This window comes from Scyliorhinus torazame, chromosome 5 (assembly GCF_047496885.1).
Source record: "Scyliorhinus torazame isolate Kashiwa2021f chromosome 5, sScyTor2.1, whole genome shotgun sequence".
In the NCBI taxonomy this organism is placed as follows: Eukaryota; Metazoa; Chordata; class Chondrichthyes; order Carcharhiniformes; family Scyliorhinidae; genus Scyliorhinus; species Scyliorhinus torazame.
Genome location: NC_092711.1, coordinates 173,763,951 through 173,908,129, shown reverse-complemented (window position 1 = coordinate 173,908,129; position 144,179 = coordinate 173,763,951). Strand labels below are relative to the sequence as shown.

The window sequence follows — 144,179 nt, the reverse complement described above, 5'->3', positions numbered from 1 at the left end:
AGAGGAGAAGTTTCTTTACATAGAAATGAAATGAAAAGAAAATTGCTTATTGTCACAAGTAGGCTTCAAATGAAGTTACTGTGAAAAGCCCCGAGTCGCCACATTACGGCGCCTGTTCGGGGAGGCTGGTAGAGGGTGGTGAGCATCTGGAATGGCTGCCGGAGGCAGTGGTAGAGGCGGGTACAAGTTTGTCCTTTAACAAGCAGTTAGAAGTTACATGGGCAGGGTGGGTATAGAGGGAAATGGGCCAAATGCTGGCAAGTGGGACTAGCTTAGTGATAGAAGCTGGGCGGCATGGACAAGCTGGGCCGAAGGGCCTGTTTCCAAGCTGTAAATATCTATGACTCTACCTGGAACACAAATAAACCTTGCCTCAAGTTTGTTAAGCTCCAATCACCAGGAGCTAAGGGAGGGTATGGTCTCCTGAAAAATCAGGCTTCATCAATTGGCCTCTCGTCTTAGGTTCATAAGGGATTGGGTTAGGATGGAGCCAACATTCATCTGGCTCAATACAGAAGCAGGCCAGTCAGTTCTCCCTCGATCCAAAACCAGCATAGGCTGATTATGGAAAGCATCTCCATGCAATTTTTATGTCTGTAATTCATTCGGAGTCTGATGCATTGGGTAAAGTATGGGACTCCTATCTCAAATAGATAGGCTCCAAATTCACTGACTTGCTCCTCCTGGACTTTCCATGAGTGAATTCAATTTAACTTAGGGCACAGTGGTTAGTACTGCTCCCTCAGCGTCAGGGACCCAGGTTCAATTCCAGCCTTGGGTGGCTGTCTGTGTGGAGTTTGTGTATTCACCTTGTGGCTTTGAGTGTTTTCTCCGGGTGCTCCGGTTTCCTCCCACTATCCAAAGAAGTGCAGCGAAAGTGGATTAGTCACACTATTTTGCCCCTTAGTGTCCAAGATGTGTAGGTTAGGTGGGTTGACCATGATCAATGGACAGGCTTACGAGGATTGGATGGGGAGTGGGCCTGTGTGAAATGCTCTTTCTGAGGCTCAGTGCAGATGTGAAGGGGCGAATACCCTTCAGCACTACAGGAGTTCTATGTCATCTATGTTGTGTAATTCATTTTAATTTCATTATGCTGTTAGCCCGTCCCGTTTGTGATATTTTTGGGTTTACAAACTGAACTGTTATATACCCTTACCCTCTTTCCCCACTCACTACTTTAACCTGTTAACTGGTTCTTCAATTGATCTGGCATTTCATCTCGAGGCTCTGGTCCCTCAAATATCCTGTTCCAAATTAATTCTGCAATGTGTTGCTTGGATTGATGTTGGCAATATCTCTTGTTCCGCTCTGTGCCCATTTGCCACGATTTTCTTCTGTTACTCTGTTGCATTCATTGATTAAAAATGATTTAAAACAAAACAATTTATTAAAAATCAGTCCAACTCATCCGTGAATATATTCAATGACCCCCACACACCACTGGTCCCTGGGAAGAGAAATCCAGAGACTAATAACCCTCCAAGGGAAGAGATTACTGGATTGTACTTTATTACAGAACCATAAATAATATATCTAATCTGTACCATATAACAGCACGAGACATGTCTCTGATATTAATTGACTGTCCCCTTAAATGTCAGCCATCGCCTGGAGAAACCAGCCATTTAATTGTGAACATTCGGAAAGAGACCATCCTTTTAGCCAGACAAATAAATGTGTCAAGCTGAGGGAGCAAAGGATGTCAATGTCTTTGAGAGAGAGAGAGAGAGAGAGAGAGACCTGGGCCAAGCTTTGCAGAGTCTGCACCCTCCCTGGATTCACTTCCTTTCCCTTCAGTTGCTGCAAGTGACCAATTGAAGGTGGGAATGAGAAAATAAATGGAAAGGAGAGGAAAAGTGTTTTACTCACAGATGTTGGAGACATGAAGAAGTTTTCAGTCCGTGCGAGGCCCCAGGTTTCCTCAGTGTCCAGCTTCCACGTTCGAACGGGGGAGCTGATTGGATGGTGGAAGAGAGTCCTTCCGGTTCACCAACTCTTCCCATTGGTCAACAACCTTCCACCGCCCCATTCATTGTCCCCCCTCCTCGAGACAAGGTTTCCAGGCAACCGACTGACGGCTCCGGCCAGAGCGAGAAGCCTCTCGGTGATTTTCTCTCCCCCCCGGCCCGGGACTGCGCATGTCTGAGGGAGAGGCGAGATTGCGCATGTCTGAGGGAGATGAGAGAGTGCGCATGCCTGAGGGAGATGAGAGATTGCGCATGTCTGAGGGAGATGAGAGATTGCGCATGTCTGAGGGAGATGAGAGATTGCGCATGTCTGAGGGAGATGAGAGATTGCGCATGTGCGAGGGAAAGCTCACCACTGACCTTTCTGCTGAGGCGTTGACCAATGGGAAGGGTTGGATGACCGGAAGGACTCTGGTCCTCCAGGCAATCAGCGCGGGCTTTGTGTGAATGGAGCTTGAACATCACACAGACTGAAAACTTCTTCATGTCTCCAACATCTGTGAGTAAAACACTTTCTTTTCTCCCCCTTTCCATTTCTTTTCTCATTCCCACCTTCAATTGGTCACTTGCAGCAACTGAAGGGAAAGGAAGTGAATCCAGGGAGGGTGCAGACTCTGCAAAGCTTGGCCCAGGTCTCTCTCTCTCTCTTAAAGACATTGACATCCTTTGCTCCCTCAGCTTGACACATTTATTTGTCGAGACTCTCTCTGAAGCTCAAATACGACAATTATAAACCATCCATGAGCCCTGCCCCTGACCAGCCTGTAATATAACAGGGGCCGGTTAACCTCAGTTGTTCGGACAGCTGGTTTGTGATGCAGAGCGAGGGTTCAATTCCTGGCTGAGGTTATTCAACCTTGTCTCAACCTTGTGTCTTGCCTGAGGTATGTTGATCCTCAGGTTGAATCACCACCAGTCAGCTCTACCTCTCAATGGGGAAAGCAGCCTATGGTCATCTGGGACCTTGGCGACTTTACCTATAATCTAACAATTTAATCCACTCGACATAATCCTCACCGATTCCGAAGCCTCGAACGGTATGCACCAGATAATTCGACTTGAGCGAAAGCTTTCTCTGCATCGAAGGAGATCACCAGCCCATCCACTGTGTATTTCTGAAAAGCCTGAGTCACATTCAGCAACCGTCCAACATTGTTACTGGAAAACCCTTATAAACCCAGTCTGGTTACCACCCGCCACGCCCCCCCCCCCCCCCCCCCCACACGATTGTTGGAACCCCCCCACCACGATTGTTGGAAGGATGTCCTCCAGCCTTCTCGCCATCAATGGGTCCAACAACAAATCCTCAAGCCCCCTATAAAACTCACACCCACAGCCATCCGCTCCTGGTGCTTTACCCAGCTGAGCTCCTTCATGGCCTTTGAGACCTCTTCCCTAGAAAGGGGAGCATTAAGAGGCTCACACTGGCTTTCTGAGGCCTCCGTAAGCTTCAGGGAAGAGAATAAATGCTCCATATCCAGCAACCCTTCACCAGACTTCACAGACTTTATAATCCTGCATAGAATTCCCCGAATCCCTGTTTATCTCCTCTGTCCTCACAACCCTTTTCCCTCCCCCAAGCTGCACAGATGGAACTGTTCCAATGTCAGCCTTTTTCTTTGTCAAACAGGTCATGTATTTGCTCGGCTTATTCCCAAACTCGTACACCGTCTGCCTCGCAAACCTTTCTCGACCTGCTGCATCAATAGGGAATCCAAAACCACTCTTGTCTCATTAAGCTCCTTCAGCAATAGCTTATTAGAGATCTCCTTATAATTCTGCTCGGCCTTCGTGAAACAAACCCCCAGACATTGCTGGTTCTTCAGCATCCGAGCATAAACTTTACATGTCTCCCATAAATTGGAGGGGGGGAATACCAGGGGTTGGGTTAACCCAAAGGAGAACTCCAACTCGTTCTTACAATGCTTAGTAAATTAAGTATCTCTTATCAGAGAGGCAGCAAACCTCCACATTCTCGGCCTGGGGGTGAACCCTCGAGTAGAATTCCAGAGAAACGGGATGGTCCACAATCGATGTTCACTACGGTGCAAGAGGACACCAGGTGTAGGATCGTCCTTGACATAAAAATTTTGTTGATTCCAGTATGACATTGATTCGGGCTGGAAAGAAGGTAAAATCTCCGCCCCTCTGGTGCAAAGTTCTCCAAACATCCACATAACCCACCTCCTCACAAGTAAAGGCCGACGCCCTAGCTTGCGGGGTGGGGGTCGGGGGGTGGGGGTGTTCCTGGTAACCGGGAGCTTATCTACCAGACGATTTAAGTGGCAGTTGAAGTCGCCAAACACACAAGAGTTAGTTGAAGCTAGCTCTGCAAAATCCACAAAGAACTCTGGGGAGTAATTCGGGGAATGTCCATAAACATTCATTATTGAAGCAACATCTCCATGCACCGAACCTCTAATGATCGCATATCTATCTCCTTTGTCCTTGGTGCAGGTTTCAACCTTAAGAGGGATATTTTTATTAATAAGGATTGCCACACCCCTGCTACTTGATGAAAAGGAGATGAAAAAACCTGCCCCACCCAATCCCGCCTCAATTTAAAGTGTTCCTTATCATCCAGATGAGTTTCCTGTAATAAAGCTATGTCGACTTTCTCCTTAAAGGAGAGGATAACCATAGATTTGAGCCAGGGAAGTGGGATTGGAAATTTTCGGAGATGAGATTGGAAAGGAATTTGGACACTAAAAGATTTATTTCTTGGGGGTCGTTTTGCGGGATTGAAGGAGCTGGGAACGAAGTATGGGCTGGGGCAAGGGAAAATATTTAGATATATGCAGGTTCGAGAGTTTGCCAGAAAGGAGATACAGAGTTTCCCAGTAGAGCCAGCTTCCACATTGCTGGAGGAGGTGCTGACGACAGGGGGACTGGGGAAGGGGTAGTATTGGTGGTTTACGGGGCTATTTTGGAGGAGGAGAAGGCGCCCTGTGTATTTATGTTTGCCCTATGTATTGTTCTCATGTATGGAATGATCTGTCTGAACTGTACACAGAACAATACTTTTCACTGTATCTCGATACACGTGACAATTAACAAATCCAATCCTCACCATTGAGGTGATAGTATTTCCAATCAGTAAGGCTACTCCACCCCCTCTGCCATATTCTCTGTGCCTCCTGTAAACTTTATAACCGGTATATTTGTCCAGTCCAGACCATCCTGCTACTTGTTTTTGGAACTGTATTGAGTTCCCCTGAGGCCTTCCCCTCCCCCCCCATTTATTAGTTTAAAGTCCTTCTTACCTCCCTATTTATCCTTTCCACAAGGACACTGGTCCCAGATCGGTACAGATTCTTCCTATCCCAATACTGATGCCAGTGCCCCGTGAAATGGAACCCCTCTTTCCCGTACCACTCCTTTAGCCACGTGCTTACTTCTGTAACTTTCTCATCCCTGTGTCAAATTTGCACGTGGCTCGTGTAATAATCCAGAGATTATATCCTTTGAGGACCTGTTCTTTAATTTTGTTCCTCGTTCCTGATTTTCCCCAAACAGGTCCTCTTTCCGAGTCTTGCCGATGTTGTTTGTCCCAACGTGGATCACAACAACTGGATCCTCCCCCTCCCTCTCCAATATCCTTTCAAGCCGGTTAGAGATGCCCCTCACCCTGGCACCGGGCAGGCAACATACCATGTGGGACTCTCGGTCCTGCTTCCAAAGGATGTTATCAGTTCCCTTAATTATAGAATCCCCGACAACTACCACTTCCTCCCCCCACTTGAATGGCCTCCTGTACCAGGGTGCAGTGGTCAGCTAGCTCATCCTTCCTATAGTCACTGCTCCGATACCCTGCCCCTCCGAGTCCACTCCCTGGATACTCGGCTGCGAATCCCCGAGATAAGGTTTTTGTCCTCACAGCTCCGAAACTCCGTCCCTCCGAGTCCGCTCCCTGGAGACTAGGTATGGGGAATAGGTATTGGAGACGAGGTATTGGGGAATGAGAGGAAGGAATGTTCCATAGAAACTAGAATTCTCTGATCTGAATTTCTATCCTGTACTGAGTGTTGACTTTTGTAAACTCCTTTTACAGATATTACAAGAGGAGGAATTGCAGACAGAAATCTCAATTGTCACGTCTCGGTCTTACAGAGTCACTCCTTGGGATCTGAGTATCATCGGCCTTTGAATCTAGAAGGAGAAATGTTTGCCGGATCTGTCGGCATCAAAAGATTTTAACCATCAGTGTGACTGGAAAAGCACCGAGACACACACACCCGAGTGAGTGTGTTCCAGGGGACTGACTGTGGAAAGAGTTCAAGTCTCTGTCCTCGAGGAGCTCCCGCCGGTGGCCACTGTCTACGCCGCTTTTGTGGGTTTCCGCGATTTTTGCTCCCCCCCCCGATTTTCGGCGGCCTTTGGGGCTGTCCCGGGCGTCCAGCCGGGCCGGTTTCAGAACCGGCGAGGAACCCCACGCGAGTGTCTGGCGGCCGGAGCTGAGGTGTCGGGCCCGGGACGCACGCATTTGGAGCAAAGGGGGCGGAGCCAAACTGAGGATGAGGCGGCAGGCCCGAAGCCAGGGCGCAATGTAGTGGAGATGTTCCACACCGGGTGGCTCCCGCCTAGAGTGTGTTTTCTTTAAGAAGTCGGAAGTCCGGCCCCGGGGGACGTTTTGAGGAATATTCAAAAAAACTTTTTTTGGAAGAAATTTTTTGTTTTTAGATTGAAGAAAGAAAAACAAAAATAATAAGTCGTTAAAAGATGCAAAAAGGGCTCTCTGTCCGGTGTCCGTGCCTGGGCGGGAATGCCGCATCCTCGGGGTTGGCGGTGACTCACCCAGCGGCCTGCCCTCTCTCTCTGGGTGTGGGGATGTCGGAGCCCCCCCCGGGTGTGGGGATGTCGGAGCCCCCCCCTCCGCTGTACCACGAGCGGCAGCGCCTGGAGCTCTGCGCCCTCCACGCCCTCAACAACCTCCTGCAGCAGCCGCTCTTCACCCAGCATCAGCTGGACGGGCTGAGCGGCCGGCTGGCTCCCGACTCTCTGGTGAATCCACATCGCAGTTTGTTAGGAACCGGGAACTATGATGTCAACGTCCTCATGGCCGCCTTGCTAACTCAAAGTCTGGCTGCGATTTGGTGGGATAAACGCAAGTCGCTCAGCAGCTCGGTGCTGAGCCGGGTCCATGGCTTCATCCTCAACATTCCCTCCAACATGACGCTGGGCTTTGTCTCGCTCCCCATCCAGCGCAAGCACTGGGTGGCAGTCAGGCAAATCAACGGGCCTACTACAACCTGGACTCCAAACTAAAGGCCCCGGTTCCAATCGGGAATGAGGAGGAACTGAGGAAGTTCCTGCAGGACCAGATCGCCCAGGATCCCTGTGAGCTGCTGCTGGTGGTGCCGAGGGAGGTGGAGGAGGACGGAAGCTGGCTGCTCGCTCCTTGAACGCGAGACACGGGAGATCGGGCAGCGGGAGCGGGGAGGGGGGAAAAGTCTCGCCGCCGATGGCGGGCTGACTCGGAGCTCCAGCTGTGACGGATGAAGCCAGCGCGCTGGGGAGGTGGAAAAAATAATTGGAAACTCTAAATGTATTTAAAAAAGAACTTGAAATGTTTAAAGAGACAATATCAGCAGGACTGTTATTGAATCATTGCCTCTATCATTTCCTATATTGCTCCATCGTCATAGTTTAAGTTCATTGACCAGACTGAAACAAACAGGAATGGGGTTTTAATACATAATATTATGCAATGTTGCTTGATGGTACAGTTAGAACTCAGCTCAATTCCTCGAGGTCACTCTCTCATTGGGAATATCACATAATTAAATAAAAGAATGACAATGTTAGGGGTGAAAATATTCACATGATGACCTGAGTATCAGTAAAAAAAAGCAGTTTATGATGTCAGAATTCTGGGAGGGAAGGTCTCAGACTCCACAGCCTGTGACAGCACCTTCTCTCACTTGAGCTAAAGCTCACATGGGTTAATATACAGATTCAAGGGGCGGAATTAGTTGTTTTCTCATTTACATACAATCAATCAACTATATTCACGTCACACTTTTTACATGCAATAAATCAATTTTCCTGGCATACCCAATTATCACATATATGGTTAAAGTGGGTGTTGTCTTACCCGCCCCTAACTTCATACAGAAGTCATTTAAAACTAACTAATGTGCCCTGTCTACAGCCTTAGACCTTGAGCTTATCAAGGATACATTGCAAGTCTTGTTCTGTGAAGCTGTTATCAGCGGCTGTTGGGACACTCTCTATACATACCCACGCTTGGGTCTCATGAGACAGCTTACAGGCTTGTTCAGCCATTTTGTGTCTTTTCTGATGTTAACAGCATTGTGTATACACTATCTATTTCTACAAATTGCCTCTTCTAAACAGGCATCTAAGCCAATGAGTACCTTTTGTTTCATCAGAACTATTCAAAAGTAATATGGGAGCACAGATGTAGTTACAGGGCCACCTATAATTTATATCATAGTCCAGTATCACACAATGCCCTCCAACACTTCCCCCCCCCCCTTTTGGTCATGGAAGATGTTTATAGAACTCCAACCATATTCGGGTGTCCGACCAGCCAGGGTTGGAAACGGGTGCGGAGGCAGATGTTGTAGCCTTCGCCTCGTTGATCGCCCGAAGACGGATCCTGATGGGTTGAAGAGCAGCCTCTCCACCCTGTGCCCTGGCGTGGCGGGGGGACCAGTTGGAATTCTTGACTCTTGAGAAGATTAAGTTTGAACTGAGGGGAAGGATGGAGGGGTTCTACAATTCATGAGCATTATTCATTATGCACTTTCAAGAACTGGATAACATCGAACATTAGTTGGGGCGGGTGGGTGGGAGGGGAGGGGGAGGGGGGCTGTGTGTGTTAATGGCGACTATGGGTGATTCCTGATTCCTTTTTGTCATTTGTTTATGTGAACATGCGAGCTAATGTTTGGGGTTTGGTGGGAGGATGGGATCGTTGTTATTGATATGGGGATTGACATATTTGTTACTGATTATTGTTGGGTGTAAATTTGGGAGAAAATGTGAGAAAAGAGGAGAATAAAAAAAAAATGTTTTAAACTCACTCTCAACATTTTTTATCACCCAAATGTACTGGGGAGTTAAAATTGGATTGCTGCCAAACTCGTCTTATCTTTGTTTTGGAACAGACTGACCTAAACATGGGTTACTTACTTTCAAACCTATCTCTTAAATCCGAGCGGTTGGAATTTTATTTAAATCAGAGTTTCACATAAGATGAAGTTTAGTTTCCTATCCAAACTAATTGTAAACATTTTTTTAGAACTAAACACAATAAAAAAACTCTTATTAGCATCTCAAATGGAACAGTAAATTCATTTGTTACATTTTTAACTATAACTGTTGCTAACTCGCCAGGACAAGGGAGGGGAGAATATATGACTGTAATGTTTAGGGCAGCCTCCCCCTTGGTAATCGCAGGAGGAGCTGTACTTGTCCTTATCAACTTGCTCTGAAAGGCCTTGGTTTAAAGTTTGCAAAAATGCTTTTTCACAGACGGAGTTTTCCTTTGAGACACAAGCCTGTATTTCATTTCCAGCTGTCCAGCTGAATTGTTTCATTTTGTCGCTCAGTTTCCTGTGTCTTCAGGCAGGTAAAGTGACACCATTGCTATTCCTCAGCAAATTTGTGTTCCTTCAGGATTAGTCTTACCCTGTGGGTTTACTAAATGTCTCCTTTTCCTTCAATTCTCAGTATCTATTGGTTCTGGCCACAGGGAGATGAGGCTCAGTATCCTCGGCCCAAGGGCGATTGGTGATTGTGTTTTATCCACTGGGGCGGCCCCACCCTATCTGCCCAACTGTGTTGCTGCAAACTGCAGCCACCGGCTGGACTGGATTGTCTCATTCCTTTGTCTAATTATTCACTAAATATAGGCTGCTCAGAATTATTACCCCTTTTGTTCTCTAAACTTCTTCTGACCCATCCGCCAGCTTTCCTGTCCCCCAGCCGTAAGGTGTGGGTCCCAACCATCTTTCTGCATTAACTGAGATTGATGTTCCGCTGTGAACCCTGTGATGGAGCTCACGGCTCCTCAATCAGAACCCGGAACATTCTTTCTTTTTGTATTCGGCATTATTTATTTATTTATTTTCTGATGCGATGGAGAAAGAAATCTAACAAATAGACAAAGGGAAAGAAAATGCAGTGAACTATGCGGCTTCAACTAGACACTCGAGTGAGCATTGGCCCACTTGCATGGCTTCAACAACCTGTGCAGCTTCAACCAGATGCTCGAGTGAGCGTTGGCCCATCTCCGCGGCTTCGAATCCGTCAGTCACGTTAGCGTGGCTTCAACCAGAATGGTCCGCCTGCGTTCATTCCCTGGTGCGCGGTTTCAGATAGACACTTGAATGAACGTCAGTCACGCCTGTGCAGCTTCGTCAACGTTGGTCACAGCCAGACATAGTGTTAGAGCTAGGAGGGCCAGGCACGTCGAGGATCACCGAGGGTACTGGGCGCAGGGGTGGGGGAGGGGGGGGGGCACCACGCCACCACGCCACCAGGAGTGGGATAACGTACAGCACAATAAATACCTCTTTGCACAAACATTATGATGCCTCTGTCACTTTCTTCTGCAATGCGGGCAGACCCCTGGTCCCTTTGCCCATCTCTCCAGGCACCCCCCCCCACCACCACCACCTGATGTGGCACCCACCCACCCTCTGGCCGTGGACATGTCCCTGAGGCTCTGTCCCATCCCCTGGGTGTGCGGATGCTGCGTGTATGCTCTTGTCCCCCGCAGTGTCCAGGCATCAAGGTTTGATTGCAATGCTAGGCAATGACTCCCACATGCTACAAGGCCTGCCCACCCACAGGAATCCTCTTGGCATCTGTGAAGGGCTCACAATTGCCAATTCCCTATCAGCAACAGCCTTCAGCCACACAGCCAGAGGCATCAGCAGTCGGTGGGGGTTACGGGTGGCTGTTGGGGCAGATGGGCAGGGACAAGGGTTGCCCCCGGAACTGGAACACATGATCCAGGGGTTGGCATGGTGGTGCCCGAGTGGTTGCCACCCCCAAGGCCTCCCCCCACCCCACCCCATGGCAACCCACCCCTGCGGAAGGTCCCCCACCCCCCCCGAGTACTGGGGCAGCATGCCCAGTGCCCCCGGGCTCTTTGCCTGTGAGCAAAGATGGCTACTCACCTCCTCGGCTCACCTCAGGAGTTCTTCTGACTGGTTCAAGCTTTACAAAAGAAATACTAATCGCCGCCAGTGTGAGCACTTGCTGAAGAGATCGCTGAATGACGGAAGGCCTTTGGATCTGGGGTAGCTCTCGTTAATTGTATGGAAATAGGGCTGAAGAGGTGATAATTGGTTTCTCACCTCGCTACGGCGAGATCCTGATTTCACCAAGGGCAACGGGCCGGTTGCATCGCAAACTGTTTGGCGCCTGGCGCGGATCTCGTTTTTGGCATTTCCCGCTATTCAGCGGCCTCGTTACTCTCAAAATTCAGTCCTGGATGTAATTGAAGCAGAAACAATAACAGCACAATCCAATTCCTGTAATCACTTGTGAACTTGTTGGTGTCTCAGCAGGTGCGATGAATCATGGGTTCCCTTCCCACACTGAGAGCAGGTGAACGGCCTCTCTCCAGTGTGAACTCGCTGGTGTGACTTCAGGCTGGATAACTGAGTGAATGCCTTCCTACATTGAGAGCAGGTGAAAGGTTTCTCCCCAGTGTGAACTCGCTGGTGTATCCGCAGGTGGGATGAATCTCTGAATCCCTTCCCACACTGGGAGCAGGTTAACGGTTTCTCCCTGGTGTGCACTCGCTGATGTGTCCGCAAGGTAGATGAATCACTGAATCCCTTCTCACACACCATGCATATGAATGGCCTCCCTCCAGTGTGGACTCGCTGGTGTCTCCGCAGGCTGGATAACTGAGTGAATCCCTTCCCACATTGAGAGCAGGTGAACGGCCTCTCTCCAGTGTGAACTCGCTGATGTTTCTTCAGGCTGGATAACTCAGTGAATCCCTTCCCACACTGGGAGCAGGGGAATGGCCTCTCCCTGGTGTGAACTCGCTGATGTGACTTCAGATTAGATAACTGAGTGAATCTCTTTCCACATTGAGAGCAGGTGAACGGCCTCTCCCCAGAGTGAACTCACTGGTGTTTCTTCAGGCTGGAGAACTGAGCGAATCCCTTCTCACACTGAGAGCAGGTGAACGGCCTCTCCCCAGTGTGGCTGCGTCGATGAATCTCCAGCTGAGATGGGATTGTGTATCCATTCCCACAATCCCCACATTTCCATGGTTTCTCCATGTTTTGGGTCTCCTCGTGTCTCCCCAGGTCAGACAGACAATTAGTTGAAGCCTTGACCACACACAAACTGGTGAAGGGCTGGTTTAGCTCAGTGGCTAGACAGCTGGTTTGTGATGCAGAACAAGGCCAGCAGCGCGGGTTCAATTCCCGTACCAGCTTACCCGATCAGGCGCCGGAATGTGGCGACGAGGGGCTTTTCACAGTAACTTCATACTTGTGACAATAAAAGATTATTATTAACACGTGTATGGTCTCTCCCCGCTGTGAATGGTGTGATGTATTTTTCAGGCAGTGTAACAGGTTAAAGCTCTTTCCACAGTGAGTCCCCTGGAACACTCTCACTCGGGTGTGTCTGTCTCGGTGCTTTTCCAGTCACACTGATGGTTAAAATCTTTTGAAGCCAACAGATCGGGCAAACATTTCTCCTTCTAGATTCAAAGGCCGATGATACTCAGATCCCAAGGTATCGAGTGACTCTGTAAGACCGAGACGTGACAATTGAGATCTCTGTCTGTAATTCCTCCTCTTGTAATATCTGTAAAAGGAGTTTACAAAAGTCAACACTCAGTACAGGATAGAAATTCAGAACAGAGAATTCTAGTTTCTATGGAACATTCCTTCCTCTCATTCCCCAATACCTCATCTCCAATACCTATTCCCCAGACCTAGTCTCCAGGGAGTGGACTCGGAGGGATGGAGTTTCGGAGCTGTGAGTACAAAAAAGGCCTCAAGGGAACTCAATACAGTTCCAAAAACAAGTAGCAGGATGGTCTGGACTGGGCAAATACACCGGTTATAAAGTTTACAGGAGGGACAGAGAATTCGGCAGAGGGGGTGGAGTAGCCTTACTGATTAGAAATACTATCACCTCAATGGTGAGGATTGGATTTGTTAATTGTCACATGTACCGGGATACAGTGAAAAGTATTGTTCTGCGTACAGTTCAGACAGATCATTCCATACATGAGAACAATACATTGGGCAAACATCAATACACAAGGCGCCTTCTCCTCCTCCAAAATAGCCCCGTAAACCACCAATACTACCCCTTCCCCAGTCCCCCTGTCGCCCCGGCTCTACTGGGAAGCTCTATCTCCTTTCTGGCAAAGTCTCGAACCTGCATATATCTAAATATTTCCCCTTGCTCCAGCCCATACTTCGCTCCCAGCTCCTTCAATCCCGCAAAACGACCCCCAAGAAATACGTCTTTTAGTGTCCTAATTCCTTTTCAATCCCATCTCCGAAAATTTCCAATCCCACTTCCCTGGCTCAAATGGGGCAGCACGGTAGCATTGTGGATAGCACAATTGCTTCACAGCTCCAGGGTCCCAGGTTCGATTCCGGCTTGGGTCACTGTCTGTGCGGAGTCTGCACATCCTCCCCGTGTGTGCGTGGGTTTCCTCCGGGTGCTCCGGTTTCCTCCCACAGTCCAAAGATGTGCAGGTTAGGTGGATTGGCCATGATAAATTGCCCTTAGTGTCCAAAATTGCCCTTAGGGTTGGGTGGGGTTACTGGGTTATGGGGATAGGGTGGAGGTGTGGACCTTGGGTAGGGTGCTCTTTCCAAGAGCCGGTGCAGACTCAATGGGCCGAATGGCCTCCTTCTGCACTGTAAATTCTATGATAATCTATGGTTATCCTCTCCTTAAGGAGAAAGTCGGCATAGCTTTATTACAGGAAACTCATCTGGATGATGAGCACTTTAAATTGAGGCGGGATTGGGTGGGGCAGGTTTTTTCATCTTTTCATCAAGTAGCAGGGATGTGGCAATCCTTATTAATAAAAATATCCATTTTAAGGTTGAAACCTGCACCAAGGACAAAGGAGGTCGATATGTGATCATTAGAGGTTTGGTGCATGGAGATGTTGTTTCAATAATGGATGTTTATGGCTCCCCGAATTGCTCCCGGAGTTCATTACTAAGGCCTTTGTGGATTTTGCAGTTAGCTTCAACTAACTCTTTTGTGGTTGGTGATTTCAACTGTCCCTTAAATCCGCTGGTAGATAAGCTCCTGGTTACCAGGACCCCCCAACCCCCTTCCACCCCCACCCCCCCTCCACCCCCACCCCGCAAGCCAGGGCATTGGCCTTTACTTGTGAGGAGGTGGGTTATGTGGATGTTTGGAGAACTTTGCACCCGAGGGGAGGAGATTTTACCTTCTTTCCAGCTCCACATCAATGTCATACTAGATTCAACAACATTTTAATATCAAGGACGATCCTACACCTGGTGTCCTCTTGCACCGTCGTGACCATCGGTTGTGGACCATCCCACTGTTTCTCTGGAATTCTACTCGAGGGTTCACCCCCAGGTCGAGAATGTGGAGGTTTGTTGCCTCTCTGATAAGAGATACTTAATTTACTAAGCATTGTAAAAACGAGTTTGAGTTTTTCCTTTGGATTAACACGACCCCTGGTATTCCCCCTCCATTTTATGGGAGACATGTAAAGTTTATGCTCGGATGCTGAAGAACCAGCAATGTCTGGGGGTTTGTTTCACGAAGGCCGAGCAGAATTATAAGGAGATTTTGAATAAGCTATTGCTGCAGGAGGTTAATGCGGCAAGAGTGGTTTTGGATTCCCTATTGATTCAGCAGGTCGAGAAAGGTTTGCGAGGCAGACATTGTACGAGTTTTGGAATAAACCACGCAAATACTTGACCTGTTTGACAAAGAAAAAGGCCGACATTGGAACAATTCCCTCTGTGCGACTTGGGGGAGGGAAAAGGGTTGTGAGGACAGAGGAGATAAACAGGGATTTGGGGAATTCTGTGCAGGATTATAAAGTCTGTGAAGTCTGGTGAAGTGTTGCTGGATATGGAGCATTTATTATCTTCCCTGAAGCTTCCGTGGATATCAAGTGGATTCAATTATTCTATTAAAGGTAAAGTCGCCAAGGTCCCAGATTACCATAGGCTGCTTTCCCCTTTGAGGGGGAGAGCTGACCTGGTGGTGATTTAACCTGAGGATCAACACATGTCGGGTGAGGGACAAAGTTGAGAAGGTGGGATCTTCATGAATAACTTCAGCTGGGAATTGAAGCCTCGCTCTGCATCAACGAACCAGCTGTCCAGCCAACTGAGCTAAATCTTGTTGTCTGTTATATTACAGGCTGGTCGGGGCAGGGCTCCATGGATGGTTTATAGTTGTCATATTTGAGCGTGAGAGAGAGTATCGACAAATAAATGTGTCAAGCTGAGGGAGCAAAGGATGTCAATGTCTTTAAGAGAGAGAGAGAGACCTGGGCCAACTTTTCCAGAGTCTCTACCCTCCCGGGATTCACTTCCTTTCCCTTCAGTTGCTGCAAGTGACCAATTGAAAGCGAGAATGAGAAAAGAAATGGAAAGGGGAGAAAAGAAAGTGTTTTACTCGCAGATGTTGGATACAGGAGGGCGTTTCAGTCTGTGTGAAGCCCAATCTCCTTTCACACAAAGCCCGCGCTGATTGGAGGACCAGCGTCCTTCCGGTCCTAACTCTATCCATTAGCCAACACCTCACAGGAAGGTCAGGGGCTGGGATTTCCTCCACACATGCGCAGTACCTGATCACCCGCCCGTGCGGCGGATAGAGCGGGTTCCCCAGCGCAGGGGATTGTGGGAGCTACGGCCGACACTGTCCAAACTCCTGGGGTGAAAAGTGGAGGAGGCTTGGGCGGTTGTGTGCGAGCTTGGTGTCCGCCCCCGGGCCGATTCGAAAGGCAGGCCGCCTCTGGGAGCTTCCTGGATGGGGTGAAACAGCAACTCGGCGCCCATTGCTCCTGGTCCCCGAGGGAAGGGGAGAAGACCGGTTTCGGAGTACTGCGACCAGTTGTGTTTCAAGTCAGCGGTTGAGCTGCGGAGACGCTGCTTCGGACTGCGAGGTTTGCTGTCGGCGGTTTTGAGTTCGCCCAATGGAGGACGAAGGAATGGAGGAAGGATGGCAGCTGGATAGGCTGCTGGAAGCGGCGGGTCGGAACCGGGGTGTAGATTGTCCGATGGGCGGCCCGCGGCCTGCAGCCCGGGGTGGGTTGCTGCCGTTCCTGGGGTCTCCGGGGGTTCGGCCCCCCTGGACGCCCTGTGGGCGGTTGGGACTGACTCTGGGACTTTCTTCCCCGTTGTCGACTGTTGCCAACATTGGAGCGACTCTGGCCGCTGCCATTGGAGGACTTTGAGGACATGTTGTTCCTTGTGAAATTTCGGCAGGAGCGCCGGGGTCATGATGTGGAACGTGCAAAATTAATGGACTCTTTTTACAGACTTTTTTTATGTGTGCTGAGGGATTTGTTTTCATGTTTTCTTTGCTTTTGTTTTATTTAGCAGCCTATGACATTTAACTCATTTCGGTTTCTCCGAAATGGTATTTAGTATTAGTGGTGGAACGCTAGTTGGTGCGAAACTGCTCTCCCTCCGAATGGTCCCGTGCCTTTGGGCGGGGTCCAGGAGGGGGGAACCCTCTCTCCTCCGCCGCGCCTGGGTCTGGCTCTCCGGAGGTCTGTGCTCTTAGCGAGGAGGGGCCTTTCCTCCGGGGTGTCGGCTGCAGGTGAACGGTGGTGGGTGAGCAGGGATTAGTGTTCGGTGATTGATTCTATCCTGCTAAATCTTTTCTGGGGTGAATTGAGGCCTGGTGATTGGGTTTTTGATATGATACTGTTAAAATGAATCGAGGCCCTGTGGGTCATATTTGTTTCCGAAGCGGCCGTATTGTATCGGGGCCTTGTGCCTCGCGACTGCTTGCTTGTGTTTAGAGGTCGTCACCTTGAAATGTACTTGTGTTTTGTGGATTTTATTTTTGTTTTTTGTTTCATCTCTTTTGGAGCGGTCGTATGGTACCGAGGCCTTGTGCCTCGCGACTGCTTGTTTTATGTGTTTAGAGGCCGTTACCTCGAAATGTACTCGTGTCTTGTGGTTTTTTGTTCCTTTTTTCTTTGGAATGGTCGTTGGGTTTCGAGGCCTTGTGCCTCACGACTGTTCGTGTTGTGACTGTTCGATTGTTACTTGAACTATGCGTAGGGCCTGTGCCTTGCGGCTGGTTGTGATAAGTGACTGGCTAATTGGTATCTGGAAACGTATTTCGGCCCTGTGCCTTGCAGCTGTTTGTGTTCAATGACTGTTACAATGTTACTGTGAAATGTAATTGGGCCTTGTGCCTTGCAGCTGTTTCGTGTTCAGTGACTGTTTAATCGTCAATTTGAAGTGTAATGAGGCCTGGAGCCTTGTAAATTGGTTTCTGTAATAATTGTGACGACAATAAAAGAGTTACTCGCAGATGTTGGATACAGGAGGACGTTTCAGTCTGTGTGAAGTTCAATCTCCATTCACACAAAGCCCGCGCTGAATGCCTGGAGGACCAGAGTCCTTCCGGTCATCCAACCCTTCCCATTGGTCAACGCCTCAGCAGGAAAGACAGCGGAGAGTTTTCCCTCGCACATGCGCAATCTAGCCTCTCCCTCGGACATGCGCATTCCTGGGCCGGGGGGAGGGGAAATCAACGTGAGGCTTCTCGGTCTGGCCGGAGCTGTCAGCCGATTGCCTGGAAACCTTGTCTCGAGCAAGGGGGAACAATGAGTGGGGCGGAGGAAGTATGTTGACCAATGGGAAGAGTTGGTGAACCGGAAGGTCTCTTTTCCACCATCCAATCAGCTCCCCCCGTTGTTCGAACGTGGAAGCTGGACAATGAGGAAATCTGGGGCCTCACACAGACTGAAAACTTATTCCTGTCTCCAACATCTGTGAGTAAAACACTTTATTTTCTCCCCCTTTCCATTTCTTTTCTCATTCTGACCTTCAATTGGTCACTTGCAGCAACTGGAGGGAAAGGAAGTGAATCCAGGGAGGGTGCAGACTCTGCAAAGCTAGGCCCAGGTCTCTCTCTTCAAGACATTGACATCCTTTGCTCCCTCAGCTTCTCACATTTATTTGTCTGGCTAAAAGGATGGTCTCTTTCCCAATGTTCACAATTAAAGGGGTGGTTTGTCCATGCGATGGCTGATATTGAAGGGGACAGTAAATTAATACCAGACAGAGACATTTCTCGTGCTGTTATATGGTACACATTAGATATATTATTTATGGTTCTGTAATAAAGTACAATCCAGTCATCTCTTCCCTTGGAGGGTTATTAGTCTCTGGATTTCTCTTCCACAGGGACCAGTGGGGTGTGGGGGTCATTGAATATATTCATGGATGAGTTGGACAGATTTTTAATAAATTGTTATGTTTTAAATCATTTTTAAACACTGAATACAACAGAATAACAAAAAAAAATCGTGGCAAATGGGCACCGAACGGAACAAGGAGATATTGCCAACATAAATCCAAGCAACACATTGCAGAATTCATTTGGAACAGGATATTTGAGGGACCAGAGCCTCGAGATGAAATGCCAGATCAATTGAAGAACCAGTTAACAGGTTAAAGTAGTGAGTGGGGAAAGAGGGTAAGATTATATAACAATTCAGTTTGTAAACCCCAAAATATCACAAACGGACTAACAGCGTAATCAAATTAAAATGAATAACACAACATAGATGACATAGAACTCCTGTAGTGCAGAAGGCTATTCGCCCGTTCACATCTGCACTGAGCCTCAGAAAGAGCATTTCACTGAGGCCCACTCCCCATCCAATCCTCGTAACCCGGTGCATTGATCATGGTCAACCCACCTACCCTACACATCTTGGACACAAAGGGGCAAATTAGCATGACCAATCCACTTTCACTGCACATTTTGGACAGTGGGAGGAAACTGGAGCACCCGGAGGAAAGACACAAAGACACAAGGAGAATATACAAACTCCACACAGAAAGCCACCCAAGGATGGAATTGAACCTGGGTCCCTGGCACTGAGGTAGTAGTACTAACCACTGTGCACTAAGTTAAATTGAATTCACTCATGGAAAGCCCAGGAGGAGCAAGTCAGTCAAATTGGAGCCTATTTATTTGAGATAGGAGTCCCACACTTTACCCAATGCATCAGACTCAGAATGAATTACAGACATTAAAAATTGAATGGAGATGCATTCCATAATCAGCCTATGCCAGTTTTGGATAGAGGGAGAACTGACTGGTCTGCTTCTGTATTGAGCCAGATGAATGTTGGCTCCATCCTAACCCAATCCCTTATGAACATAAGACGAGAGGCCAATTGATGAAGCCTGATTTTCGGGAGACCATCTCCTCCCTTCGCTCCTGGTGATTGGAGCTTAACAAACTTGAGGCAAGGTTTATTTTTGTTCCAGATAGGGTCACAGATGTTTACAGCTTGGAAACAGGCCCTTCAACCCAGCTTGTCCATGCCGCCCAGTTTCTATCACAAAGTTAGTCCCACTTGCCAGCATTTGGCCCATATCCCTCTGTACCCACCCTGCCCATGTAACTGTCTAACTGCTTGTTAAAGGACAAAATTGTACCCGCCTCTACCACTGCCTCTGGCAGCCGTTCCAGATGCTCACCACCCTCTACCAGCCTCCCCGAACAGGCGCTGGAATGTGGTGACTAGGGGCTTTTCGCAGTAACTTCATTTGAAGCCTACTTGTGACGAGCGTTTTTCAATTTATTTTCATTTCATTCATTTCTATGTAAAGAAATTTCTCCTCTGGTCTCTTTTGTATCTCTCTTCTCTCACCTTAAACCTGTGCCCTCTAGTTCTAGACTCCTCTACCTTGGAAAAGATGTTGACTATATGCCTTTTCTATGTTCCTCACTTTGTAGACTTCTAGAAGGTCACACCTAAGCCTCCTTCGCTCCAGGGAGAAAAGTCCCAGCCTATCCATGTGCGGTCTTACCAATGTCTTGTCCAACTTCAATAAGACATCCCAACTCCTGTATTCAATATTCTAACCAATAAAACTGAGCATACTGACTGCCTTCTTTACCATCCTGTCCACCTGCGACTCCACCTACAAGGAGCTATGAACCTGTACTCCTAGATCTCTTTGTTCTGTAACTCTCCCCAACATCCTACCATTAACTGAGTGGGTCCTGCCCTGATTTGATTAATTTCCCAAACGACTCTGGTCAACAGCAGTATAGGCAGCATCTGCAGAGGGTACAACAGTCTGGGCAACACATTCATTTTAATGAAGGCAATCCTCCCTCACCATGAAATCGTAAGAGCCAATCACCGGGCAAGGTCCCACCTAATAGTCATCATCAGCTGTGGAAAGTTGACCTCATATAGCTGCCTAAAAGAGGGGCCATTGACATCCCCAGGTTTGTAAATGGCTTGGAGGGGGGGGGGTGGGGCATCTGAAGGGGAAGTTAGCAAGAGGAGGGGGCTTACCCCTCAACCCCTCCCCACCGGCATGGGCTCGAACTCAGTAAAATTGATCTCGATACAAGAGAAGCCACTAAATCTATCCACTGCTCGAATAATGTCCAGGACTGAAAGACTGGGGTTCAACACAAACAGCAGCCTGTCATCTGCACACACAGTGATCTTGTGCTGCCTCACCCCACCCTCCAGGCCCGACATCAGAGGATCCGATCTGATATCCTCCGGAAAGGGCTCAGTGGGCAACGCAAACAGCAAGGGGGACAGAGGGCAGCCCTGTCTAGTCCCTCTCTGAAGCTCAAGGCTTGATGCTCTTAAACCATTGGTGAGCACCGCCGCTGCTGGTCTGTGATGTAACAATTGAATCCACTCAATATAATCCTCACCCAACCCAAAGCCTCACAGCGGATACACCAGATAATTCCACTCAACTCAAGCAAAAGCTTTCTCTGCATCGAAGGAGATCACCAGCCCATCCAGTGCATATTTCTGAAAAGCCTGAATCACATTCAGCAACCTTCCAACATTGTTACTGGAAAATCTTCTCCGTATAAACCCAGTCTGGTCCTCCCGCACGATTGTCGGAAGGATGTCCGCCAGCCTTATCACCAAAACATAAGATCGCAGTTTCAAGTCAACATTCAAAAGAGAGATTTGGCAATAAGAGGCCTACTCCTCTGGGTCCTTGTCTGCCTTCAGAATTAAAGAGATAGTAGTCTCACAAAGAGTCAGTGGCAGCATCCCAGAGTCAAAAGAGTGACAATACATACCCACCAACGGGTCCAATAACAAATCCTCAATCCCCCTGATAAAATTCACACCCACAGCCATCCGGTCCCTGGTCTTTACCCGGCTGCAACTCCTTCACGGCCTTTGACACTTCTTCCCAAGAAAAGGGAGCATTAAGATTTTCTGAGGCCTGCAGAAGCTTCAGGGAAGAGAGAAAATGCTCCACACCCACCAACACATCACCAGACTGCTGAGACTTGTGTTATCCTGCATAGAATTCCCCAAATCCCTGTTTATCTCCTCCGTCTTCATGACCCTTTTTCATCCCCCAAGCCACACGGAGGGATTCGCTCGAAGGTCGGCCTTTTTCTTTGTCAAACAGGCAAGTATTTGCTCGGCTTATTCCCAAACTCGAAAACTTTGACCTCACAAACTTTCAACTTTTCTCTGCCTGCTGAGTCAACAGGGAGTCCAAAGCCACTCCTGCTGCGTTAACCTCCTTCAGCAATAGCTTACTCGGGCCCTCCATATGATTCTCCTCCACCTTCACCAAACAAACCTCCAGACGCCGCTGGTTCTCCAGCATCCTGCACCTTTTATTAGCAGTGTGAGAAATGATCAGCCCCGAGCATAAACTTTACACGTCTCCCACAAAATGGCAGGGGAAATCCCAGGGTTCGAGTTAACCAAAAGGAAGAACTCAAACTCTTCCCGGAAGTGCATAATAAATGAACTCGGGGAGGCTCCAAACCTCCACATTCTCGACCTGGGGGTGAGCCCTCGAGCAGAAACTCCAGACAAACGGGGGAAGGTCTGTGATTATGATGCTCCCTGTGGTGCAAGAGGACACCAGGTGTAGGATCGTCCTCGGCACAAAGAAGTCGGCGATTCTAGTCTGACATTGCTGTGGGGCTGGAATGAAGGTAAAATCTCTGCTCCTCGGGTACAAAGTTCTCTAAACATCCACATAACCCACCTCCTCACTGTTATGATCCCGGACCAGACCCCAACAGTGGCTCGGATACTGGCCAGAAACCCCAATATTTTATTTGTGTTTTGTACGACTGTGAGGAAAGGATACCTCACTCCAGGTGTGATTTTATGAAAAATAGGGCCATGCTGTATGAAAACAAACTTTATTACTGGCACAATATTAAAATAAGTTTAACATCACACCAGAAAACTGCTGACAATTAGCCCTTAAACAATGCTAATCAATACAGTGAATACAGTAACCCTTAACTGCTACCTTTATTCCCACTCAAACAACAAAAACACATCTCAGCTCTCAATCCACCGTTAAACAGTTAGCCCTCAGAGATGTTCTTTGAGAAAGGGAGATCTTGTGTCACTGCGTTAAAGAAAAGATCTGAATCTTGTCAGAACCATGCAGAAACTCTGGCTGTATTTCATCGGAAGCTGTTTCAGCTTGTTACAGCTCACCTTCTAATTCCACTCTTCTGCTTGGAAAGAAACTGCTAATCTAGCTCCAGGCATATCTTTTCAACTGAACTGAGATGCTTGACCTGTGCTCATATCTTCAACTAATTCTCAACTAAAACACTGCTTTCCTGCAAAAAGCCTGAAACCGTGGCTCCTCCCAGTACTGACATCATCTTACCAAGATTAAATCTAATTAACTCCACAGGGAATCCCCTTCATCCAAACAACTTTCCACTAGCCCATGTTTTTTACGATGCTTTAATTGCACCTCTGGCACCAAAACTTAATTTTCTTTCAAACTAGGATTTCTTTTAGAAACTTGACTGCCGCAGTGACACACACTAACTCAGGTTTTTAACCCTGACTGCGCTAAATACCCAGAATACAAAAACTCTGAAATTCCTACAGTCATCAAATTACAAGCCAAGGCCAACGCCCTAGCTTGCAGCGTGGGGGTACCGGGAGTTTATCTACCAGAGGATTTAAGTGGCAGTTGAAGTCACCAACCACAAAAGAGTTAATTGAAGCTAACTCTGCAAAATCCTTTATAATTAACTCCGGGGAGTAATCCGGGGATCCAGAAACATTCACTATTGAAACAACATCTCCATGCACCGAACCTCTAATGATCATATATCCACCTGCTTTGTCCTTGGTGCAGGTTTCAACCTTAAAAGTGATATTTTTATTAATAAGCATTTCCACACCCTTGCTACTAGACGAAATGGAGGCAAAAAACGTGGCCCACCCAATCCTGCCTCAATTTAAAGTGTTCCTCATCATCCAGATGGATTTCCTGTAATAAAGCTATGTCAACTTTCTCCTTAAGAAAGGAGAAGATCTTTTTCCTTCTGATAGGGTGATGGATGCCCCGTACATTCCCTGAGAACATTTGAAGATTGACTGCCGCCATTAGTTAGGCGACAGAGAGAACAGGAACAGATTTTCACACCACAATCGGGCATGCGCCATTACCCCCTCCTCCAACTCACTTTACACCAGAGGCACCAAAGTCTCCCCAAACTGCTCCTTTCACAGATAAAAGCCCCGTCTGTACCAGAGTAGGATAAAGTCAACAAAACATAAACCCTCCCATAATAACAAAAATACAAAAGAATCACGACCACAATAGATCCAAGGGGACATTCCTCAATAAGACTGAGGACCCGGAGGATTAACCCCACGGCCAGACTGTGGTTACCCTCAGGATACCTTCTCCAAAATGAGGAGAAGAAAAGTAACTTTTGTAAATTGTTTTTACAGGATATTAGAAGAGGAGGAATTACAGACTGAAATCTCAAACATCACGTCTCAATCTGACTGAGTCTCTCAATTCCTTGTAACTGAATATCACCGGACTTAGAATCTAGAAGGAGAAATGTTTGTCTTTTCTGTCCGCTTCAAAAGATCAGTGTGACTGGAAAAGCCCCGAGACACACACACCCGAGTGAGAGTGTTCCAGAGCACTGACCGTGGAAAGAGTTTGAACCAGTTACACAGACCAAAAAAAAATCACACCATTCACAGTCTGGAAAGACCGTACACGTGTTGTGTGTGTGGACGAAGCTTCAACTGATTGTCAAATCTGGAGAGACACGAGGACACCCCACCCTGGAGAAACGGTGGAAATGTGGGGACTGTGGGAAGGGATTCAGGGTTCCATCTGCACTGGAAGCTCATCGGCGCAGTCACACTGGGGAGAGGCCGTTCACCTGCTCTGTGTGTGGGAAGGGATTCATTCAGTTATCCGCCCTGCAGAAACACCAGCGAGTTCACACTGGGGAGAGGCCGTTCATCTGCTCTGAGTGTGAGAAGGGATTCACTCAATCATCCCACCTACGGACACACCAGCGTGTTCACACCGGGGAGAGGCCGTTCATCTGCTATGTGTGTGGGAAGGGATTCACTCAATCATCCGACCTGCGGAAACACCAGCGGGTTCACACTGGGGAGAGGCCGTTCATCTGCTCTGAGTGTGAGAAGGGATTCACTACTTTAAGGAGTCTGCAGATTCACCAGCTAGTACATACTGGGGAGAAGCCGTTCACCTGCTCTCATTGTGAGAAGGGATTCAGTCAATCATCTGACCTGCGGACACACCAGCGAGTTCACACTGGGGAGAGGCCATTCATATGCTCTCAGTGTGAGAAGGGATTCGCTCAGTTATCCGCCCTGCAGTCACACCAGCGAGTTCACACTGGGAAGAGGCCGTTCACCTGCTCTCAGTGTGAGAAGGGATTCACTACTTCATCGAGCCTGCGGAGACACCAGCGAGTTCACACTGGGGAGAAGCCGTTCACCTGCTCTCAGTGTGAGAAGAGATTCACTCAGTCATCCGAACTGCGGATACACCAGCGAGTTCACACTGGGGCGAGGCCGTTCACCTGCTCTCAGTGTGAGAAGAGATTCACTCGGTTATCCCACCTGCAGAGACATCAGAGAGTTCATACAGGGGAGAAGGCATTAACCTGCATTTAATGAGAGAAGGGATTCAGATATCGATACTCCCTCCAGGAACCCTCGCGAGTTCACACCTGGAAGAAGCCATTCACCTGCTCTGAGCATTCAATGATCCGGAGACACCAGCGTGTTATTTCTGGGGAGAGACCATTCATCTGCTCTCAATGTGGGGAGGGGTTTTGTGATTCATCACACCTGTTGTGACTCCAACAAGTTCACAATAAATTATAGATGTTGGCTCCGTTGTTATTGTTTCTGCTCTCACTGACATCCAGGACTGCATTTTGTTCATTCTGACATCTGGTGAATGGTGATGATTGGAGGGTTTCTTTCTGCTGGACTGGCCGGTCTAACACCTCTGCCTCCAGTGGGCTGACCATTTTTGAGGTTAGTTGTGATTACCTGGTTCCAAGTTTGACGAGGAGCACAGAATGAAAAGGTGTTTGCACGTTGGAAGATATTTAGTTCCCAAAGCAGCCATGTTGCCATGAAGATGGGCTATGGTGGTTACAGGGTTCTTTTGTCTAATTTATCTGGGTGTTTCTCACATCTTTGTATCATTGGAACATAGAATCAGGAGTTGGCCATTCAGCCCGTCCCTTTGTGTTATTGGTGTTTAGAAATCTGTCAGTCTCTGTTTTAAACACACTCAATGACTGAGCTCCAACAGCCCTCTGGGGTAGAGAATTCCAAAGATTCACAACTTGTAGATCTCTGTAGATCAAATGATTGCCCTGTTCTATCCCCGTATCCATGTCGATTTATTTCCCTCAAAAGCCCATCCCATTTTCTTTTGGAAACATTTCATCATCTCCGCTTCTACCCCCCTCCTCTGAAGTGGGTTTCAGGTATTTCCCAAATACTGCCAATCTCTGGTTCAAGTCTAAGATTTTCTTCAAATGTGAACGAGAATCAAAGGGCAAAGCAGGAGGCCATTAAGCCCACCATTCCCATGCTAGTTCTTTGAATGAACAATCTGATTGGTCCCATCACCCTGCAAGTTTATTTTCCTGCAGAATCTGTCCAGTTCCCTTTTGAAAGTTACAGCAGAATTTACTTCCTGCACCATTGTCAGGCAATGAATCCCAAATCACAACAAGTCATTCTGTTTTAAATCAAATAGCAAAGGGGCTGGTTTAGCACACTGGGCTAAAGAGCTGGCTTTTAAAGCAGACCAAGGCAGGCCAGCAGCACGGTTCAATTCCCGTACCAGCCTCCCCAAACAGGCGCCGGAATGTGGCGACTAGGGGCTTTTCACAGTAACTTCATTGAAGCCTACTTGTGACAATAAGCGATTTTCATTTCATTTCATTTCAAATACCTTCACGAGATACTGTGTTTGGATTTTCACAGGGTATTTGAAATGCAGTGAAAGACATGATTGTTACATAAAATCAAGTCTCAGTCTTTATGAGTGATCTTTGTGAGTGGACCGAGTGTGATATATCCAAGTTTGGAAACTAGTTCTAAAAATAAATTACATTTATTTGAGCGGCACAGTGGTATAGTAGTTAGCACTGTTGTCTCACAGCACCAGGGACCCATGTTCAATTCTGGCCTTGGTTACTGTCTGTGTGTGGTTTGTACATTCTCCCCGTGTCTGTGTGGGTTTCCTCCGAGTGCTCTGGTTGCCTCCCAGTCCTAAGATGTATGGGTTAGGGTGATTGGCCCTGATAAATTTGGACTTTGGACTGTGGGAGGAAACCAGAGCACCCGGAGGAAACCCACGCAGACACGGGGAGAACGTGCAGACTCCGCACAGACAGTGACCCAGCGGGGAATCGAACCTGGGACCCTGGCGCTGTGAAGCCACAGTGCTATCCACTTGTGCTACCGTGCTGCCCCACATGTTACAACATGCTCATGTTACAACAGGCCCAACTCTGACGTGAAGTAATGGTCACTTTGGGGATAAAAGCAGAAGTTCTGAAGGTCTTCCTTGCTGGCCAAGTACTGAAGATTCTTGAGGCTGAGTTCCAAGGAAATTACTGTCAAAGGAGCCAGAGAGGGTTTCGCTTCTACAGACTGATCACCTGCATGAAGTTGTAAAAGTCAATGTCTGAAAGTTTCTTTGAATAAACTTTTAAAATTTAACATCAAGAGAATTCTGCCTTTGCCTTAATTGCCTTGTCTGAACCAAAGTGAATTTATTAAATGGTAAGTTGGGGGTGGCTGAAATCAATAAAGTTCCAAATAACAAGTTCAGAAAACATTGGTGCAGCACAATAGCATTGTGGATAGCACAATTGCTTCACAGCTCCAGGGTCCCAGGTTCGATTGCGGCTTGGGTCACTGTCTGTGCGGAGTCTGCACATCCTCCCCGTGTGTGCGTGGGTTTCCTCCGGGTGCTCCGGTTTCCTCCCACAGTCCAAAGATGTGCAGGTTAGGTGGATTGGCCATGATAAATTGCCCTTAGTGTCCAAAATTGCCCTTAGTGTTGGGTGGGGTTACTGGGTTATGGGGATAGGGTGGAGGTGTTGACCTTGGGTAGGGTGCTCTTTCCAAGCGCCGGTGCAGACTCGATGGGCTGAATGGCCTCCTCCTGCACTGTAAATTCTATGATAATCTATGATAAATCTTCAATTTAAAAACTTGCATTTCTATAGCACCTTTCACAACCACAGGACGTCCCAAAGTGCTTTACAGCCAATGAAGTACTTTTGAAGTGTAGTCACTGCTACAATGTAGGAAAAGTAGCAGCCAATTTACACACAGCAAGATCCCACACACAGCAATGTGATAATGAGCAGATGATCTGTTTTTAGTGATGTTGATTGAGGGATAAATATTGACCAGGACACCGGGGATAACACCCCTGTTCTTCTTCAAAATAGTGGCTGTGGGAACTTTTACACCCACCTGAGAGGGGCAGACAGGACCTCAGTTTCACATCTTATTTGAAAGAAGGCTGTTCTGACAGTGCAGCACTCCCTCAGTGCTGGGACGAGGAATGTTGGATGTGATTTTTGTCCTCAAGTCCCTGGACTGGGTTTTGAATCCACAACCTTCTGACTCAGAGGTGAGAGAGCTGCCCACTGAGCCACGGCTGACACTCAAGACAATAAAAAGTTAGAAATGGAAAGTTACCCTTTAAAACCCCCCACCCTTTGTCTCCAGTGCCTAAATCTAATAATAAACACCCCAATATAAATAACGTGGATTTGACTGACAAATGTTTAAGTGTTGGTTTAGAGCCACAAGTTCTGACTTCCCATTTGAGCCTCAGGCACCTTTCTGTCTCTATTGCTCATGTCAGTGACAGCCAGGCAATAGAGCTGAGGCTGAATTTAGCTGAGAATAACGGGGCCTGTGCGCAGTTGGGAAAATGCCATGGACGTCGCACTAATAGAGAGACAGGAAAGTGCTGGAGGACTGACTGGGAAATGGGCCTCCAACCAATTGTTATATCGGTCACTCAGAGCTGAAGAGAAACCTGTCTCTGTAAATACATATACAGGGAAGAGGCTGCAATGAAATCTGTCCCTTTTAACCTGCACAAAAGCAGGAGGCTCAGATTCACAGCTTGCGGGAGGAGACCATTCAGCCCACCGGGTCCCCGCTATCTCTTTGAGAGGACTCTCCCATTCCTCCAAATACTCTGCTCTTTCCCCAGAACCCTTACAAGTATTTACCATTTGGAAAGATACAACTGAATCTGCTTTCAGACATGTCAGAACAATTCGCTGTGTCAATAAATAAAATAAAATCTCATTCCCCCCTCTGGCTCCTTTGCCAATTACCTCAGAGGGACTCACTTTCTGTTAAAGAGCCTGTCAACCCCTCTCACCCACTTTCCCTGAACGACATCAATCTAATCATGAAAAATCAAATGTTGTAATGATAAATGTTTATTAATGAAGCATAACATGGTTAAAAAAAACAGAAAATGACTTGAGGATCAAAGACAACCAGAGTAAAAGGATGTTCACAATGTTCTGGACCCAAATTGTTTCTCTTTAATTCATCTGGAGCCTGTTCCCTGCTCTCTTTGTGGAACACCTCCGCTCAGTCCTCAAGCATGACCCTGACCTTCCGCTTGCTGCCATTAGAATTCACCGCCTTGCTCTCAGGCTCACATTTCAGTCCTCGGCCTGCTGCAATGTTCTGGAGAAGCCCAACACAAGCTGGACCAACAGCCCCTCGTCTTCCCATGAGGCACTTTACAGCCTTCTGGACTCAACATTGAGTTCAACAACTTCAGACCCTGAACTCTCTCCTCCATTTTGATTTGTTTTTTTACCGAGTGACAGTCTGCATCTTGTTTACATGTTTTGTTACTTCCAGACAGAGCTGTCCTTTATTCTGCCATTAACACTTACTCTGGACCAATGCTATATTTCTTTTTTAAAATTTCTTTAGAGTCTTCAATTATTTTTTTCCAATTAAGGGGCAATTTAGCGTGGCCAATCCATCTACCTGCATATCTTTAGGTTGTGGAGCTGAAACCCACAGACATGGGACGAATGTGCAAACTCCACACAGACAGTGACCCGGGGCCGGGATCGAACCTGGGACCTCAGCGCCGTGGGCAGCAGAGCTAGCCACTGTGTCATCATGCCGCCCCAATGCTGTTTCTTTACTGCAACCAGTACCTCTCCCTTTGCCTTTTGTAACATGACATTTTTGTCTTTTAATCTCACCCACCCTCTAACCAATCCCTGACTTTCTCTTTTGTTCTACCTGACCCTCCCCCTTTCTCACCAGCATCAAACCCATCACATTTCTCCCTCTCTTTAGTTCTGAAGTAGAGTTACATTGGACGTGAAACGTCAACTGTTTCTCGCCCCACAGATGCTGCCAGACCTGCTGCGTTTTTCCAGTTCTTTCTGAATTCATTTTCGATCTGTCTGTAGTTGGGGAAAAACACTATTTAGTGTCCAGGAGGATACGGAGTAAACCACTGAGGACTGAGATTAGGAGAAAGTTCTTCACCCAGGGAGCGGTGAGTCTGTGGAATTTGCTACCACAGGAAGCAGTTATGGCCAAAGCATTGTATGTTTTCAAGAAGGAGTTAGATAGAAATCTTGGGGTTAAAGGATCAAAGGACACGGGGGGAGCGGGAACAGGTTACTGAGTTGGGTGATCAGCCATGATCAGAATGAATGGGAGAGAATGCTTGATGGGCTGAATGGCCTCCCCCTGCTCCTATTTTCCATGTTTCCATTTCAGTAGAAATTTTCACTCCTGTTCCGATCCCAGTTGACGTTATAACGGAACAGGAAGATTCCATAATGGAACCCTGGCTCAAAAGACTTTAACTTTTTTAAATCAGAATCACGGGGCTACTGATTAGTTTATCAATAAGAAAAAAATTAAACATAAAAATGGATTATAATACAATCCTCCTTTACACCTCCTTCCGCTTCACCAATACACACAAGTTTTCAGACTCACATGGATGACAAAATACATTTGAAGCCCCAAGGATCTCATTGCACAAAGTTAGTGTTTCTGGATTTCTCCTGAGAATCCCCCCAGATGACTGTCATATAAGAGTTTCCAAACTCCACTCCCAAAATACTTTAAAAAATATTCCCTTATAAGAATACCTTTACTTAGTGATCCACATTCCAAAATCCAGTCCAACTTTTCCAAAGGGGCCTTTTGACTCTATTTTTAGCAGTACATCCGGGCCAGGATTTTTGATCAACCCATTTATGATTTCACTGCTTTCATTGACTTTCACTGTTACTCAAATTCTGATATCCAACCAATACTTTGCAATTTGTTCATAGACGGTATTAACACATTTTGACAGTGAAGATTATTTTTAGGAAACGTTTGTCTTGTATTTTCACTAACCAATTCCTTCTCAGCTTTGTCTGATTCTTGAACAGAATCCTGTTCTCATTCCAGGTTTTCAGACCCAGCTATCCCTGAGTTTCCTCTGAATCTTCTTTCCTGCACATTACTCCAATGTACAGCTTTTCTTATAGCAAAGCTGAGAGAGTTGGTTTCTCTCTCCAGCTTCTCCGAGCAGAGTTGGGAGCTGTTCACTGCTCTGTGATCTGATTCCAACTGCCTGCAACTACTGCTAGCTTTCAGCTATAAACTAAAGAACAAAAGAAAGCTGTTTGCTACTTTACAGGGCCTCTCTAGTTGTTAATCAATTATATTTCCTTTATGTGGAGCTATCTAAACACAACAGTATCTCAGGATGAAGCTAACCCCCACGCAGACAGCCTTTAACATCTAACTACAGCTCCCTTCGAGGCACAAAACTATAACTTTTTTCTAATGTTTATCCATACAAAAATAAATCCCTTAACCTTTGGTTACCTAATACTCTCAGTCTCAAAGAGCATCAGCCCACTGGAAGCAAAGTTGTGAGACCGGCCAGTCCAGCAGAGAGAAACCCTCCAACCCTCCCACTTCACCAAGTGTCAGAATGAACATGGTTCAGTCCTGGATGTGATTAACAGCAGCAATAACAGCAGAGTCCAACCCCTGTCATCATTTGTGAATTTGCTGGTGTTAAGAATTTTCTCCTAATCTCAGTCCTCAGTGGTTCACCCCGTATCCTCAAAATTCACTGGTGTTTCAATAGATCGGATGACCGAATGAATCCCTTCCCACAAACCCTTCCCACAGGGCTACTTCCTGGTGTGAGTGCACTGATGTTCCATCAGTACTGAAGAGCTTTCAAACCCATTCCCACAGTCAGAGCATTTAAAGGGTCTCTCATTGGTTTGGGTGACATTGTGTCTCAACGGGTTGGGTAAATGAGCGAATCCCTTCCCACACTCAGAGCAGGTTAATGGCCTCTCCCTGGTGTGAACTCGTTGGTGTCTCATCAATTGGATTGCAGTAGTGAATCCCTTCCCACACTCAGCAGGTAAATGGTCTCGCCCCAGTGTGAACTCGCTGGTGGATCAGCAGGTCGGGTGACTTAGTGAATGCTCTGTCTTACTTGCTCAATCCAGTTGCTCTTTTCCTTTTTCTAAGTTTGTGGAAACTTTTGCTGTTGTTTTTTGATGCACGCTTTCTCTCGGACTCCAATTTCCAAGACATTTAATGATTTTGGAGAGGAAAGGGAGGTTGAAGATGGGGAGGCAGTTTGCACAGAGGGTGGGATCAAGGGCTGGTTCTTCATGGAGAGGGTGATGTTAGCAGTTTGCAGAGTGAGATAGGAAATGAGGGAACAGTGAAAACAATCAGCTCACATGGGGAACATGTCTGCTCAGTAACTTAGTGAGGATACGGTCAAGGGAGCAGGAGGTGGGTCTCGTGGACAAGGTGAGCTCAGAGGGCAAGAGGAGAGATAGGAGAAAAACTAAAGGAAGGTGGGAGGTCAAGGCTCAGGGAAGGATGAAGTTTCAAGACAGTTTGAGCCGGTGGGTTAGTGGGAGGGAGGCAGCTGATCGATTGTCTCAGTCTCAGTGACAAAGAAGCACCACAAGCTCCTCACACCTGGGGGTGAAGATGGAGGAGACAGGAGAGGGACAGCACTTCAAACTTATGTTGGAGACATTAAAAAGACATGTCACACTACGTTTAACATAAAGCTGATTTATTTATCCTTTATCCAGAATATTAACCCCTAATTGAGCAGGAGTATATTAGCATCAGCAGAAACAGACCCAATGAACACAATTGCATCCTGGATGTTATCCACTGCAGAATCCAATCACAGTAATTACATGTGAACTTGCTGATGTATTAACAGGCTGGACAAACAATCAATCCCTTCCCACACTGAGGAGGTGAACAGCCTCGCTCCAGCATCAGCACACTGGTGTGTAGTGAGTTGAGGTGATCGCCTGAACCCAGTCCCGTATGAGAGCACCTGAACGGTCGCTTGTCAGTGTGAACACGTGGATGGGATATCAGTTCTCCCGAACCTCTACAGCACTCCCTGGAGGTGAGCGTTCAAACAGGTTATCAGTGTGACTGCGCTGGTGTTTCCGCAGTTTGGATAAATGAGTGAATCCTTCCCCACACTCGGAGCAGGTGAACGGCTTCTCCGCAGTGTGACTGCGTTGGTATTTCCGCAGGTTGGATAAACGAGTGAATCTTTTTGCACACTCGGAGCAGGTGAACGGCTTCTCCCCAGTGTGAACCCGCTGGTGTGTCAGCAGGTTGGATGAATGAGTGAATCCCATCCCACAGTCAGAGCAGAGGAACGGCCTCTCCCCGCTGTGAACTCTCTGGTGGTTCAGCAGGTTGTATGAATGAGTGAATCGCTTTCCACACTCAGAGCAGATAAATGGCCTCTCCCCGGTGTGAATTCGCTGATGTGTCACCAGAGTGGATGACTGAGTGAATCCCTGCCCACACACGGAACAGTTGAACTGCCTCTCCCCAGTGTGATTGCGCTGATGAGCTTGCAGTTCAGATGGGTATCTGAATACCTTCCCACAATCCCCACATTTATATGGCCTCTCTCCAGTGTGAATGTGCTTGTGTTTCAACAGGCCAGAAAATCGCCTGTAGCCTTGTCCACACTCCGAGCACGTGTACGGTTTCTCCCCATTGTTAACGGTGCTTTTTCCTTCCATGTTCAAAATCTGATGATACTGACTTTACGATGAATTGGGCGACTCTGTCAGATCCTGATGGGAGGTTCAAGTTTCCCGACTGCAAATCCTTCCCTTCGAACACCCTGTCAATTTGATTTAAAACAGAAAAAAAGGGAGTGAGAGAGAACCCACAAAAACAGAAAGGCAGGTTGTGAAATTGAGCTGAATGAATCTGGTCATTTGTGGGGCCGGCACTAGGAAAAGTGACCACGAAAACTGGTGGATTGTTATAAAAACACAACTGGTTCACTAATGTCCTCAGGGAAGGGAAGCTGCCACCTGGTCTGGGCCGAGAGAAGACTCTGGGGGGGAGAGAGGGAGGTGGAAGACATTTTTAAAATATAAATTTAGAGTACCCAATTCATTTTTTCCAATTAAGGGGCAATTTAGCATGGCCAATCCACCTACCCTGCACATTTTTGGGTAGTGGGGGCGAAACCCACACAAACACGGGGAGAACGTGCAAACTCCACATGGACAGTGACCCAGAGCTGGGATTGAATCTGGGACCTCAGTGCCGTGAGGCAGCAATGCTAACCACTGCGCCACCGTGCTGCCCCAGGGAGGGGGAAGACTTGAGGGAGTGGATTTTATATATCTTAAACTCGACCAGAGCTTTCATGTTACATCCAAAACCCTTCACCTGGAGGTTATGTGAATGCTATCATCTACAAGTGTCCCTCCAAGTCAAAAAACTCCCCGAATTGTCTGACTCAGTACTGGATAAGCAGAAATGCCCTCCATTTAAACATTGGGAAGAGGAAAGCAATCATCTTCAGTTTCTGTTACAAACCCCACTCCCTAGCTATTCTCTCGATTGCAACTCTGAGGCTGAACCAGTCTGTTCATAATCTAGTTGTCAAATTTCATCCCAAACTGAGTTTCTGACTACACAGCACTAACATTGTCTATTTCCACCTCAGTAACATTGTCCCGATTTGCTGCTGCCTCATCCCATCAGCTGCTGAAATTCATTCATTCCTTTGTCACCTCAAACCTTAACTACTCTAATGTTCCCCTTGCCAGCCTCTCAGATTCAACTCCACATAAGGTCACACCAAACTCTGCTGCTTGTGTGCGTATTCACACTAATACCTGTTTATCCAGCACCTGGAGTGACCAACTCCAATGGAGAAACATAGAAAATAGAAGCAGGAGGAGGCCATTCGGCCCTTCGAACCTGCTCCACCCTTCATTATGATCATGGCTGATCATCAAGTTCAATACCCTGATCCCACCTCCCCCACCCCCCCCCGCCCCACACCCCACCCATATCCCTTCAGCCCCAAGAGCTCTATCTCATTCTTTTTTCAACATTTCACAACGTTTTGGCCTCAACTATTTTCTGTTGTAGTGAATTCCACAGATTCACCACTGCCTGGGTGAAGACATTTCTCATCTCAGTCCTAAAAGGTTTATCCCTTATCCTCAAATTATGAACCCTACTTCGGTCTCCCCCACCATCCGGAACATTCTGAATCTATCCTGTCTAATCCTGTTAGAATTTTCTAAGTTTCTATGAGATCCCCTCTCACTCTTCTAAACTCCAATTAATATAATCCTAACTGACTTATTCTCTACTCATATGAAAATCCCGCCATCCCAGGAATCGGCCTGGTAAACCTCCGCTGCTCTCCCTCCATAGCAAGAACATCCTTCCTCAGATAAGGATACCAAAACTGCACACAATACTCCAGGTGTGGGCTCACCAATGCCCTATACAACTGCAGTAAAACATCTCTATTCCTACACTCGAATCCTCTCGCTATGAAGACCAACATACCATTTGCCTTCTTTATTGCTTGAATGCCTGCCACTGCCTTGCGAGGTGGGGTAGATGGTGGGAGGTCTTAATGACGAAACCTTTGACAGGGGGAAATGGGAAAAATCTCTTGAGACTGGACTGTGGAAGGATTGTGTAAACTGGAGCCATGAGCGTTTTAGGGGTGCCAAGTGGATACCATTTACATGGTGGAGGAGGCCAAAGAGTTGTCCAAAAACAAAAATATACTCTTGTAACATTCCAGATATAAATATTTGACTTACACTCTGCCTATTCTACCTGCCAACAGCGTGCACACAGCTCCATCGGACCTCATGCCATTCCCAGACACTCCGTGCTGGTCCCCAACATATAAACACTAAACCTCTGTCCAGCTCCACTCCCCTGAAGCCTACCTCCCTAACCCTAACTACCTGCACAGTCAGAAGTCCCTCTCATCAAACTTCCTCCCCACTCACTCAGAAGCCCTTCAAACCCCCTCCCCTTCTCACTCAGAGGTTCCTCTCTTCAGAAGTGCTCCCCCACTCACTCCAACTGCCCCTGCGCGCTGACAATCTACTTTCCCCAATCTTTGTACCCCATTCCCTGTGGCTATTATTTAGATCCAAAACATTAACTGTTTCTCTCCACAGATGATGCCAGCCCTGCTGAGTTTATCCAGCATTTTGTGTTTTTATTTCACATTAGGGCAGCACAGTAGCACAAGTGGATAGCACTGTGGCTTCACAGCGCCAGGGTCCCAGGTTCGATTCCCTGCTGGGTCACTGTGCGGAGTCTGCACGTTCTCCCCGTGTCTGCATGGGTTTCCTCCGGTTTCCTCTGACCGTCCAAAGACATTCAGGTTAGGTGGATTGGCAATGATAAGTTGCCCTTAGTGACTAAAAAAGGTTAGGAGGGGTCATCGGGGTACGGGGACAGGGTGGAAGTGAGGGCTTAAGTGGGTCAGTGCAGACTCGATGGGCCGAATGGCCTCCTTCTGCATTGTATGTTCTATGTCCTATTACCAACATCTGCAGTATTTTGCTTTAATTTGAACCTTCTGGGCAACCAATCCGGGAAGCCAAAGGCCAACCAATAAAGGCAGTGAAAGGCCAATCTGGGCAGTGGAATGTTCTCCAGCTGGCTCTTTCCAGCTGTTTCGTTTTGAGGGTTGTCATCATCCGGGTCGCTGGCCCCCTGAAGCCCCGCCCACTCGTCCCGCAAATCCGCGCGTGCGCATTGCTGCCCACCGAAACAAGATGGCGTGCGCTAACTCGGGCCTGTTCCCGGGAACAAAGCCCTGGAGTAGAAAGTACGGGATCTGCAGGCTTCTTCCGGGTCTTGCAGCCTGAGCGAGTATTTTATAAAGCCTCTGCTCCCTCCTCACCCGGACTCGTCTCCATTCCTCCCTCCGCCACACCGACTCTCACCTACCGAAAAATCTATCTACTTCATCCGCAGGGTTCCGAGCAAAGTGACACTGCGCATGCTCGATAAAGCCTCGCACTGCGCCTGCGCACAGGGCTCCAGTGGGCTGAATAGGGCACATTCACATACGCCGAGGATGCTGGGTAATAACAACACCATTGAAACCCCGAATCGGGAGTAGAAAATGTTACCTAATTGAAATAATTCTGCTATCTTCTATTTACCAATGTGATTTAAATGGCTGCTCTCCTAAGAGAGTACATTGAGCTTTTAAAGGTTTCCCTCGGCTCCCCTCCACCGCAAAGTAATGAGTCTCGCTGCATTCAATATCAGAATAACTGGTTCCTCTCCTTATTCCTTGATACTGAATATTTTTTCAAAGCACCTCCCAAAGTCACCACCTCCACTACCTAGAAGGACAAGATGTGGAGATGCCGGTGTTGGACTGGGGTGAGCACAGTAAGAAGTCTCACAACACCAGGTTAAACACGTTTGTTTCAAATCACTAGCTTTTGGAGCACTGCTCCTTCCTCAGGTAGAAGGACAAGGGCGGGAAACACATTGGACTTGCAATTTAACTCCAAGCCACACACCAAGTTCCTTCCCTGTCGCTGGGTCAAAATCCTGGCACTCCCATCCTAGTCTGTGATTGTACCTTCACCACATACACTGCAGTGGTTCAAGAAGGTAGCTTGACAGCATCTTCTCAAGGGCAATTAGGGATTGACAATTTTAAAAACTGGCCTGGCTAGAGATTCCCACACCCTGTGACAAAACAAAAATAAAAATAATTCACTGTATTATAGAATGAGGCAGCATAGATGGAAGTTACTTGGCTATCATGTCTGTGCCAGGTCTATGGAAGATCTATCCAATTAATTCCACAACCTAGCTGTCACTGTCAAAACAATATATCTCGCTGTCGCAATGAAAATTATGGAAATGTTTTTTCAATTGGATACTTCTCAGACACACTCACCCTGTGTATTAAGCAGAAATCAAGGGTTCACTGGTTAGTTGTTTTTTTTTATTTAGAGTACCTGATTATTTTTGTCCAATTAAGTGGCAATTTAGCATGGCCAATCCACCTAACCTTCACATCTTTGGGTTGTGGGGATGAAACCCACGCAGACACGGGGAGAATGTGCAAACTCCACACAGGCAGTGACCCGGGGTCAGAATTGGTCCCGGGTCTTCAGACCATGAGGCAGCAGTGCTAACCACTGTACCACCATGCCGCCTGTCTAGTTACTTAAGCATAGTAAAGGGAGTGACAGAATAGATTAATTATGGAGTTACAAAACACATTCAAGTAGGGGCAGCATAAAGACAAGTGGTAGTTGTAGGGAATTCTATAATTACGGGATAGAAAGCATCCTTTGAAAGCAGGATTGAGAGCCCCACATGGTATGTTGCCTGACCGGTGCTAGGGTGAGGGACATCAATAACCAGCTTGAAAGGATATTGGAGAAGGAGGGGGTGGATCCAGTTGTTGTGGTCCACGTTGGGACAAACAACATAGGCAAGACTGGGAAAGAGGACCTGTTGGGGGAATATCAGGCACTAGGAACTAAATTAAAACAAGTCCTCAAGGGTCATAATCCCTGGATCACTATCTGAGCCATGTGCAAATTGGCATAGGGATTAGAAAATTAGGGAAGTAAACATGTGGCTGAAGGAGTGGTTCGGGAAAGAGCGGTTTCATTTCATGGGGCACTGGCATCAGTATTGGGACAGGAGGTATCTGTACCATTGGGACGGTCTCCACCAGAACCGGTCTGGGACCAGTGTCCACGTGGAAAAGATAAATAGGGAGGTCACAAGGACTTTAAACTAGCAAGTGGGGCGGGTAGAGAAACAGGAAGTAAATGGTTAATGTAAAGCAAAGCAGCAGGTTAGCACATGGGAAGGTGGGTTCAACTACATCGAAAGGTATGACAAAAGATAAAGGGAAGAACTCAATTGTTATTAATGGAAGGTGCCTCAAAAATAAGGTATTATAACTAGCATTCAAAACAAGACAAATGTGTTGACGGCACAAATCATCGCAAATGAATATGATTTAGTGGCCATTACAGAGACACGGTTGCAAAATGCTCATGACTGGGAGTTAAATATCCAGGTGTATCAGACTATTCGGAAGGAGAGACAGGAAGGTAAGGTGTAGCTCTGATATGTAAGGATGGCATCAGGTGGCAGAGAGAGATGATATAGAGAAAAAGGTTGAATCCATTTGGATAGAAATTAGAAAATAATAATCTTTATTATTGTCACAAGTAGGCTTACATTAACACCGCAACAAAGTTACTGTGAAAATTCCCTAGTCGCCGCACACTGGCGCCTGTTCGGGAACACAGAGGTAGAATTCAGAATGTCCAATTCACCCAACAGCACGTCTTTTGGAACTTGTGGGAGGAAACAGGAGCATCCGGAGGAAACCTATGCAGACCACAGAGAGAACGTGCAGACTCTGCACAGACAGTGACCCAAGCGGGAATTGAACCTGGGACGCTGGTGCTGTGAAGCAATAGTGCTAACCACTGTGCCACCATGCCGCCCATAGTAAGGAGTAAGGCGAATAGTAAGGAGAAACGTTCACTGATAGGCGTAGTCTATAGGCCACCAAATAATAACATCACAGTGGGATGGGCAATAAACAAAGAAATAACCAATGCATGTAAAAATGGGACGACAATTATCATGGGGGATTTTAATCTACATGTTGATTGGTCAAACCAGTCGGCCGGGGCAGCCTTGAGGAGGAGTTCACCGAATGTATAGTTTTCTCGAACTGTATGTAATATAACCTACGAGAGAGCAAGGTATCCTAGATCTGGTCCTGTGTAATGAGACAGGATTGATTAATGATCTCATAGTTAGGGATCCTCTCGGAAGGAGCGATCATAGTATGGTTGAATTTAAAATACAGATGGAGTATGAGAAGGTAAAGTCAAAAATCAGTGTTTTATGCTTAAACAAAGGAAACTACAATGGGATGAGGGAGGAGTTGGCTAAGGTAGACTGGGAGCAAAGCCTTTGTGGTGGGACAATTGAGGAACAGTGGAGGACTTTCAAAGAGATTTTTCACAGTGCTCAGAAAAAATATATACCAGTGAAACGGAAGGGCTGTAGGAAAAAGGAAAATCAGCCATGGATATTTAAGGAAATAAAGGAGGGTATCAAATTGAAAGAAAAGGCATACAAAGTGGTAAAGATTAGTGGGAAACTAGCGGACTGGGAAATCTTTAACGGTCAACAGAAATCCATGAAAAAAGCTATAAAGAAAAGTAAGATAGATTAGGAGAGTAAACCAGCTCAGAATATAAAAACAGACAGCAACGTTTCTACAAATATATAAAACAAAAAAAAGAGTAGCTAAGGTAAACATTGGTCTTTTAGAGGATGAGACGGGGGATTTAACAATGGGAAATGAGGAAATGGCTGAGGCATTGAACATGTATTTTGTGTCAGTTTCCAGGCATAATCACATTGAATAGCAGAGCTGGCTCGAGGGGCCAGGTGGCCTACTCCTGCTCCTAGTTCTTATAGGTGGGCCTTATATCCAGGTAGACATGCTGATTAGATATCATTTAGACTCCAAACTTCATTCTATCTTGAAATTAAATATACAATTAAAGTAAAGCCATTTTAAAATACTTTTTTTTTAAACATGAATTTAGAGTACCCAATTATTTTTTTCAAATTAAGGGGCAATGTAGCATGTTCAGTCCACCTACCCTGCACATCTTTGGGCTGTGGGGGTGAAACCCACGCAAACACAGGGAAAATGTGCAAACTCCACACGGACAGTGACCCAGAGCCGGGATGGAACCTGGTACCTCGGCGCCATGAGGCAGCAGCGCTAACCACTGCTCCACCATGCTGCCCTCCATTTTCAAATTCTAATATTCTCAACACTTTCCTGGGACATTGGAAACCAAAAGTCGAACCACTTTCAGCAGAGCAGCCTTTCCGCTTGTCGACACAGTCTTCCCAGTCAAATAACCTGAGGCTCCCTTTAATCATGAACCAATCAGGCCACTTCAGGTTTGATAGCAAAATTCAGAGAAGGTCACGTTACTCCCCCTTAATTCCTCCATTTTAATCAAAATTAAAAACAGTTGTACAATATAACAATCTTAGAACACATCACATTTGTCAGTCAAATACATATTGTTTATACTGGGGTGTTTATTATGAGATTTAGGCACTGGTGGCAAAGGGTGGGGGTTTTAAAGAGTAACCTTCCCTTCCTAACTCTGTATGTCTATAGTGTCAGCCGCGGCTCAGTGGGTCGCTCTCTGACCTTGGTGTCAGAAGGTTGTGGGTTCAAATCCCAGTTCGGGGACCCGAGAAGAAAAATCAAAACCAATTGTCTGAGTGCCATCACCGAGGGAATGCTACACTGTCAGAGGTGCCATCTTATGAATGCGTTGTCAAGCAGAGAACCCATCTGCTCTCTCAAGGGGTTGTTAAATAAATTACGGAGCCAACATTTTTGACTTGTCGCCAACTATCAGAATGAACAAGTTGCAGTCCTGGATGTGATTAACAGCAGCAGGAACAGCAGAATCCAACCCCTGTCATCACTTGTGAACCCGCTGGTGTGACAGCAGGTGGGATAACTGAGTGAAGCCCTTCCCACATTCAGAGCAGGTGAATGGTCTCTCCCCAGTGTGAACTCGCTGGTGCCTCAGCAAGTGGGATGAATCAAGGAATTGCTTCCCACATTCGGAGCAACTAAAAGGCTTCTCCCCAGTGTGGATTCGCTGGTGTGTCCGCAGGTCAGATAGCTGAGTGAAACTCTTCCCACACTCAGAGCAGGTGAATGGCCTTTCCCCAGTGTGAAATCGCTGGTGTGTGAGCAGGTTAGATGAATCAGTGAATCCCTTACCACACTGAGAACAGATGAACGGTCTCTCTCCAGTGTGAAGTCGATGGTGTCTCAGCAGGCTGGATGACTGAGTGAATTCCTTCCCACACTCTGAACAGGCGAATGGCCTCTCCCCCGTGTGAACTCGCTGGTGTTCCCGGAGGGTGAATGAAACACTGAATCCTTGCCCACACTGAGAGCAGGTGAATGGCCTCTCCCCAGTGTGAACTCGCTGAAGTGTCTGCAGATTGGAAGATGTACTGAATTCTTTCCCACATGTGGAGCAGGTGAACGGCCTCTCCCCAGTATGAACACGTTGATGTGTTTCCAGGTTAGATCGGGATTTAAATCCCTTCCCACATCTGGAGCAGGCGACCGGCCTCTCACCAGTGTGACTGTGTCGATGAATTTCCAGCACAGATGGGGATCTGAATCCCTTCCCGCAATCCCCACATTTCCACTGTTTCTCCATGTTTGGGTGCCCTGATATCGCTCCAGGTTAGACAATCAATTGAAGTCTCAAACAAAACATGGGTACGGTCTCTCTCAACTGTGAATGGTGCGGTGATTTTTCACGCTGTCTAACTGGTTAAAGCTCTTTCCACAGTCAGTGCACTGGAACACTCTCACTTGGGTTCCTGTGACTCAGTGCTTTTCCAAACACACAAATCTTTTGAGACAGGCAGAACTTACAAATATTCTTCCTTCTAGGTTCAAAGGCGATTATATTCCGTTCCTGATTAATTGAGTGACACCGTCAGGAGGTGATATTTGTGTTTTGAAATTCTCGTCTAATATCCTGTAAAAGGAGTTTTCAAAATTAATTCACTGTCAGTACAGGATAGAAATTAGAACAGACAATTCTAGTTTCTGCTGAAGATTCTTTCCTCTATCATAAATCACCGTCCCACACACTCTCCCTCCATTCTCACTCTCCTGTATCTAATATTCACCCTCCCAGTTCTCTTGAGGGTGCTGATTCAGGTTGATTGACAGATCCCTGCTTCCTATCCTGGACACAGAAACCCAAAAATCTTTGCGCAGGCTAGCCAGACAGATATATGTCTATATTACTGGACTAAAATGATTAATGTATAGAATTGTTTCAGTTGGTTGAGATACAGGGGATTGTCATTGATCACGACTTTGAAATTGCTGCCTATAAGGGTAGTCAAGCAAAGACAATCAATAATTTCCCAATTAAATTGGATGGGTGATACAAGGTTGCAGAATTGGACCCACTCGAGACTGACAGAATTGCTTGACAGAGTTGGCATCGACTTGAAGTCTGCAATGGACTCCTTCTGTGCTTCAATTACTCTATAACTGGAAATATATAACACAGCTACAGTACTATATTACTGTAAGACTAGAAATAATAAATATATTTTATTACACAACCATAAACATCTAATTTGTACCAGGGGCAGCACGGTAGCATTGTGGATAGCACAATTGCTTCACAGCTCCAAGGTCCCAGGTTCAATTCTGGCTTGGGTCACTGTCTGTGCGGAGTCTGCACATCCTCCTCGCGTGTGCGTGGGTTTCCTCCGGGTGTTCCGGTTTCCTCCCACAGTCCAAAGATGTGCAGGTTAGGTGGATTGGCCATGATAAATTGCCCTTAGTGTCCAAAATTGCCCTTAGTGTTGGGTGGGGTTGCTGGGTTGTGGGGATAGGGTGGAGGTGTTGACCTTGGGTGGGGTGCTCTTTCCAAGAGCTGGTGCAGACTCGATGGGCCGAATGGCCTCCTTCTGCACTGTAAATTCTATGATAATCTATGATATAACAACACTGGACATATCACCGTCCAATATTAATTTACTGTCCCCCAGATATGGTTCTGGGTTTAGGGAGATAGGGCCGGGGGGGGGGGGGCAGGTAGGTCTAGGTAGGGTGCTCTTTCATTGGGTCGGTGCAGACTCGATGGGCCAAATTGCCTCCGTCTACACTGTAGGAATTCAATGGTTCTGTTCTATTCTATCTCCTGGGAAAACCAGCCCTTTAAATGTGAAGATTGGGAAAGAGACCATCCTTTTAGCCAGAAAAATAAATGTGTCACGCTGAGGGAGCAAAGGATGTCAATGTCTTTAAGAACGAGAGAGACCTGGGCCAAGCTTTCCAGAGTCTGCACCCTCCCTGGATTCACTTCCTTTCCCTTCAGTTGCTGCAAGTGACCAATAGGTGAGAATGAGAAAAGAAATGGAAAGGGGGAGAAAAGAAAGTGTTTTACTCACAGATGTTGGAGACAGGAGGAGGTTTCAGTGACGCAAAATCATTTGCACAACATCCGCGCTCTGATTGGCCTCTGGTCCTCCAACATTTCCCATTGGTCAACACCTCAGCTGGAAGGTCCGGGAGTCGGCTCATACCTGCACATGCGCAGCTTCCCCTCTCCCTTGAACATGCGCATCACTGCTTCTGGGCTGGGACACGAGTGCGCAAGCGCTGTTGTTGAATTGTTTGGATCAAGCACATTGGGCCTCTTCGTCCCGGAAAAACCGGGGGACAGCGGCGAGGTGAGTGGGAGGCTTTGGAAACAGTTTGTGGATCCGCAAAAACAATGTAATAATTGGTAAGTTCCTGGTTCGGAGCTTCTCCCACCTGGTACCAAGCCCAGGTTAACGATCGCCATCTTTATTCAGCGAATGGAGGATGGTGGCCGGGAATAAATAATTCACTCTGATTGGCTGGAGGACCAGCCGCCTATTTTAGTCCTCCAGATCCGCCCCTCCGTCCTAATGGTCCAGCTGGGGGATGAGAACAAACAACCAGAATAGGCCCTGCCCCTCATTCACTCTGATTGGTTGGAGGACCACGTAACGGCATCAGTCCTCCAGCCCGCCCCAGGACCACTTTGGACTCAAATCAATGAGGATTCTGATCTCTGAGAAGGATGGAAACCCTGGGAGGTGGGCGGGGAAATTTCAAAAACACCCACTGCAGGCCCCCAACTAAACTCATTCATTTTATTTTCAGTCTGCAGACAGGAGGTGGAGAACTGAACCCAGGGAGAGGGAAGGAAAAAAATGGTGGACATGGTGACATGGGTTTGGATTTCAGACCAGAGAGGAGTGTGTGTGGGATGGGGATTTCCAGCTTTGAGGGAATGAGAGGAAAAATGCTACATAGAAACGAGCGAGAATTGTGTGTTCTGAACTTTTTTTAGAATTTACAGTGCAGAAGAGGGCCATTCGGCCCATCGAGTTGGCATCGGCCATAAGACATAGGAGCGGAAGTAAGGCCTTTCAGCCCATCGAGTCCACTCCACCATTCAATCATGGCTGATTTCAACTCCATTTACCCGCTCGTCTCTCCATAGCCCTTAATTCCTCGAGAAATCAAGAATTATCAACTTCTGTCTTGAAGACACTAAACGTCCCGGCCTCCACCGCCCTCTGTGGCAATGCATTCCACAGACCCACCACTCTCTGGCTGAAGAAATTTCTCCTCATCTCTGTTCTAAAGTGATTCCCTTTTATTCTAAGGCTGTGCCCCCGGGTCCTAGTCTCCCCTGCTAACGGAAACAACTTCCCTACGTCCACCCTATCTAAGCCATTCATTATCTTGTAAGTTTCTATTAGATCTCCCCTCAATCTCCCAAACTCCAATGAATATAATCCCAGGATCCTCAGACGTTCATCGTATGTTAGGCCTACCATTCCTGGGATCATCCGTGTGAATCTCCGCTGGACCCGCTCCAGTGCCAGTATGTCCTTCCTGAGGTGTGGGGCCCAAAATTGCTCACAGTATTCTAAATGGGGCCTAACTAGTGCTTTATAAAGCTTCAGAAGTACATTCCTGCTTTGATATTTCAAGCCTCTTGAGATAAATGACAACATTGCATTTGCTTTCTTAATTACGGACTCAACCTGCAAGTTTACCTTTAGAGAATCCTGGACTGGACTCCCAAGTCCCTTTGCACTTCAGGATTATGAATTTTGTCACCGTTTAGAAAATAGTCCATGCCTCTATTCTTTTTTCCAAAGTGCAAGACCTCGCACTTGCCCACGTTGAATTTCATCAGCCATTTCTTGGACCACTCTCCTAAACTGTCTAAATCTTTCTGCAGCCTCTCCACCTCCTCAATACTACCTGCCCCTCCACCTATCTTTGTATCATCGGCAAACTTAGCCAGAATGCCCCCAGTCCCGTCATCTAGATCGTTAATATATAAAGAGAGCAGCTGTGGCCCCAACACTGAACCCTGCGGGACACCACTCGTCATCGGTTGCCATTACGAAAAAGAACCTTTTATCCCAACTCTCTGCCTTCTGCCTGACAACCAATCGTCAACCCTTGGAAAGAGCACCATACTTAAGGCCAAACCTCCACCCTATCTCCGTAACCCCAACTAACGTTTTGGGACTCTAAGGGGCAATTGTTCATGGCTAATCCACCTAACCTGCACATCTTTGGACTGTGGGAGGAAACCGGAGCACCCGGAGGACACCCATGCAGACACAGGGAGAACGTGCAGACTCCACATAGACAATGATCCAAGCTGGGAATCGAACCTGGGACCCTGGAGCTGTGAAGCAATTGCGCTAACCACCATGCTGCCCTAACACCTTTTTGTAAACGCCTTTTACAGGATATTATGAGGGGAAGATTTACAGATGGGAAATTCAAATAAAACTTCACATCAACATTTAACAGTTTCTCTCTTTCATCAGGACCTGAATATCATTGGCCAGTGAATCTGGAAAGATAATTTTTATTCTGTGGGAAAAGATTTTGAACATCTGTGTAACTGGAAAAGCAACGAGACACAGAAATCCGAGTGAGAGTGTTCCAGTGAACTTTCTGGAAAGAGCTTTAACTAGTCTCAAAAATTATCGCACCATTCACAGAGGGTAGAGCCTGTACCTGTGTTCTGTGTGTGCACAAGGTTTTAACTGATCGTCAAACCTGTAGAGACACAAGCACACCACAATCATGCTGAAAATGGGGACTGTGGGAAGGGATTCAGATCCCCATGTGCGCTGGAGATTCATTACCGCAGTCATACTGGCGAGAGACCATTCACCTGTTCTGACTGCAGAAAGGGTTTCACTCAGTTATCCATCCTGCAAATCTACCACTGAGTTCACACCAAAGAGCAGCCATTTACCTGTTCTGAGTGCAGGAAGAGATGCACTCAATTATCCATCTTGCAAAACTACCATCGAGTCCACACCAGAGAGAGGCCATTTACCTGTTCTGAGTGTGGGAAGATGTTCAGTCATTCATCAGCCCTTTGGAGACACCAGAGAGGTCATACGGGGATGAGGCCGTTCACCTGGACTGAATGTGGGTAGAGATTCACTCAGTTATCCAACCTGCTGAGACACCAGCCAGTTCACACTGGTGATAGACTGTTCACCTGCTCTGTGTGTGGAACATGATTCACTCAGTCATCCAACCTGCTGAGACACCAGGGCAGACACACCAACAAGAAACCCTTTAAATGCTCTGATTGTGGGAATGGATTTAAAAGCTCTGAAGGCCTAATTGTCCAACGGCCCATCCACACTGAGGAGAGGCCGTTCAGCTGCTCTCACTCTGCAAATATTTTCCAAATGTCATTCAAGCTGCTGACACACCAGCGGGTTCACACTGAGGGGAGACCCTTCACAGATTCTGAGTGTGGGAAGGGATTCACTCAGTCATCCAGCTTGCTGCGAGACCAACACAGTCACACCAATGAGAGACCTTTTAAATGCTTTGATTGTGGTAATGTCTATAAAATCTTAACGCATCCCCCAGTACATTCACACTGGGGAGAAGCCACTCAGCTGCTCTCATTGTGCCAAGAGGTTGAGAAGGTCAACCCCCTGTGGACACACCAACAAGTTCACAAGTGATGACAGTTTCTGCTGTTGTTGCTGCTGTTAATCACATCCAGGACTGAACCTTGTTCACTCTGATACTTGGTGAAGTGGGAGGGTCGGAGGGTTCCTTCCTGCTGGACTGGCCAGTCTCACAACTTTGCTCCCAGTGGGCTGATGCTCTTTGACCCTGGGAGAGCACATTTCCACTGAAATGATCCACAAAAGCTGATGAAGGACATTTATTTCATCCTGGACAGTAAATAGTGTTTTTCCCCTCACTACAGGTAGATCTAAAATAAATACATTTGTCTCTGTTTCATTGAGTCTACAGCATAGGGCCAGGCGAGTCGGCTCAATTTGCCTGTCAGTATTTACGCCCCACATGAGCCTCCACCCACCCCTTTTCATCTCCCCCATCAGTATCTCCTTCTATTCCTTTCTCCCTCACGGTAAGAAGTTTTACAACACCAGGTTAAAAACGTCTTACTGTGCTCACCCCAGTCCAACGCCGGCATCTCCACATCATTTCTCCCTCATGTATGTATCTAGCTTACCCTTCAATGTATTCATGTTGTTCACCTCGACCACTCACTGTGGTAGTGAGTTCCACATTCTCCCCACTCGCTGGGTAAAGCGGTTTGTCATCAAATCCCTATTGGATTATTGAACCCCTTCATCATCTTAAAGACTTCCATCAGGTCACCCTTCAGTCTTTTCTGGAGAAAAGCAGCCCCAGCCTTTCCTGAGGGTAAATGCTCTCAGTTCAGGTATTATTCTTGGGAATCTTTGTTGCATCTTCTCCAGTGCCTCTGTTTCCTTTCTCTAAATGGAGATCACAGATGTTGACAGTGCTCCCAGTGGAGTCTAACCCTGGTTCCAAACATAATCTCCCTGCTCTTCAATTCTGTCCCTCTAGATTGGGACCCTACATATAACCCTATACCCCCTCATCCTTGTTCTATCAGCTAATGGGAACAGCCTTTCTTTATCCACCTGACCTAAACCTGTCATAATCTTGTCCACCTCTCTCAAATCTCCCCTCAACCTCCTTTGCTCCAAGATCAATAACCCCAGCCTGACATCGACAATAAAGAACAAACAGAATATGTTAATACCTGGGATCAGATGAGAATGTTTAATTTCTGTTTTAAAGATATTGGGATTATGTGGTCCTGGACAATAAATGATTGGAATACTTTACCTTGGGTGTGGGTGAATGGAATATATCAATCTGGTATTCACCTATGTTCCAGTGAAATTCTGGAATGTGAAGACAGGATGAATAAGTTGATCACTTTCTCCTGGAAATATTTACATCTTAGCCCATGAACATAAGAAATCCACATTTGAAAGCCCGGCCGCTACATGAAATATCAGCACCATAACAGGGGAGATAAGAAAGACAGACACTCACTTTGATCTTCAGAGCATCTGAGAGTTAAGAATATGTGACATGATTTTGGGATACCGGTATGGGTGTGCAGATGTGATTTGCTACATGTGAAAAATAACAAGCCTAAATTCATGATGAAATGGACTGAAGACCGGGTCCCAAACACACAACTACTGGAGACACAGCAGGAGATGAAATGGTTAATGTGGCCAGGGATTGAGACACCATTGTGACATCATCAAGACATTGACACACTCCAGAGAGAAACTGACTTTAAAACAATCCGGATAGAATTAAACACACTGGACATGGGCAAAGTGGGAGTGAAATTAAAGCGATAATGGGACAATGAAGGGCTTGGGAGAAATAATACGGAGTAAGAACTGTCCACAAAGAGAGAGCTGGGGAATCTTTTACATCCATGTTTGATCTGTTGCTTGAAGCATCTGTCCTTATGAACCAGTAACCTAGAACTCACCGCACAAGAAGAAAATATGGAGTAGATGTTACCCCAGGCGGAGCCATGAACAGAACTGGACAATAATGGAATGAAATTGAGTGAGGATTTGTGGAAAGTTTTGTAAATTCTTAATGGGATGTGGGAGTCGCTGGACCAGAATTTATTGCCCTTGAACTGAGTGGCTGCTCGGACATTTCAGATTTTAACCGGGTCTCCCCGATTTCTAGTCTCTGCCACAAGGGAAACATCCTCTCCGCATTCTCTCTGTCAATTCCACTCAGGATCTCACGTGCTTCAATAAGATCATCTCTCATTCTTCTTAACTGCAATGGATACAATCCCAACCTGTCAAACCTTTCCTCAGAGGATAACCCCCTCATTCCAGAATCTGAGAGTCAACCTCCTCTGAACTGCTTCTAATGCAATTACCTCATTTCTGAAATAAGGAGACCCAAACTGTACACAGTGCTCCAAGTATGGGGTGGGATTCTCCGTCCTGCAGCGCATCCCTGCCAGCAGCGGGATTCTCCATCCTGCGACGGGTCCCTGCCAGCAGTGGGATTCTCCGTCCTGCAGCGCATCCCTGCCAGCAGCGGGATTCTCCATCCTGCGGCGTGCACCTGCCAGCAGCGGGATTCTCCATCCTGCGGCGCGTCCCTGCCAGCAGCGGGATTCTCCGTCCTGCATCGCATCCCTGCCAGCAGCGGGATTCTCCGTCCTGCAGCACATCCCTGTAAGCAGCGGGATTCTCCATCCTGCGGCGCATCCCTGCCAGCCGCGGGATTCTCCGTCCTGCAGCGCTTCCCTGCCAGCAGCGGGATTCTCTGTCCTGCGGCGCATCCCTGCCAGCCGCGGGATTCTCTGTCCTGCAGCGCTTCCCTGTAAGCAGCGAGATTCTCCATCCTGCGGCACGTCCCTGCCAGCAGCGGGATTCTCCATCCTGCGGCGCATCCCTGCCAGCAGCGGGATTCTCCATCCTGCGGCGTGCACCTGCCAGCAGCGGGATTCTCCATCCTGCGGCGCGTCCCTGCCAGCAGCGGGATTCTCCGTCGTGCGGCGTGTCCCTGCGAGCAGCAGGATTCCCCGTCCTGTGGCGTGTCCCTGCCAGCAGCGGGATTCTCCGTCCTGCAGCGCATCCCTGCCAGCAGCGGGATTCTCCGTCCTGCAGCGCATCCCTGCCAGCAGCGTGATTCTCCGCCCTGCAGCGCATCCCTGCCAGCAGCGGGATTCTCCGTCCTGCAGCGCATCTCTGCCAGCAGCGGGATTCTCCGTCCTGCAGCGCATCCCTGCCAGCAGCGGGATTCTCCATCCTGCAGCGCATCCCTGCCAGCAGCGGGATTCTCCGTCCTGCGGCGGGTCCCTGCCAGCAGCAGGATTCTCCATCCTGCGGCGCGTCCCTGCCAGCAGCGGGATTCTCCATCCTGCGGCGGGTCCCTGCCAGCAGCAGGATTCTCCGTCCTGCGGCGGGTCCCTGCCAGCAGCGGGATTCTCCATCCTGCAGCGCATCCCTGCCAGCAGCTGGATTCTCCATCCTGCGGCGGGTCCCTGCCAGCAGCGGGATTCTCCGTCCTGCGGCGGGTCCCTGCCAGCAGCAGGATTCTCCATCCTGCAGCGCATCCCTGCCAGCAGCGGGATTCTCTGTCCTGCAGCGCATCCCTGTCAGCAGCGGGATTCTCCGTCCTGCAGCGCATCCCTGCCAGCAGCGGGATTCTCCATCCTGCAGCGCATCCCTGCCAGCAGCGGGATTCTCCGTCCTGCGGCGGGTCCCTGCCAGCAGCGGGATTCTCCATCCTGCAGCGCATCCCTGCCAGCAGCGGGATTCTCCATCCTGCGGCGGGTCCCTGCCAGCAGCGGGATTCTCCGTCCTGCGGCGGGTCCCTGCCAGCAGCGGGATTCTCCGTCCTGCGGCGGGTCCCTGCCAGCAGCGGGATTCTCCATCCTGCGGCGCGTCCCTGCCAGCAGCGGGATTCTCCATCCTGCGGCGGGTCCCTGCCAGCAGCAGGATTCTCCGTCCTGCGGCGAGGCCTCACCAGCCGCAGGATTCTCCGTCCTGTGGTGCATCCTTGCCAGCAGCGGGATTCACCGTCCTGCGACGTGCCCCCGCCAGCAGCAGGTGTCTCCATCCTGAGGCACCTCCTTGCCAGCCGCGGGAGTCTCCGTCCTGTGGTGTGCCCCGCCAGCAGCAGGATTCTCCATCCTGCGGCGTGCACCCGCCACCCGTGGGATTCTCCATCCTGTGGCGTGCCCCCACCAGCGGTGTTATTCTCCATCCTGCCAGCTGGCCAATGGGGTTTCCCATTAGGGTTCGCTGCCGGCGCAATGGAGAATCCAGCCAGTGGAGAATCCAGCCCATGGTCTCACCCAGGCCCTGTACAACTGCAACAAAACAGCCCAACTTTTATATTCCATTCCCTTTGCAATAAACAACAATATTCCATTCACCTTCCTAATCACTTGCTGTACCAGCTGGAAGGGCTCTTTCTTTTCATAACCTTATTTCCCCCTTTCTTTTATTTCTGCCATTACATTTTTGGTCCATGGATGATTAATGGACAAGTCACTTTAAGGCAAGCAGCCTGTATCTTTAATTCAAGCAGAAGAATCCAGGCGTCTGTGCCGGTTTAAACTGGAGCTGCAGATCCTTAGGCACCAGTGTAAGAATTGGGGTTGGGACTCGGTTTGATTGATTCGCTGGTGGCCAATGAATTGGCCCAAAAGGCTGTGCTCCTATGTAACAGGCGGTGATTGGATCCTATCCCACTGGGATGCTTTTCAGAGACCAAGCTTTCAGTTTGATTCTAGCAACACATGGCAGAACTGATTAACTCTCTCCAGAAAGCAGCTGTGAGTGCTATCTCTCTTCCCAGGTAGCCTGTGGGTGCTGTATTCCTGAAATCATGGAGATCCGAATACAAATCACAAACTGAAAGAAACGTTTGAAAAGAGGTGAGGTGCCTCTCCCGAAAAGTGTGAGTACTGCATTTCTAAACTACAGAGAACCTGAACAAATTAATCTACAGAGAAGATCACTTCAGGCTGTAAACTAAAGACTTTAATCTGCAAGCTTGCGGTGAAGAAAAGTGTGCGAGAAAACATCATCTGAAAAAAGGAATTTCTTTCACTTATGATTTTATCCCTTTCCACCCCTCTGTGTTTGTCTGTCTATGTGTGTCTAGAGGCTGGGGGCAGGTTAAAGTGGGAATTAGGAATTGGCTTATAGTTAATCAGTTGTGTTTGCTGCATATTTTATTATTGTTCTTGTTATAAATAAACAGTAATCGTATTTACATTTGCAACCATGGTGACTGATTACTGAGCAGCCAAGGGCCAAAGACATAGGGTATTTTTATAAGAATTATTGGTTAATTCACTAGTGCTGTGACTCCGGGGCACGTGGGGCTGGAATTGACCGCGCACTAGCCCAGGGTGTCGTAACACGGCAAACTAACTTGTGATTCCTGTACCAGGACACCCAGATCCCTCTGTACCTCAGAGTTCTGTAATCTCTCTCCATTTAAATAATGTTGTTTTATTTAATCCTTTCTGCCAAAGTGGGCACGTTCACATTATGCTTCATCTGTCAATTTGTGCCCACTCACTTAATCTATTTGTTGGCCTTTGCATTCTCCTGAAGTCCACTTGACAAATTAATTTCCAATCCCTCTTTGTGTCATCAGCAAATTTAACCACATTCAACTCATTAATATAAATAGTTGCAAGTAGTTGAGGGCCCAGCACTGATCCTTGTGATACTCCACTTGTCACATCTTACCAACCCAAACATGACCCATTTATACCCACTCTCTGCTTCCTGTGAGCTAACCAATCCTCTATATGTTGCCCTCTAGTCTACACCATGAGCTCTTATGTTGTGCAGTGACCTTCGATGTGGCACCTTGGGAAATACTTTCTGAAAACCTAAATAAACCACATCTGCAGGTTCCCCTTTATTGACATCCCATGTTACTCCCTCAAGGAGCCTCAATAAATGAGTCAATCATAATTGACTCCCCGAACCCCATTTTATGTGTCAAAAGAAAAATCATAGGGCCGGCATGTGGCGCAGTGGTTATCATAGAATCATAGAATTTACAGTACAGGTGGCCATTCAGCCCATCGAGTCTGCACCGTCTCTTGGAAAGAGCACCCTACCCAAGGTCAACACCTCCACCTTATCCCCCACCCAACACCAAGGGCAATTTAGCATGGCCAATCCACCTAACCCGCACATCTTTGGACTGTGGGAGGAAACCGGAGCAAATCCACGCACACACGGGGAGAATGTGCAGACTTTGCACAGACAGTGACCCAAGCCAGGAATCGAACATGGGACCCTGGAGCTGTGAAGCAATTGTGCTATCCACAATGCTACCGTGCTGCCCGACTGGGACTGCAGAGTGAAGGACCCAGGTTCGAATCCTGGCCCTAGGTCACTGTTCGTGTGGAGTTTGCACATTCTCTCCATGTCTGTGTGGGTTTCACCCCCACAACCCAAAGATGTGCAGGTTAGGTGGATTGGTCATGCTAAATTGCCCTTAATTGGGAAAAGAAATAATTGGGTACTCTAAATTTATTTTATAAAAAAGAAAAATCAAATCTACTCTTCCCCTCTGGTTCCTTTGCCAATCACCTTAGAGGGACTTGTATTCTGTGAAAGAGCCTGTCAACTCCTCTCACTCACTTTCCCTGAGCTACATCAATCTAATCATGAAAAATCCAGCAAAATCAAATATTGTTACGATTAATTGTTTATTAATGAAACAACATGGTTAAAAAAACTAACAGGAAATTACTTATAGCAAGCAGAGTAAAAGGATGTTCGCAATGTTTAGAACCCAAATGGCTTTTCTGTTCCCGTGACTCCCCACTTTGGACACAGGGGCACTGAATACCGGGGGTCACGTCACTACCAGCCCTGGTCACCCTGTCCTGTGTCCTAATTGGTTGGATGTCCATTTCCCCGTCAGTCCTCCAGCATATTCCGGTCTCTCTTAGTGCGACATCCATGGCAGTTTCCCAACTGGGGTGCAGGCCCCATTGTTCTCAACTAAATTCAGCCCTCAGCTCCATCTCCTGGTTGTCATTGACACGAGAAGTGAGCCAGAAAACTGCCTGAGGCTCAAATGGGAAGTCAAAACTTGTGGATTAGGATCTCTGTACAGATCAGTAACTTTTTTAAAAAAATCAATTCCAACTCAACAGTTGAAAGGATCACACAACAGGCCTTACGGTTTTATGGGTTTTACTGCAGCAAACAAACCAGAAGCAACATTTTGTTTTTAATTTTTCCAATTAAGGGGCAATTTAACGTGGCCAATCCACCAAATCTTTGGGTTGGTGGGGGTGTGACCCACACAGACACGGGGAGAATGTGAAAACTCCACACGGACAGTGACCCGGGGCCGGGATTGAACTCGGGTCCACGGTGCCGTGAGGCAGCAGTGCTAACCACTGCATCACCGTGATGCCTCAGAAGCAACCTTAACGAAACACTATTTTTGCCAGAAACCTACATCTTTATTTATAAAATAGAACTTTTGTCCTTTTACACAATCTAAAATTCCACACCACGGTTATACTTTACTCTGCACCAGAAATCCAAACTGAAGTCACCGCATTATAGGAAGGATGTGGAAGTATTGGAAAGGGTGTGGAGGAGATTTACCAGAATGTTGCCTGGTATGGAGGGAAGATCTTATGAGGAAAGGCTGAGGGACTTGAGGCTGTTTTTGTTAGAGAGAAGAAGGTTAAGAGGTGACTTAATTGAGGCATACAAGATGATCAGAGGATTGGATAGGGTGGACAGTGAGAGCCTTTTTCCTCGGATGGTGATGTCTAGCACGAGGGGACATAGCTTTAAATTGAGGGGAGATAGATATAAGACAGATGTCAGAGGTAGGTTCTTTACTCAGAGAGTAGTAAGGGCGTGGAATGCCCTGCCTGCAACAGTAGTGGACTCGCCAACACTAAGGACATTCAAATGGTCATTGGATAGACATATGGACGATAAGGGAATAGCGTAGATGGGCTTTAGAGTGGTTTCACAGGTCAGCGCAACATCGAGGGCCGAAGGGCCTGTACTGCGCTGTAATGTTCTATATGTCTCAGAACCAGTCAAAAGTGATGATATAAAGATTGTGGATACATTGATGATCATCTTCCACAATTCTATAGATTCTGGAATGGTTCCTGCAGATGTAAGGTAGCAAATGTCACCCCACTGTTCAGGAAGGGAGGGAGAGATAAAATGGCGAACTACAGAACTGTTAGCCTGACATCAGTATTGGGAAAATACCAGAATCTATTATAAAGGATGTGCTAAATGGACACCTGGATAAGAATAAACATGCATTTAGAGGGCAGCATGGTGGTGCAGTGGTTAGCACTGCTGCCTCATGGCACCGAGGTCCCAGGTTCGATCGCGGCTCTGGGTTACTGTCCGTGTGGAGTTTGCACACTCTCCCCGTGTTTGCGTGGGTTTCACCCCCACAACCCAAAGATGTGCAGGTAGGTGGATTAAAAAAATCAAACATGGATTTCGGAATCGGAAATAATGTTTGATGAACCATTTAGGTTTTTGAGGATGTTACTATCAGAATTGATAAAGGGGCGTCTGTGGATGTAGTTCACTTGGATTTTCAGAAAGCTTTTGATAAACACCCCACAGGAGCTCATAGAATCAACAATCCCTACAGTGCAGGAGGCCATTTGGCCCATCGAGTCTGCACCGACCCTGTGAAAGAGCACCGTACCTAATCACAATACCCCAGCCTATCCCCGTAACCCCACCTAGTGACAATTTAGAATGGCCAATCCACCTAACCTGCACTTCTTGGGCCTGTGGGAGGAAACCGAAGCACCCGGAGGAAACCAACGCAGACACAGGAAGAATATGCAAACACCACACAGACAGTTGCCCAAGGTTGGAATCGAACCCCGGTGTCTGGCGTTGTGAGGCATTGTGCTAACCAGTGTGTCACCAGAGGTCAGTTTGCAAAATTAAAACACATGGGATAGGAGGTAATATACTGGCATGGATTGAGGATTGGCTAACAGGCAGAAAACAGAGAGGAGGAATAAATGGGTCATTCTCCCCTTGGCAGGTTGTGACTAGTGGGGTATCACAAGGTTCAGTACTTGGGTCCCAGCTGTTCATAGTTTATACAATGATCTGGATGTGGGAACCAAATATAATATTTCCAAGTTCACAGATGACACAAAGCTGGGTGGGAATGTGTGTTGTGAGGAAGATGTAAAACGGCTCCAGGAGGATTTGGACAGACTTAGTGAGTGGGCAAGGACATGGCAGGTGGAATATAATGTGGAAAAATGTAAGATTATTACTTTGTAGGAGGAACCGATGAGCAGAGTATTTCTGAAATGGTTAGAGATTAGAAAGTGTAGATGTACAAAGGGACCTGGGTGTCCTCATCAATAAGTCACTGAAGGCTAACATACAGGCGCAGCAAGTTATTGGGAAGGCTGACGGGATGTTGGTCTTTATCACAAGAGGATGAGAGTCCAGGAGTAGTGAAGATTTGCTTCAATAGTATAGAACCTTGGTTAGACCACAGCTGGAGTATGTGTGCAGTTTTACTCCCCTTACCTTAGGAAAGGTATTATTGTCACAGAGGGAGGGCAATGAAGGTTCACCAGACTTGTTCTGGGGATGGCAGGACTGTCCTATGAAGAGAGATAGAGGAAACTGGGCCTGTATTCTCTAGAGTTTTAAAGAATGGGAGGTGATCTCATTGAAACCTATAAAATACCGAATGGAATAAACAGGGGAGGTGCAGGTGAGATGTTTCCCCTGATTGGGGAGTCCAGAACCATAGAACCTAACAGCGCAGTACAGGCCCTTCGGCCCTCGATGTTGCGCCAACCTGTGAAACCACTCTAACCAGGGGACACAATTTCAAAATAAGGGGGAAGTCACTTAGGACAGGTCTCGGAGGAGACATTTCTTTACTCAGAGGGTTGTCAATTATTTGGAATTCTCTACCCCAGAGGGCTGTGGGAACTCAGTCATTGAGTGGGTTTAAAGCAGAGACTGACAGATTTCTAAATACCAATAACACAAAGGGATATGGGGATAGTGTGGGGAAAAAGGCATTGAAGTGGATGGTCAGCCATGATCGTATTGAATGATGGAGCAGGCTCGACAGGCTGAATGGCCAACTCCTGCTCCTATTTATTGAATGGTGAGCAGGCTCGATGGGCTGAATGGCCAACTCCGGCTCCTATGTTCCAATGATCAAAGATAGGTAGGAAAGTAAATTGTGAAGGGGACAGAAGGAGACTACAAAGTGATATAGATAGGTTAAGTGAGCGGGAAAAGATCTGGCAAATAGAGTACAATGTGGGAAAATGTGAAATTGTCCATTTTGGCAGGAAGAATAATAAAAATTATGTAAATGGTGAGAGATTGCAGAGCTCTGAGATTCAGAGGGTTCTGGGTGTCCAAGAGCATGATTCACAAAAGGCGAGTATACAGGTACAGCAAGTAATTCGGAAAGCTAATAGAATGTTATTGTCTATTGTGAGGGGAATTGAATACAAAAGTAGGGAGGTTATGCTTTATTTATACAGGACATTGGTGAGACCACATCTGGAGCACTGTGTACAGTATTGCTCTCATTTAAGGAATGATGTAAATGTGTTGGAAGCAGTTCAGAGAAGGTTTACTGAACTCGTACCTGGAATTGGAGGCTGGTCTTATGAGGAATGATTGGACAGGCTGGGCCTGTGTCCAATGGATTTTAGGTGACTTGATTGAAGCGTATAAGATCCTGAGGGGCCTCGACAGGGTGGATGTGGAAAGGATGTTTCCTCTTGTGGGAGAATCATTTACGGCAGATGAGAACTTTTTTCTCTCAGAGGGTTGGGAGTCTTTGGAACTCTCTTCCTCAAAGGGCAGTGGAAGCAGAGTCTTTGAATATTTTGAAGGTGGAGCTGGATAGATTCTTGAAAATCAAGGGGGTGAAAGGTTATTGGGGGTCAGCGGCAATGTGGAGTTGAGGTTACAATCAGATCAGCTTAGAACTTATTGAAAGATGGAGCAGGCTCGAGGGGCCGAGTGGCCTACTCCTGCTCCTAATTCGTATGTTATCACATCCTTTATAATAGATTGTAGCATTTTCCCTCAGACTGATGTCAGGCTAATGGGTTTGTGGTTCTCCGTTTTCTCTCTCCCTCCTTAAATATTGGGGTTACATTTACCACCTTCCAATCTGCAGGAACCATTCCAGAATCTATAGAATTTTGAAAGATGATCACCAATGTATCCACTATCTCTCCAGCCGCCTCTTTCAACACTCTGGTATGTAGAGCAGCAGCTTTTGGGGATTTATTAACTTTCAACCACATTAATTTCTCCAGTTCCACTTTTTACAAATATTAATCCTTTTCATTCCCTCGTGCTCACTAATTCCTTGCTTCTCCAGTGTTTTGGGGATAATTTCTGTATCTTCCTCTGTGAAGATAGACATATTGTTTAGTTTCTTTGTCATTTCCTTATTCCCCATTATAAACTCTCCTGTCTCTGCCTGGAATGGACTCACCTTAGTCTTTGCTAATCTTTTCCTTTTCACATTCCTATAGGAGCTTTTCCAGTCGGTTTTTACGTTTCTCCCCAGTTTGCTCTCATATTCTATTTTCTCCTCATCAGTTTCTTTTGGTCCTCCTTTGCTGAATTCTAAAACAAGTTCCCAATCCTCAGGCTTTACAACTATTTTGGCCACTTTATGAGTCTCTTCCTTTGATCTAATGGAATCTTTAACTTCTCTTGTTAGCCACGGTGGCATCACTTTTCCGGTTGGATTTTTGTTCCCTGAAGGAATCTATATTTGGTGTATGTGTGTGAAATGAAAGTTGCCAAAGTCCCAGAGGACCAGAGGCTGATCTCCCTTTTGAGAGAGAGAGAGAGATAACTGGTGATTTAACCTGAGGGTAACCACACCTCAGGCGAGGGGCAATGTTGAGAAGGTGGACCCTTCATCGATAACCTCAGCCAGTACAACAGTTGAACCCCGGCTATTGGAGTCACTCCGCATCATGAACCAGCCATCCAGCCAACTGAGCTAACTGACCCCCCGGTAGATATATAATTCCTTAAATATTAGCTATTGCCTGTCTCCCATTTAATGTGGTTTCCCAGTCCACCTCCGACAACTTGCCCCCCCACACCCTGATAGTTTCTTCTGTGCGAAACACCCAGAGAAATTAAACAAAAAAAAAATGTAACCACCAGGGCCCATCTTCATGGCAATGTGGCAGGATTTGGGGGGCATCCAAACAGAAATGCAAACTAAATATCTTCTCACTTCCAAATACCCCTTCACTCTGTGATCCTTGTGAAATTTAAAACAAGGTAGTCGCAACAAGGTTCGAAGAGCATCAGCCCTCTGGAGACAAAGCCATGAGACCGGCCAGTCTAACAGAAAGAAATCCTGCGACCCTCCCCATTGACCTACAGTTAGAATGAACAAAATGCCGTCCTTGATGTAATTGAAGCAGAAACAATAACAGCAGAATCCAACCCCTGTAATCAACTGGGAACTGGTTGGTGTGTCAGCAGGTGCGATGAATCATGTATTCCCTTCCCACATTGAGGGGTGAACGGACTCTACCCAGCGTGAACTCGCCGGTGTCTCTTTAGGTTCGATAAGTCAGTGAATTCCTTCCCACACTGAGCGCAGGTGAATGGCCTCTCCCCTGTGTGAACTCGCTGATGTGTCCGCAGGTTGGATGAATCACTGAATCCCTTCCCACACTGAGAGCAAGTGAATGGCCACTCTCCAGTGTGAACGCGCTGGTGTCTCTTAAGGTCCGGTAACCGAGGGAATCCCTTCCCACACTGAGGGCAGGTGAACGGCCTCTCCCCAGTGTGAAATCGCTGGTGTCTTCAGGCTGGATAACTGAGTGAATCCCTTCCCACACTGAGGGCAGGTGAATGGTCTCTCTCCAGTGTGAACTCGCTGGTGTGTCTTCAGGTCTGACAACTGAATGAATCCCTTCCCACACTGAGAGAAGGTGAACTGCTTCTCCCCAGTGTGAACTCGCTGGTGTCTCTTCAGGCTGGATAAGCGAGGAAATTTCTTCCCACACTGAGAGCAGATGAATGACCTCTCCCCAGTGTGAACTCGCTGGTGTGACTTCAGGCTGGATAACTTGGTGAATCCCTTCCCACACTGAGAGCAGATGAACGGCCTCTCCCCAGTGTGAACTCGCCGGTGTGACTTCAGGCTGGAGAACTGAGTGAATGCTTTCCCACAGTCAGAGCAGGAGAATGGCCTCTCCCCAGTGCGAACTCGTTGGTGTTTCAATACTTGGGATGAAACACTGAATTTTTTCCCACACTGAGAGCAGGTGAACGGCCTCTCCCCAGTGTGAACTGGCTGGTGTGACTTCAGGCTGGAGAACTGAGTAAATCCTTTCCCACACACAGAGCAGGTGAACGGCCTCTCCCCAGTGTGACTGCGTCGATGAATCTCCAGCTGAGATGGGATTCTGTATTCCTTCCCACAGTCCCCACATTTCCACGGTTTCCTCATGTTTTGCATCTCCTCGTGTCTCTCCATGTTGGACATGAAGTCTCGTCCACAGACACAACCCGTGTACAGTCTCTCCCCGCTGTGAATGGTGCGATGTGTTTTCAGGCTGTGTAACTGTTTAAAGCTCTTTCCACAGTCAGTGCTCTGGAACACTCTCACTCGGGTGCGTGTGTCTCGGTGCTTTTCCAATCACACTGATGTTTAAAATGTTTTGATGCCGACAGATCGGGCAAACATTTCTCCTTCGAGATTCAAAGGCCGATGATATTCAGATCCCAAGGTATCGAGTGAGTCTGTAAGACCGAGACGTGACAATTGAGATTTCCGTCTGTAATTCCTCCTCTTCTAAAATCTGTAAAAGGAGTTTACAAAAGTCAACACTCAGTCCAGGATAGAAATTCAGAACAGATAATTCTAATTTCTTTGGACCATTCTTTGTTCTCTCTTTCCCCAAGACCGCGGTTCCAATACCACAAGACCATAAGACATAGAAGCAGAATTAGGGCACTCGGCCATTCGACTGCTCCGCCATTCAATCATGGCTGATACTTTTCTCACCCCATTCTCCTGACTCCTTCCCATAACCCTTGACCCCCTTATTAATCAAGAACCTATCTATCTCTTTCTTAAAGACATACAGTGATTTGGTCTCCACAGCCTTCTGCGGCAGAGTTCCACAGATTCACCACCCACTGGCTGAAGAAATTCCTCCTCATCTGTGCTTTAAAGGATCGTTCCTTTAGTCTGAGATTGTGCCCTCTGGTTCTAGTTTTTCCTACAAGTGGAAACACCCTCTCCACGTCCACTCTATCCAGGCCTCGCAGTATCCTGTAAGTTTCAATAAGATCCCCCCTCATCCTTCTAAAGTCCAACAAAAACAGATCCAGAGTCCTCAACTGTTCCTCATACGACAAGCTCTTCATTCCAGGGATCATTCTTGTGAACCTCCTCTGGACCCTTTCCAAGGTCAGCACATCCATCCTGAGATACGGGTCCCCAAACTGCTCACAATACTCCAAAGGGGTCTGACCAGAGCCTGATGCACTTATTCCCCATACCTAGTCTCCAGGGAGCGGACAGAGGGACCGAGTTTCGGAGCTGTGAATACAGAAACCTTATCTCGGGGATTCACAGCCGAGTCTCCAGGGAGCAGACTCGGAGGGGCAGAGTATCGGAGCAGTGACTGTAGGAAGGATGAGCTGGCTGACCACTGCACCCTGGTACAGGAGGCCATTCAAGTGGGGGGAGGAAATAGTCGTTGTCGGGGATTCTATAATATCCTTTGGAAGCAGGACCGAGAGTCCCACATGGTATGTTGCCTGCCCGGTGCCAGGGTGAGGGGCATCTCTAACCGGCTTGAAAGGATATTGGAGAGGGAGGGGGAGGATCCAGTTGTTGTGGTCCACGTTGGGACAAACAACATCAGCAAGACTCGGAAAGAGGACCTGTTTGGGGAAAATCACGTACTAGGAACAAAATTAAAGAACAGATCCTCAAGATTATAATCTCCAAGCCACGTGTAAATTGGCCCAGGATGAGAAAATTAGGGAAGTAAACACGTGGCTAAAAGAGTGGTGCAGGAAAGAGGGGTTCAATTTCATGGAGCATTAGCATCAGTATTGGGACAGAGGGGATCTGTACCGTTGGGACAGTCTCCACCTGAACCGATCTGGGACCAGTGTCCTCATGGAAAGGATAAATAGGGAGGTCGTCAGGAACTGCAGCTAATGACAAAACTACAAGTAGTATACTGGTTAAAGCAAAAGTAACTAACAATCAAATAACAAACAAGCAAATAACAAACAAGCAAATAACAAACAAGCAATTAACAAACAAGCAGTGCTGAGGGAGCGGTCAGGGGGAACAGCCCGATTAAGAGTTTTATAGACAAATACACGGAGTGTAAGGAATACACTAGATGAGCTGCAGACGCAAATGCATGTTGAAGATTATGATGTTGTTGCTATTACAGAGAATTGGCTGCAGGATGGTCAGGACTGGGAACTAAATATATTGGTTATAAAGTTTACAGGGGGGGGACCAGAGAATGTGGTGACCATAGGAGTGGAACTGAGGAAGAAAAACAATCTAAAACTGTAATGGGTGTTGTGTATCGACCCCCTGGTGGCAGTTCTGAGGTGCTAGATTGTATAAAGGCAGAAATTTAGCAAGTGTGTAGCAAAGGCAGAGAAATATTAATGAGGGATTATAACTGACACAGATTGGGAGGCAGACAAGCACCTGTCAGAAAGGGAGTGAATTTCCGGAATGTGTCCGGGATAGTTTCTGGGTCCTTGGCGCTGGGAGGTGGCAGTGCTAACCCCTGCACCACCCTGCTTCCCCCTCGTCTGCCCATGAACCAGCAAATCCATATTGTCCTGTAATCTAAGGTCTTGTTCCTCACTATTTACACCACTAATTTTTGTGTCAGCCTTGAACTTCCTAATCATACCTCCTGCATTCACATCCAGATCACTGATGTGTACTACAAACAACAAGTGACCCAGCACTGATCCCTGCGGAACACCATTGGACCCAGGCTTCCAGGTACAAAAACAACCTTCAAACATCACCCTCTGCCTCCTACGACTAAGCCAGTTTTGGATCCATTTTGCCAAATTGCCCTGAATCCCCTGGGCTCTTACCTTCTGCATCAGCCTCCCATGTGAGAATTTGTCTAAAGCCTTACTGAAGTCCATGTCGACTCCATGAACCGCACTACCCTCATCTACAACCTAGTCACTTCCTCAAAAAATTCAATCAAATTTGTAAGACATGCTCTCCCTTGTTTAATCCTTGCCGCTCCAAGTGGAGATTAATTCTGTCCCTCAGAATGTTTTCCAGTAGTTTCCCTGGCAGTGAAGTTAGTCTCACTGGCTTGTAATTTCCTGGTTTGTCCCTACTTGCCTTCTTGAATAATGGCACCACATTAGCTGTCTTCCAGTCCTCAGGCACCTCTTCTGTGGCCAGAGAAGATTTGAAAATGTTTGTCAGAGCCTCTGCAATCTTCTTCTTTGCCTTCCACAACAGCCTGGGTTACATCTCACCTGGCTTTGGGTATTTATCCACTTTCAAACCTGGTGAAACTGTTCATACCTTCTCCCTCTCAATGTCAAGTTGTTCAAGCAAATCACAATGTGCCTCCGTGATTTCTATGCCTACATCATCCTTCTCTGTAGTGAACACAGATGCAAAGTACTCATTTAAAACCTCACCTGTATCTTCCAGTTCCATGCACACATTGCCACATTGGTCCCTACTCCTACCCTAGTCAACCTCCTGCCCCAAATATACTTATAAAACTTTGTTGGATTTTCCTTTATTTTGTCCAACAGTTAATTTCCATGCTCCCTCTTTGCTCTCCTAATTCCTTTCTTAAGTAATCCTTTGCACTTTATCTGTTCCTCAGGACATCCACTTTGAGCCCTCGGTATCTGTGATAAGACTCACCTTTAATTCCTTACCCAACCCTGGATATCCCTTGACATCCAGGGTTCCCTGGACTTATTGCTCCCATCCTTCACTATCATGGGAACACAGAATCATTGAATTTACAGTGCAGGAGGAGATCATTTGGCCCATCGAGTCAGCACCGGCCCTTGGAAAGAGCACCCCACTGAGGCCCACACCTCCACCCTATCCCCGTGACCCCACCTAATCTTTTTGGACACCAAGGGCAATGTAACACGGCCAAACCACCTAACCTGCACATCTTTGAACTGTGGGAGGAAACCGGAGGAAACCCACGCAGACACGGGGAGAACGTGCAGACTCCACACAGACAGTGACCCAAGCCGGGAATCGAACCTGGGACCCTAGAGCTGTAAAGCAGCGGTGCTAGCTACCGTGCCGCCATGTGCCTTTTGATTGAACCCCACTGCTCTGATGTAGATTTTTCTACAAGTGGCTGCTCCCAGCTGATTTTGTACAGATCCTGCCTTATTTTTAAAAATTTGCCCTCCCCATTCTGCAACGGATGAGACCCAACCTCAAATTCAGATGTTTCAATTTTATAGGCTTGCTCTTCCTGGGCTTCCCATGAGCGAATTCAATGTATCCATTTCAAGTTTGACTATGTTGTTAGTCAGTTTGCCAATACTTTGGGGTGTGTGAGCTGCATTGTTATCCTCCTGTTTTTATAGAATCTAACCCGCTTTCCCCACTCACTATGTGAACATGTTGACTGGTTGTTGAATTGCTGACATTTCATCTGGAGGCTGTGCTCCCTCAGATATCCTGTTCTGAATGAATTCTCAATGTCTGGTTGTATTTCTGCGGCAATATCTCTTGTTCTCTGGGCCCATTTCCCGCCAGTTTGTCTGCTGCTTTCATTGTTTGAAAAATGGTGAAAAGAAAAGTAATAAAAATATTGACATTTGCGGGTGTCTGGCGGGAGGTGCGCGTCTTCCCTTCCGACAGGGAGCCGCTTCAGCTCTTTCCGTGCAGCCTGGTCGGTGCTCAGGGTCTGACGGGGGAACAACCCAGTCAGTGACCTTCCCCTCCAACCGAGCCCGGGGCTGCGCATGTGCAGGGAAGAAAGGAAGCTGCGAGTTTGCGACGGAGCGCCCACCCCTGACCTCCCTGTGACGTTTTGACCAATGGGAAGAGCTGGAGGACCGGAAGGTCTCTAGTCCTCCAGCCAATCAGCACGCGGGCTTTGTGTAAATGATTGAACTTCACACAGACTGAAACCTCCTCCTGTCTCCAACATCTGGGAGTAAAACACTTGCTTTTCTCCCCCTTTCCATTTCTTTTCTCATTCTGACCTTCAATTGGTCACTTGCAGTAACTGAAGCGAAATGAAGTGAATCCAGGGAGGGTGCAGGCTCTGGAAAGCTTGGCCCAGGTCTCTCACTCTCTCTTAAAGACATGATGTGGAGATGCTGGCGTTGGACTGGGGTGAGCACAGTAAGAAGTCTTACAACACCAGGTTAAAGTCCAACAGGTTTGTTTCGATGTCACTAGCTTTCGGAGCGCTGCTCCTTCCTCAGGTGAATGAAGAGGTATGTTCCAGAAACATACACATATATATATATATATATATATATATAGACAGATTCAAAGATACCAGACAATTTGAAAGAAAGGTTGAATCAGATGTAAAGGTGTTACAGTTAAATAAAGGTAACTACAGGGGCATGAGGGAGGAACTGACGAAAATCGACTGGGAGCAGACCCTAGTGGGAAAGACAGTCAAACAGCAATGGCAGGAGTTTCTGGGAGTAATTGAGGACACAGTACAGAGGTTCATCCCAAAGAAAAGAAAGGTTATCAGAGGGGGGATTAGGCAGCCATGGCTGACAAAGGAAGTTAGGGAATGCATCAAAGCAAAAGAGAAAGCCTATAATCTGGCAAAGAGTAGTGGGAAGTCAGAAGATTGGGGAGGCTACAAAAACAAACAGAGGATAACAAAGAGAGAAATAAGGAAAGAGAGGATCAATTATGATGGTAGGCTAGCCAGTAACATTAGGAATGACAGTAAAAGTTTCTTTAAATACATTAAAAACAAACGGGAGGCAAAAGTAGACATTGGGCCGCTCCAAAATGACGCTGGTAATCTAGTGATGGGAGACAAGGAAATAGCTGAGGAACTAAATAAGTACTTTGCGTCAGTCTTCACAGTAGAAGACATGAGTAATATCCCAACAATTCAGGAGAGTCAGGAGGCAGAGTTGAATATGGTAGCCATCATAAAGGAGAAAGTGCGAGAGAAACTAAGAGGTCTAAAAATTGATAAATCTCCGGGCCCAGATGGGCTACATCCTAGAGTTCTAAAGGAGATAGCTGAAGAAAAAGTGGAGGCGTTAGTTATGATCTTTCAAAAGTCACTGGAGTCAGGGAAAGTCCCAGAGGATTGGAAAATCGCTGTTGTAACCCCCCTGTTCAAGAAGGGAACAAGGAAAAAGATGGAAAATTATAGGCCAATTAGCCTAACCTTGGTTGTTGGCAAGATTCTAAAATCCATTGTTAAGGATGAGATTTCTAAATTCTTGGAAGTGCAGGGTCGGATTAGGACAAGTCAGCATGGATTTAGTAAGGGGAGGTCGTGCCTGACAAACCTGTTAAGAGTTCTTTGAAGAGATAACAAATAGGTTAGACCAAGGAGAGCCATTGGATGTTATCTATCTTGACTTCCAAAAGGCCTTTGATAAGGTGCCTCACGGGAGACTGCTGAGTAAAATAAGGGCCCATGGTATTCGAGGCAAGGTACTAACATGGATTGACGATTGGCTGTCAGGCAGAAGGCAGAGAGTTGGGATAAAAGGTTCTTTTTCGGAATGGCAACCGGTGACGAGTGGTGTCCCGCAGGGTTCAGTGTTGGGGCCACAGCTGTTATCTTTATATATTAACGGTCTAGATGACGGGAGTGGGGGCATTCTGGCTACGTTTGCCGATGATACAAAGATAGGTGGAGGGGCAGGTAGTATGGAGGAGGTGGGGAGGCTGCAGAAAGATTTAGACAGTTTAGGAGAGTGGTCCAAGAAATGGCTGATGAAATTCAACGTGGGCAAGTGCGAGGTCTTGCACTTTGGAAAAAAGAATAGAGGCATGGACTATTTTCTAAATGGTGACAAAATTCATAATGCTGAAGTACAAAGGGACTTGGGAGTCCTAGTCCAGGATTCTCTAAAGGTAAACTTGCAGGTTGAGTCCGTAATTAAGAAAGCAAATGCAATGTTGTCATTTATCTCAAGAGGCTTGGAATATAAAAGCAGGAATGTACTTCTGAAGTTTTATAAAGCATTAGTTAGGCCCCATTTAGAATACTGTGAACAATTTTGGGCCCCACACCTCAGGAAGGACATACTGGCACTGGAGCGGGTCCAGCGGAGATTCACACGGATGATCCCAGGAATGGTAGGCCTAACATACGATGAACGTCTGAGGATCCTGGGATTATATACATTGGAGTTGAGGAGGTTGAGGGGAGATCTAATAGAAACTTACAAGATAATGAATGGCTTAGATAGGGTGGATGTAGGGAAGTTGTTTCCATTAGCAGGGGAGACTAGGACCCGGGGGCACAGCCTTAGAATAAAAGGGAGTCACTTTAGAACAGAGATGAGGAGAAATTTCTTCAGCCAAAGAGTGGCGGGTCTGTGGAATTCATTGCCACAGAGGGCGGTGGAGGCCGGGATGTTGAGTGTCTTTAAGACAGAGGTTGATAAATTCTTGATTTCTCGAGGAATTAAGGGCTATGGAGAGAGAGCGGGTAAATGGAGTTGAAATCAGCCAAGATTGAATGGTGGAATGGACTCGATGGGCCGAATGGCCTTACTTCCGCTCCTATGTCTTATGGTCTTAATGCTTGGAATGCGAGCATTAGAAGGTGATTAAATCTTTACAGATCCAGAGATGAGGTAACCCCAAGTTAAAGAGGTGTGAATTGTGTCAAGCCAGGACAGTTGGTATGATTTCGCAGGCCAGATGGTGGGGGATGAATGTAATGCGACATGAACCCCATATCCCGGTTGAGGCCGCACTCATGTGTGTGGAACTTGGCTATAATCAGTCTCGCGGCAGACACGGAGGAGTTCATCAGGCGAATGAGGCTCTGGGAATTCTTCTATAGACCCCAAGAGGCCAACAGCCAACACAAGCAGACTACCAATGAACCAGAACAGCAGACCGAGAGATCTGCGGTGCGGCAACCGAAGAGGAAAGAGTCGAATTGGACCCCTCCAGAATGCTGCTGCCCTCGACTCGACATGTATGCTCAAGCCGTCAGGAGTCGCGTCAATGCCAGATTCATCAGTCGCATTCACAAGACAGCCCCGAACGTCACCCAAGCACAACGCAATGCCATCCGCACTCTCAAGACCAACCGCAGCATCGTCATCAAACCAGCAGACAAAGGAGGGGCCACTGTCATACTGAACAGAACGGACTACTGCAAAGAAATGTACCGACAACTCAACAACCAGGAACACGACAGGCATTACCTGCAGATCCAACCAAGGAACACACCCGCCAACTCAATAGACTGATCAAGACCTTGGATCCAGACCTTCAGAGCACCCTACGTGCTCTCTTCCCATGTACTCCCCGCGTTGGAGATCTCTACTGCCTCCCGAAAATAGACAAGGCCAACACACCAGGCCATCCTATCATATCAGGCAATGGGACCCTGTGTGAGAACCTTGCTGGCTACATCGAGGGCATCTTTGAAACCCATCGTACAAGGAACGCCCAGCTTCTGTCGTGATACGGCAGACGTCTTACAGAAACTCAGCACCCATGGACCAATTGAACCAGGAACATTCCTCGTCACAATGGACGTCTTGGCACTCGACACCAGCATCCCCCATGATGACGGCATTGCTGCAACAGCCTCAGTCTCAAACACCGTTAACTGCCAATCTCCAGACGCAATTCTGCAACTCATCAGCTTCATTCTGGATCACAACGTCTTCACCTTAGACAACAAGTTCTTCATCAAGACACACGGAACAGCCATGGGGACCAAATTCGCACCTCAATATGCCAACATCTTCATGCACAAGTTTGAACAAGACCTCCTCACCGCACAGGACCATCAACCAACGTTATACACCAGATACATTGATGACATTTTTTTCCTTTGGACCCACAGCGAAGAATTACTGAAACGACTACATGATGACATCAATAAGTTCCATCCCACCATCAGACTCACTATGGACTACTCTCCAAAATCGGTTGCATTCTTGGACACACTCATCTCCATCAAGGACGGTCACCTCAGTCCTTCGCTTTACCGCAACCCCACGGATAACCTCACGGTGCTCCACTTCTCCAGCTTCCAGCCTAAACATATTAAAGAAGCTATTCCCTATGGACAAGCCCTCCGTATACACAGGATCTGCTCAGATAAGGAGGAGCGTAACAGACATCTACAGATGCAGAAAGATGCTCTCGTACGAACGGGATATGGTGCTCGACTCATCGATCGACAGTTCCAATGAGACATAGCAAAAAAACCGCACCAACCTCCTCAGAAGACAAACATGGGACACAACAGACAGAGTACCCTTCGTCGTCCAGTATTTCCTCGGAGCGGAGAAACTACAACATCTTCTTCACAGCCTTCAACATACCATCAATGAAGACGAACATCTTGCCAAGGTCATCCCCACACCCCCACTGCTTACCTTCAAACAACCGCGCAACCTCAAACAAACCATTGTTTGCAGCAAACTACCCAGCCTTCAGAACAGTGACCATGACACCACACAACCCTGCCATGGCAATCTCTGCAAGATGTGCCAGATCATCGACATGGGTACCACCATTACACGTGAGAACACCACCCACCAGGTACACGGTACATACTCCTGCGACTCTGCCAATGTTGTCTACCTTATACGCTGCAGGAAAGGATGTCCCGAAGCACGGTACAGTGGCGAGACCATGCAGACGCTGCGACAACGGACGAAGGGGCATCACGCAACAATCGCCAGGCAGGAACGTTCCCTTCCAGTCGGGGAACACTTCAGCAGTCAAGGGCATTCAGCCTCTGATCTCTGGGTAAGCATTCTCCAAGGCGGCACGGTAGCATTGTGGATAGCACAATTGCTTCACAGCTCCAGGGTCCCAGGTTCGATTCCGGCTTGGGTCACTGTCTGTGCGGAGTCTGCACATCCTCCCCGTGTGTGCGTGGGTTTCCTCCGGGTGATCCGGTTTCCTCCCACAGTCCAAAGATGTGCAGGTTAGGTGGATTGGCCGTGATAAATTGCCCTTAGTGTCCAAAATTGCCCTTAGTGTTGGGTGGGGTTACTGGGTTATGGGGATAGGGTGGAGGTGTTGACCTTGGGTAGGATGCTCTTTCCAAGAGCCGGTGCAGACTCAATGGGCCGAATGGCCTCCTGCACTGTAAATTCTATGAAGGCGGCCTTCAGGACGCACGACGATGCAGAATCGCCGAACAGAAGCTTATTGCCAAGTTCCGCACATAAGAGTATGGCCTCAACCGGGACCTTGGATTCATTTCACATTACATTCACCCCCCACCACCTGGCCTGCGTTTGCGAAATCCTACCAACTGTCCTGGCTTGAGATAATTCATATCTCTTTAACCTGGGATTACCCCTCTCTCCAGATCTGTAGACATATTTACCTGCAAATGCTCGCATTCAAAGCATTGTCTTGCATCTTTGACTTTGTCTATATATATATATATATATATATATGTTTCTGGAACCTACCTCTTCATTCACCGGAGGAAGGAGCAGCGCTCCGAAAGTGATTTGAAACAAACCTGTTGGACTTTAACCTGGTGTTCTAAGACTTCTTACTGCGCTCACCGCAGTCCAACGCCGGAATCTCCACATCACTGTCTTTAAGAGAGAGTGAGAGACCTGGGCCATGATTTCCAGAGTCTGCACCCTCCCTGGATTCACTTCCTTTCCCTTCAGTTGCTGCAACTGACCAATTGAAGGCCAGAATGAGAAAATAATTGTTTTATTCTCAGATGTTGGAGACAGGAGGTATCAGACAGTGTGAAGCTCAATCTCCAGTCACACAAAGCTAGCGGTGATTGGCTGGAGGAGGAGAGTCCTTCCGGTCCTAACTCTTCCCATTGGTCAACGCCTCAGCAGGAAGGTCAGGGGATGGGCTTTCCCTCGCCTCTCTCTCTCTCTCTCTTGGACATGCGCAGTCCCGGGCCGGGGGGAGGGGAAATAACCGAGAGGCTTCTCGCTCTGGCCAGAGATGTCAGCCGGTTGCCTGGAAACCTTGTCTGGGGAGGAGGGGGAACAATGAGTGGGGCGGAGCTGGTGTGTCTGCGCGCCGGACCTGCGCACTGGACTTTGAGACGTCACCGCGGATTCCACTGCGTTCGCCGGAAAGTTGTTGACCAATGGGGCGAGTTAGTGAACCGGAAGGACTCTCTTCCCCATCCAATCAGCTTCCCCGTTGTCTGAATGCGGAAGCTGGACACTGCGCAAAACTGGGGCCTCACACAGACTGAAAACTTCCTCCTGTCTCCAACATTTGTGAGTAAAACAATTTATTTTCTCCCCCTTTCCATTTATTTTCTCATTCTGAAGGGAAAGGAAGTGAATCCAGGGAGGGTGCAGACTCTGCAAAGCTTAGCCCAGGTCTCTCTCTTAAAGACATTGACATCCTTTGCTCCCTCAGCTTGACACATTTGTCTGGCTAAAAGGATGGTCTCTTTCCCAATGTTCACAATTCAAGGGCTGGTTTCCCCAGAAGATGGCTAACATTTAAGGGGCAGTAAATTAATATCAGACAGACATGTTTTGGATTGGATTGGTTTATTGTCACGTGTACCGAGGTACAGTGAAAAGTATTTTTCTGCGAGCAGCTCAACAGATCATTAAGTACATGAGAAGAAAAGGGAATAAAAGAAAATACATAATAGGACAACACAACATATACAATGTAAAAGAGAGAGGTTAGTAATAATGTTAGGTTTAGAATTAAATTTTAAAAGATTAGAACGAGTATAAGTTAAGTCAAAAGTTGATCTGTTTGTGAGAGCTCGCAGAGAGTCGCCTCGCTCCGGCGCCATCTTGGTAAAGCCAAGTGTGTCTTGTGTTGTTATATGGGACAGATTAGATATATTATTTATGGTTCTGTAATACAGTACATTTATTATTATTTCCAGTTGTGTAATATTGTACTGTCGCTATGTTATATATTTCCAGTCATCTCTTCCCTCAGAGGGTTATTAGTCTCTGGATTTCTCTTCCACAGGGACCAGTGGGGTGTGGGGGTCATTGAATATATTCACGGATGAGGTGGACAGATTTGTAATGAGTTGCTTTTTAAAAATTCATTTTTTTAAACAATGAGTGCAACAGAGTAACAGAAAAAATGGTGGAAAATGGGCACAGAGAGGAACAAGAGATATTGCCAACATAAATCCAAGCAATACACTGCAAATTTAAAAAAAAAATTTTTTAATAAATGTTTTCATTCCAGGTTTTTCAATAATTTTTACAAAACACTCCAAAAAGGAAAATAATACGAAGAAAACAGGGCAATATGCCAACAAAACAAAATAACTTAACCCTCTAAACGATTAACAATTTAACACCCATCTCAAAGCAAAATGGGGCATGCGGCCCTTACAAAAAGCAAAAGAAATCAGCCCGCCCCCCTCCTCCTCCACCCCCCCCTCCCCTCCGGGTTGCTGATATTGCTGACCTCCCCCTAACGTTCCGCCAGAAAGTCAAGGAACGGTTGCCACCGCCCGGAGAACCACTGCCAGGACCCTCACAAGGCAAACTTTATCTTCTCCAACCTAAGAAACCCCGCCATGTCATTGACCCAAGCCTCTACGCTTCGGGGCTTCGCGTCCCTCCACATTAACAAGAGTCTTCTCCGGGCTACCAAGGAGGCAAAGGCCAGAACTCCGGCCTCTTTCGACCCCTGCACTCCCGGATCATCCGATACCCAAAATATTGCTATCCCCCAGCTCGGTTTGACCCGAGTATCCAAGACCTTGGACATAGCATTTGCGAAGCCCTTCCAAAATTCCGTAAGCGCTGGGCATGTCAAAAACATATGGGCGTGGTTTGCTGGGCTCCCTAAACCTCATATACCTGTCCTCTACCCAAAAAACGTACTCATCCTCGCCCCCTGTCATATGCGCCCTGTGCACCACTTTAAGCTGGATCAGGTTGAGCCTGGCGCAAGATGAGGAGGAATTGACCCTGCCCAGGGCATCAGCCCACAGGCCCTCATCCAGCTCCTCACCCAGCTCCTCGTCCCACTTGCCCTTCAGCTCCTCCACCGAGGCTGCCTCCGCCTCCTGCAGCTCCTAGTATATCTCCGATATCTTGCCCTCCCAGACACACATGCCCGAAACCACCCTGTCCTGTATCCTTTGGGCCGGCAGCAGCGGGAATTCCCCTACCTGCTTTCTCACGAATGCCCGAACCTGCATATACCGAAAGGCATTTCCCGGAGGTAACCCAAATTTCTCCTCCAGCGCCCTCAGACTGGCAAAAGTCACATTGATTAATAAATCCCCCATCCTTTTAATTCCCGCTCGGTGCCAGCTTAGGAAAACACATTGCAGAATTAATTTGGAACAGGATATTTGAGGGACCAGAGCCTCGAGATGAAATGCCAGATCAATTGAACAACCAGTTAACAGGTTAAAATAGTGAGTGGGGAAAAAGGGTAAGATTATATAAAAACAGAGGATAACAATTCAGTTTGTAAAATATTACAAACAGACTAACAGCATATACAAATTAAAATGAATAACACAACATAGATGACATAGAACTCCTATAGTGCAGAAGGCAATTCACCCCTCAAGTCTGCACTGAGCCTCAGAAAGAACACTTCACTGAAGCCCACTCCCCATTCTATCCTCGTAACCCGGTGCATTGATCATGGTCAACCCACCAAACCTACACATCTTGGACACTAAGCGGCAATTTAGTGTGACCAATCCACTTTAGCACAGTGGAACCACCCTTTTGGCAATGGCACCACTCGGTTCTGCCATGATTAACCCTCGGATAATAGAAGAAAGATGATGGATAATAAGCACACGGCACATCTACCATAACTGAGATAAGATAATACGAGTCCCTGGAACACTCGAGAAGAAGACATTCAATCGATGCTCACAGAATAACAACTCCCTTCAACAGGATAAAAGATAACAAATTCAGACACCAACACCATGATAGGAAAAGAGTTTACATTAGAGCCTGAGTTAGTCTGAGCTGCAAATCATTGCTCCAATCCTTGCCCTTCGAGGATTTAGCGAAGGCCAAGGCAGTAGTCGGATTATTGAAAGACTTGACTGAGTTGTCGGATACAATTTACAGGGTCACAGGATAAAGCAACATAATTCACTGTACGGTGAGGTGGGAGCCAGGTCCTACCTCACCTGACCCGTCTCCAGGACCCTCTGGTGACCTTTCAAGTTGTGGAAGTGAAAGACTACAGGCCTGGGATGAAAACATACCCCGGCCTCAAAGACAGGATCCGATGCCCTTTCTAATTTGAATCGCTCAGGCTTCACATCCAGCTTGAGAAAACGTGGCAGCCGGTCCTCGAAGAACCTAACGGGAGCCTTACCCTCCACACCTTCTCGCAGGCCGACAACTTGGATGTTCTTTCTCTGACCCTCGGTTCTCCAGGAGTCCACCACACCACTCAGCCAGTTTTCCAAGGATTAAATTCTTGCCTCTGCCGAGGAGGCATCTTGCTCAACATTCTGGATTCTCTCCTCGGGATCATCGAATCTCTTTATGGCGTTTCGCAGCGTGGCCTCATGAGCTCACAGATATTGAGTCAGCACACTCAGCCTCTGGTCAATAACATGGATAATATCGCTGACATAGATCGGCCAATGATCCCACAGAATAGACGAGCAGGCTCGATGGGCCGAATGGCCAACTGCACTCGTATTTCTTATGAACTCTGCGCCTAGGATAGGAAGCAGTGAGCATGGATCTGTCAATCAGCCTGAATCCGCACCTTCAGGAGAATTGGGAGGGTGGATATTAGATACAGCAGAGTGAGAATGGAGGGAGAGTGTGTGGGACGGAGATTTACAGCTTTGGGGAATGAGAGAGGAAAGAATGTTCTCTAGGAACTAGAATTGTCTGTTCTGAATTTCTATCCTTTACTGACAATGATGTCTTTTGTAAATTGTTTTTACAGGGTATTAGAAGAGGAGGAATTACAGACAGAAATCCCACCTCTCGATCTAACAGAGTCTCTCAATTCCTTGGAACTGAATATCACCGGTCATTGAATCGAGAAGGAGAAATGTTTGTCTTTTCTGTCGGCTTCAAAAGATTTTAAACATCATTGTGACTGGAAAAGCACCGAGACACACACACCTGAGTGAGAGTGTTCTGGAGCACTGACTGTGGAAAGAGCTTTAACCAGTTACACATCCTGAAAAAACATCGCACCATTCACAGCAGGGAGAGACCGTACACATGTTCTGTGTGTGGACGAGGTTTCAACTGATCCACAAACCTGGAGAGACACGAGGACACCCGGACCCTGGAGAAACGGTGGAAATGTGGGAACTGTGGGAAGGGATTCAGGTTTCCATCTGCACTGGAAGCTCATTGGCGCATTCACACTGGGAACAGGCCGTTCACTTGCTCTCAGTGTGAGAAGGGATTCACTCAATCATCTGCCCTGCAGAAACACCAGCGAATTCACACTGGGGAGAGGCCGTTCACCTGCTCTCAGTGTGAGAAGGGATTCATTACTTCATCGAGCCTGCTGTCACATCAGCAGGTTCACACTGGGGAGAAGCCGTTTACCTGCTCTCAGTGTGAGAAGAGATTCACTCGGTCATCCCACCTGCAGACACACCAGCGAGTTCACACTGGGGAGAGGCCATTCACCTGCTCTCAGTGTGAGAAGAGATTCACTCAATCATCCGACTTGCAGAAACACCAGCGAGTTCACACTGGGGAGAGGCCGTTCACCTGCTCTCAGTGTGAGAAGAGATTCACTCAATCATCGAACCTGCAGAAACACCAGCGAACTCACACTGGGGAGAGGCCGTTCACCTGCTCTCAGTGTGAGAAGGGATTTGCTCAGTTATCCAGCCTGCGGACGCATCAGCGAGTTCACACTGAGGAGAAGGCGTTCACCTGCTCTCAGTGTGGGAAGAGATTCACTCGGGCATCCCACCTGCAGACACACCAGCGAGTTCACACTGGGGAAAGGCCGTTCACCTGCTCTCAGTGTGAGAAGAGATTCACTCAGTTATCCAACCTGCGGACGCATCAGCGAGTTCACAATGGGGAGAGGCCGTTCACCTGCTTTTAGTGAGAGAAGGGATTCAGATATCCATACACCCTGCAGGAACACTGGCGAGTTCACACCTGGAAGAGGCCATTCACCTGCTCTGAGCAGGTGAGACATTCAATTATCCGGAGACACTAGCGAGTTAATTCTGGGGAGAGACCATTCATCTGCTCTCAATGTGGGAAGGGGTTTTGTGATTCATCACACCTGTTGTGACTCCAACAAGTTCACAATAAATTACAGATGTTGGCTCCGTTGTATTGTTTCTGCTCTCACTGACACCCAGGACTGCATTTTGTTCATTCTGACATCTGGTGAATGGTGATGATTGGAGGGTTTCTTTCTGCTGGACTGGCCGGTCTAACACCTCTGCCTCCAGTGGGCTGACCATTTTTGAGGCTCGTTGTGATTACCTGGTTCCATGTTTGACGAGGAGCACAGAATTAAAAGGTGTTTGCACGTTGGAAGATATTTAGTTCCCAAAGCAGCCATGTTGCCATGAAGATGGGCTATGGTGGTTACAGGGTTCTTTTGCCTAATTTATCTGGGTGTTTCCCGCAGAAGGAAACTGTCATGGTCTGGTAGATTGGGAACTTACAACAACAAAAAACACGGAAAGTGGCAATGCAATTGGATAGGTTAGCTAAGAAGGCATACAACATGCTTGTTCAGCACGGTGGCATAGTGGTTAGCACAATTGTTTCACAGCTCCAGGGTCCCAGGTTCGATTCCCAGCTTGGGTCGCTGTCTGTGCAGAGTCTGCACATTCTCCCCGTGTGTGCGTGGGTTTCCCCCGGGTGCTCCGGTTTCCTCCCGCAGTTGAAAGATGTGCAGATTAGGTGGATTGGCCATGATAAATTGCCCTTAGTGACCAAAATTGCCCTTAGTGTTGGGTGGGGTTACTGGGTTATGGGGATAGGGTGGAGGTGTGGGCTTAAGTAGGTGCAAGAGCCGGTGCAGAATCGATGGGCCAAATGGCCGCCTTCTGCACTGTAAATTCTATGATTCTATGCTTGTCTTCATTGGTCGGGGCATTGAGTATAAAAATTGGCAAGTCATGCTGCAGCTGTACAGAACCTTAGTTAGGCCACACGTGGAATATTGCCGACAATTCTGGTCACCACATTACCAAAAGGATGTGGAGGCTTTGGAGAGAGTACAAAGGAGGTTTACCAGGATGCTGCCTGGCCTGGAGGGGATTAGCTGTCAGGAGAGGTTGGATAAATTCGGATTCGAAACTCGAGCGACGGAGGTTGAGGGACGACCTGATAAAAGTTTACAAAATTCTGAGTGGCACAGACAGAGTTGATAGTCAGAAGCTTTTCCCAGGTTGGAAAAGTCAATTACCGGGTGACATAGGTTTAAGGTGCGAGGGGCAAAGATTTTTAAAAACATTTTATTAAGGCATTTATGCTTTTCTTACAATAAGCGATACAAATACAAATGTAAACATAGTTCAGTGCGTAAACATCCCTCCATCTCCCACAGCTCACGCCTACTCTAGACACAAAATAGCCTAACGCCCCCCCTATCCCATCACCCCCGCCCCCCCCCCCCCCCCCCCCCTTTATTGCCTCTGCTGACAGTTTAGTTTTCTCTAAAGAAGTCGATAAACGGCTGCCACCTCCGAACGAACCCTAACGTTGCTCCTCTCAGGGTGAACTTAATTTTCTCAAGTCTACGAAACCCAGCCATGTCTCTGACCCAAACCCCTGATTTTGGGGGCTTCGAGTCCCTCCATGCTAACAATATCCGTCTCCGGGCTACCAAGGAGACAAAGACCAAGACGTCAGCCTCTCTCGCCCCCTGAACTCCAGGATCTTCCGAAACTCCAAAAATCGCCACCTCTGGACTCGGCGCCACCCTTGTTTTTAGCACAATGGACATGACATCCACAAATCCCTGCCAGTGTCCCCTAAGCTTCGGGCATGCCCAAAACATGTGGACATGGTTTGCAGGCCCTCTCGCGCACTTCACCCACCTGTCCCCTATCTCAAAAAACTGCTCATCCGGGACATGTGTCCGATGAACCACCTTGAATTGTATCAGGCTGAGCCTGGCACATGATGAGGACGTGTTGACTCTGTTCAGAGCATCCTCCCACAGACCCGCCTCTACCTCCCCTCCCAACTCATCTTCCCATTTACGCTTTAGCTCACCTAACTGGGTTTCCTCCCACTCCATAAGTTCTTTGTAAATTTCTGAAACCTCCCTCTTCCCCACCCCCGTTCCAGAAACCACCTTGTCCTGTATCCCCTGTGGCGGTAGAAGCGGAAAGGTCGAAACCTGCCTTCGCGCAAAATCCCTTATCTGCAGGTATCGAAACCCATTCCCTCGCGGCAATTCAAACTCCTTCTCCAAATCCTCGAAACGTGGAAAGCTTCCATCAATAAATAGATCCCCTAGCCTCTCAATCCCTGCTCTCTGCCGCCTCTGAAGCCCCCCATCCAGCCTCCCCGGGACAAACCAGTGGTTGCCACAAATTGGAGCCCACACCGATGCTCCCCCCACTCCCGTATGTTTCCGCCACTGCCCCCAAACTCTCAGAGCCGCCACTACCACTGGGTTTGTGAAGTACCGGGCTGGGGAGAACGGCAGAGGGGCCGTTACCAATGCCCCAAACTTGTGCCCTTACGTGATTCTGCCCCTACCCACTCCCACACTGACCCTTCCCCCGCTACCCACCTCCTGATCATGGCTATATTTGCCGCCCAGTAGTAGTTACTAAAGTTCAGCAGTGCCCCCCCCCCCCCCCCCCCCCCCCGCCCCCGGCTCCGTTCTAACAGCACCTTCTTTACTCGCGGGGTTTTACCCGCCCACACAAAACCAGAAATCACCCTGTTCACCCGCTTAAAAAAGGCCTTTGGTATAAAAATAGGGAGGCACTGGAAAACAAACAGAAATCTCGGGAGGACCGTCATTTTTACGGTCTGTACCCTCCCCGCCAGTGACAACGGGAGCATGTCCCACCTCCGAAAGTCCTCCTTCTTTGTTCATCTAACCGGGTCAAATTTAATTTATGTAACTGCTCCCATCCCCGTGCCACCTGAATTCCCAAGTAACGGAAACTCCCACCATTTTAAACGGCAGCTTCCCAAGTCTCCTCTCCTGCCCGCTCGCCTGGATCACAAAAACCTCGCTCTTACCCATCTTCAATTTGTACCCCGAGAACCGGCCAAATTCCCCTAAGATCCGCAAAATCTCCCCCAACACCCCTAACGGGTCAGAAATGTATAGGAGGAGGTCGCCTGCATATAATGACCCTGTGTTCCACTGCATGGCCTCCATTCCCTCTATTACTTCTACAATCCCGATCGGGGCTCCCAACCCCTCAACTAACCCTTCCTCCACGTTCGGAAACTCCAACCCTTCCAAAAACTGCCTCATCCCCTCCACCCCAGCTGGGGGTTCCGACTCATACAGCCGACTATAAAACTCCTTAAACACCCCATTCACCCCCGCTGGGTCCAAGATCGTGTTCCCCCCTCTGTCCTTCACTCTTCCTATCTCCCTGGCCACCTCCCTCTTCTTTAGCTGGTGTGCTAGCATCCTACTGGTCTTCTCCCTATACTCAGAAACCGCCCCCCTCGCCTTCCTCAGCTGCCCTACCGCCTTCCCTGTGGATAACAGACCAAACTCCATCTGCAGCTTCTGCCGCTCCTTCAGGAACCCTGCCTCCGGGGCTTCAGAATACCTTCTGTCCACCTGGAGTACTTCCCTAACCAGCCTATCTATCTCCACCCACTACACCTTCTTCCCATGAGCCCGTATCAAAATTAGCTTCTCCCTAACCACTGCCTTCAGCGCTTCCCAAACAGCTGCTGCCGAAACCTCCCGTGTCATTTATCTCCAAATAATTCTGGATGGCCTCCCTCACCCACCCGCACACCCCCTCATCCGCCAACAATCCTACATCCTACATGATGCAGGTAGGGCAGTAGATGTTGTCTATATGGACTTCAGTAAGGCCTTTGACAAGGTCCCTCATGGTAGACTAGTACAAAAGGTGAAGTCACACGGGATCAGGGGTGAACTGGCAAGGTGGATACAGAACTGGCTAGGCCATAGAAGGCAGAGGGTAGCAATGGAGGGATGCTTTTCTAATTGGAGGGCTGTGACCAGTGGTGTTCCACAGGGATCAGTGTTGGGACCTTTGCTGTTTGTAGTATATATAAATGATTTGGAGGAAAATGTAACTGGTCTGATTAGTAAGTTTGCACACGACACAAAGGTTGGTGGAATTGCGGATAGCGATGAGGACTGTCTGAGGATACAGCAGGATTTAGATTGTCTGGAGACTTGGGCGGAGAGATGGCAGATGGAGTTTAATCCGGACAAATGTGAGGTAATGCATTTTGGAAGGGCTAATGCAGGTAGGGAATATACAGTGAATGGTAGAACCCTCAAGAGTATTGAAAGTCAGAGAGATCTAGGAGTACAGGTCCACAGGTCATTGAAAGGGGCAACACAGGTGGAGAAGGTAGTCAAGAAGGCATACGGCATGCTTGCCTTCATTGGCCGGGGCATTGAGTATAAGAATTGGCAAGTCATGTTGCAGCTGTATAGAACCTTAGTTAGGCCACACTTGGAGTATAGTGTTCAATTCTGGTCGCCACACTACCAGAAGGATGTGGAGGCTTTAGAGAGGGTGCAGAAGAGATTTACCAGAATGTTGCCTGGTATGGAGGGCATAAGCTATGAGGAGCGATTGAATAAACTCGGTTTGTTCTCACTGGAACGAAGGAGGTTGAGGGGCGACCTGATAGAGGTATACAAAATTATGAGGGGCATAGACAGAGTGGATAGTCCGAGGCTTTTCCCCAGGGTAGAGGGGTCAATTACTAGGGGGCATAGGTTTAAGGTGAGAGGGGCAAGGTTTAGAGTAGATGTACGAGGCAAGTTTTTTACGCAGAGGGTAGTGGGTGCCTGGAACTCACTACCGGAGGAGGTAGTGGAAGCAGGGATGATAGGGACATTTAAGGGGCATCTTGACAAATATATGAATAGGATGGGAATAGAAGGATACGGACCCAGGAAGTGTAGAAGATTGTAGTTTAGTCGGGCAGTATGGTCGGCACGGGCTTGGAGGGCCGAAGGGCCTGTTCCTGTGCTGTACAGTTCTTTGTTCTTTGTTCTTGTTCTATCCAATCTCCAGTGCGGTCGCTGACTCTACTCCTTGCTCACCCGTAGATCCACCCAGTGTGGGGCATGATCCGACACAACAATCGCCAAATACTCGGTATCCACCGCCCCCGCCAGCAAAGCCTTGTTCAAAATGAAAAAAAATCATCCTGGAGTACACTTTGTGCACGTGGGGAAAAAAGAGAATTCCTTCGTTCTTGGCCGTCCAACACCCACCTCATAAACTTTGCGCCGTCCCAATTTGGTGCGTGAATATTCACTAATACCACCGGCATCCCCTCCAGCTTCCCACTCACCATGATATACCTACCCCCTGATCCGCCACTATATTCCCGACCTCAAATGACACCCGCTTATTAATCAAGATCGCATCCCCTGAGGGGCAGCATGTGGTGCAGTGGTTAGCACTGGGATTGTGGCACTGAGGACCCGGGTTTGAATCCCGGCCCTGGGTCGCTATCCATGTGGGGTTTGCACTTTCTCCCCATGTCTGCGTGGGTTTCACCCCCACAACCCAAAGATGTGCAGGTTAGGTGGATTGGCCACGCTAAACTGCCCCTTAATTGGAGAAAGATTAATCGGGTACTCTAAATTTATATTTAAAAAAAGATCGCAACCCCCCTAGTTTTCGAGTCTAGCCCCGAATGAAATATCTGCCCGACCCACCTGTTCCTCAGCCTAGTCTGATCCACTACCCTCAGGTGTGTCTCTTGTAACATTGCCACGTCCGCCTTCAACCTCTTCAAATGCGCGAACACACGAGCCCTCTTGACCGGCCCATTCAGCCCTCTCGCATTCCATGTGATCAGCCTGGTCGGGGAGCACCCACCCCCCACCGCCGATCAACCATCACCCTTCTTAGGCCAGCCCACCAACACTCTACTTTCTCAGAAGACTAAGGAAATTTGGCACGTCAGCTACGACTCTCACCAACCTCTACAGATGCACCATAGAATGCATTCTTTCTGGTTCTATCACAGCTTGGTATGGAGCCTGCTCTGCCCAAGACCGCAGGAAACTACACAAGGTCGTGAATGTAGCCCAGTCCATCACACAAACCAGCTTCCCATCCATTGACTCTACAATTTCCGCTGCCTCAGAAAGGCAGCCAGCATAATTAAGGACCCCACGCACCCCGGACATACTCTCTTCCACCTTCTTCCGTCAGGAAAAAGATTCCAAAATTTGAGGTCACGGATCAACCGACTCAAGTGCACTGTGCGCCCTGTCCACCTCCAAGGGTCGAGTAAGCCTTCCCCCAGCAGATCCTCGAACATACGCGCTACATATGCCCCTGCGTCCGAACCCTCAATGCCCTCCTAGAGGCCAACGATCCTCAGGTTCTGCCTGTGTGACCTGTCTCCAGATCCTCCACCTTCTCTTGCAGCCTATTCTGATGGTCCCTCATCAGCTCCACTGCCATCGCGGTTAGTTGGTCCTCGTGCTCAGCCACCGCCTCTTCCACCTTCTGGATCGCCTGTCCCTGGGCTTCCAATCTTTGCCCCACCCGGTCAATCCCCGTCTTAATCGGGTCCAGGTACTCTTGTCTTTGCTTGGCGAAGCTCTGCTGAAGGAATTTCACCAGCTGCTCCATTGACCACTGGGCCGGCAATCCCAGTCCCTGAGCCTCCGCCATGTTATCCTGTGCAGTCTTCACTCCCTTCTTTGCCCAATAGTCTCCCCTTTCCAGACGACTTCTGATCCACGTCTCCATAAACTGGCAGGGGATTATTCTCCTCTACCTCACCAGTCTCCAATTTTACCGATCAAATCCCCAATAAGTCGGGAAAAGGTCCCAAAGGTCCACCACGAGCGGGAGCTACCAAATAAGTGACCTCTCACTCCATGGCTGCCACCTGAAGTCATCTTTGCCTTTCTGAAGCAACAAGAAGATGGACGCCTGCCCCATCGTTTGCGGCAAGGCACCACTGTCTATTGCGTCCTTGAACATTAACCATCAAAGGCGCCAGCTTATCCTTAAATCTTTTATAAAATTCAACTGGGAACCCATCTGGCCCCGCAGCCTTCCCTGCCTGTATCCTCCCAATCGCCATCTTCACCTTCTCCACCCTTATCAGCTCCTCCAACCCTGCCCTCTCCACCCCCCTCAACCTCAGGCACTCTAACCCACCCAGAAACTCCATCATCTCCCACTCCTTAAACAAGTCCCGATAGAACTCCTCAAACACCTTATTAATCTGTTCCAGAGCCACCACCAGCTCCTCCATCCTGTCCCAAACTATCTCCCTTGCTGCGGCCTCCCTACGTAGCTGACCTACACTCTGTCTTCCCCCGAGACTCAGACAGCCCCACTACCCTTCTCAGCTGATGCACCTCTTTCCCTGTGGACAATAGGTCAAACCTCGCCTGCAACTCCTTACTCTTTGCCAGGAGCCCCAGGTCCAGGTCCCCCACGTACCTCCCATCCACCTCCAAAATCTCTTCCATCAGTTGTTGGCGTTTCTCCCTCTCCTTCCTATCCACCTTGCCTGAAACAGGATCACCTCCCCCCTTACGACCGCGTTCGGAGCCTCCCAAACCACCAATGAAATGCTGAGCAGAACCTGAGTTGACACCTTTAACCACAATGTCTGAAGAATGGATCTGTGGTTAGAAGAAAGATGTCATTCGACAGTTCGAAGTAGAGTAAATTTGACCTGTGTGGTACACGGGTCAGAAGGAGAATAAGAACCAAGCATCGAAGATTCCGTTTCAGCGACGACCGAGGATCAGCCGGGACAAATGGGTGATGGCTCAGAGAATAGAACAGACCGCCAAGAGGAATGTGGCCAATTCAGTTCAAAGGGGTAATATCTACTTATGTTTGAAGCTCTGACATCACCTCGGTCAGAGTTTCCCCGGTGAGGGGAGCGGCCCCACCCGACGACCCAGCCCCCGCCACCTTCCTTCCTGCAGGACTCACAGCAGCACTCGCCGGCGGCCCTTCGCTCGCCCCCTTATTTCCAGCACCTTTCCTCTGGGACTTCGACATTCGTCGGCCTCCTTATGACGTCCCTCAACAACTCATCTAAAAACTGACCCAAAACTGGGCATAAACATCCAAAAGTCAGAGACTCTGGCAGGAGCCATCTAACATGTGACATCCAACGACATGTTGTCACTGGAAGTCCCCGGAATACCAGCATCAACATATTAACGACAGGCCATTCATCTGCTCTGTCTGTGGACAGAGCTTCTCTCAGTCAGGCAGCCTGCTGGCACTGGGGACAGGACATTGAAAAATGCTCCAGGAGTGGGATGGAATTCAGCCAATCCTCCAGCCTGTTGACACACCAGCGAGTTCAAACTGGGGAGCTGCTGTTTCCATGTTCTCTGTGCGGATAGAGAGTCACTCACTCATCCCACTTCCTGACACACCAGCGACTTCATGTTTGACTGCAGGGGTTGGGCTCTGCTGAGGGGAATATTCACTCCATCTGAGCCCCTCAGAATTACACACAACTCAATTCAATCTCCCCTCAGCCTCCTCTGTTCCAATGAGAACAACCCCAGCCTCTCCAATCTTTCCTCATCGTTAAAATTCTCCCTCCTGGGTAACATCATCATAAATCCCCTCTGCAGCCTCTCTCGTGTGATCACATCCTTCCTGTGATGTGGTGATCAGAAATGTCCACAGTGCTCCGGCTGTGGTCTAACTGGTGTTTGATCCAGTTCCAGCACAATCTCCCTGTTCTTATATTCTTGGCCCTCGGCTACCAAAGGAAACTATCCCACCTGCCTTCCTTTTTTTAAATATAAATGTAGAGTAACCAATCATTTTTCTCCAATTAAGGGGCAATTTATTGTGGCCAATCCATCTACCCTGCGCATCTTTGGGTTGTGGGGGCAAAACCCACGCAAACAAGGGTGAATTTCATTTCATTTTCATTTCATTTTTCATTTACATTTCATTTCATGTGCAAACACCACACGGACAGTGACCCAGAGCTGGGATCAAACCTGGAACATCGGCGCCGTGAGGCAGCAATGCTAATCACTGTGCCATCCTGCTGCCCCTACCTGCCTTCCTAAGCATTGAAGAGAGAGAGAGGCATCGAAGATAAGAGCACCAGAGACTTCGAGAGGAGAGAGCGAACAGAGAGACAGAGGGCGAGAGAGGCACCAGAGAGAGGAGCGCCAGAGAGTGGGAGAGACCCTAGTCAGTAACAAAAATAAGTAATGAAATTGAGTTCAGACACAGATATGCATGAACTGACACCACTTTATTCACAGATTAACAGAGCAAACAATTTACTTGAATCAATGTTATTCACTTTTGGAATTGAATGAATTAAGGGTCAGATTAATTATATCACCCCCAGTATCAGATAGGTCTGTTTGATACAGAACAGGGTTAAACCCAGTGTCCAATATTACAGGTCTCTGTGGCTGTTGGATGCCTGGTTTCACAGTACAGCTGACAAACCCACAGCTTCAGTTAACTTGTCTACCCAGGGTCTGTTTCTAAACCCTCATCACAACATATTACTTGGTTAGCTATTGTTTATATCATCATGGTCGGACAGCTCACACAAAGCTCAATCAGAAACTATGGTTCTTTCTACTGATTCCAGCTCCTACAAGGGGTCACAGCATCTCCAGCCCTCAGCTCTGTTACTGGGCTGTCACTGACATGAGCAACAGAGAGACAGCAAGTTTCCTGAGGCTTAAATGGGAAGTTGAAACTTGTAACTCAAGATCAACTGTGTAAGATCTCTGAAAAGATCAGTAACTTCAAAAGGTAAATTCTAAACCCAGTGAACAAACTAAAGAATCATAAGACAAAAACTTCAAGTTTATGACTTTTACTGCAACATACAAACTAGAAGCAACAATGCCTAAACACTATTTTTATAGGGAATGTATCGCTTCAACTATAAACAGAACGTTGCCCTTTTACTTTTAAGACAATCAAAAATCACACTCCATGGTTACGTCGCTGAAGTTGTCACTCAATTCTCCTGGAACCTGCCCAATGTGATTCTTCGTTCCTGTGTTTACTTCCATTCTATTCCTTTGCCTGACTGGCAATCCTTAACTCCAGAAGTGTCTTTTGCAGTGTTGGTTCTCCTGATGATATTCAGGTCCTGATAAATAATAATAATAATCACCCGGAGGAAACCCATGCAGACACGAGGAAAACGTGCAGACTCCGCACTGTGACCCAAGCCGGGAATCAAACCTGGCACCCTGGAGCTGTGAATCAACAGTGCTAACCACCGTGCCACCATGCTGCCCACAACCAAGTGACTCTTCCAAATCCTGAAGTCTTTTTTTTTCGGTAAATCATCTAATATCCTGTAAAACAAATGGAAATTAAGAACAGACAATTCTAGTTCCTATGAAACATTCTTTCCTCTCTCATCCCTCAAAAGCTGTAAATCGCCATCCAACACACTTTCTCCATTCTCACTCTGCTGTAATATTCATCCTCCCAATTCTCTAAAGGTGCTGATTCAGTCTGACTGACAGATCCATGCTAACTGCTTCCCGTCCTGGACAGAGGCCTGAAAATCTCCATGCAGGCTGCAAGACCGAAATATGTCTACATTACTGAACTCAAAATGTGTGCAACATACAGACGGGATTCACTTCCTTTCTCTTCAGTTGCTGCAAGTCACCAATGTCCCCTCAGAATGAGGAAAGAAATGGAAAGATAAAGTAGACTTGGAGCGGCTGCTGCCTCTTGTGGGGCATTCCAGAACGAGAGGTAATAGTCTTACGATAAGAGGTAGCAAATTCAAAACAGTGTTGAGGAGAAGCTGCTTCTCCCAAGGTCTGTGAATCTGTGGAATTCACTACCCCAGAGTGCGGTGGAGCTGGGACAGTGAGTAAATTTAGGGAGGAGTTAGACAGATTTTTAATCGGGTTGAAGGGTTCTGAAGAACTCTCAGGACGGTGGAGTTAAGGCCAGGATGAAATCAGCAATGATCAAATGGCGGAGCAGACTCGATGGGCCAAATGGCCTAATTCTGCTCCTATATCTTATGACCTTATGAAAGCGGCAGACATTGATTTGCTCCCAGATGTTGCCCAGAGGAGGAAGTTTTAGTCTGAAACTCATTGTCCAACCTCCACATTGTGACATCACAAAGGAGCTCGTCCTCTAATTCAACCAAAAGGAATAAATCCGTTCCGCAGTGACGTCACTGCATTTGAGTGCACCCGCCCGGCGCGCGGATACAGGAGCCCCGCCCCCGTACGTTTTTCTCCCCTCCCCGACCCATCCTCAAGACAAGGTTTCCAGGCAACCGGCTGACAGTTCCGGTTATCGATGACTCCCTCTCTCCCGACCCGGGACTGCGCATGGTCTCAGGGAGAGGGGACTCTGCGCATGTGCAGAGGGAGCTCACCTCCGGTGACACTGCTGAGTTGTGACCAATAGGAAGGTTGGAGGGAAGGACCCTGCTTCTCCGCCAATCAGATCTCCCCCATTGTCTCAATGCGAAGCTGGACATGGAGGTTTCTGCCGAGCAAAGCTGTTGTTCCTCCGACCCTGAATGAGCTTGAGCTGCACACAGACTCCTGTCTCCAACATCTGTGAGTAAAATACTTTCCTTTCTCTTCTCATTCTGACCTTCAATTGGTGACTTGCAATAACTGTAGAGAAAGGAAGTGAATTCAGGGAGGGTGCAGACTCTGCAAAGCTTGGCCCAGGTCTCTCGCTCTCTCAAAGACATTGACATCCTTTGCTCCCTCAGCTTGACACATTTATTTGTTTGGCTAAAAGGATGGTCTCTTTCCCAATGTTCACAATTAAAGGGCTGCTTTCCCCAGGAGATAGCTGACATTTAAGCGGACAGTAAACAGGACATATTCAACCCAGCCAATTACTTCCCTATCAGTTTATTTCCATCATCAGCAAACTGACGGAAGGAGTCATCAACAGTGCAATCAAATAGCACTTTACTGAGCAATAACCTGTTCACAGACGCTCAGTTTGGGTTCCGCCAGGGTCACTCAGCTCCTGACCTCATTACAGCTTTCAAACATGGATGAAAGAGCTGAATGCCAGAGGTGAGGTGAGAGTGACTGCCCTTGGTATCAAGGCAGCATTTGACCGAGTATGACATCAAGGAGCCCCAGCTAAACTGGAGTCAATGGGAATTGGGGAAAACTCTCTGTTGGTTGGAGTCATACCTGGCACAAAGGAAGATGGTTGCGGTGGTTGGAGGTCAATCATCTCAGTTCCAGGAGTTCCTCAGGGCACATTCCCAGACCCAACCATCTTTAGCTGCTTCATCAATGACCTCCCTTCCATCATAAGGTGAGAAGTGGGTTTGTGGATGACTGCACAATGTTCAGCACAGTTCGCGACAACTCAGATAATGAAGCAGTCCAAGTCCAAATGCAGCAAGACCGGGACAGTATCCAGATGTGGGCTGATAAGTGGCAAGTTACATTTGTGCTATACAAGTGTCAGGCAATGACCATCTTCTACAAAGGAGAATTTAACCACCGCCCCTTGACATTCAGTAGCATTACCATCACTGAATCCCCACAACCAAGATCCTGAGGGTTACCATTGATCAGAAACGGAACTGGACCAGTCATATTAATACGGTGGCCACCAGGGCAGGTCAAAGACTACAGCGAGTAACGCACCTCCTGACCCCCAAAGCCAGTCCCCAAACCATAACAAGGCACAAGTCAGGCGTGTAATAGAATAATCACCACTTGCCTGGTTGAGTGCAGCTCCAACAACACTCAAGATGCTGCTCTACACCATCCAGAACAAAGCAGCCTGCTTGACTGCTCCCCATTCCACAAATATTCGCCACTGGAAAACTGTGGCAGCCGTGTATACCATCTATAATGTGCACTGCGGTAACTCACCAAGGTTCCTCTGACAGCACCTTCCAAACCCACAACCACTACTATCTAGAAGGACAGGAGCAACAGATACCTGGGAACCCCACGACCTGGAGGTTCGCCTCCAAGTCATTCACCAGACGGACTTGGAAATATATCGCCCTTCCTTCATTGTTGCTGGGGCGACATCCTGGAACTCCTTCCCTGACAGCACAGGAGATGTACCTACAACTCAAGGACTGCAGCGGTTCAAGAAGGCAACTCATCACCACCTTCTGAAGGGTAACTAGGGATAGCCAATAAATGCTGGCTGAACCAGCGACTCCCACATCCCGTAAATGAATTTTTAATTTTTTTATATTGGACAGAGATATATCTAGCGTTATATGGAATGTATTAGATATATTATTGATGGTTCTGTCATAAAATACATGTATTATTATTTCTATTTGTGTAATATAGTGCTGTACCTACATTATATATTTCCAATCATACAGTCATTGCAGCACTGACAGAATCCATTTGGTAACTCAAGTCAATGCTGACTCTCTGTACAGCAATCCAGTCAGTCCCATTCCCCCTCGATATCCCTGTTCACCTGATAGTTTATTTTCTTCATATTTTATTTTGAATTATTGATCATCTCGACTTCCACAACCCTTGTGGGTAGTGGGTTCCTGTTCATGACCACTCCATGACTAAATAAAATTCTTCCTCAGGATCTCCCTATCTCTAATCAGTAAATGTATTTAGATAGAGAGTCTCTACTCTTGTACGGGTTGTAATGAGTTTAGATTTGTTGATCAGCATCAATCAGCACCTTCATAAGAATTGGGAGGGGAAGGAAGTGAATCCAGTCTGTACATTACACACATTTATCGTCCAGTAACATAGACATATATCTGTCTGGCAGCCTCTGTGTCCAGGACAGGAAGCAGTGAGCATGGATGTGTCAATCAGCCCGATTCAGTGTCTTCAGGAGAATTGGGAGGGGGAATATTAGATACAGCAGAGTGAGAATGGAGGGAGAGTGTGTGGAATGGAGATTTAGGGAATTTGAGGGAAAGAGAGAGAGCAAACAATGTTCGATAGAAACTAGAATTGTCTGTTCTGAATTTCTAGCCTGTACTGACAGTGATGACTTTTGTCAAATCTTCTTGCAGGAACTTAGAATAAGAGGGGCTTGAGGCCGATATCTCAAACTAAATATCACGTCAAGAACTGACTAAGTCACACAATTCTTGGGAACCAAATATCATCGGTCTTTGAATCTAGAAGGAGAAATGTTTGTCTAGTCTGTCTGCTTCAAAAGATTTTAAACATCAGTGTGTCTGGAAAAGCACTGAGACACACACACCCGAGTGAGACTGTTACAGAGCACTGACTGTGGAAAGAGCTTTAACCAGTGACACAGTCTGAAAAAGCATCACACAATTCACATCAGGGAGTGACTGTACACGTGTTCTGTGTGTGGACGAAGCTTCAACTGATCGTCCAACGTGGTGAGACGCAAGATCACCCGGACCATGGAGAAACCATGGAACTGTGAAGACTGTGGGAAGGGATTCAAAGGCCCGTTCGGGCTGGAAAGGCATCAACGCAGTCACACTGGAGAGAAGCCGTTCACCTGTTCTGTACGTGGGAAGGGATTCACAGCCCCACATGAGCTGGAAAGGCATGAACGGAGTCACACTGGAGAGAAGCCATTCACCTGCTCCCAGTGTGGAAAAGGATTCACTGACATTGGCAACCTGCGGAGACACGAACGAGTTCACACTGGAGAGAGGCCATTCACCTGCTCGGACTGTGGGAAGGAATTCACTCGGTTATCCCACCTACAGAGACACCATCGAGTTCACACTGGGGAGAGTCCATTCACCTGCTCGGTGTGTGGGAAGGGATTCACTCAGTTACCCAACCTGCTGGTCCACCATCGGGTTCACACCGGGGAGAGGCCATTCACCTGCACTGTGTGTGATAAGGGATTCACTCGGTTAGCCCACCTGCAGACACACCAGCGAGTTCACACTGGGGAGAGGCCATTCACCTGCACTGTGTGTGGGAAGGGATTCAGTCAATTATCCAGCCTGCTGAGCCACAATGTCACTCACACCAATGAGAGACCCTTTTAAATGCTCTGACTGTGGGAGTGGGTTTAAAAGCTCTCAGGTGCTGATGATCCACCAGCGCCTTCACACTGAGGAGAGACCGTTCAGCTGCTCTCACTGTACAAAGAGGTTTAGAACCTCATCAAATCTGATGAAACATGAGCGAGGTCACACCTAACCATGAAGTAGAATACCTGGAGGCCTTGTTCATTGTGGCCATGGACTTTAACCAGGCCAGCTTCAAGAGTGTACTGCCAAAATTCCACCAACACATCTCCTGTCCCAACAGGGACCCCAACATCCTTGACCACTGCCACACAAACATCAAGGGCGCCTCTCGATCCATCCCCCAACCGCACTTCGGGAAATCGGACCACAAGACGGTGCTCCTTCTCCCGGCATACAAGCAGAAACATAACGGGAGAATCCAATTAAGAAGGTTGTGCAATGCTGGTCTGCGGCAACGGAAGAGCTCCTGCGTGTCTGCTTGGAGTCAGTGGACTGGTCCATATTCAAGAACTCAGCAGCCAACCTAAACGGGTATGCCAGCACCATCACATACTTCATCAGCAAGTGGGTAGAAGATTGCGTGAAGAAGGTAGTACGTTTGTTACCCAACTAGAAACCATGGTTTAATCGGGAGATTCGGAAGGCCATATCTGAGGAGTTCAAGACAGGTGACCCTGACCTATACAAGAAATCTAGATGCGACCTCTGCAAAGCGAACAGGGACATCAAAAGACAATACCAGACTAATTCAATGCATTCTATGTTCACTTCAGCAGGAAACCAACAAGCCTTTGTCAACTGGCACAGAGATGAGGAGAAATTTCTTCAGCCAGAGAGTGGTGGGTCTGTGGAATTCATTGCCACAGAGGGCGGTGGAGGCCGGGACGTTGAGTGTCTTTAAGACAGAAGTTGATAAATTCTTGATTTCTCGAGGAATTAAGGGCTATGGAGAGAGAGCGGGTAAATGGAGTTGAAATCAGCCATGATTGAATGGTGGAGTGGACTCTATGGGCCGAATGGCCTTACTTCCACTCCTATGTCTTATGGTCTAACTGCCCCAGCAGCCTTGGGCACACCCATACCCACCGTCACAGCCTCCAAAGTCAGATTGGCCTTCTTGAAAGTGAACCCTCGGTAAGCGGTGGGTCCTGACAGGATCCCTGGTCGTGCACCCAGGTCCTGCACGGACCAATTGGCGGATGTGTTTCCGGACATCCTCAATCTCTCCCTACTCCGTTTCAAGGTTCCCACCTGCTTCAAAAAGACCACCATCCATACCGGTGCCAAAGGAGAACCAGGCAACATGCCTCAACGACTACCATCCGGTGGCCTTGACATCGATCATTATGATGTGCGTCGAGAGGTTGGCCATGAGACACATCAACTCCAGACTCCCAGAGTGCCTTGATCCACTGCAATTCGCATACCACCGCAACCGGTCCACCGCAGACGCCATGGCCCTACCTGTCCACCACAGATGCCACCGCCATCTCCCGGGCCCTACACTCATTCCTGGAGCATCTCGACAACAAGGACTCCTATGTCAGACTTCTATTCATTAACTACAGCTCCGCCTTCAACACCATAATCCCAGGCAAGCTCATATCAAAACTCCAAAACCGAGGACTTGGCTCCTCTCCCTGCAATGGGATCATCAACTTCCTGACCCACAGACGACAATCAGTAAGGATAAACAACAATGCCTCCTTCACGATAGTCCTCCAAACCGGTGCTTCACAAGGCTGCGTACTTAGCTCACTATACTCCCTGTACACACACGACTGTGTGGCAAAATTTGGCTCAACCTCCACCTATGTGTTTGCTGATGACACGACCGTAGTGGATCGGATCTCAAACACCGATGAGTCAGAGTACAGGAGGGAGATAGAGAACCTAGTGGCATGGTGTAACAACAACAATCTCTCCCTCAATGTCAGCAAAACTAAGGAGCTGGTCATTTACTTCAGGAAGCAAAATATCGTACACACCTTGTCTGCATCAATGGTGCCGAGGGGGAGATGGTTGACAGCTTCAAATTCCTCGGTGTGCACATCACCAACAATCGGTCCCGGTCCACCCACGTCGATACTACGACCAAGAAAGCACAAGAGCGCCTATACTTCCTCAGGAAACTAAGGAAATTCAGCATGTCCACATTGAATCTTACCAATTATTACAGATACACCATAGAAAGCATCCTATCTGGCTGCAGCACAGCCTGGCCTGGCAACTGCTCGGCCCAAGACCGTAAGAAACTACAGAGTCGTGAACACAGCCCAGTCCATCACACAAACCCGCCTCCCATCCATTGACTCTGTCATGGCTTATATGTTCCCAGTGCCCCATTCTATCCCTGCAGCCCTGCAATTTAGTTCCCTCAAATGCCGATCCAATTTCCATTTGAAATCCTGCATTGTCTTCATTTCCACACAACACCTTCCCCTTACAGGTAGCGAGTTCCAGGTCATTACCATTCGCTGCATCAAAATATTCCCCGCCCCTCCAACTCGATTTTCAAATTTGCTGATGACACCCCTATAGTGGGTCGGATCTCAAACAATGACGAGACAGAGTACAGGAATGAGATAGAGAATCTGGTGAACTGGTGCGACGACAATAATCTCTCCCTCAATGTAAACGAAGGAGATTGTCATCGACTTCAGGAAGCGTAGTGGAGAACATGCCCCTGTCTACATCAATGGGAAAGAAGTAGAAAGGGTTGAGAGCTTCAGGTTTTTAGGTGTCCAGATCACCAACAACCTATCCTGGTCCCCCCATGCTGACACTATAGTTAAAGCCCACCAACGACTCTACTTTCTCAGAAGACTACGGAAATTTGGCATGTCAGCTACGACTCTCAACTTTTACAGATGCATCATAGAAAGCAAACTTTCTGATTGTATCACAGCTTGGTATGGATCCTGCTCTGCTCAAGACCGCAGGAAATTACAAAAGGTCGTGAATGTAGCCCAATCCATCACGCAAAACAGCCTCCCATCCATTGACTCTGTATAAAATTCCCGCTGCTTCGGAAAGGCAGCCAGAATAATTAAGGACCCAATGTACCTCGGACATACTCTCTTCCATAAGACCATAAGACATAGGAGCGGAAGTAAGGCCATTCGGCCCATAGAGTCCACTCCACCATTCAATCATGGCTGATTTCAACTCCATTTACCCGCTCTCTCTCCATAGCCCTTAATTCCTCGAGAAATCAAGAATTTATCAACTTCTGTCTTAAAGACACTCAACGTCCCAGCCTCCACCGCCCTCTGTGGCAATGAATTCCACAGACCCACCAATCTCTGGCTGAAGAAATTTCTCCTCATCTCTGTTCTAAAGTGACTCCCTTTTATTCTAAGGCTGTGCCCCCGGGTCCTAGTCTCCCCTGCTAATGGAAACAACTTCCCTACATCCACCCTATCTAAGCCATTCATTATCTTGTAAGTTTCTATTAGATCTCCCCTCAACCTCCTAAACTCCAATGAATATAATCCCAGGATCCTCAGACGTTCATCGTATGTTAGGCCTACCATTCCTGGGATCCGTGTGAATCTCCGCTGGACCCGCTCCAGTGCCTGTATGTCCTTCCTGAGGTGTGGGGCCCAAAATTGCTCACAGTATTCTAAATGGGGCCTAACTAATGCTTTATAAAGCTTTAGAAGTACATCCCTGCTTTTATATTCCAAGCCTCTTGAGATGAATGACAACATTGCATTTGCTTTCTTAATTACGGACTCAACCTGCAAGTTTACCTTTAGAGAATCCTGGACTAGGACTCCCAAGTCCCTTTGCACTTCAGCATTATGAATTTTGTCACCGTTTAGAAAATAGTCCATGCCTCTATTCTTTTTTCCAAAGTGCAAGACCTCGCACTTGGCCACGTTGAATTTCATCAGCGATTTCCCCTCTCCTAAACTCTCTAAATCTTTCTGCAGCCTCCCCACCTCCTCCATACTACCTGCCCCTCCACCTATCTTTGTATCATCGGCAAACTTAGCCAGAATGCCCCCAGTCCCGTCATCTAGATCGTTAATATATAAAGAGAACAGCTGTGGCCCCAACACTGAACCCTGCGGGACACCACTCGTCACCGGTTGCCATTCCAAAAAAGAACCTTTTATCCCAACTCTCTGCCTTCTGCCTGACAGCCAATCGTCAATCCATGTTAGTACCTTGCCTCGAATACCATGGGCCCTTATTTTACTCAGCAGTCTCCCGTGAGGCACCTTATCAAAGGCCTTTTGGAAGTCAAGATAGATAACATCCATTGGCTCTCCTTGGTCTAATCTATTTGTTATCTCTTCAAAGAACTCTAACAAGTTTGTCAGGCACGACCTCCCCTTAGTAAATCCATGCTGACTTGTCCTAATCTGACCCTGCACTTCCAAGAATTTAGAAATCTCATCCTTAACAATGGATTCTAGAATCTTGCCAACAACCGAGCTTAGGCTAATTGGCCTATAATTTTCCATCTTTTTCCTTGTTCCCTTCTTGAACAGGGGGGTTACAACAGCGATTTTCCAATCCTCTGGAACTTTCCCTGACTCCAGTGACGTTTGAAAGATCATAACTAACGCTTCCACTATTTCTTCAGCTATCTCCTTTAGAACTCTAGGATGTAGTCCATCTGGGCCCGGAGATTTATCAATTTTTAGACCTCTTAGTTTCTCTAGCACTTTCTCCTTTGTGATGGCTACCATATTCAACTCTGCCCCCTGACTCTCCGGAATTGGTGGGATATTACTCATGTCTTCTACTGTGAAGACTGACGCAAAGTACTTATTTAGTTCCTCAGCTATTTCCTTGTCTCCCATCACAAAATTACCAGCGTCATTTTGGAGCGGCCCAATGTCAACTTTTGCCTCCCGTTTGTTTTTAATGTATTTAAAGAAACTTTTACTATCATTCCTAATGTTACTGGCTAGCCTACCTTCATATTTGATCCTCTCTTTCCTTATTTCTCTCTTTGTTATCCTCTGTTTGTTTTTGTAGCCTTCCCAATCTTCTGACTTCCCACTACTCTTTGCCACATTATAGGCTTTCTCTTTTGCTTTGATGCATTCCCTAACTTCCTTTGTCAGCCATGGCTGCCTAATCCCCCCTCTGATAACCTTTCTTTTCTTTGGGATGAACCTCTGAACTGTGTCCTCAATTACTCCCAGAAACTCCTGCCATTGCTGTTCTACTGTCTTTCCCACTAGGCTCTGCTCCCAGTCGATTTTCGTCAGTTCCTCCCTCATGCCCCTGTAGTTACCTTTATTTAACTGTAACACCTTTACATCTGATTTTACCTTCTTTCTTTCAAATTGGAGATTGAATTCTACCATATTATGATCACTGCCTCCTAAGTGCTCCCTTACTTTAAGATCTTTAATCAAGTCTGGCTCATTACATAACACTAAGTCCAGAATGGCCTGTTCCCTTGTGGGCTCCATCACAAGCTGTTCCAAAAAGCCCTCCTGTAAACATTCAATGAATTCCCTTTCCTTGGGTCCACTGGCAGCATTATTTACCCAGTCCACCTGCATATTGAAGTCCCCCATGATCACTGTGACCTTGCCTTTCTGACATGCACTTTCTATTTCGTGGTGCATTTTGTGCCCCCGGTCCTGACCACTGTTAGGAGACCTGTACATAACTCCCATTATGGTTTTTTTGCCTTTGTGGTTCCTCAACTCTACCCACACAGACTCCACATCATCTGACCCTATGTCATTTAGTGCTATTGATTTAATTTCATTCCTAATTAACAAGGCAACCCCGCCCCCTCTGCCCACCTCCCTGTCTTTTCGATAGGTTGTGAATCCCTGGATGTTTAAATGCCAGTCCTGAACCCCCTGCAACCATGTCTCTGTGATGCCTACCACATCATACCTGCCAGTCACAATCTGGGCCACAAGCTCATCTACCTTGTTCCGTACACTGCGCGCATTTAAATATAGCACCTTTAATTCTCTATTGACCGTCCCTTTTTGTTTTCTTAGTGTGGTGGACCTTGGTTTACTGAGCCTTTCCATACACTGTCATATTTTGTGGGATGGGGACTATTGTAACCTCTCCTGAGTTTTGTCTTTTCGTGCTTTTTTGTATTCCTAAGCAGCTACTCTTCCCACTGATTACTTCACCTCTTGGTTCCCTGACTTTCCCTTCCCCCCAATGACGGGAGTGAGGCTGAGTAGGTTCTTTGGGGTGGAGGACAGATGTGGGAGGTGCTCAGGAAGCCCGGCGAACCATGTCCATATGTTTTGGTCATGCCCGGCACTGGATGGGTTCTGGAAGGGAGTTGCGAGAACTATATCTAAGGTGGTGAAAGTCCGGGTCAAGCCAAGCTGGGGCTAGCACTATTTGGAGTAGCGGACGAGCCGGGAGTGCAGGAGGCGAAAGAGGCCAGCATTCTGGCCTTTGCGTCCCTGGTAGCCCGGCGAAGGATCTTGTTAGTGTGGAAAGATGCGAAGCCCCCCAGTGTGGAAGCATGGATAAATGATATGACAAGGTTTCTCAGGTTGGAAATGATAAAATTTGCCATAAGAGGGTCTGTGCAGGGGTTCTCCAGGCGGTCGCAACCGTTCCTAGACTATCTCGTGGAACGTTAGATGAAGTTCGGTCGACAGCAGCAGCAACCCGGGGGGGGGGGGGGGGGGGGGATAGGGAAGGGGGGTTCTTAGGGGGGTCATCTGTGCAAGAAAAACATAAACGATCCGGAAAACTGAAATGTACGGGAGGAATCCAATGTACAAAGTTCTGTATCATATTGATTTGCCATGTTTATGTCCTGTTTTGTGAGTTTTTTCTTCTTTTTTGTTGGGGGGGGGGGGGTTTGTTTATATGTTTGAAAATTCTGTTAAAAATTCTTAAACATTTTTTTAAAAAAAGAGGTCGCCTTTAAAGCACGCCAGCCAGTGTTGAAATATTACAGCCGAGTTCTCCGCATGGGGGCTGAGTTGAAGGCACTCTGGGTTGATTCGGAGATCCATCCTTCCAGTTTCAGTCTAGTAGATTAAATTGATGCGCAATCAATTACACTCAAGACTAAGTGATTTTATAACTGAAGTCTTTAATCTACTCGAACTTGTTCCCCAGCAGCTTCGGTACAGAAAGTGAAGGCTGCTGGGACGCACCGTTTCTTATACTCTGCCTGTCAGGGCGGAGCTATGTAACAACAGCCAATGGTAGACTCCTGGGTCGAACCAATGGTCATCAGCCTCTTTGGTACCGCAATACCTGGTACTACCACACTGTCCGACCATGATGACCATATATAAATAGCTAACCAGTTAATCTGTTATGATGAGGGTTGAGAAACAGACCCTGGGTAGACGAGTTCAGTGAAGCTGTGGGCTCGTCAGCTGTACAGTGAAACCAGGCATCCAACAGCCACAGAGACCTCTAATATTGGACACTGGGTTTAACCCTATTCTGTATTAAACAGACCTATCTGATACTGGAGGTGATATAGTTAATCTGACCCTTAATTCATTCAATTCCAAAAGTGAATAACATTGATTCAAGTACAGTGACTACCTTGGCAATCTGTCAGTAAAGTGGTGTCAGTTCATGCAGATCCGTGTCTGAACTCAATTTCATGACTTATTTTTGTTACTGACGAGGGTGACTCTCCCTCTCTTCTCTCCTCTATATTTCTCCTGCCTGTCTGTCTCTGGTGCTCCTCTCTCTCTGGTGCCTCTCTCTCCCTCTGTCTCTCTCAGCTGCCTCTCACTCTCTGTCATCAGTGCTTAGGAAGGCAGGTGGGATAGTTTCCTTTGGTAGCCGAGGGCCAAGATTATAAGAACAGGGACATTGTGCTGGAACTGCATCAAACACCAGTTAGACCACAGCCGGAGCACTGTGGACAGTTCTGGTCACCACATTACAGGAAGGATGTGATCACACGAGAGAGGCTGCAGAGGGGATTTATGATGATGTTACCCAGGATGGAGAATTTTAACTATGAGGAAAGATTGGAGAGGCTGGGGTTGTTCTCATTGGAACAGAGGAGGCTGAGGGGAGATTGAATTGAGTTGTGTGTAATTCTGAGGGGCTCAGATAGAGTGAATATTCCCCTCAGCAGAGTCCAACCCCTGCAGTCAAATATGAAGTCGCTGGTGTGTCAGGAAGTGGGATGAGTGAGTGACTCTCTATCCGCACAGAGAACATGGAAACAGCAGCTCCCCAGTTTGAACTCGCTGGTGTGTCAACAGGCTGGGGGATTGGCTGAATTCCATCCCACTCCTGGAACACTTTTCAATGTCCTCTCCCCAGTGCCAGCAGGCTGCCTGACTGAGAGAAGCTCTGTCCACAGACAGAGCAGATGAATGGCCTGTCGTTAATATGTTGATGCTGGTGTCATATTGATATTGTTCATTCCGGGGACTTCCGGTGACAACATGTCGGTGGATGTCACACGTTAGGTGGCTCCTGCGAGAGTCTCGGATTTTGGGACGTTTATCCCCAGTTTCGGGGTAGTTTTTAAATGAATTGTGGTGGGACGTCATAAGGAGGCTGACGAAGTCCCAGAGGAAAGGTGCTGGAAAGAAGGGGGCGAGCGAAGGTCCGCTGGCGAGTGCTGCTGTGAGTCCTGCAGGAAAGAAGGTGGCGGGGGCTGGGTCGTCGGGTGGGGCCGCTCCCCTCACCGGGGAAACTCTGACCGAGGTGATGTCAGAGCTTCAGACATAAGTAGATATTACCCCTTTGAACTGAATTGGCCACATTCCTCTCGGAGGTCTGTTCTATTCTCTGAGCCTCACCCATTTGTCCCGGTTGATCCTCGGTCGTTGCTGAAACGGAATCTTCGAGGCTTGGTTCTTATTCTCCTTCTGACCCGTGTCCCAGACAGGTCAAATTTACTCTACTTCGAACTGTCGAATGACATCTTTCTTCTAACCACAGATCCATTCTTCAGACATTGTGGTTCAAGGTGTCAACTCAGATTCTGCTCAGCATTTCATCGGTGGTTTGGGAGGCTCTGAAAGCGGTCATGGGGGGGGGGGGGGGGGGGAGTATCCTGTTTAAGGCCAAGGTGGATAGGAAGGAGAGGGAGGAACGCCAACAACTGATGGAAGAGATTTTGGAGGTGGATGGGAGGTAGGTGGGGGACCAGGACCCAGGGCTCCTGGCAAAGAGGAAGGAGTTGAAGGCGAGGTTTGACCTATTGTCCACAGGGAAAGTGGTGCATCAGCTGAGAAGGGTGAGTGGGGCTGTCCGAGTATGGGGAGAAGGAAGAGTGTGGGTCAGCTATGTAGGGAGGCTGTAGCAAGGGAGCTAGTTCGGGTGCTGCACAGGATGGAGGAGTTGGTGGAGGCTCCGGAACAGATTAATAAAGGTGTTCGAGGAGCTCTATAGGGACTTGTGTAAGTCGGAGCCACCAGAGGAGGAGTGGAAGATGATGGAGTTTCTGGGTGGGTTAGAGTGCCCGAGGTTGAGGGGGGTGGAGAGGGCAGGGTTGTAGGAGCCGATAAGGGTGGAGAAGGTGAAGGTGGCGATTGGGAGGATACAGGCAGGGAAGGCAGTGGGACCAGATGGGTTCCCAGTTGAATTTTATAAAAGATTTAAGGATAGGCTGCCGCCTTTGATGGTTAATGTTCAAGGATGCAATGGACAGTGGTGCCTTGCCGCAAACGATGGGGCAGGTGTCCATCTTCTTGTTGCTTAAGAAGGGCAAAGATGACTTCCGGTGGCGGCCATGGAGTGAGAGGTCGCTTATTTGGTAGCTCCCGCTCGTGGTGGAATTTTGGGACCTTTTCCCCTGACGTATTGGGGATTTGATTGGTAAAATTGGAGACTGGTGAGGTAGAGGAGAAGAATCCCCCACCAGTTTATGGAGTCTTGGACCAGAAGTGGTCTGAAAAGGAGAGATTGTTGGGCAAAGAAGGGAGTGAAGACTGCACAGGAAAACATGGCGGAGGCTCGGGGACTGGGATTGCCGGCCCAGTGGTCAATGGAGCAGCTGGTGAAATTCCTTCAGCAGAGCTTCGCCAAGCAAAGACAAGAGTACCTGGACCCGATTAAGACAGGGATTGAACGGGTGGGGCAAAGATTGGAAGCCCCGGGACAGGTGATCCAGAAGGCGGAAGAGGCGGTGGCTGAGCACGAGGACCAGCTAACCGCGATGGCAATGGAGGGACCACCAGAATAGGCTGCAAGAGAAGGTGGAGGATCTGGAGACAGGTCACACAGGCAGAACCTGAGGATCGTTGGCCTCTCAGAGGGCATTGAGGGATTGGACGCAGGGGCATACGTGGCGCTTATGTTCGAGAATCTGCTGGGGGAAGGTTTACTCGACCCTTGGAGGTGGGCAGGGCGCACAGAGCACTTGCAAGGAAGCCACGGCTGAATGAGGCGCTGAGGGCGATGGTGGTACTAATGGTGGTACGAATGCCCCGGTTCCTGGATAAGGAACAGATCTTGAGGTGGGCCAGGCAGACGAGCTGCGGTAAATGGGAAAATAACGAGCTGCACATTTACCACGACTTGGGTGCGGAACTGGCCAAAAGAAGGTTGAGCTTCAACAAAGTTAAAACGGCCTCTTTAAGAAAGGGGTGAAGTTCGGCACGTTGTAACCAGCTCGTTTGTGGGTTACTTACAAAGGGCAAGAACGTTGTTTTGGATCGCCTGATGAGGCGAAGAACTTTGTTAAGGACAGGGGATTGGCAGGTGATGGAGGACATTGAACTTGGGGGCGAGTAATTCTGTGCCTATGCTGCTAAATTTATTTTCTTTATGGGCTGTGTATGCAGTGTTTTTGTCCAATTTTGGGGCCGCTGTTCAGTTTTGCATGCGGGTTAACTTTGTTCTTGTGGGGGGGATGGTGGGTGGAATTTTCTTCTTTGTGTTTGTTGGGAATTGTTATGTTTTGCATACGTCTGTTCGAGCGGGAAGGGGGGGGGGGTGAGATCAATGGGGGAGTAGGATGCTTGGCACCATGGGCGGGGGTTACCAGGCTAGCTGGGTGGGCTAGCTCAGTGGGGGCCGAGCAGGTGACTAGTTTAGTATGGGTGGGTTGGGATTGCACTTTTGTTAGTGGGGGGGGCGGGGGGAGAATTGTTCTGCTGACAGGGGAGGGGCTGGCATTGGGAGACAAATTGGAGGCCAATGACAGTGGGTGCCAGGGCACGGGCCTGAGGAGGCGCGGGACGCGAGCTGGAGGCTGGCCTAAGAAGGGTGATGGTTGATCGGCGGTGGGAAGGGGGATGCCCCCGACCAAGCTAATCACATGGAATGTGAGAGGTGCTGAATGGGCCGGTCAAGAGGGCTCGTGTGTTCCCGCATTTGAAGAGGTTGAAGGCGGACGTGGCAATGTTACAAGAGACACACCGGAGGGGAGTGGATCAGACTAGGCTGAGGAACGGGTGGGTCGGGCAGATATTTCATTCGGGGCTAGACTCGAAAACTAGGGGGGGTTGCGATCTTTTTTTTAATATAAATTTAGAGTACCCAATTCATTTTTCTCCAATTAAGGGGCAGTTTAGCGTGGCCAATCCACCTAACCTGCACATCTTTGGGTTGTGTGGGTGAAACCCACGCAGACATGGGGAGAAAGTGCAAACCCCACACGGACAGTGACCCAGGGCCGGGATTCGAACCCGGGTCCTCAGCGCCGCAGTCCCAGTGCTAACCACTGCGCCGCATGCTGCCCCTCAGGGGGTTGCGATCTTGATTAATAAGTGGGTGTCATTTGAGGTAGGGAATATAGTGGCGGACTCAGGGAGTAGGTATATCATGGTGAGTGGGAAGCTGGAGGGTTGCCGGTGGTATGAGTGAATATTCACGCACCAAATTGGGACGACGCGGAGTTTATGAGGCGGATGTTGGGGAAGATTCCAGACCTGGATTCGCATCAGCTGATCATGGGGCGGGGGTGGGGGGGTGGAACTTCAATACGGTTATAGATCCGAGGTTGGATCGGTCGAGTTCAAGGACCGGGACGGTGCGAGCCGTGGCAAAGGAGCTAAAGGGGTTTATGGAGCAGATTTGATGGGGGGGGGGCGGGTTGACGTGCACAAAGTGTATTCCCGGATTGATTTTTTTCATTTTGAACAAGGCTTTGCTGGAGGGGGTGGTGGATACCGAGTATTTGGCGATTGTTGTATCGGATCATGCCCCACACTAGGTGGACAGGGCGCACAGAGCACTACGGGATCTACGGGTGAGCAAGGAGTAGGGTCAGCGACCGCGCTGGAGATTGGATGTAGGATTGTTGGCGGACGAGGGGGTGTGCGGGTGGGTGAGGGAGGCCATCCAGAATTATTTGGAGATAAATGACACGGGGGGTTTCGGCAGCAGCGGTGTGGGAAGCGCTGAAGGCGGTGGTTGGGGGGGAGCTAATTTTGATACAGGCTCATAGGGAGAAGGTGTAGCGGGTAGAGATGGATAGGCTGGTTAGGGAAATACTCCAGGTGGACAGAAGGTATTCTGAAGCACCGGAGGCAGGGTTCTTGAAGGAGCGGCAGAAGCTGCAGATGGAGTTTGATCTGTTATCCACAGGTCTGTTATCCACAGGGGAGGTTTCAGAAATTTACAGAGAACTTATGGAGTGGGAGGAAACCCAGTTAGGTGAGCTAAAGTGTAAATGGGAAGATGAGTTGGGAGGGGAGGTAGAGGCGGGTCTGTGGGAGGATGCTCTGAACAGAGACAACACGTCCTCATCATGTGCCAGGCTCAGCCTGACACAATTCAAGGTGGTTCATCGGACACACATGACGGTGTCCCGGATGAGCAAGTTTTTTGGGATAGAGGACAGGTGCGTGAAGTGCGCGGGAGGGCCTGCAAACCATGTCCACATGTTTTGGGCATGCCCGAAGCTTAGGGGACACTGGCAGGGATTTGTGGATGTCATGTCCATTGTGCTAAAAACAAGGGTGGTGCCGAGTACAGAGGTGGTGATTTTTGGAGTTGAGGAAGATCCAGGAGTTCAGGGGGCGAGAGAGGCTGACGTCTTGGCCTTTGTCTCCTTGGTAGCCCGGAGACGGATATTGTTAGCATGGAGGGACTCGAAGCCCCCGAAATCATGCGTTTGGGTTAGCGACATGCCTGGGTTTCTTCAGACTTGGGAAAATTAAGTTCACCCTGAGAGGATCAACGTTAGGGTTCGTTCGGAGGTGGCAGCCGTTTATCGACTTCTTCAGAGAAAACTAAACTGCCAGCAGAGGCAATAAAGGGAGGGGGGGTGATGGGAGAGGGGGGAGTTCTGCTATGTTGTGTCTAGAGTAGGCGGGAGCAGTGGGAGATGGAGGGATGTTTAAGCACTGAACTATGTTCACTATATTTGTATCGCTTATTGTTATAAAAGTATAAATGCCTTAATAAAATGTTTTTTAAAACTTTTCCCCTCGCACCTTAAACCTCTGTCACATGGTAATTGACTTTTCCAACCTGGGAAAAGCTTCTGACTATCCACTCTGTCCATGCCACTCAGAATTGTGTAAACTTTTATCAGATCGTCCCTCAATCTCCGTCGCTCGAGTGAAAACAATCCAAATTTATCCAACCTCTCCTCATAGCTAATACCCTCCAGACCAGGCAACATCCTGGTAAACCTCCTCCGTACTCTCTCCAAAGCCTCCACATCCTTTAGGTAATGTGGTGACCAGAATTGTAGGCAATATTCCACGTGTGGCCTAACTAAGGCTCTGTACAGCTGCAGCATGACTTGCCAATTTTTATACTCAATGTCCCGACCAATGAAGACAAGCATGCCGTCTGCCTTCTTAGCTCCTTATCCACCTGCGTTGCCACATTCAGTGATATATTTATTGTAATTTCCCAATCTACCACAGACAACTTGCCCCTCATAGCATGACAGTTTCCTTCTGCGAGAAACACCCAGATAAATTAGACAAAAGAACCCTGTAACCACCACAGCCCATCTTCATGGCAACGTGGCTGCTTTGGGAACTAAATATCTTCCAACGTGCAAACACCTTTTCATTCTGTGCTCCTCGTCAAACTTGGAACCAGGTAATCGCAACGAGGCTCAAAAATGGTCAGCCCACCGGAGGCAGAGGTGTTAGACCGGCCAGTCCAGCAGAAAGAAACCCTCCAATCATCACCATTCACCAGATGTCAGAATGAACAAAATGCAGTCCTGGATGTCAGTGAGAGCAGAAACAATAACAACGGAGCCAACATCTGTAATTTATTGTGAAATTGTTGGAGTCACAACAGGTGTGATGAATCACAAACCCCCTCCCCACATTGAGAGCAGATGAATGGTCTCTCACCAGAATTAACTTGCTAGTGTCTCCGTAGTTGGGACGGATCATTGAATGTCTCCCCTGCTCAGAGCAGGTGAATGGCTTCTTCCAGGTGTGAACTCGCTAGAGTTCCTGCAGGGTGTATGGATATCTAAATCTCTTCTCTCACTAAGAGCAGGTTAACGCCTTCTCCCCTGTGTGAACTCGCTGGTGGCTCTGCAGGTGGGATAACTGAGTGAATCCCTTCTCACACTGAAAGCAGGTGAATGGCTTCTCCCCAGTGTGAACTCGCTGGTGTCTCTGCAGGTGGGATAACTGAGCGAATCCCTTCTCACACTGAGAGCAGGTGAACGGCCACTCCCCAGTGTGAACTCGCTGGTGTGTCAGCAGGCTCGATGAAGTAGTGAATCCCTTCTCACACTGAGAGCAGGTGAACGGCCTCTCCTCAGTGTGAACTCGCTGATGTCTCCGTAGGTCGGATGATTGAGTGAATCCCTTCTCACACTGAGAGCAGGTGAACGGCCTCTCCCCAGTGTGAAGTCGCTTGTGTGCCAGCAGGCTGGATAACCGAGTGAATTCCTTTTCACACCGAGAGCAGATGAATGGCCTCTCCCCAGTGTGAACTCGCTGGTGTCTCCGCAGGCTCGATGAAGTAGTGAATCCCTTCTCACACTGAGAGCAGGTGAACGGCCTCTCTCCAGTGTGAACTCGCTGGTGTGTCTGCAGGCTGGATAACCGAATGAATCCCTTTTCACACCGAGAGCAGATGAACGGCCTCTCCCCTGTGTGAACTCGCTGGTGTCTCCGCAGGGTGGATGAAGTAGTGAATCCCTTCTCACACTGAGAGCAGGTGAATGGCCTCTCCCCAGTGTGAACTCGCTGATGTATCTGCAGGGCGGATGAATCACTGAATTCCTTCTCACATTGAGAGCAGGCGAACGGCCTCTCCCCAGTGTGAACTCGCTGGTGTGTCTGCAGGGCGAATAACCGAATGAATCCCTTCTCACACACAGAGCAGGTGAATGGCCTCTCCCCAGTATGACTGCGCCGATGAGCTTCCAGCTGAGATGGGGCCCCGAATCCCTTCCCACAGTCCCCACATTTCCACCGTTTCGCCAGGGTGGGGGTCTCCTCGTGTCTCTCCAGGTTTGTCGATCAGTTGAAGCCTCATCCACACACAGAACACGTGTAACGTCTCTCCCGCTGTGAATGGTGTGATGTTTTTTCAGGCTGCGTAACTGGTTAAAGCTCTTTCCACAGTCAGTGCTCTGGAACACTCTCACTTGGATGTGTGTGTCTCGGGGCTTTTCCAGTCATACTGATGTTTTGAAGCCGACAGAAAAGACAAACATTTCTCCTTCTAGATTTAAAGTCCGGTGATATTCAGTTCCAAGGAATTGAGAGACTCAGTCAGATTGAGACGTGACGTTTGAGATTTCTGTCTGTAATTCCTCCTCTTCTAATATCCTGTAAAAACAATTTACAAAAGTTACTTTTCTTCTCCTAATCTTGGAGAAGGTATCCTGAGGGTAACGACAGTCTGGCCGTGGGGTTAATCCTCCGGGTCCTCAGTCTTATTGAGGAATGTCCCCTTGGGTCTATTGTGGTCATGATTCTTTTGTATTTTTGTTCTTTTGGGAGGGTTTATGTGTTGTTGACTTTATCCTACTCTGGTACAGACGGGGCTTTTACCTGTGAAAGGAGCAGTTTGAGGAGACTTTGGTGCCTCTGGTGTAAAGAGAGTTGGAGGAGGGGGTAATGGCGCACGCCCGATTGTGGTGTGAAAATCTGTTCCTGTCTCGCTGTCGCCTAACCAATGGCGGCAGTTAATCTGCAAATTTTCTCAAGGAATATACGGGGCATCCATCACCCTATCAGAAGGAAAAAGATCCTCTCCTTTCTTACGGAGAAAGTCAACATAGCTTTATTACAGGAAACCCATCTGGATTATGAGGAACACTTTAAATTGAGGCGGGATTGGATGGGGCAGTTTTTTTTCACCTCTTTTTTATCGAGTCGCAGACTTGTGGCAATGCTTATTATACACTATCCAAGCAGTCAGGGTAACTCTGCCGATTACAATGTGCATGTCAATTTCCTTTGTGCCGGTCACCCCATCACCCGTCCCCCCATCTCCCGTCCCTCCCCTCCGCCCCCTTCACTCGTCGTTTCTGGGTCCTTTCCTGGGCCCTTCACTGTACAATGGGAGTTATCTGTTATTTACAAGTGGACGGTGCCCTCCCTTCCCCCCCATTGATGGGCCTCCCCCCTTCCACCCCACGCACTCCCTGTCCTGTTTTAAACCTTCCCTTGGGGGTTCCTCTTCTTGTGTTTTTGTTCTAGGCTCTCTGTGTCAGTTCGTTTCTGGTTCTCCCTCCTTGTCCCAGTAGCCATCCCCCCTCCCCCACTTTTCCTGCCTGCTCCCTGTGATCCCGTTGGCCCCCGTACGCCCACCTCCCTCCCCAGTGTTCCATTGGCTGCTGGCTTCAAACAGGTCCTGGAACAAGTTGGTGATTGGCCTCCAAACTTTGTGGGAACCATCCTCTGACCCTCGGACGGTGAACTTGATCTTCTCCATGTGGAGAAATTCCGATAGGTCTGCCAGGCAGTCTGCAGCTGTGGGTGGTGCTGCTGATCGCCAGCTGAGCAGGATTCTCCAGCGGCCGATTAGAGAAGCAAAGGCAAGGGCGTCCACCCTCTTCCCCATGAGTAGTTCTGGCTGGTCCGATACCCCGAAGACTGCCATTTGTGGGCATGGCTCCACCCTCATAACCATGGACATTGCCTCTAAATAGTCTGTGCAGAATTCGACAAGTCTGGGGCATACCCACAACATGTGGGCATGGTTTGCCAGGACCCGCTGACACCATTCACATTTGTCCTCCATCTCCGAGAAGAACCTGCTCATTCGGGTTCTTGTCAGGTATGCTCTGTGCACAACATTCAGCTGCATGAAGCTTAGCCTTGCGTAGGAGAAGGTGGAGTTGGTCCCATTCAGTGCTTCGCTCCAGAGTCCCCACCCTATTTCCGTCCCTCGCTCTTCTGTACATTTTTCCTGGGTTTGGTCAAGTAAGGAGCGCATCCTGATGAGGAGTTGTCCGTACAGGACCCCACAGTTTCCCTTCCCCAGACTGTCTGCGTCCAGTGACTCCTCTTGCACTGTGCTTCTCAGGGTTTCTGGGTGTGCTGGTGTCTCCTTGCGGAGAAAGTTTTTGACCTGCAGCTCATCTCTGTTTGGTAGGTCCAGTCTCTCCATCAGCTCCTCTAAGGTTGCTAGTCTATTTCCCGTGTAAAAGTCCCTAACCATCAGTGTTCCCCCATCCTGTCTCTACCTCTTGAAGGTGGTGTTGAGAATGGCTGGTGCAAACCTATGGTTGCCGCAGATGGGGGCCATGATGGACACATCGGTCAGACTGAAATGCTGCCACATCTGGTTCCAGGTTTTCAGGGTAGCTCCCACCACTGGACTGGTGCTGGCGGGGATGGGAGTGTTGCCGTGACGAGGGCCCGGAGGATCATTCCTGTACATGAGGACTCGTCCATCATCAACCATTCCATGTCAGGATCCTTTACCCATCTCCCCACTCTTTCGGTCGTGGCTCCCCAGTGATAGTATTGCAAGTTCGGGAGGGGGGAGGCCTCTCATGTTTCTTCTCCATTGTAGTACTGTTTTAGGGATTTTTGAATTCTTGCCCCTCCGCACAAATGCCATAATCACCTTATCTATTGAATGGAAAAAGGCCTTGAGGATGTAGATCGGTAAGGATCGAAACAGGAAGAAGAACCTGGGCAGTACATTCATAGATAGAATTTCATAGAATTTACAGTGCAGAAGGAGGCCATTCGGCCCATCGAGTCTGCACCGGCTCTTGGAAAGAGCACCCTACCCAAGCCCACACCACCCTATCCCCATAACCCAGTAACCCCACTCAACTAACACTAAGGGCAATTTTGGACACTAAGGGCAATTTAGCATGGCCAATCCACCTAACCTGCACATCTTTGGACTGTGGGAGGAAACCGGAGCACCCGGAGGAAACCCACGCACACACGGGGAGAACGTGCAGACTCCGCACAGACAGTGACCCAGCCGGGAATCGAACCTGGGACCCTGGAGCTGTGAAGCAATTGCACTAACCGCTATGCTACCGTGCTGCCCGATTCATCTTGATCATCTGCATCCTCCCCGCCAGGGAAAGCAGGAGTCCATCCCATCTCTGTGGGACGTATTTGACTTCCTCCGCCAGACTGGTCAGCTTCCACTTGTGGATCCGTGTCCACTCGTGGGAAACCTGGATCTCCAGGTAGTGGAATTTGTTTTGGGCTATTTTAACTGGGAGGCCCTCCAGCTCTGCCCCTCCCCCTCTCTGCCTCACCGGGAAATCTTTGTTTTTGCCCAGGTTGAGTTTGTAGCCCAAGAAGATTCCGAACTCTCTCCGGAGGGGGGGGGGCGGGGGGGGGGGGGGGGGGGAGGGTGTCTCGGAGGACTATACTCCCGGTAGAAGGCCTCAAATGCTTGGTTGACCTATTTTGGTTGGGCTGCGGGATGGCTATGGTTGGGCAGCACGGTAGCACAATGGTCAGCATTTTTGCTTCACAGCGCCAGGGTCCCAGGTTGGATTCCCGGTTTGGGTCACTGACTGTGTGGCGTCTGCACATTCTCCCCATGTCTACGCGGGTTTCCTCCGGGAGCTCCGGTTTCCTCCCACAAGTCCCGAAAGGCATAATGTTAAGTAATTTGGACATTCTGAATTCACCCTCAGTGTACCCGAACAGGCGCCGGAGTGTGGCGACTGGGGGATTTTCACAATAACTTCATTGCAGTGTTAATGTAAGCCTACATGTGACAATAATAGAGATGATTATTATACCAGTCTGCCTCTGTTATCCTTTACCTGGACTATTTCCCTCGTGGCTGCCTTCTTTCTCAGCTGGTGAACCAGCAGGCGGCTAGCCCTCTCCGTGCTCATAAAAGGTCCCCCGTGTCTGGTGGAGTTGGTGCACTGCCTTCCTAGTGGATAGCAGGTGAAAGTTCTTTTGCAGCTTCTTCCTCTCCAGCAGAAGCTCTATGGTCAGAGCCTCGGAGTATCGTCTGTCAACCTCCAGAATGGAGTTGATCAGTTGCTGCCTAACCGCTCTCTCTTCCCTGTCTCTACGAGCCTTTTGGTGATTATTTCTCCGCTAATCACAGCCTTCAGTGCCTCCCAGAATGTGGAAGGTGAGACTTCCCCGTTCTGGTTGTTAGTGATGTACTTGCCGATGGCCGGTGATGTTTTCTGGCAGAAGACCTTGTCGGCCAAGAGGGTCGTGTCCAACCTCCATGTGGGGCATTGGGCTTGGCCCGTCTCCAACCTCACATCCATGTAATGTGGAGCGTGGTCTGAGATTACAATCATGGATTATTCCGCTCTAGCTATTTCTGGAAGCACCGATTTCCCCACAACAAAGAAGCCGATGCGAGTGTAGACCTTGTGTACTGGTGAGAAGAACGAGAATTCCTTCTCATCCGGGTGTAAGAATCGCCAGGGATCCACTGCCCCCATCGGCTCCATGAACTGCCAGGGATCCACTGCCCCCGTCTGCTCCATGAACCGCCAGGGGTCCACTACCCCCATCTGCTCCATGAACCGCCAGGGATCTACTGCCCCCATCTGCTCCATGAACCGCCAGGGATCTACTGCCCCCATCTGCTCCATGAACCGCCAGGGATCTACTGCCCCCATCTGCTCCATGAACCGCCAGGGATCCACTACCCCCGTCTGCTCCATGAACCGCCAGGGATCCACTGCCCTGTCTGCTCCATGAACCGCCAGGGGTCCACTACCCCCATCGGCTTCATTAAAATGAATGTGTTGCCCAGACTGTTGTACCCTCTGCAAATGCTGCCTATACTGCTGTCAACCAGAGTCATTAAGGAAATTAATGGGATGATTAGTACATTTATCTGGAACAAAAATAAACCTTACCTCAAGTTTGTTAAGCTCCAAATACCAAGAGAGGGGGGGGGGGGGGGTCTCCCGAATATCAGGCTTTATCAATTGGCCTCTCATCTTAGGTTCACACGGAATTTGGTTACGATAGACCCAACATCCATCAGGCTCGATATGGAAGCAGGCCAGTCTGTTCTCCCTCTATCCAAAACTGGCACAGACTGATTACGGAATGTATCCCATTGGAATTTCTAATGTCTACTTCATTCTAAGTCTGATGCATTTGTTAAATTATGAGACCCCTATCTCAAATACATGGGCTCCAATCTGGCTGACTTGCTCCTCCAGGGCTTTCCATCAGTGAATTCAATTCAACTGAGCCCAGAGTAGGGCACAGTGAGGCACAGTGGTTAGCACTGCTGCTGCATAGAGCCAGGGTCGCAGGTTCGATTCTTTGAGTGGCTGTCTGTGTGGAGATGCGCTTTCTCCCTGTGTCTGCGTGGGTTTCCTCCGGGTGCTCTGGTTTCCTCCCACAGTCCAGAGATGTGCAGGTTAAGTGGATTGGTCATGCTAAATTGCCCCATAGTGTCCAAAGATGTTAGGTTAGGTGGGTTGACGATGATCAATGCACTGGATTATGGGAATAGGGTGGGGAGTCTGTCTCGGTGAGTGCTTTTTCTGAGGGTCAGTGCAGACTTGATGAAGCGAATGGCCTCCTTCTGCACTCCAGAGATTCTGCGTCATCTCTGTTATTTTAATTTGACTATGCTGTTAGTCTGTTTTGTAATATTTTGGGGTGTGCATTGTTACCCTTCTGTTTTTATATAATCTTACCCTCTTTCCCCACTCACTATGTTAACCTGTTAACTGGTTGTTCAATTGATCCGGCATTTCACATAGCAGCTCTAGTCCCAAAAATATCCTGCTACAAATTAATTCTCAATGTGTTGCTTGTATTTATGCGGCAATATCAGTTGTTCTACACTATACCCATTTTCCATCAATATTTCTGTTAGTCTGTTGCTGCATTCATTATTTAAAAAAGTTTAAAAAACAGAACTAAATAAATGTTAAAAGTCCATCCAACTCATCCTTGAATATATTCAGTGACTCCCAGACTCCACTGGTCCCTGTGGAAGAGAAAGCCAGAGACTAACAACCCTCTGAGGGAAGAGATAACTGGAAATATAGAAATAGGGACAGTTCAATATTACACAACCATAAATAATAATCAATGTATTTTATTACAGAACCATAATTATCTAATCTGTACCATTTAAAAATACTAGACATATCTGTCTCATATTAATTTACTGTCCCTTAAATGTCAGCCATCTCCTGGGGAAACCAGCCTTTAATTGTGAACATTGGGAAAGAGACCATCCTTTTAGCCAGACAAATAAATGTGTCAAGCTGAGGGAGCAAAGGATGTCAATGTCTTTAAGAGAGAGAGAGACCTGGGCCAAGCTTTCCAGAGTCTGCACCCTCCCTGGATTCATTTCCTTTCCCTTCAGTTGCTGCAAGTGACCAATTGAAGGTGAGAATGAGAAAAGAAATGGAAAGGGGGAGAAAGGAAAGTGTTTTACTCACAGATGTTGGAGACAGGAGGAAGTTTCACCTCAACGTCCGCTTTGTGACGTCACGAGAACCCCTGAATCAGCCAATAATAATAATCACTTGTCACAAGTAGGCTTCAATGAAGTTACTGTGAAAAGCCCCTAGTCGCCACATTCCGGCGCCTGTTCGGGAGGCTGGTATGGGAATTGAACCGTGCTGCTGGCCTGCCTTGTTCTGCTTTCAAAGCCAGCAAATTAGCCCTATGCTAAACCAGCCCCAGAATCACTCTGTTCAACAGTGACGTTTTGGGGTCTCAGTGCGCAGGCCCGGCACGCGGACACGGAGCCCCACCCCCACCAGTTTTCCCCTGTACCTCCTCGAGACAAAGGTTTCCAAGAAACCGGCTGACGGCTCCAGCCAGAGCGAGAAGCAGCTCGGTGATCTCCCCCTGGCCCAGGAATGCGCATGTGCCAAGGAAGAGGGGAAGTTGCGTATGTGCATGGGAGAGGCCGCCTCCTGACCTCCCTTCTGAGGTTTAGACCATTGGAAAGAGTTGTGGAACCGGAAGGACTCTCGTCCTCCAGCCAATCAGCGTGCGGGCTTTGTGTGACTGAAGATTGAGCTTCACACAGACTGAAACCTCCTCCTGTGTCTCCAACATCTGTGAGTAAAACACTTTCTTTTCTCCCCTTTCCATTTCTTTTCTCATTCTCACCTTCAATTGGTCACTTGCAGCAACTGAAGGGAAAGGAAGTGAATCCAGGGAGGGTGCAGACTCTGCAAAGCTTGGCCCACGTCTCTCTCTTAAAGACATTGACATTCTTTGCTCCAACAGCTTGACACATTTATTTGTCTGGCTAGAATGGAGGGAGTGTCTGTGGAATGGAAATTACAGTTTTGGGGGAAACAAGATGGAAAATAATATTCCATAAAAAACAGAATTGTCTTTTCTGAATTTCTATCCTGTACTGAGTAATGAATTTTGGAATCTCCTTTTACAGGATGTTTCAAGAGGAGGATTTACAGACAGAAATCTCAAACCAGACATCATGTCAGCATCTGGTAGCACGGTAGCCTTGTGGATAGCACAATTGCTTCACAGCTCCAGGGTCCCAGGTTCGATTCTGGCTTGGGTCACTGTCTGTGCGGAGTCTGCACATCCTCCCCGTGTGTGCGTGGGTTTCCTCCGGGTGCTCCGGTTTCCTCCCACAGTCCAAAGATGTGCGGGTTAGTTGGATTGGCCTGATAAATTGCCCTTAGTGTCCAAAATTGCCCTTAGTGTTGGGTGAGGTTACTGGGTTATGGGGATAGGGTGGCGGTGTTGACCTTGGGTAGGGTGCTCTTTCCAAGAGCCGGTGCAGACTCGATGGGCCGAATGGCCTCCTTCTGCACTGTAAATTCTATGAAATCTGCCAAAGACATTCAGATTCACAGAGCCTGAATATCATTGGCCTTTGAGTCTCGAGGGAGAAATGCTTGTTTTGACTACTTCAAAAGATTTTAATCATCAGTGTGACTGAAAGAGCACTGAGACACACACCAAAGTGAGAGTGTTCCAGTTAACTGACTGTGGAAATAACTTAACAGCCTGAAAAAACATCACACCATTCATAGCAGGGAGAGACCATACGTGTTCTGTGTGTGTGAGCCAAGCTGTCTACTGATTGCCAAACCTGGCGAGTCACGTAAACACCTGCCGAATGGAGAAACCATGGAAATGTGGGAACTGTGGGAAGGGATACAAAGCCCCGTCCTAGCTGGAAATTCATCGACGCAGCCACACTGGGGAGAGGCCGTTCACCTGCCCTGAGTGTGGGAAGGGATTCGCTCGGTTATTTAACCTTCAGTTACACCAGCGAACTCACACCCGGGAGAGGCCGTTCACCTGCTTTGAGTGTGGGAAAGGATTCACCAAGTCATCCAACCTGAAGTTACATCAGAGAATTCACACTGGAGAGAGGTCATACATCTGCTCTCGGTGTGCGAAGGGATTCATTGATTCATCCACTCTAAAGAAACATCAGCGAATTCACACCAGGGAAAAGCCGTTCTCCTGCTCTGAGTGTGGGAAGGGATTCGCTCAGTCATCCCACCTGCAGACACATCAGCGAATTCACAATGGCAAGCGGCCTTTTATTTGCTCTGCGTGTGGGGATTCCCTCAGTTATCCAACCTGCTGTCACACCAGCGGGTTCACAGTGGGGAGAGGCCTTTCACATGCTCCATGTGTGGGAAAACAGTCATTGATTCATCCACTCTGCAGAGACACCAGCGAGTTCACACCGGGGAGAGGCCATTCACCTGCTCTGAGTGTGGGAAGGGATTCGCTCAGTCTTACCCCCTGCAGACACATCAGCGAATTCACACCGGGGAGCGGCCTTTTACTTGCTCTGCGTGTGGGAAGGGATTCACTCAGTCATCCCACCTGCAGATACACCAGCGAGTTCACAGTGGAGATAGGCCGTTCACCTGTTCTGTGTGTGGGAAGGGATTTATTTGTTCATCTGAGCTGCTGAGACACCGGGGCAGTCACACTGATCAGAGACATTTTAGATGCTCTGACTGTGGTGTTAATTGTATCTGTTGGGTTTCAGTATCCACAGTATTGATTGGATGGTTACTTGAGCAAATATAAAGAGCCATTCTTCATGCCCAGTGGGCACTGCGGGGGTTGGGCTGCATCATTGACTCACAAGATAACATTTTAGTTTCAAGTTTTATAACTTTACTTTGGTAATTTGTTTTTTGTTTCACTGCCCAGTCAATGTTCTTGTTTGTTTTAAAGGAGCAGAAAGAGACGCTGACTGACATCAGGTGGTGACAGGTGGTGTATAAATGGAACATTTCACTCTGTGAACAAATCCACACCAAATAGAGATTTAGTCCACCCTAAGACTGGATTATTAATGGAGGTTCGAGCCCACACCAAACTGAAAGGTGAAGAAAAATACGCCACCATTTATAAAGGGGGAGATCAGGAATCAAAACCTCCATTCTGTTTACAGACCAGTCGTGAGAGGAGAAATCAGGGCTGTTTAAATTAATTCCCCTCCTTTCTGTAACAAGAAACACTTACAGACATGGAGTGGAGTGGGGTCAGGAGGTATCTACCTGTAATGTTTCACTCTGTGAATAAATCTATACCAAGTACAGATTGGCTCCAATTTCTTCCTTCACCATAAAGCTCTCAGGATTATAACATGGGAACACAGAATGCCTGCCGGATGGTGAAGGTTGGAAAATAACATTTCAGACAGAATCTTACAATCCCAGTAGTTTTTGTGAGAAATAACTGAAGCAAGTGGAAATTGTCAGGGTCTGATTACCCGCTGCTGTTCTCGGAGTCTGAGCCATACGACCAGTGGAAGAATGAAGTGGAGATGTGGACACGGGTTACGTCCCCACCAAGGAGGAAACAAGGTCTGGCCTCGGCATTCTCACTTCCTAACAAAAGGAAAATCAGAAGCAAAGTATTCTGGGAGCTGGGCTCCCATTGGTTGGATCCTGATTAAAGTTTGGATTTTCCATGAGGGTTTTGTTGATGAGGTTTACAAGAAAGATGATCTATTGGATGTCTATGATGCACAGTTGGACTTGGACAGATTGTGAAGGAGGGTGAAAACATCTTTTGCAGATCCAGATATCACAACAAAAGACAGAATTGGAACAGCATTAATAGGTGAATGAACCCCAGGAATGACTGGGGAACAATTAACAGGAGTTTCAGGTCCGACTGAAAATATCATTATGAGATGAACTGCCCAAAGTGGAAAACCAGGGTCATCAACGTGACACATGGCAGAGTGAATTCTGAGGCTGAAGGTGATGATGATCAATCTGAAGGAATTGTCTTCATCACAAGGAGCTTTGGTCCAGTATTTTATTTGGCGAATGGAAAGTCCCCAAGCCAAGCAGTTTCTTCCGGTCCTGCTGTGTTGAGTGCGGATAGGCCTCCACTGAGTATGCGGATTGGACCATCTTGTATGATGTGTGCATAGGGGGCTGGTACTAATGCCCCATCTGTGGAGGTTGGTCAAGCAGGGGACCTGGCCGGTTCTGAACCTGTTAAGTGTGGACACTCTTTCCTGGGAAGGTTGAAAGCAGGCAGCTGTTGGGTTGGGTTTGAGACCAGGTACTTGTTTGCAAATCCAATGATTCCCATTCATTTGCCCAGGTGGAATTTGCGTTGACATCCTGAGTGGGAGGATTTTTCCAGATTGACCTTCTTGATGGGAGACATACTTTGGGTGGGCTGAATACACAGTAACATACATAGAAAATAGAAGCAGGCGTTGGCCATTCAGCCCTTCGAGCCTGCTCAACCATTCATTATGATCATGGCTGATTATCAAGTTCAATAAGGGTAAGACGTCTGGTGGTGGCGAACGCACATCAGGTGGCTCTCCACCCAAACAAATCCAACAGAGGCAATTTATCGGGAATTCCGGTTTAAAAAACCGGAGAACTGAACACCCTACCCCCCCCTCCCCACACACACGCGGGGGGGACAAATGGAGAATGGTGCTGAAAAGGGAGCTAAAAGCCATGAAGGAGGCGTTCAGGACGGAGTTCCACACAATGATGAAGGAGGTGATGTCGGAGACGACAAACACAATGCAGCGAACCATCGAAGGCCTGGGAAGGAAGGTGGAGGCCCAGGGGAAAACAATCCTGGAATTGGAGAAAGCTCCCTCGGACCAGAGCGACAGGATTGGAGCTCTGGAAACTGAGGTGAGAAGGTTGGTGACAGCCCAAGGGAGCCTAAGAGGGAAAGTGGAGGACCAGGAAAACAGGTCCAGGCGGCAAAAGGTCAGAATAGTGGGTCTGCCAGAGAGGATAGAGGGTGGGTTAGGTGAGGTTACGGGGATAGGTTGGAGGTGTGGGCTTAAGTGGGGTGTTCTTTCCAAGGGCCGGTGCAGACTCGATGGGCCAAATGGCCTCCTTCTGCACTATAAATTCTATTATTTTATGAATAACCTGAGCCTTCCCTCCATATCCATTGATCCCTTTACCCCAAGAGCTGTCTAATTCCTTTTGAAATTACACAAAGTTTTGGCCTCAACTATTTTCTGTGACAGTGAATTGCAAAGATTCCCCACTCCCTGGGTGAGGAAATTTCCCCCCACCTCAGCCCTAAAAGGTTTACGGCTTATCCTCCAATTATGACCCCCAGTATAGGACTCCCTCACCATCGAGAACATTCTTTCTGAATCTATCCTGTCTAATTCTGTTAGAATTTTGTAGGTCAGGCTGGTTTCTATTGATGTGTCCGATCAGTATGGTCGGAGAGGCTGTTACGATCCAGGCAGTATGGTCGGAGAGGCTGTTACAATCCGATCAGTATGGTCGGAGAGGCTGTTACGATCCGGTCAGTATGGTCGGAGAGGCTGTTACGATCCGATCAGTATGGTCGGAGAGGCTGTTACGATCCGATCAGTATGGTCGGAGAGGCTGTTACGATCCGATCAGTATGGTCGGAGAGGCTGTTACGATCCGGTCAGTATGGTCGGAGAGGCTGTTACGATCCGGTCAGTATGGTCGGAGAGGCTGTTACGATCCAGGCAGTATGGTCGGAGAGGCTGTTACGATCCGATCAGTATGGTCGGAGAGGCTGTTACGATCCAGGCAGTATGGTCGGAGAGGCTGTTACGATCCGATCAGTATGGTCGGAGAGGCTGTTACGCTCCGATCAGTATGGTCGGAGAGGCTGTTACGCTCCGATCAGTATGGTCGGAGAGGCTGTTACGATCCGATCAGTATGGTCGGAGAGGCTGTTACGATCCGATCAGTATGGTCGGAGAGGCCGTTCCCAGCTTTTCTCGGTGGCACCACGTGTTTCCAGGATTTTACTCAGATTTTCCCATTTTGCAGAGCTATGAGCCGGGGCCTCCTCGACCGATTTCTTTAATTCCACCGCCAAGCTTTGGTGATGTTTCTCTAATCCGGCCACCACAATGCGGTCGCCGTTGCCGATGGCTGACGATATAGTCGGCAGGGGAGAGGGAGAGCCCGCCCTTGCCACCTTGTTACTTGCCGAGCCCTGCGACACCTCAGAATCTGAAGAGTAATCGCACCTTTCTTGTTTTTCCCCTCCCTGGGCATTTTCAGTGGGTTTGTATCTTCACCAATCAGGTTGTTGGGTTTGGAAGTTCCCGTAAGCGTCTGTTGTACCTGAAAATCTATATTTAGAACTTGAGTGTCCCCCTCTCCTAAATACGTCACTGAAGTCCCCCAGACTCACATTTCTGTCCTCGGCCTGCTGCAATGTTCCGGAGAAGCCCAACACAAGCTGGACCAACAGCCCCTCATCTTCTCATGAGGCACTTTACAGCCTTCTCAACTCAACACTGAGTTCAACAACTTCACACCCTGAACTCTCTCCTCCATTTTGATTTGTTTTTTTGCCGAGTTCCAGTCTGCATCTTGTTTTCATGTTTTTTGCTTGCAGACAGAGCTGTCCTTTATTCTGCCATTAACACTTACTCTGGACCAATGCTTTGTTTCTTTACCACAACCATTACCTCTCCCTTTGCCTTTTGTTCCAGGATATTTTTGACATTTAATCTCACCCACACTCTAACCAATCCCTGACTGATGGATCTGTGTGTCTATTCGGAATCCTGGATATCCGTTATCCCTTCTCAGTTCCCAAATAACAGAGGTCAAGTCTGTGCTTTTTGGCAAAGTCCACTTGGACTTTATTTGTCAGCTTGTGCCACTGGTAAACATGTTTTCAATACAAAATTTAGAAAGTTTTCAACTAGCCCTGCAGCAAGCTAGTCAGATTGATTGTCTTTAGCGAATACAGTCGTGAGTTTTCATTCAATTACCGATCGTAGTAATTCTTCAAATCATAATACACAGGATGAAATAACTACGTAATTTAAGCAAAATAAAGACGGTGAGTGGTAAAAGCAAGCAGCAAAGGAAATAGGTTTCAGAAATATAGATGGGGTGATCCCAGGATGCGTTTTTCCATCCCGGTTTGTGATTTTTAAGGATATTGTTATCTTAATGTCTCACCTTTTTACTTCTGATTGGCTTTAACTAATTTATAATTACTCGATTGGCTTTAACTAATTTATAATTACTCAATTCGGCCAAAATGCCTGTCCCTCAATTTAAGAGATATTGTATTTAAATGTACTGGTGCAAATTTTCCATTCCATCGCTTGCCAAGTTTCCAAATTATCCACACCTGCATCTAACATTAATTGAAAAACACAGTTTTGATTAAGACATTATCACCCTAGACTGGCTGTTACCACAGAAACCGGACTACTCGTTCTTAGGATAGCAGCACCAGTTCTTACGATACAATGGGGCCTTTTAGTTAGTTGACATCACTGACCTTGCAGATGTGAAACCTAAGAAATTAAAATGTATGATCTGGATTAACCCTTAGTGGATTCCCAGCTATTGTTGCACTCAAGTAATGCTGAAATGAAATGAAATGAAAATCGCTTATTGTCACTGGTAGGCTTCAAATGAAGTTACTGTGAAAAGCCCCTAGTCGTCACATTCCGGCGCCTGTTCGGGGTGGCTGTTGTGGGAATTGAATCGTGCTGCTGGCCTGCCTTGGTCTGCTTTAAAAGCCAGCTATTTAGCCCTGTGCTAAACCAGCCCCTAAAATGCTTAATATGATTATAGTTAATTATTCTTAATCAGTTCTCATTTAACCCTTTTACCTCTATCCACTTGTGGATCATTTCAGTGGATATGTTCTGTCCCAGGCTCAAAGAGCATCAGCCGAGTGGAAACAAACCCAGTGAAACGGGCCAGTCCAGCAGAAAGAAACCCTCTAACTTCACTCGCTGTCAGAATGAACATGGTTCGGTCCTGGATGTGATTAACAGCAGCAATAACAGCAGAATCCAACCCCTGTCATCACGTGTGAACTCCTTGGTGTTTCAACAGATAGGATGACCGAGTGAATCCCTTCCCACACAGAGAGCAGGTGAATGGCCTCTCCCCAGTGTGAACTCGTTGGTGTCTCAGCAGCTGTGATGAAACACAGAATCCCTTCCCACACTCTGAGCAGGTGAACGGCTTCTCCCCCAAGTGAACTCGCTGGTGTGCCCGCAGGTTGGACGAATCTCCAAATCCCTTCCCACACTGAGAGCAGGTGAACGGCTTCTCCCCAGTGTGAATTCGTTGGTGTTTCCGCAGGCTGGATAACTGAGTGAATCCCTTCCCACACTGAGGGCAGGTGGATGGCTTCTCCCCAGTGTGAATTTGCTGATGTGACTTCAGGTTAGATAACTGAACGAATCCCTGCGCACACACAGAGCAGGTGAACGGCCTCTCCCCAGTGTAAATGCGTCGGTGAGCTTCGAGCCTTGATGGGAAACTGTATCCCTTCCGACAATCCCCACATTTCCATGGTTTCTCCAAATTTTGGGTCTCCTCGTGTCTCTCCAGGTTGGACAATCAGTTGAAGCCTCGTCCACACACAGAACACGTGTACGGTCTCACCCCGCTGTGAATGGTGTGACGCTTTTTCAGGCTGTGTAACTGGTTCAAACTCTTTCCACAGTCAGTGCTCTGGAACCCACTCGGGTGTGTGTGTCTCGGTGCTTTTCCAGTCACACCGACGTTTAAAATCTTTGAAGCTGACAGATCCGGCAAACATTTCTCCTTCTAGATTCAAAGGCTGATGATATTCAGGTCCCAAGGAATCAAATGACTCTGACAGATCCCAGATGTGACATTTGCGACTTCGGTCTGTAATTCCTCCTCTTCTAATCTCCTGAAAAAGGAGTTATCCCTGTCAGTACAGGATAGAAATTCATAAACAGACAATTCTAGTTTCTCTGGAACATTCTTTCCTCTCTCATTCCCCAAAAGCTGTAAATCTCCGTCCCACACACACTCCCTCCATTCACTGTATCTAATATTCCCCCTCCCAATTCTCCTGAAGGTGCTGATTCAGGCTGATTGACATCCCTGCTCACTGCTTCCTGTCCTGGACACAGAGATCATAACAAATAGGAGCTGCAGTCGGCCATTCGGCCCATCGAGTCTGCTCAACCATTCAATGAGCTCATTGCCGACCTACCTCAGCACCATTTTCCACACTATTCGCCATATCCCTCGCTATCTTCAATATCTAGAAACCTATCAATCTCTGTCTTGAAAATACGTGATGACTGAGGCTCCACAGCCCTCTGGGGTAGAGAATTACGGCAGCACGGTAGCACAGTGGTTAGTACTGCTGCCTCACAATGCCAGGGTCCCGGGTTCAATTCCAGCCTAGGGTCAATGTCTGTGTGGAGTTTGTACGTTCTCCCGTGTCTGCGTGGGTTTCCTCCGGGTGCTCCTAGATGTACGGGGTAAGTGGATTGGCTGTGCTAAATTGCCACTTCGTGTCCAGGGATGTGCAGATTAGTTTATGGGGTTGCAGGGATAGGGTGGAATATGGATCCGTGCAGGCTCGATGGGCCTAATGGCCTCCTACTGCACTGTAGGGATTCTAAGAATTCCGAAGCAGCACCACATCCTCGAGTGAAGAAATCCCTCCTCATCTCAGCTTTCTCTCCATTTTCCTGCCGGTTCCCCACAATCCTCGACCATCTCGTCAATCGGAAATCTGTCGTGAAGCAGGCGCGGGAATAGCTGCTTTCCGCAGGTTCTGGTTCCACTCGCCGGGAATCCGTCATTTATCCCGATTGCCCGGCACTCATCTACCTCATCTTGAATTAATATTTGTTGCCATGTCCCTCGAGCGCTTCGGATTAGGTTTGGTAAGATTATGCTGAAAAACATCAAGAAATCCGTTGATAAAAGAGCACAGGCGGATTCAGCGGGGCTGGAGCCGCCTTTTCAACATGGCGGCCTGACCCTCAGGAGGTCTCTCGACCCCGCGCTCTCCGGGGCTCTCTCGGAGGCGGTGAAAATGATGACTGCCGACATTCTCCGTGTTCTTGACCAGAGGCTGAGTGAGCTGACTCAATATCTGTGAGCTCATGAGGCCGAGCTGCAAAACACCATGAAGAGGCTCGATGATCCTGAGGAGAGAATCCTGAATGTTGAGCAAGATGCCTCCTCAGCGGAGGCAAGAATTCAATCCTTGGAAAACCGGCCGAGTGACGTGGGGGACTCCTGGAGAACAGAGGGTCAGAGAAAGGACATCCGAGTCGTTGGCCTGTCAGAAGGTGTGGAGGGTGAGGCTCCCGTTAGGTTCTTCGAGGACCGGCTGCCACGTTTTCTCAAACTGGATGTGAAGCCTGGGCGTTTCAAATTAGAAAGGGCACATCATGGACTTCCAGTAGCAGCCACGGAGTGAGTGGGCGCACACAGGGCGGCTCAGCCACGGAGTGAGTGGGCGCACACAGGGCGGCTCAGCCACGGAGCGAGTGGGCGCACACAGGGCGGCTCAGCCACGGAGTGAGTGGGCGCACACAGGGCGGCTCAGCCACGGAGTGAGTGGGCGCACACAGGGCGCTCAGCCACGGAGCGAGTGGGCGCACACAGGGCGGCTCAGCCACGGAGTGAGTGGGCGCACACAGGGCGGCTCAGCCACGGAGTGAGTGGGCGCACACAGGGCGGCTCAGCCACGGAGTGAGTGGGCGCACACAGGGCGGCTCAGCCACGGAGTGAGTGGGCGCACACAGGGCGCTCAGCCAGGGAGTGAGTGGGCGCACACAGGGCGGCTCAGCCACGGAGCGAGTGGGTGCACACAGGGCAGCTCAGCCACGGAGTGAGTGGGCGCACACAGGGCGCTCAGCCACGGAGTGAGTGGGCGCACACAGGGCGGCTCAGCCACCGAGTGGGCGCACACAGGGCGCTCAGCCACGGAGCGAGTGGGCGCACACAGGGCGCTCAGCCACGGAGTGAGTGGGCGCTCACAGGGCGGCTCAGCCACGGAGTGAGTGGGCGCTCACAGGGCGGCTCAGCCACGGAGTGAGTGGGCGCACACAGGGCGGCTCAGCCACGGAGTGAGTGGGCGCACACAGGGCGGCTCAGCCACGGAGTGAGTGGGCGCACACAGGGCGCTCAGCCACGGAGCGAGTGGGCGCACACAGGGCGGCTCAGCCACCGAGTGGGCGCACACAGGGCGCTCAGCCACGGAGCGAGTGGGCGCACACAGGGCGCTCAGCCACGGAGTGAGTGGGCGCTCACAGGGCGGCTCAGCCACGGAGTGAGTGGGCGCTCACAGGGCGGCTCAGCCACGGAGTGAGTGGGCGCACACAGGGCGGCTCAGCCACGGAGCGAGTGGGCGCACACAGGGCGGCTCAGCCACGGAGCGAGTGGGCGCACACAGGGCGGCTCAGCCACGGAGTGAGTGGGCGCACACAGGGCGGCTCAGCCACGGAGTGAGTGGGCGCACACAGGGCGGCTCAGCCACGGAGTGAGTGGGCGCACACAGGGCGGCTCAGCCATGGAGCGAGTGGGCGCACACAGGGCGGCTCAGCCACGGAGCGAGTGGGCGCACACAGGGCGGCTCAGCCACGGAGCGAGTGGGCGCACACAGGGCGGCTCAGCCACGGAGCGAGTGGGCGCACACAGGGCGGCTCAGCCACGGAGTGAGTGGGCGCACACAGGGCGGCTCAGCCATGGAGCGAGTGGGTGCACACAGGGCGGCTCAGCCACGGAGTGAGTGGGCGCACACAGGGCGGCTCAGCCACGGAGCGAGTGGGCGCACACAGGGCGGCTCAGCCACGGAGTGAGTGGGCGCACACAGGGCGCTCAGCCACGGAGTGAGTGGGCGCACACAGGGCGGCTCAGCCACGGAGCGAGTGGGCGCACACAGGGCGGCTCAGCCATGGAGCGAGTGGGCGCACACAGGGCGGCTCAGCCACGGAGTGAGTGGGCGCACACAGGGCGGTTCCTGCTCGAAGGTGTTGGTTTTGTCCCTTTTTGCCTGAGTTCCGGGTACATTCAGTGGTAATGTGGAGCGAGAGTGCAGGGCAAGAAGTTCTCCCCTGGATGGGCATGTTTATGGGCTATCAGACCCGGCTGAAGACAGGTAAAGAGCTGGTGAAAGAGTTGGGGAGACTCTTGGCGCTGTTCCAATTACAAAGGAGGCGGGGGGGGGGTCATTGACAACGGGAAAACTGCAGATGGAGCAACTGATGGGCTTCATTAAAGAGGAGATTGGGCAGCAGAGGGAATGCAGAGCGACTGGTCGAGGCGATTGAGGGGGCAGTGGCACCACTTCGCGGGACCCTGTAACGGTGGGAAAGTGCCTCGAGATGCAGGGGGTGATGATCCGGGAAGTGGAGAAGGTGGAGACTGATCAGAGTGACCGTATTGTGCTGTTGGAGGTGGAGGTGGCGATCCCGAGGGAGTTGTGTAAGTCACTGCTGCCGAGGGCGGAGGAGCAGGAGAACAGGTCCAGGTGGCAAAATCTGTGGATTGTGGGTCTGTCAGAGGGAGTGGAGGGAATGAGTGCTACGAGCTTGGTCGCCAGGATGCTGGCATCATTGGTGGAGGAGAAGGTGTTGGACAAGGCCCCAGAGGTGGATCAGGCTCATTGGTCCGTGAGACAGAAGCTGAGAGTGGGGGAGCGGCCGTGGGCAGTGATCGTGCGGATGTAGAAGTTCCAGGACAAAGAAAAGATCCTGCGGTGGGCCAGGGCACGGCAGGACTGTGAATGGGAGGCAAACCGAATCAGGATATATCAGGACATTGGAGGGGAGCTGGCCAGGAGGCGGGCGGGGTTCAACAAGGCCAAGGCAGTGCTGTACCCGATTCGGGGTGCTGTACCCGGCCAGACTTTGGGTGACCTGTGGGAACCGGGAATATTATTTTGGGCCGCCGGAGGAGGTAAATTACTTTATCAAGGAACATAAGCTGGGGGAGAGCTGAAAGGTGACTCTTGAGTGGAGGAGTTCTGTCCGTGAAAGTTGGATTTTGTCATTGTTTGCCGATTGGGGGGGGGGGGGGGGGAGGAGGAGTTGAAAAGTTGGAAGCGGAGCAATTACACCCCCCCCCCCCGACTTTTGTTGTGTTTTGGGTATTTTTTCTGGACGTGTTGGTATTTTCAGTCTTTACTGTAGTCCGGTGCTTGTTGCACATGGTCACGTTTCTACGACAGGTCAATGCAGGTTGTATGGAGGCTGGGCTTGGGGCCTTCGGGTGGGAGTTGCCATGTTAGCAGGTAATGCCAGTGAACGGAAGTGTAGTGAGGCAGGGGGGGGTGGTGGTGGGGGCACGGCGACGTGGGAGGTATGGAGGATGGGTTTGGTCGTGGGCAGGGTGGGGGGCCATCTTGGGTGGGCCCGGTTCAATGTGGGGATGGGGGAGGGGGTGGTAACCCAATGGTGATGTTGGCGGACACTAGAGGGGGGTGGAGGCGTAAGCCTCTGGTGAGAATCGTGACATGGAATGTCTGCCGACTACATGGGTGGGTCAAGAGGTCCTGTATGTTTCCACACCTGAAGAGTTTGGGAGCGGAGGTGATTTTCTTGCAGAAGATGCATCTCAGGGTGAAAGGTCAGTTGAAAATGAAAATCGCTTATTGTCACAAGTAGGCGTCAAATAAAGTTACTGTGAAAAGCCCCTAGTCGCCACATTCCGGCGCCTGTTCGGGGAGGCTGGTACGGGAATTGAACCGTGCTGCTGGCCTGCCTGGGTCTGCTTTAAAAGCCAGCGATTTAGCCCAGTGTGCTAAACCAGCCCCATGAGACTGAGGAAGGGATGAATGGGTCAAGTGTTTCACTTGATTGGAAGTCAAGGGGGTGGCCATTTTGTTGAGCAAGAGAACAGGGTTTACGGGGGCCAGAGAGGTGTTGGACCTGGGAGGTTTGTGATAATGAGTGGGGCGTGAGAGGGGACGGCGGTGGTGTTGGTAAATGTGTCTGCGCCCAATTGGGATGATATTGGTTTTGTAAAGAGGTTACTGGGAGCGATTCCGGACCTGGACTCTCACCAGCTGATCATGGGAGTGGATTTTAATTGTGTAATGGAGGCGAGATTGTGGAGATCGAGCCCCAAGTCGATGGGAAGGTTGAGAATGATGAAAGAGTTGGGGGGGTTCATGGAAAGGATCGGGTTGGTGTATCCGTGAAGGTTCGTGAACCCGGCAGAGAGAGAGAAAATAATCCTTCTTCTTGCATGTGTATAGGGTGTATTCCCGGATTGATTTTTTTGTAGTGAGCTGGGCGGTGCTTGAATCTACAGTGCAGAAGGGAGGCCATTCGGCCCATTGAATCTGCACCGGCCCTTGGAAGGAGCACCATACCTCATCCCACACTTCCAACCTTCACAACTTCCCCGTAACCCCACCTAATCTTTATTGGACACAGGGCATATGAGCATGGCCACTCCACCTAACCTGCACATCTTTGGATTGTGGGGGGAAACCGGAGCACCCGGAGGAAACCCACGCAGACACGGGGAGAATGTCCAGACTCCGCACAGTGACCCAAGCTAGGAATCGAACCTGGGATCCTGGTGCTGTGAAGCAACAGTGCTAACCACTGTTCTACCGTGCCACCCATATCACATATCCCCAGCCTCCTCTGCTCCCAGGAAACTCCCAACCAGGCTCTCTTCATCGCTGAAACGCCCAGGCAACATGCTTATGAATTTCCTCTGCATCCTCTCCTGTACCATATAATCTGTACCATATAACTACACGAGACTGTCTCTGTGCTATATTAATTCACTGTCTCCTTAAATGTCAGCCATCTCCTGGAGAAACTAGCCCTTTAATTGTAAACATAAGGAAATAGACCATCCTTTTAGCCAGACAAGTTAATGTGTCAAGCTGAGGGAGGAAAGGATGTCAATGTCTTTAAGAGAGAGAGAGAGAGAGAGACCTGGGCCAACCTTTCCAAAGTCTGCACCCTCCTTGGATTCACTTCCTTTCCCCTCAGTTGCTGCAAGGGGAGAGAAAAGAAAGTGTGATGTTAGAGACAGGAGGAAGTTACCGTCTTTGTGAAGCCCCAGTGTTGCTCATTGTTCAGCTTCCGCATTCAGACAACGGGGGAGCTGATTGGATGGTGGAAGAAAGTTCTTCCGGTTCACCAACTCTTCCTATTGGTCACAAATTTACTGCTCACGCACGTGAATCCGTGGTGACGTCTCAGGGTTCCAGTGCGCAGGCCCGGCGCGCGGACACAGCAGCTCCGCCCCACTCATAGTTCCTTCTCCTCCAGACAAGATTTCCAGACAACCGGCTGACGGCTCCGGCGAGAGCGAGAAGCCGCTGGGTGATTTCCCCCCCCCGGCACGGGACTGCGCATGTCCAAGAGAGAGGAGAGGCTGCGCATGTGCGAGGGAAAGCCCAGCCCCTGACCTTCCTGTGAGGTGTTGGCCAATGGATAGAGTTAGGACCGGAAGGACGCTGGTCCTCCAATCAGCGCGGGCTTTGTGTGAAAGGAGATTGGGCTTCACACAGCCTGAAACGTCCTCCTGTCTCCAACATCTGTGAGTAAAACATTTTCTTTTCTTCCCCTTTCCATTTCTTTTCTCATTCTGACCTTCAATTGGTCACTTGCAGCAACTGAAGGGAAAGGAAGTGAATCCAGGGAGGGTGCAGACTCTGGAAAGCTTGGCCCAGGTCTCTCTCTCTTAAAGACATTGAGAAGTCTTACAACACCAGGTAAAAATCCAACAGGTTTGCTTCGAATCACTAGCTTTCGCAGCACTGCTCCATCTTCAGCCCCTTCCATTCACCTGAGGAAGGAGCTGTGCTCCAAAAGCTAGTGATTCGAAACAAACCTGTTGGACTTTAACCTGGTGTTGTAAGGCGTCTTACTGTGCTCATGACAGACCCATGATCATCACTTCCTGTCAGAACACAGATCATAACAAATAGATGCTGCATTCAGCCATTCAGTCCATAGCTAACTCATCCTTGAATATAATCAATGACCCTCAGATCCCACTGGTCCCTGTGGAAGAGAAATCCAGAGACTAATAACCCTCTGAGGGAAGAGAAGACTGGAAATATATAACGTAACTGCATACATTATTACACAACTAGAAACAATAATAAATGTACTTAATTACAGAACCATAAATATTATATTAAATATGTACCATATAAAAACATTAGACATATCTCTGCCTGATTTTAATTTTTTTCTTTCTAAAAGTAAATTTAGAATACCCAATTCCTTTTTTCCAATTAAAAGGCAATTTGGCATGGCCAATCCACCTACCCTGCACATCTTTGGGTAGCATCTCCACATCATGGCTTAAAGACATTGACATCCTTTGCTCCCTCAGCTTGACACATTTATTTGTCTGGCTAAAATGATGGTCTCTTTCCTAATGTTCACAATTAAAGAGCTGGCTTCCCCAGGAGATGGCTAACATTTAAGGCAGTGGGCAGCATGGTTAATCTCTGCTGCTTCACGGCACCGAGGACCCGACTTCGATCCAGGCCCCGGGTCACTGTCCGTGTTGAGTTTGCACATTCTCCCTGCGTCTGCGTGGATCTCACCCCCACAACCCAAAGATGTTATGGGCAACAAGTCGGAAAATGGAGAGAAAGCTGAGATGAGGAGGAATTTCTTCACTCGAGGATGTGGCGAAGATCTGGAATTCTCTACCCCAGAGGACTGTGGAACCTCAGTCATCAAGTATTTTCAGACTGAGATTGACAGGTTTCTCGATATTGAACATATCGATGGGGGATAGTGTGAGAAAATGGCGCTGAGGTAGATCGGCCAATTAGCTCATTTAATGGTTGAGCAGGTTCTATGGACTGAATGGCTGAATGCAGCTTCTATTTGTTATGATCTGTGTTCTGACAGGAAGTGATGATCATGGATCTGTCAATCAGCCTGAATCAGCACCTTCAGGAGATTTGGAAGGGTTAAGATCAGATATAGCAGAGTGAGAATGGAGGGAGGGTGTGTGGGATGGAGATTTACAGCATTTGGGGAAAGAAAGAACATTCCAGAGAAACTAGAATTGTCTGTTCTGAATTTCTATCCTGTACTGACAGTGATATTTTTTGTAAATTGTTTTTACAGGATATTAGAAGAGGAGGAATCACAGACAAAAATTGCAAGCGTCAAGTCTCGATCTGACAGTCACTCGATTCCTCTGGACCTGAATACCATCGGTCTTTGAATCTGGAAGGAGAAATGTTTGCCCGTTCTGTAGGCTTCAAAATATTTTAAACATCAGTGTGACTGGAAAAGTACCGAGACACACACACCTGAGTGAGAGTGTTCCAGAGCACTGACTGTGGAAAGAGCCTGAATCAGTTACACAGTCTGAAAGAATATCACGCCATTCACAGGGGGGAGAGACCATACATGTGGGTTCTGTGTTGTCAAGGCTTCAGCTGATTGTCCAACCCGGCGAGACACAAAGATTCAAAATATGGACAGACCGTGGAAATGTGGAGATTGTGGGAAGGGATACGGAGCCCCTTCTGCACTAGAGGCTCATCGGCGCATTCACACTGGGGAGAGGCCATTCACCTGCTCTCAGTGTGGGAAGTCATTCACTCAGTTATCCCATCTGCGGACACACCAGCGATTTCACACTGGGGAGAGGCCGTTCACATGCTCCCAGTGTGGGAGGGGATTCAGTGATTCCTCCACCCTACACAGACATCAGGCAGTTCACACTGGGGAGAAGCCGTTCACCTGCTCTCAGTGTGGGAAGGGATTCACTCAGCTATTCCCGCTACAGACACACCAGCGAGTTCACACTGGGGAGAAGCCATTCTCCTGCTCTCAGTGTGGGAAGGGATTCAGTTGTTCATCCAACCTGCAGGCACACCAGAGAGTTCACACTGGGGAGATGCCATTCAACTGCTCTCAGTGTGGGAAGGGATTTACTCAGTTGTCCAACCTGGAAACACATCTGAGAGTTCATACTGGGGAGAAGCCATTCACCTGCTCTCGGTGTGGGAAGGGATTCAGTGTTTTATCCAGCCTTCAGAGACATCAGCGGGTTCACACTGGAGAGAAGCCGTTCACCTGCTCTCAGTGTGGGAAGGGATTCATTCAATTATCCAACCTGCAGACACACCAGCGAGTTCACACTGGGGAGAGGCTGTTCACCTGTTCTCAATGTGGGAAGGGATTTTGTGTTTCATCACATCTGCTGAGACACCAACAAGTTCACAATTGATTGCTGGGGTTGGATTCTGCTGTTCTTGCTTGTGCTCTCAATTACCTTGAGGACTGCATTTTGTTCATTCTGACAGTTGGTCAGTGGGGATTGTTGGAGGGTTTCTTTCTGCTGGACACTCCGGTTTCACAACTTTGCCTCCAGTGGGTTGATGATATTCAAAACTTGTTGCGAATACCAGGCTTTAAATTGCACAATAAAAGAATCACAGAGTGAAAGGGCTTTTGTAAGTTAAAAGATATATAGTTCCCATTTCTGTTTGGAATCCCCTAAATCATGCCGTGTTGCCATGAAGATGGGCTGTGGTGGTTAGCTGGCTCTTTTGTTTAATGTATCTAAGTGCTTCTGACAGAAGTAAACTAACAGGGTATGAGGGGCAAGCTGTCTGAGATGGACGGGGAAACTAATGGGAGATAGTGAATAGATAATAGTTAAGGAATTATTACATATTCAAGGGCCAGTTAGCTCAGTTGGCTGGATGGCTGGTTTGTGATGCGGAGTGACTCCAACAACATGGATTCAACTCCCATATCGGCGGAGGTTATCCATGAACCTTGCCCCTCATCTGAGGTGTGGTGACTCTCAGGGTAAATCACCACCAGTCAGCTCTCTCACTCAAAGGGGAGAGCAGCCTATGGTCCCCTGGTCCATTGGTGACATTCATTTATTTTTAAAAATAAATTTAGAGTACCCAATTTGTTTTTTCCAATTAAGGGGCAATTTAGCGTGGCCAATTGACCTCCTCTGCATATCTTTTTGAGTTGTGGGAGTGAGACCCAGGCAGACACTGGGAGAATGTTCAAAGGTGACTTTCATTTCACATGAATGCAACAAACAGGGGCTGGTTTAGCACAGGGCTAAATCGCTGGCTTTGAAAGCAGACCAAGGCAGGCCAGCAGCACGATTCAATTCCCATACCAGCCTCCCTGAACAGGCGCTGGAATGTGGCGACTAGGGGCTTTTCACAGTAATTTCATTTGAAGCCTACTTGTGACAATAAGCGATTTTCATTTCATTCATTTCAAATATAGATTTTCTTTTAATAATATTTTATTAAGGTCTTTGAAAATTTTTATAACAGTAACATAAACAATGACATCAACATGGTAAAATAAACATTCCCCCCCCACAACCCAATCTTCACACACCCCAACCATACAACAACAACCCCCCCCCCCCCCCGGAATACTGCATCTGCTGACATTTTAATTTTCCCCGAGAAAGTCGACGAAAGGCTGCCACCTCGGGGTGAACCCTGACATTGACCCTCTTAAGGCGAACTTTATTTTCTCGAGACTGAGAAACCCAGCTATGTCACTAACCCAGGTCTCCACACTCGGGGGCTTTGAGTCCACGTACTGAAGGTTCCCGAGGCCGAGTTCCAAGGAAATGACTGTCAAAGGAGCCAGAGAGGATAACGCTTCTACAGACTGATCACCCACATGAAGTTGTAAAAGGCAATGTCTGAAAGTTTCTTTGAATAAACCTTTTAAATTCAATATCAAGAGAATTCTGCCTTTGCCTTAATTGCCTTGTCTGAACCAAAGTGAATTTTTTAAATGGTATGATGGGGGTGGCTGAAATCAATTGAGTTCCAAATAACAAGTTCAGAAAACATAAATCTTCAATTTAAAAACTTGCATTTGTATAGCACCTTTCACAACCACCGGACGTCCCAAAGTGCTTTCCAGCCAATGAAGTACTTTTAAAGTGTAGTCACTGTTGTAATGCAGGAAACGCAGCAGCCAATTTACACACAGCAAGATCCCACAAACAGCAAATGATAATGAGCAGATGATCTGTTTTTAGTGATGTTGACTGAGGGATAAATATTGACCAGGACACCGGGGATAACTCCCCTGCTCTTCTTCAAAATAGTGGCTGTGGGAACTTTTACACCCACCTGAGAGGGGCAGACAGGGCCTCAGTTTAACATCTTATTTGAAAGAAGGCTGTTCTGACAGTGCAGACTTCCTCAGTGCTGGGACAAGGAATGTTGGATGTAACATTATAAAGTTAGAAAGGGAAAGTTACCCTTTAAAACCCCCACCCTTTCCCTCCAGTGCCTAAATCTAATAATAAAAACCCAGTATAAATAACCTGGATTTGACTGACAAATGTTGAAGTCTTGGTTTAGAGCCACAAGTTTTGACTTCCCATTTGAGCCTCGGGACCTTTCTGTCTCTGTTGCTCATGTCAATGACAGGCAGGCGATGGAGCTGAGGGCTAAATTTAGCTGAGAATAACGGGTCCTGGGCCCCAGTTGGGAAACTGCCATGGGCGACGCACTAATAGAGAGACAGGAAGGTGCTGGAGGACTGACTGGGAAATGGGCCTCCAACCAATTGTTATATCGGTCACTCAGAGCTAAAGAGAAACCCGTCTCTTTAAATACATATACAAGGAAGAGGCTGCAATGAAATCTGTCCCTTTTAACCTGCACAAAAGCAGGAGGCTCAGATTCACAGGCTGCAGGAGGAGTCCATTCAGCCCATCGTGCCCCTGCTATCTCTTTGAAAGGACTCTGCCATTCATCCAACTGCTCTGCCCTTTCCCCACAGCCCTGCAAATTCTTCCCTTTCAAGTATTTACTCTTTGGAAAGATACTATTGAATCTGCTTTCAGGCAGATCAGAACAACTCGCTGTGTCAATAAATAAAATAAAATCTCATCTCCCCCTCTGGCTCCTTTGACAATTACCACAGAGGGTCTCACTTTCTGTTAAAGAGCCTGTCAACCTCTCACCCACTTTCCCTAATGTGCATCAATCTAATCATGAAAAGTTCAGAAAAATCAAATATTTTTACTGATAAAAGTTTATGAATGAAACAGAATATGGTTAAAAAACAGAGAATGACTTGAGGATCAAAGACAACCAGAGTAAAAGGATGTTCACAATGTTCTGGATACAAATAGTTTCTCTTTAACTCATCTGTAGCCTGTTCCTTGCCATCTTTAAAAAAAAAAAATCTTTTTATTGGCATTTTCAATATTGTATACATTGCCTTTCGTTGTCATGTATTGTACAGTCACAAAGGTTTCTTTATGGTTTCTCTATTTACAGTCTGTCACCGTCTGGCTCAGCATTCAATCCTCCCTACCCCTCCTCCAGCCCCCCCCCCCCTCCCCCAAGCTCCTCTCTCCCTGACTCCCCTCCCCACTCCTGCTCCCCTCTCCCTGACCCCCCCCTCTCCCCAGTTCTCTCCCTGACCCCCCCTCCCCCCAGCCGCTCCTCCCCCCAGCTCCCCTCTCCCTGACTCTCCCCTCCCACCTTTCCCCCCCTTCTTCACTGCTGCCCCCCATTCTTTCTTGCTGAATTTTGCTCCCTTACCTTGCACCCCACACCACCCTGGCCCTCCCTCGCTTTCCTCTTTTTGTTTTGTCCTGGCTAATTCTCCCTGGCTACTGGCTATTTATCTATTTATGTGTTGGCCACAAACAGGTCTCGGTACAGTCGGGTGAATGGCTCCCATGTTTTGTGGAATTCCTCTTCCGACCCACGGATAGTGAATTTGATTTTCTCCATTTGGAGAGATTCCGATAGGTCGAACAGCCAGTCTGCAGCTTTGGATGGTGCTGCTGACCACCAGCCGAACAGGATTCTCCGGCGGGCGATCAGGGAGGCAAAGGAAAGGGCGTCCGCCCTCCTCCCCAGGAATAGACCTGGCTGGTCTGATACCCCGAAGACCGCCACTTTCGGGCATGGCTCCACCCTCATCCCCATCACTTTGGACATTGCCTCGAAGAAGGCTGTCCAGTACCCTGCAAGTCTGGGGCAAGACCAGAACATGTGGGTGTGGTTGGCCGGACCTCCTTGGCACCGTTCACATCTATCCTCCACCTCCGGGAAGAGCCTGTCCATTCAGGTTCTGGTCAAGTGGGTTCTATGTACCACTTTTAGCTGCGTTAGGTTGAGCCTTGCAAGGGACTTCCGGTGGGGTGGGCGAGCAGGGCTGCTGCAAAAAAAAGAGCTCCCGCCGGTGGCCGCGATTCGCGGCGATTTCGGGGAAATCCCCGAGACTCCACGCACTCCCTGACTATCGTCGGCCTTTGGGGCCGCCACGAGCAGCCAGCAGGGCCGGCTTAAAAGCCGGCGAAGAACCCCGCGCGGGTGTCGGGCGGCGGAGGCTGAGGTGCCGGGCCCGGCAGGTCGGAGCAGCGGGGGGCGGAGCTACGAAGAGGTCGAGGCGGCAGGCCCGAGCGCCATGTAGGGAGGGTGCTCCACGTCGGATGGCTCCCACCTAGGAAGAAGAAGGTTTGAAACCTGGTCCCAGGTGAATGTAGAGGAGAAAGAAAGAAGATTCATGGAAGTTTGGTAAAAGTTTTTTTTTCTCAAAAAAGAAGAATGTCAGATTGATGAAGAGCAGGAGAGTGAAGGGGGAGAGAGGAGAAAAGAAAGAAGATAAAAAACAATAAGCCGCTAAAAGATGCGAAAAGCAGCGTCAAAGAAAGGAGGAAACGTGGGTTCGCCGCCGAAGGAGAAGACAAGCAAAAGAAAAGTGTTGACAGGATGGCGGAAGCCAAACTGCAAGGCGGGACCGCACTACTTACGGTGGAGAAGATGACCGAGGTGATGGTGGTGGGGCTGGAAAAACGTTTGGTGAGGCACATGGAGATCCTGAGGAAAGAGATGGTGGTCGTGGTGAGGTCATTGTTGGAGGAGGCAAATTGGCCCGATCAGGGTGGAGGTGGCAAAGGCATTGGCCGAGGTGAGAGAGCAGGGCGAGAAGATGAAGGAGGTGGAGGAGGCCGTGACACGACACAGCGACCAGGTCCCCTCGATGGGAGACGAGCTGCGGAGGGTGGTGGAGGTTAACAGAGGGCTCCGAGCAAAGCTGGAAGACTTGGAAAACCGCTCAAGGCGGCACAATTTGAGAATTGTGGGCTTGCCCGAAGGGACAGATAGCCCAAGGCCAATGCAATACTTTGCTAAGAAGTTGGCGGAGCTGATGGGGGAGGGTGAGAACCCCACCCTGTACGAGCTAGACCGAGCTCATCGGTCATTAAGGCCGAAGCCCAAAGTGAACGAGCCGCCAAGGGCAGTAATTATCTGCTTCCATAAGTTTTGCATGAAGGAGAAGCATGAGGTGCTGTGGGATGGTACTGCGGTTCGGATCTACCAGGATTGGACAGTGGAGTTGGCAAAAAGACGAGCGGCGTTTGGGCGAGTGAAGGCGGCTTTGTACAAGAAGGGGGTGCGATTTGGTGTGGTGTACCCGGCGAAGTTGAGAGTAACATATAAAGTCAAAGACTTTTATTTTGAGACAGCGGAGGCGGCTGAGGCGTTCGTGAGGGCAGAAAGCTTGGGACAGACGTGAAGAGCGGAACTGGAAGAAAGACTGTGGACTGTGTTTGAGCGGCTGGAAAACGTACAAATGTTACAACTTTCTTTTTACTGATTTGTATTGAAATTTGAAATTTACTTCTCTTTGCATTGTTGCAGAGTTCCAGTTAATGGTGTTCTGTGTTGCGACGGTTAAATGTTATGTTAGTGAATTGTAGGGGTTGGATTGTTGGGTTTGTTTTGGTGTTTCTTTCTCTGGGACTGGGCGGAAGGGGGCGAGAGGTATTGGCGGGGGGGGGGGGGGGGGGAGCCACCCGCGCTAGCTAACTAGAGTCAGTTAGTGAATGGGAGTGAGGTGAGAGGAGGACTGCGGACGTTGGAGCCTGGGTAGCAGGCTTCAATGGGCCTACGAGGCGAGCAAGAGGGGGTGGAGGGAGGGATGTTGGGTGATGTTTTTGTAGGGGGGGGTTCTTGGGAGGGGGGAAGGGGTTCGATGTTAACAATGGACAGGGGCAGGTCAGGCTTATGGGGCAGGGCCCGGTGGTATGGTGATGGTGGATAAGAAAGGTGGGGGGGGGGTGAGAGACCCCCAGTAAGGATAATCACGTGGAACGTGAGAGGGCTAGGAGGTCCGGTCAAGGGTGCTTGCACATCTTAAAAGTTTGAAAGCCGATGTAGCAATGCTGCAGGAGACTCACTTGAGGGCGAAGGACCAGGTGAGACATAAAAAGGGCTGGGTTAGCCAAGTGTTTCACTCCGGATTTGATGGAAGGGCTCGAGGGGTAGCGGTGCTGGTCAGCAAAAGGGTACGCTTCCAGATGGAGAAGGTGGTGGCAGATCAGGGGGGTAGATATGTGATTGTGACAGGGGCATTGGAGGGGAGATTAGTGGCGCTGTTAAGTGTATACAGTCCCAATTGGCACGATGTGGGATTCGTGAGGAAGGTGGTTGGGGCTATTCCTGACTTAGACACGCATGAGCTGATTGTGGGGGGGGACTGGAACCTGGTGCAGGAGCCAAGGTTGGACAGATCACGGCCGCGCTCGCTGGTCCCATCAGGGGAGGGGGGGGGGGGGGGGGGCGAAGGCGCTGGCTGGGCTAATGGTGGAAATGGGAGGGGTGGACCCTTGGAGGTTCCTGCACCCAAGGGAATGGGAGTATTCGTTTTTCTCCGCGGTCCATAAGGTATACTCGCGGATCGACTTTTTTGTGGTGGGGAAGGCTTTGCTGGCTGGAGTCAAGGGGTCGGAATACTCTGCAATTGCAGTGTCAGATCACGCTCCACATTGAGTGGATATGGTGCTAGAGAAGGGGGCAGCGCAGAGACCGGGGTGGAAACTGGATGTGGGGCTTTTGGGGAACCAAGTATTCTGTGAGAAAATTGAAACGGTAATTAAGAAATATGTAGGTTTCAATTGTACGGGTGAGGTGTCGAAGGCAGTCATCTGGGAGGCTCTAAAGGCGGTGGTGAGAGGTGAGGTAATTTTGTTTAAGGCTAGGGTGGATAAGGAGGAGAGGTTGGAGCGGCAGAGGGTAATAGATGAGATGTTGGAGGTAGATAGGAGGTATGCAGAGGATGGGGACCCGGCAAAGCTGGAAAAGAGGAAGGAACTACAGGTGAGCTTCGACCGACTGTCCACCAGGAAGGCGGTGCGCCAACTGAGAAGAGCAAGGAATGCAGTTTATGAACATGGAGATATGTTAGCAGGTCAGCTCCGGAGGGAGGCAGCGGCAAGGGAAATTCTTCAGGTGAAGGGTAGGGCAGGGAAGTTGGTGGTGGCCCCAGTGCTGATTAACAAGGTTTTTGAGGAGTTTTATGAGAGGTTGTACAAGTCAGAGCCACTCGGAGGAGACCGGAGCACCCGAGGCTAGGGGAGGGGGACAGGGCTACATTAGAAGGAGCAATAATGGAGCAGGAGATAAAGGATGCGATTGGGAGGATGCAGTCGGGGAAGGTGGCAGGGCCGGATGGGTTTCCGGTGGAATATTATAAAAAATTTAAGGATAGGTTGGCACCCCTGATGGTGGGGATGTTTGAGGAGGCAAAAGGGAAGGGGGTGTTGCCACAAACCTTGGGGCAGGCATCGATTTCCCTGTTCCAAAAAAAGATAAGGATCCGACGGAATGTGGGTCGTATCGGCCCATATCACTTCTGAATGTGGACGCAAAAGTGTTGGCGAAGGTACTGGCGGGTAGGCTGGAGGAGTGCCTTCCGAAGGTAATAGGGGAGGATCAGACGGGGTTCGTGAAAGGGAGGCAGCTGTTTTCGAACATTAGGAGGATTTTGAATGTTGTTATGGCACCGGCGGAAAGAAAGGAAACAGAGGTAGTTGTGGCATTGGACGCCGATCACAAACTGCTCCAGCACTGCCATCAGGTACCATTATCTTCCTCCATGTACAGTTGTATCTGTGCCTTTTCCATGTAAGGTTTACTGAACAGTAAGGATATCTCCTCAGATCAGTGAAGACAGACTCGGCTAGTGAGTGGGCCGCATGAGTGACCCTCATTCATCTCTGTGTCGGCAAGATTGAAATCCACTAACTGTGACCTATCTATCAGATTAAATACATTTAATACACACCAAATATTTCATAACGAGTTATAGAAAATGCTTAGTTCAATTCATTTATATTTTAATTGAACTATCAACTGCAAATGTTAAAAATAAAATATTTACACTTTGGATGCAGAGGGAGTGCACAGCTCACAGTCAATGTTGTGCAATCAGAATGCTCCTCACTTCACTTCCCCTCGCTTCACATGTGTCAAGTCAAGTCGCCATAGTGCCAGTTGACCACAGGCTGCCTTCCCCTTTGACAGGGAGAGCTGAGATATGGTGATTTAACTGGAGGATCGCCATACCTCAGGTGAGGGCCAAGGTTGAGAAGGCAAAGCCTTCATGAATAACCTCAGCCAGTACGGGATTTGAACACGTGCTGGTGGCCTCGCTCTGCATCATAAACAAGCTGTCCAATGTATCACTTCAGTAACACCGGTAGAAAAAAACTATGTGGATGGGAATCGGTGGAATATGGCAACCCTGCCTGTGGGCAACAGTCAGCAAAATGTTTATTGTGGGCCGCGCTCAGAACCCAGATGGGCTGCATGTGGCCCCCAGGCCGCTGGTTTCCCACAACTGCTCTGTGTGTGGGAAGGGATTCACTCAGTCATCCCACATGCTGAGACACAAATGAGCTCACACTGGGGACAAACTGTTCATGTGCTCTGACTGTGGGAAGGGATTCAAACATTCATCCACCCTTCTGACACATGAGAGAGTTCACACAGAAAAGAGACCGTTCACCTGCCCGAAGTGTGGGAAGGGATTCAGTGAGTCATTCAATTTTCTGACTCGCCAGCGGGTTCATACCGGGGAGAGGCCTTTCACCTGCACTGTGTGTGGGAAGCGATTCACTCGTTCTTCTAACCTGCGAATACACCAAGTCACTCACACCAATGAGAGTCCCTTTAAATGCTCTGCCTGTGGGAGTGGCTTCAAAAGTTCTCAAGAACTGATGTCCCACCAGCGCACTCACACTGAGGAGAGACCGTTCAGCTGCTCTGAGTGTGAGAAAGGATTTATTCAGTTATCCAAACTGCAGATGCACCAATGAATCCACATCGGGCAGAGGCCATTCACTTGCTCTGATTGTGGGAATGGATTCTGTGATTCATCCACCCGGAAGACATGCCAGCAGAGAGAGGTTGTTCATCTGATCTATTTGTGGAAAATGATTCACTCTGCTATGCATCCTGTTGAGACAGCAGAGTGTTCAGAAGTGATGACAGGGATTGGCTTCTGCTGTTATTGCTGCTGTTAATCACATCCAGGGCTGAACCATGTTCATTCTGACACTTGGTGAGGTTGGACGGTTAGAGGGTTTCTTTCTGCTGGACTGGCCGGTCTCACGACCTTGCTTCCAGTGGGCTGATGCGCTTTGAGTCTGGGAGAGTACATCTCCTTTGAATTGATCCACAAAAGGTCGCTTCCCACAACCGAGTGAATCCCTTCCCGCAGTCAGACAGATGAACGGTCTCTCCCCGGTGTGAACGCATTGGAGTGTCAGCAGGCTGGATAATTGAGTGAATCCGATCCCACAAATGGAGCAGATGAATGGCCTCTCCCTGGTATAAACTCGCTGATGAGTCGGAAGGCTATATGAATCACGGAACCCTTTTCAGCAAGTAGAGCAGGTGAACACCACATCCTGGTGAACACTTTCTCCCCAGTGTGAACGCACTGGTCGATCATCGGGCTGAATGACTCAGTGAAACCCTGTCCACATACAGAGCATTTGAAAGGCCTCTCCCGAGTGTGAATTTACTGCTGTGTCTGCAAGGTGGATAAATTACTGAATCCTTTCCCACATTCAGAGCAGGTGAATGGCTTCTCCCCAGTGTGAGCTCTTTGATGTGGCAGCAGGTGGGATGACTGAGTGAATCCCTTCCCACACACAGAGCAGGTGAGTGGCCTCTCCCCAGTGTGACGACATTGATGAGTTTCCAGCACAGATGGGGATCTGAATCCTTTCCCACAGTGCCCACATTTTCAGGTGAAGGCGTCCTTGAGACTCTCCAGGTTTCATAATCAGTTGAAGCCTCGTCCACAGCAAAAACGTGCAGGATTTCTCTCCACTCTGAATGGTGCGATGTTTTATCAGGTTGTGTAATTGGTTAACTGCAGGGCGGACGGTGGTGCAGTGATTAGCACTGCTGCCTAGGGTGCGGAGGACCCGGGTTCGATGCCGGCCCCTTGTCTGTGTGGAGTTGCACATTGCCTCCATGTCTGCGTGGGTCTCATCCCCACAACCCAAAGATGTGCAGGTTAGGTCAATTGGTCGCACTAAATTGCCCCTTAATTGGACAAAATCATTGGGTATTCTAAATTTATAAAACAAAGTAATTGGTTGACCGCTTTTTCCAGTCAGTTCCTTGGAACGCAATTACCCAGGTGTCGGTGTGTCTTGGTGCTTTAAAATCTCTTGAGACAGACAAACATTTCTACGTCTAGATTCAAAGTCCGATGATGTTCAGGTCCCAAGGAATCGAGTGACTTTGTCAGACCCAGGTGCACCATTTACTTTCAGATTTCTGTCTGTAAATCCTCACTTTCGAATATACTGTAAAAGGAGATTATAAATATCATCACTGTCAAATAAAATAGAAATTCAGAAGACAATTCTAGTTTCAATGGAATATTTTTCCTCCCTCATTCCCCTAAAGCTGTAAATTTCCACCCCACACACTCTCCCTCCATTCTCATTCTGCTGTATCTAATCTTAACCCATGATTAGGCATATGGGGCAGTGGGGAAGAAGTTTATTTCGGCAGTGAGTGCTGATGACTTGGAACTCACTACCTAGTGGTGCAAGTTGAGACGATAAGATTATTTGAAACTGAACGTAGAAGGGCACGTGAAGGAAATAAACTTGCAGAGGTATGGTGATATCGAGGGGAAATGGGACAGCCTGAATTGTTCTGCAGAGAGTCGGCATGGACTCAAGTGACTGAATGGACTCCTTCTGTGCTGTAATAAAATAGAGAACTTATTCACAGAAGACAAGAAATAATAATAAATGGCTTAACCCCTTTAATGTGAACATTATGAAAGAGACCATTCTTTTAGCCAGACAAATAAATGTGTCAAGCTGAGGGAGCAAAGGATGTTACTGTCTTTCAGAGAGAGACCTGCGCTAACCTTTTCAGAGTCTGCACCCTCCCTGGATTCGCTTCCTTTCCTACAGTTGCTGCAAGTCACCAATGTCCCCCCAGAATGAGAGAGGAAATGGAAAGGGGGAAACACTGAGCTCCCAGATGAGGAGGAAGTTTTAGTCCGAAACTCATTGTCCAACCTCCGAATTGTGGCGTCACAATGGAGCCCTGCCTGAATCAACCAATAACAAATCACTCTGATCCACGGTGACGTCTGCGGGTTCCAGTGCGCTGTCCCGCCCCCATTATTTCCCCTCCCCCTTGTCTCCTCCAGACAAGGTTCCAGGCAACCGGCTGACGGCTCCCGCCAGAGCGAGAAGCCGCTCGGTGATCTCCGCCCAGGTCCGGGACTGCGCATGTTCAAGGGGCGGGTTGGTGCGCATGTGCGGGGAGGCCCCGCCCCTTGACCCTCATGCAGAGATATTGACCAATGGCAAACTGGGTGGACCGGAAGGATTCTTCTCCGCCTGCCAATCAGAGTTCCTTCATTGTCTGCCTGCAGACTTTGGAAATTGAGCTTGTTAACCTGCTCATTCCTGCCCAGCAAAGCTGCTGCTCCTCACTCTGAATGAGCTTGAGCTTGACACCTCCTGTCTCCAACATCTGTGAGTAAAACACTTTCTTTTCTCCCCCTTTCCATTTCTTTTCTCATTCTGACCTTCAATTGGTCACTTGCAGCAACTGAAGGGAAAGGAAGTGAATCCAGGGAGGGTGCAGACTCTGCAAAGCTTGGCCCAGGTCTCTCTCTCTCTCTTAAAGACATTGACATCCTTTGCTCCCTCAGTTTGACACATTTATTTGTCTGGCTAAAAGGATGGTATCTTTCCCAATGCTCACAGCTCTGTCACTCCGCCCCTCCGAATCCGCTCCCTGAAGACGACGTATGGGGTAGTTTTTGGCGACTAGGTATTGGGGAATGAGAGAGGAAAAAATGTTCCATAGAAACGAGAGTTGTCGGTTATGAATTTCTATCCTACACTTTTGTAAACTCATTTTGTAAACTCCTTTTATAGGATATTAGAAGAGGAGGAATTACAGACAAAAATCTCAAACGTAACCTCTCGATGTGACGGAGTCACTCTATTCCTTGGGACCTGAATATCATCAGCCTTTGAATCTAGAAGGAGAAATGTTTGTCTGTTCTGTCGGCTTCAAAATATTTTAACCATCAGTGTGACTGGAAAAGCACCGAGACACACACACCCGAGTGAGAGTGTTCCAGAGCACTGACTGTGGAAAGCGCTTTAACCAGTTACACAGCCTGAAAAAAAAATCACACCATTCACAGCGGGGAGAGACCGTACACGTGTTCTGTGCAGGAGGCGTCAACTGATTGTCTGACCTGGAGAGACACGAGGAGACCCAAAACATGGAGAAACCGTGGAAATGTGGGAACTGTGGGAAGGGATTCAGATCCCCATCTGTGCTGGAAGCTCATCGACGCATTCACACTGGGGAGAGGCCCTTTACCTGCTCTGTGTGTGGGAAGGGATTTGCTGTGTTATCCAACCTGCGGGCACACCAGCGAATTCACACCGGCGAGAAGCCATTCAGCTGCTCTCAATGTGGGAAGAGATTCAGTGATTCATCCAACCTGCGGAATCATCAGCTAATTCACACTGGGGAGCGACTGTTCACCTGCTCTCAGTGTGGGAAGAGATTCACTCAGTTATCCCAGCTGAAGAGCCACCAACGGGTTCACACTGGTGAGAAGCC

At 48.5% G+C, this 144,179-nt stretch overlaps 2 protein-coding genes, 5 long non-coding RNA genes and 1 pseudogene across 7 annotated transcripts in view; 3 read left to right on the top strand and 5 right to left on the bottom strand.

Annotated features, from left to right (window-relative positions):
• LOC140420719 (uncharacterized) overlaps nt 1–2,156 on the bottom strand; it is a 9,218-nt gene extending 7,062 nt beyond the window's left edge. Inside the window, exon 1 of the mRNA XM_072504711.1 lies at nt 1,873–2,156. The gene's annotated coding sequence lies outside the window, so the exon portion shown is untranslated. The remainder of the gene's footprint in view (nt 1–1,872) is intronic.
• Nucleotides 2,157–2,239: 83 nt separating this feature from the next.
• Nucleotides 2,240–8,773, top strand: LOC140420718 (josephin-2 pseudogene; annotated as a pseudogene).
• Nucleotides 8,774–32,618: 23,845 nt separating this feature from the next.
• On the bottom strand, nt 32,619–36,914 carry LOC140420711 (uncharacterized). The gene is made up of 2 exons (XR_011946524.1): nt 36,841–36,914; nt 32,619–33,727 (listed from the first exon to the last, which is right to left on the bottom strand). It is a non-coding gene; the product is annotated as an uncharacterized lncRNA (long non-coding RNA).
• Nucleotides 36,915–86,015: 49,101 nt separating this feature from the next.
• LOC140420712 (uncharacterized) lies at nt 86,016–113,901 on the bottom strand. The gene is made up of 2 exons (XR_011946525.1): nt 113,793–113,901; nt 86,016–87,109 (listed from the first exon to the last, which is right to left on the bottom strand). It is a non-coding gene; the product is annotated as an uncharacterized lncRNA (long non-coding RNA).
• On the bottom strand, nt 105,854–107,087 carry LOC140422560 (uncharacterized; the record flags this gene model as incomplete). The annotated part of the gene is made up of 1 exon (XM_072507573.1): nt 105,854–107,087. A coding segment is annotated over one exon (987 nt), but the record flags the coding sequence as incomplete, so codon positions are not given.
• A 113-nt stretch (nt 113,902–114,014) lies between the features above and the next one.
• Nucleotides 114,015–116,571, top strand: LOC140420715 (uncharacterized). Its single transcript, XR_011946528.1, has 2 exons — nt 114,015–114,082; nt 116,205–116,571. It is a non-coding gene; the product is annotated as an uncharacterized lncRNA (long non-coding RNA).
• Nucleotides 116,572–120,093: 3,522 nt separating this feature from the next.
• On the bottom strand, nt 120,094–128,448 carry LOC140420713 (uncharacterized). The gene is made up of 2 exons (XR_011946526.1): nt 128,296–128,448; nt 120,094–122,168 (listed from the first exon to the last, which is right to left on the bottom strand). It is a non-coding gene; the product is annotated as an uncharacterized lncRNA (long non-coding RNA).
• A 187-nt stretch (nt 128,449–128,635) lies between these two features.
• Nucleotides 128,636–132,974, top strand: LOC140420716 (uncharacterized). The gene is made up of 2 exons (XR_011946529.1): nt 128,636–128,794; nt 130,351–132,974. It is a non-coding gene; the product is annotated as an uncharacterized lncRNA (long non-coding RNA).
• The last annotated feature ends 11,205 nt before the right edge of the window (nt 132,975–144,179 follow it).